This window comes from Mobula hypostoma, chromosome 4, assembly GCF_963921235.1.
Source record: "Mobula hypostoma chromosome 4, sMobHyp1.1, whole genome shotgun sequence".
Lineage (NCBI taxonomy): Eukaryota > Metazoa > Chordata > Chondrichthyes > Myliobatiformes > Myliobatidae > Mobula > Mobula hypostoma.
Window position 1 is genome coordinate 170,087,253 of NC_086100.1, and position 144,179 is coordinate 170,231,431.

Here is a 144,179-nt window from a genome sequence, read left to right on the forward strand (position 1 = left end):
TTGCTTCAACAGACTTGGTGGGAATGACGGTTGAACTAAGTGCTCTTTGTCTTTCGAGTTCTATAAATTGTAACGTGTCTTCATGTTAGACAGAGGTCAGTACGAGCCCCCGGGGGAGAGGAGTTCTGTCCCTCTGGTGCTTTGGCTCTGTGCCTCTCGCCGGCTGAGTTCGTACAAATAAACTGATGAAAAAGATAAAGTAAAGAACTGTTTGTGGTGTGGTTATTGGTCCGGCGAATTTAAGTTTACAGGGGAGAAGGTGCTTGGGAAGCTGAAAGGTCTGAAGGAAGATACGCCATCTGGACCAGATGGTCCACAGCCATGGGTTATGAAAGAGGTGGCTGAAGAGATTGTGGAGGCATTAGTAATGATTTCTCAAGAATCAATTGATTCTGGCTTGGTTCCAGAGGACTGGAAAATTGCAAATATCACTCCACTCTTCAAGAAGAGAGAGAGGCAGTAGAAGGGAAACTATAGGCCACAGTCTGACCACAGTGGTTGGGAAGATGTTGGAGTCAATTGTTAAGGATGTGGTTTTGGGGTATAGGAGGCACATGATAAAATAGGCCATAATCAGCATGGTTATCTTAAGGGAAAATCTTGCCTGACAATTCTGTCGGAATTCTTTGAAGAAATATCAAGCAGGATAGACAAAGGAGAACCCGTGGATTCCAGCATCTGCAAATCTTCTTTTGTTTGAGAATCTGTGGATGTTGTGTACTTGTATTTTCAGAAGGCCTTGACAAAGTGCCACACATGAGGCTGCTTAAGTTAAGAGCCCGTGGTATTACAGAAAAGATACTAGCATGGATAAAGCAGTGGCTGATTGGCAGGAGGCAGAGTGGGAATAAAGGGAGCCTTTTCTGGTTGACTGCCAGTGACTAGTAGTGTTCAACAGGGGTCTGTGTTGGGAATGGTAGTTTTTACATTATGTGTCAATGATTTGGCTGATGGAATTTATGGCTTTGCAGGCGATGCAAAGATAGGTGGAGGGGCAGGTTGTTTTGAGGAAGCAGAGAGGCTATAGAATGACGAAGACAGATTCAGAGAATGAACAAAGAAGTCGTGGATGGAATATAGTGTCTGGAGTGTATGGTCATGCACGTTGGTAGAAGAAATAAAAAGAATAGACTATTTTATAAATTGAGAGAAAATTCAAAAATCTGAGTTGCAAGGGGACTCCTCATGCAGGATTTCCCAAATGTTAATTTGCAGGTTGAGTCAGTGGTGAGGAGGGGAAATGCAATGTTAGCATTTGTTTCAAGAGTACTAGAGTATAAAAGCAAGGATGTAATGTTGAGACTTTATAAGGCACCAGTGAGTATTGTGAGCAGTTTTGGGCTCCTTGTTTATTATATTTCATAAACACAAATACAGAATTCATAAGGATACTTATTATAAATCAAAATAAGGTAGCACAAAATGCACTATATATAAATCACACTGATACAATCACGGTATCTCATATTCATGATCAATCAAATAAAATAAATTGAATTATGAAATACAATAGTATGGTTAATTATATTATTTAAAAAAGATCTACACCCACTAACAAGACAAAGATGGTTGGTAAAAAAGAAAGGAAAAAAAAAGAGTAGTTTACCATATAGTGTTTTATAATAATAGCCCAGATCTATATTTTAATAACAATAACAGTTCAAAGATTTTCATTATTGTTAAGAAAGGGTCCCCATAACGTTTGAAAATCTTGATTACTTGCTTGATCTTTTTGTCTCTATCTCTGGAGACAGCTTATCTACTGATGTCTACTATAAGCCTACGGACTCTCACAGCTATCTGGACTATTCCTCTTCTCACCTTGTCTCTTGCAAAATTGCCACCCCTTCTCGCAATTCCTCCGTCTCCGCTGCATCTGCTCTCAGGATGAGGCTTTTCATTCCAGGAAGAAGGGGATGTCCTCCTTTTTTAAAGAAAGGGGCTTCTGTTCCTCCACCATCAACTCTGCTCTCAAATGCATCTCTCCCATTTCACACACATCTGCTCTCACCCCATTCTCCTGCCACCCCACTAGGGATAGAGTTCCCTTGTCCTCACCTACCACCCTACCAGCCTCCGGGTCCAACATATAATTCTCCGTAACTTCCGCCACCTCCAACGGGATCCCACCACCAAGCACATCTTTCCCTCCCCCCCCCACTTTCCGCAGGGATCGCTCCCTACGCGATTCACTTGTCCATTCGTAGCCCCCATCCCTTCCCACCAATCTCCCTCCCGGCACTTATCCTTGTAAGCGGAACAAGTGCTACACATGCCCTTACACTTCATCCCTCACCACCATTCAGGGCCCCAGACAATCCTTCCAGGTGAGGTGACACTTCACCTGTGAGTCGGCTGGTGTGATATACTACATCTGATGTTCCCGGTGCGGTCTTCTATATATTGGCGAGACCTGAAGCAGATTGGAAGACCGTTTCGCTGAACACCTACGCTCTGTCCGCCAGAGAAACCAGGATCTCCCAGTGGCCACACATTTTAATTGCACATCCCATTCCCATTCTGATATGTCCATCCATGGCCTCCTCTACCTTCAGGAGGAAGCCACATTCAGGTTGGAGGAACAACACCTTATATTCTGTCTGGGTAGCCTCCAACCTGATGGCATGAACATTGACTTCTCTAACTTCCATTAATGCCCCTCCTCCCTTTCTTATCCCATCCCTTATTTATTTATTTATTTATTTATTTATTATTTCCCCCCCCCCCTTTCTTTCTTTCTCTTTTTTCTCCCTCTGTCCCTCTCACTATATCTTCCTCTGGTGCTCCCCTCCCCATTTCTTTCCCCTAGGCCTCCTGTCCCATGATCCTCTTCCTTCTCCAGCCTTGTATTCCTTTTGTCAATCAACTTTCCAGCTCTTTGCTCCATCCCTCCCCATCCTGTCTTCTCCTATCATTTCGGATCTCCCCTTCCCCCTCCCACTTTCAAATCTCCTACTCTCTCTTCTTTTAGTCAGTCCTGACGAAGGGTCTTGGCCCGAAACATCGACTGTACCTCTTCCCATAGATGCAACCTGGCCTGCTGTGTTCCACCAGCATTTTGTGTGTGTTGCTATTCATTGCAGTGTTATCTTTAACAAAATCAGAACTATACAGTTTAGAATAAAATTCTCTAAAAGTGTCATTTATTTCAAAATGGTCACTTGTCAAATCACCATTGTTTTTGCGAATTTCTTTAATTTGCCATTTAGCTATAAAGGTCTTCAATTGATTAGCCAATGGTTTACCAGTTTTTTTTTCTCTATGTATATAAAATTGGCTTCTATCTTTTAAAATTGGCTCTCAATTGGATATGTTGCAGTATAAGAAGATCATATTTAGTTTTAATTTCAGTACGTCTTTTGTATAGTTCAGGGTCTGGTGCCAAAGCGTATTTCTGGTCTAATTGTTTTAATTGATTAACTAAGTTTTTACTATGTTCTGTACCAGCAGTTATGGTGGAAATGACAATAAAAAGTGACTTGACTTGACTTGACTTGAAGTCAGTTCTCTCTTTATTAGCTTTTTTCTTAATACTCAGTATAGGAGATTATTTGTCCTCCAATATATGCCTTAAAAGCGTCCCAAATGATAAGACTAGAAGTCTCTTCCAAGGCATTTTCTTCGAAAAAAAAGAGTAATTTGATTCTCCAGAAATTTTAGAAAGTCCTTATCAGATAACAGAGTTAAATTAAAATGCCAGGATCTGTTCATATGAGTGAAACCAGGAAGATTTAAAGATAGAAATACAGGAGAATGGTCAGATAATGCTATTTCTTTATATTCAATTAATTGAACTAATGAAATCATTTGACTATCAATAAAAAATAATCAATCCTGGTATAGGAATGATGGACATGAGAGAAAAATGAATACTCCCTTTCTGCCGGGTGAAACAAACGCCAGACATCAACAATATCAACAATGAAAGGATTGAATAAATAAAGCTGATGTATTAGGTGTGGTTGATTTAGGAGAAGAACAATTTAATATTGGTTCTAGACAACAATTAAAATCTCCTCCCATCGCTAAAGAATGACTTAAATCTGGCAGGAATGAAAAGAAACGCTCAAAAAATCCTGCGTCATCCACATTGGGGGCGTACACATTAGTAAATACAATTAATTTATTATCTAGTTTCCCTGACACTATGACAAATCACCCATTAGGGTCAGAGACAACTTTATGTTGAACAAAAGAAATTGTATTGTCTATAAAATTCGAGACCCCTCGAGATTTTGCTCTGAATGAAGAATGAAATTGTAAATCCCTCCACCGTTTAAAAAGGCGTGCGTTGTCACAACTACGTACATGTGTTTCTTGTAGGAAAATAATGGGGGCCCCTAACTTTTTAATATAAGCAAAAATCTTATTCCATTTCACAGGATGATTTAACCCTTTCACATTAAAACTAAGTAAATTAATATTTCCATTTTAAATACTAATTAACAGAAGAGTTAAAAGATCTGACCATAAGTTATTAGAACCAGAGAACAAACCATAAAATAAGGTACTCAAACAGAAAATTTGAATGGTAGCCCAACCCAGCTTCCAGAGAAAAATGAAACCCCACCTCCCTCCCCCTCTCAAAGCCAAAAAAGCTGGCCACAGAACAGATGATGTGCTAAACCCTAAAGACAACACTCCCAAAGAAAACCTGCTAGCAAAACTCCAATCATTCAAGGATATTATGTTCCTACCAAGAGAAAACAAACAAAATAAACTTAGATCAGAAATCCAAAACATAAGAGGATTCATTTTAACAATTTATATATATATATATATGTTTGTATATAGAAAAACCTCAAAAAAAGAGTAAAGTAATAAAAAAAACAAAGAAAATATCAAAAAGCAAGATATATAAACAGTCAAAACGTAAGTTTATTAAAACCTTATTCTATACAACATTGAAAAGATAATTGCTCTTGTAAGAGATATAACGCAATTAATCTGCTTTCAAAAACTTCTGTGTGTGTTCAACCAATCCCAGCCATTTCTGCACACTGTTTTTCTGAACGGTTTAAGACGTGCGGGGAAGCAAAGGGAGGGCTTAAACCCTTTGTTATAAAGCAGCGACATAACCTCTTTATATTTGGCACATTCAGCCATAACCTCCGGTGTATAATCTTCCACAAATCTGATCATCTTCCCATTGTAATCAATCATTCCTACTCGACGGGTATGACAGATTAAAAGCTCCTTAGTATGAAATCCATAAAAACATAAAATAACCGCCCTAGGTCTTTCCCCGACTTAGGTTTCGGAGCCAGTGACCAGTGGGCGCGGTCCAACTTAGGCACAAACGGCAATAAATCAGGGAATAGCTGCTTCAGAAAGCTTGCATCTTCAATTGATTCTTCAAGACCCAGAATATCTAGATTGTTCCTTCTGCTTCTGCTTTCCAGGTTGGTAATCTACTTTGGTAATCCTTCATTAGATAATGATAATTTTTTGCAGAGCTTACTCATGTCTTCGAAGTCCGCTTCCTGTATTGACAATGTTTCTTTATTCTCCTTAATTCACTTATCGTGTTCGATTAGAGTTTGTTGAATAGTGTCCAGCTTAATGTTAAGCTGTTGAAATTCCTCAGAAAGTTCTGTTCTTTGCTTTTCAGGGAAATCTCCAATTGATTCCAAAGTGGTTGGCGGATCATCTTCTTTTTCTTTTGCAGAGGCTTTAGTTTTTCTCAAAGACATAATAGAGCAATATTGGAATTTATAATAAGGTTTCAAAAAACTGGTAGGAAACAAAAAGATAGATAAGGTAGGAGCAAGTTCAAAAAGATGTTACTCCATCAGCTGCCAGCAGGGCTCTCGGAGAGGGTTCAAAGGAGGTTCCCAAAAATGATTCTGGGATTGAAAAGCTTATATGAGGAGCATTTGATTGCTCTGAGCTTGTTCTCACTGCAATTCAGAAGAAAGGGGGAGAATCTTATTGAAACCTATTGAATGTTGAAAGGCCTCAATAGAGTAGATGTGGAGAGGATGTTTCCTGCTGTGGAGGAGTCTAAGACCAGAGGAGAGCCTCAGAATAGAGGGACATCCATTTTGATCGGAGTTGAGGAAGAATTTTTTTTTAGTTAGAGAGTTGTGAATCTGTGGAATTTGTTGCCACAAGGGGCCATGGAGGCCAAGTCATTGGATATATTTAAGGCAGAGGCTGATGAGTTCTTGATTATGTCAGGGCAAGAAGGGATATGGGTGGGAAGAAGGCAGGAGATTGGGGCTTAGAGGGAGATGGATCAGCCATGATGAAATGGTGGAGCAGACTTGATAGGCCTCATGGCCTAATTCTGCTCCTATATCTTATGGTCCTATGAAGTGACTTCCTTCAGCACTAGAGCAAGCAATAGCATTCTGTTAGCTCCTAAAAACTAGAGGCAGGTAGATATGCGGCCAATTTATAATAATAAATGGGCAGATAAATTAGGGACCTATTGATTTGCCTTGATCATATATAATCTGGTCAGCAAACTTAATCCAGTACAAAAGCCCACTGCATTTTGAACACAACCACATATAACTGGCACTATTTAAAAAGTGTTTGCTCTAAGCACGGTATAGAGTCTAATGGCTGCACAAGTTCACACGTTTGACACTAGTTTGAAACTGTCTTTGGCCATGATCTTCTGTCCCAGTTAAGTAGCATAGAGTCCCAAATAAACTAAGGGAATCTTGGCTGTTTTCTCATTTAGTTGTTCTTTAAGAGTTATCCCAAATAAGTGGCTGCTCGATGTACCAATTAATTGGAATCCGCAGTATTTTAATACAAAACAACGTAAATTTTTGTGGAATCCCTCCAAACAGCTTTCATTTCAATGACTAGTTGTCTATATTCTAGATGGAATGTAAAAGTCCTCTGTTCCATTTAGGGAATAGTAAGTTTTGCCCTGGGTGTAATTTCTCATTTTCCCCAAACAGAGGATGGGCCGACTGGATGGGAAAGTCATTGTACTCTCAGCTGCAGCACAAGGCATTGGACGAGCATGTGCAATCATAAGTCCTCAGTTTTAATTTGTACTATTTTGGAAGTTGTCCTGTTGAACTGGGACTTCAAACCACTGAGTCTGATTTCATTTTTTAAAAATCATCCATTAAATACCACCCAGGGAAGACGTGATGCAAATTAAAAGCTGTTGTTTTCAAAACTCCTTTGCATATACATTTAAATTATTTTTGCTTAGCAGTTAGAATGTAAAGTCAATTACAATTTATGTAAAGCATAGAATGTCTTTTCTATTAACGTTAATGTCTATTAATGTGTATTTTCTTTTACATTTTGAGGCATTCTGTAAGGAAGGTGCCAAGGTCATTGCTACAGATATAAATGAAGAGAAATTAATGGAATTGCAGCAATATTCAGGTGATCAAGCAACTTGTTCTTTGCTGTGTTGTTTTGTATAATCTACAGTTAATAGTCTTAATGGAATTAATTATTGATTTTTTACCCTCCTTAAGGAAACCATGCTGACTTTGGCTTACTCTTTCTGAACCCCAGGGTGTAGTCCATCTGGTCCAGGTCACTCATCTGCCTTTGTACCTTTTAGCTTCCCAAGTAACTTCTCCCTTGTATTAGCAACTACACTCACTTTTGTCTCCTGATATTTTGAATTTCTGCCATACTGCTGGTGTCTTCCACAGAGAAGATGGATGCAAAATACTTATTGTTTGTCTGCCATTTTTTTTGTCTCCTATTACTACCTCTCCAGTGTCATTTTCCAGTGGTCTGGTGTCCACTCTTGCCTTTCTTTTACTCTTTATAGATCTGGAAAAAATGAGGAAATTGAGAGATATTGGGATAGTGCAGAGAAAATATATTAAGATTTTTTAAGAACTTGATGAATGGTGAAACATGCTTGCAAGGCCAAACAGTGTGCTTATGTTCCCATCCTAATGTTTATGTGATATAATGTGAGATAATTAAGTAACCAAATATTGCTCCGTTCCTAAACAGTTTTCAAAAATGCAACTGAGATGTTTCTGTATGCTCATATTTTCAATCTGGGCAAAAGTTAATTCAATTATATTTCAGAGAGACCTCTCATGAAAGAAACACTGGAAGTTAATGTGCAGGCATAGCACTGAATTGGTAAGACAAGTGGTCTGATGGTCTTCATTGTACCAAGGATGGTGTAGGAAAGTAGAGACGTTTTGCTACATCTTTTAAGGTTACACTTAGAAGATGTATATCATCTCAGGTTCCTTTCTTGTTAGAGGCAGCCAAGAGATGGCTTACTAGATTAATTTAAAGTATGAACAGGCAGTCTTTTAAGGGTAGATTAAGCTGTTTTAGTTTATGTTCTTTGGGACTTCACAAGGACAAGAAATGATCTAATTGAACTTTGTAAGATCCTAGGAAGATAAAACTATAAGATATATGAACAAAATTAGGGTATTTGACCCCTTGAGTCTCCTCCACCATTCAATCATGGCTGATTATTTTTCAATCCCATTCTCCACCTTCTCCCCATAACCCTTAACTCTCTTTATTAGATTATGAAGACACGTAAGTCCTCTTTTATTGTCATTTAGTAATGCATGCATTAAGAAATGACACAATATTTCAAGAAGCTTTCAATGTCTACCTTAAATACACCCAATGACTTGGGATCTGCAGCCTTCTGTTGCAATGAATTCTGCAGATTAACCACCCACTAGTTGAAGAGGTCTCTCCTTGTCTTAGTTTTAAAGGTTCTTCCCTTTATTCTGAGGCTTTGCCCTTGGATCATAGACTAATGGAAACTTCCTCTCCATGTTCAGTCTATACTGAAATTAGCAGGAAACTCGTTCCAAGTGGATGCTCTGGTCTCAGGTTTCTAGGCTAGCCGTAGGCACATGTTCTGGGAGTGGCGTTAATGGAGAGATCTGAATACAAGCGTGACGAGTATGCCCATGGAGTTGTGTACATTTTCCCTGTTACATTGGGATTCCCTACAAGTTCTGCTTTCTGCTCTCATCCCAATGATAGGTTGGTAGCTTAATTGACCACTACAAGTCATTCCTCATATAGGAATTGAAATGGGAATTGGTTTATTATTGTCATGCCTACAGTGGTACAGTGAAGAGCTTGTTTTGCATAGTGTTCATACAGATCAATTCATTACACAGTTTATTGAGGTGGTACAAAGTAAAAAAAAAAAATTTTTAAATATTCATTTACGGCAAGTGGTCATTGCCAGCTAAGCCAGCATTTATTGCCCATCCCTAGCAGTCCTTGAGAAGGTGGTGATGAACTGCCTCCTTGAACCGCTGCAGTCCCTGAGGTGTAGGTACACCCACAGTGTTGTTAGGGAGGGAATTCTGTGATTTTGACCCAGCAACAATGAAGGAACGGTGATATGTTTCCAGATCAGGGTGGCGAGTGACTTGGAGGGGGATTTCTAAGTGGTGGTGTTCCCAGGTATCTGCTGTACTCGTCCTTCTAGATGGTACTGGTCGTGGGTCTGGAAGGGGCTGCCTTAGGAACTTTGGTGCATTGTTGCAGTGCATCTTGTAGATAGTACACACTGCTGCAACTGTTCATTGATGGTGGAGGGATTGGATTCTTGTGCAAGGGGTACAAGTCAAGTGGGCTGCCTTGTACTGGATGATCTCAAGCTTCTTGAGTGTTGATAGAGCTGCACTCATCCAGGCGAGTGGCAAGTATTCCCTTACCCTCCTGATCTGAACCTTGTAGATGGCAGACAGGCTTTGGGGAGTCAGAAGGTGAGTTACATGCTGCAGGATTCCTAGCCTTTGACGTGCTCTGGTAGCCACAGTGTTTATATGGCTAGTCCAGTTCAGTTTCCTATCAATGGTAAGCCCCCAGGATGTTGATAGTAGGGGATTCAGTGATAGTGATGCCACTGAATGTCAAGGGATGATGGTTAGAGCCTCTCTTGTTGGAGATGGTCATTGCCTGGCTCGAATGATACTTGCCTCTTGTCAGCCCTAGCCTGGATATTGTCCAGGTCCTGCTGCATTTAGAACTGCTTCACTATCTGAGGAGTGACAGATGGTGTAGAACACTGTGCGTCATCTGCTAACATCCCTACTTCTGACTTTATGATGGAAGAAAGGTCATTGATGAAGCAGCTGGAGATGTTTGGTCTTAGGACACCACCCTGAGGAACTCCTGCAGTGATGTCCCAAGGATGAGATGATTGACCTCCAACCACCACAATCATCATCCTTTGTGTCAGGTATGACTCCAACCAGCAGAGGTTTTTCACCCTAATTCCCATTAATTCCACTTTAGCTAGGGCACCTTGATGCCATACTTGGTCAAATGCTGCCTTGATGTTGAGGGCTATCACTCTCACCTCACCTCTGGTATTTAGCTCTTTGTTCCATGTTTGGACCAAGGAGGTGATGAGGTCAGGAGCTGAGTGGCCTTGGCAGAACCCAAAGTGGGCATCCGCAAGCAAGTTTTTGTCAAGTAGGTGCTGCATGCAGAATGCAGAATGAAGTTTTACAGTTACAGACAATAAGTGACAAGATCATAACAACATACATTGGGAGAGCAAGAGCTCATCTTATAGTACTAGGAACCATTCCATAGTCTTATGACAGAGGGGTAGCCTGGTGGTACATGCTTTCCGGCTTTGTACCTTCTGTTCAATAGAAGAGGGGAAAGATAAAGTGTCCAGGGTGGGTGGGTCTTTGATTATGCTGGCTGCATAATTATATGCTGGCAGCGAGAATTATAGACAGTCCATGGATTGTAGATTCTGTAATGTGCTAAGCTGTGTCCACATTTCTTTATACTTTCTTTTGGACGTATGCAGAGATTTGCCATTATCAAGCCAGTATGCATGTGGATAGGATGCTTTCTGTAGTTTATCGATAAAAATTAGTAAGGGTTGACTGGACTTGTCAGATTTCTTTAGTCTCTGAAGAAGTACAGTCATTGTTGTGCTTTCTTGGCTGTGACATCAGTGTTGTTGGATCAGGACAGGCTGTGATGTTCACTCCTAGGAACTTGAAGCTCTCAAGCCTCTTGACCACAACACCATTGATGAAGACTGGAACATGTGCACCGCTCCCTTTCTGAAGTCATTGACCATCTCTTTAGTTTTGTTGACATTGAGGGAAATCTTATTGTCATGACACCAGGTAACTAAGCTCCCTATCTCCTGTACTCCGACTCATCACTGTTTGGGTTACGGCCCATTTTTTATGGATGGATTTAGCCCAGAATCTGGCCACAAAATCATGAGTGTACAGGGAGTAGAGTACCAAAATAGAAGTTAAAAAACTTTGGAAGTCTAAATTAATGATGAAAAAGAATCAAAGGAATGTTGAGCATCAGAGAGAGGGTATGTGACAGGGAGGCAAGTGATGGAATGGGATTAATAACTCTACGACCCAACATGGACTTGATGGATGAATATGTTGTAAGAAAATATAAGAATGTATTTCTCAAATAAAGTCCTGCAAGATCCTGTTCTTGAAGTTTGCCTTGGGCCTTATTGTGACAATGCAGGAGGCCACAGGTAGAGAGGTCAGAGTGAGATGGAGAATTAAAGTGACTGACAACAGGAAGCTCAGAGTGCTCCTGTGAACTGAATGCAGATATTCTGCAAAACAGTACCATCTTTTGGTTTGGTTTCTCTGTTGTAGGGGAGACCAAATTGTGAACACCAAATGCAATACATTAGATTGGAAGAAGAGTGAGTGAACCATTGTTTCACCTGGAAAGTCAGTTTGGGTCCCTGAATGGTGGGAAGAAAAAACTTGAAAGGTTAAGAGTTGCATCAGCTGCAGTTGCAGGGGGAAGTGCTGCAAGAAGGGGGTGGTTTGTGGTTACGGAAAAGTGGACCAGAGAGAATGATCCTTGCAAAATGATGAAAGAAGATGTGTGTGATAGTGGAATCATTTTGATGGTGACAGAAATTGTGGAGAATGAACTATTGAATGCAGGGGTTAGTGGGATGGAAGGGAGCTTCATTCATATTTTGTCTCAGAGGAGAGGGAGTGAAGCCTAAAAATTAAATATATCACAGTGCAAAATCATTCCCCTTTCCTTCCATCAAATCTTCTAGTTGCAATCCTCAGTCTCTTTCCCCTTGTTCCCACTCTGAAGCAGTTTTACTGTATATCACTACGAACTCCAAGTTCTCCCCACTTGTCTACTTGTCTGCTGCTCCCAGCCAGCTCTTTATTGGATTAGGAAGCTCTGAAGTAACTGCTGGGTTCCACAACTTTCTTCAATCTTATGTCTTCCACCCATCTTCTCCCATTCTGACAACTGATCTCCATGACAATCTTGAGGCCAGTCCCTTTCTCATCTGGCAGGGCTCTAACTCCCTGCCTCCAATTCCCCTAGATATTTCTCTTTCATTGAGCCTCTATTTCTGACCTCCCATTCTTGCCAAAGTGTTCCCTAACTAGTCTGCCCTATTTCCAGTTATTGGAGTAATCTCCCATCTCCTGGACTACTTAAATATGAGCCAATCCAAATTCTGAAGCCAATGTCTCAGTGTGCTCTGTGCATCCTGCTCTTTTGTTCCTAATAAAGCAAAGCCGCAGTTTTTAAAAAAAGTGCTTATCCCTGTTTTCATTTTCCTGCATAATCTTTTTCTCTGTCTTTGCAGCCATCTCTAACTCTACAATCTTTGACCAGGTTTTTGATCACTTGATCTAACGTCTGTTTCCGCTGGTTAGGGCCAGATTTTTCTCTTTAAGGTATTTCATCATATTAGACATGCTATAAGTTATTGTTGTTGCCATCCAAAGCAAGCGCAGATCTCTGTAATGGTAAGGATAGGTGTTGCCACTGCAGTAGTTGGGAAGTCAGCAGTGGTTAGTCCCGGAGAGTATGGAAATGTTTGAACCCTGTCCCAGAAGGAGCAATCCCTGTGGAAAGCGGAGAGTGGAGGGGGAGGTAAAGATGTGTTTGCTGATAGGATCTGATTGAAGATGGTGGAAGTTGCGAAGAATAATGTGTTGGATGCGGAGGCTTATTGTGTCATAGGTGAGAACAAGAGGAACTATATCCCTGTTAAGACAGTGGGAAGATGGGGTGAGCATAAACCTGCAATTTCTGCCATCTTCCCTCTGTGATTCCCTTATCTATTTGTCCCTCCCCACTAATTTTCATCCTGGCATATATCCCTGCAAGCGACACTTGCCCATTTACCTCCTCCCTTACCTCCATTCAGGGCCTCAACAGGTGAGGCAATATTTCACCTGCAAATCTGTTGGGGTTGTCTATTGTATCTGCCTGCTCTATGTTGGCGTGACCTGAAAAAATTGGGGAACTGCTTTGTCGAGCATCTTCATTCCATCTGCCAAAAGTGGAATCTCATGGTGCACAACCATTTTAATACCTATCCCCATGCCCGTTTCAACATGACAGACCATGGCCTCCTTTTTTGCAACGATGAATTCTCTCTCAGGGTGGAGGAACAACACCTCGTATTCCATCTAGGTAGCCTCCATCCTGATAGCATGAACATCAATTTCTCCTTCTGTTAAAAAAACATTCCCTTCTCTGTTCTTTTCCCCACTCTTGCCTCTTACATCTTCTCATCACCTCCCTAAGTGCCCCTCCTTCCCTTTCTCCCATGGTCCGCTCTCCTCTCCTAACGGATTCCTTCTTCTCCAGCCCTTTCCTACCCACCTGGCTTCACCTGCCACCTTCTAGCTGATCCTCCTTCCTCTCCCTCCGCCTTTTTATTCTGGCATCTTCCTCCTTCCTTTCCAGTTCCGAAGAAGGGTCTTGGCCTGAAATGTCGACTGCTTGTTCATCTTTTAAGTCTCTGATGTTGATTTGCACATATTCAGAATGAAGTGCACTCATTTCACCATATACTTATTCAAAACAAGAGGGTTTTAAGGGAATACCTACGTTCTTGTAAATCTCTTCGGCACTCCTACCAGTTTAATAGCATCTTTCTTATAACAGCTTGATCAACACTGAGGTCTCATCTGTATCGTGTACAATTACACCTCCACCTCCAAACTTGTATACTTAATGTCCTGACTAATGAAGGCCGGGGTGCCAAAAGCCTTCTTCACCACTCTCTCTACCTGCAACAACACTCGCAGGAAACATGTACTTGTACTACTGGGTCCCTCTGTTTGCAACACTTCCTCAGATCCTACTGTACTCTGTGGAAGTGCTACCCTCATTTGTCTTCCCGAAATGAAACACTTCACACTTTTCCCAAATTAAACTTCACTTGCCATTCTTTGGTGCATTTTCCTATCGGATCAAGATCCTTCTGTAATTCTAAAACCATCTTACTGTCAATGATATCACCTATTATAGTGTGATTTGTAAATTGATGAACAATATCTAGTTAATTCTCATCGAAGTCATTGATATTGATGACAAATAGCAATGGGCCTAGCACCAAGCCTTGGGGAACACCATTAGTTACGGGACTCCACTGCAAAGGACAGGCTTCCACCATCATCTTTCCTACAGTCAAGCCGATTCTCAATCTAAATAACTAGCTTTCCCTGGATCGCAAGAGATCTAGCTTTCCATGGACCCCTACCATGTGGAACTTTATCAAAGTACATACAGAACATGTATACTGCCCTGCTCTTTGACTTTCTTGGTTACTTCTTCAAAGAACTCAATCAAATTTGCAAGACGCTTCATGTACAAAACTGTGCTGACTTTCTATTCAACCCCTTTCTTTCCAAATGTATGTATAATTTATCCCCCAGAAACTCCTCGAGTAACTTTCTACCTTAGTTGTTAACCTTATTGCTCTATAGTTCCCAGGGCAGCTCACACAGAATTCTGGAGGAACTCAGCAAGACAAGCAGGATCTATGGAAAGGAATAGTCAGTCGGTATTTTGGGCCGAGACCCTTCATCAGGACTCGGGAGGTTTTCTTTGCAACCCTTCCTAAATAAAGGCATGACATTAGCCACCCTCCATTCTTCCAGCTTCACCTGGAATAAAAATGATGCAGATACCTCAGCCAGGTCTCCCACAATTCCTTTCGTAGCTCCTCCCAGTATTCTTGGATATACCCGATCGGGCCCTAGAGATAGGCATGCCTACCTTCATTCCTTTTCAGACATCCACATCCACTACCTTTTCGCTGTAATGTGGACTTTCCCCAGGACCTCCCCATTAGCTATCTAAAGGTACAATGTCTTCATTTCCTTTTTCACACTTCGTAAGACAATGGTCAGACCTCATTTGGAGTATTTTGAGCTGTTTTGGGCCCCATATCTAAGAGTAGGTGCACGCAGTTGGAGAGGGTGCAGACAAGGTTTGCGAGAATGATCCTGGAAATGAAAAGGTGAGGAGTGTTTGCTGGCTCTGTGCCTGTATTCACTGAAGTTTAAAAGAATTGGGCGGGGGGGAGAGGGTGGAATCTCATTTAACCTACTAAATATTGGAAGGCAGAGATAGAATGTACGTGCAGAGTATGTTTCCTGTAGTACAAGAGATATTATCTTTTATTTCCTTAGTTATCCAAGGCTGGCTCTCCCTACACTTACTGTCCTTACTTTTGACTGGAATATGCTTTTGTTGAGCACTGTGAAAAATCTCTGAAAGTATTCCACTGTTCCTCAACTGTCCTACCAAATAGCCTGTGCTCCCAATCCACATTAGCCAGCTCCTCCCTCATCCTGTTGTAGTCTCCCTTGTTCAAGCATAATATACTAGTTTTAGATCTAACTATTTCATCCTGCATCTGTATGCGAAATTCAATCATACTATGATCACTCTTTCGAAGAGGATCCCTGACTACAAGATCGTTAATCTTACCTGTCTCATTGCACAGGACTAGATCTAAGATAGCATTTTCCCTTGTAGATTCACTAACATGCTGCTCAAGAAAGCCATCATGGATGCATTCCATGAAGTCCTCCTCAAGACTTCCTTAACCAACCTGATTCACCCAATCTATGAGGAAGGTTCTTGATTAGTAATGATGTTTAAGTTTGCAGGAAGAAATCAGGAGAATGAGGTTGAGAAGGAAAATAAATCAGCTATGATCAAATGGTAGACCAGACTCTATGGGCCAAATGGCCCAATTTTGTTCCTATGTCTTGTTTAATTTATATAGTATACCAGGTTTGCATGATTCTGTCTGAAGAGCTCATTTATAAGTGCCTTGAAATACAATTGAGATCTCAAAACTATGAACAGTGTTGATCTAAATCTGGGGTCTGCATTGCCCAATCTCCTTGTGCAGTGCCTTAATAAGGCTGAAGAGACCATGTAGTCCTGGCTTTATGATTGCTGTGGATTTATATGGCAATTTACATTACTACTTTATAAAAACAAGATGCTGGAAATCTTCAACCACACACACACATGTTGGAGGAACTAAGCAAGTCAGGCAGCATCTCTGGAGGGGAATAAACAGTCAACATTTCATCAAGACTATTTTAACAAGTTGCTCTGCTGCAGCAAATGATTAAATGCTTCTTCAGCTGTCAGTACCTATACTAACTCTACAGGGCGATGTAGTTTTAAGTAATGAAGGTGAAGAAGCTATAATTCAGTTCGGCTGTGGTAGTGGAACAGAGTGCTGAGCAAGAGGACTCAGAATCATCCTTTTTCATGTTGGCTTGTGCGCTGTCTCTCACACTCTCTCTCTCTCTCTCACACACACACACACACACACACACACACACACACGTATTTGTTCTCTTCTCACCTTCCTTTTTGTCTCTGTCCTAATTCTGTTCTCATTTCCCCCTGCTTTCTTCCTCTCTGCTGAGAAGTCTGTGTACTAGATCACCTTGGTAACATCAGCTTGGGTTCATTTTATGCAAGGTTTGTGGTGCCTAGCCGTGGTTGGGCTTCAGTAGCACTGAGTATGGCAGGAAAAGTTAACATGCCTTAGATGTTTTATTCATTGTGCACACTGGATGAATTCCTCTGTTGATAACTATTAGGAATAATTACACAGTTTTATTGTACTGTAGTACTATAAGGTACATTGGTGGTAGTCTAATTTGTTCTACATTTCAATACATAATTTGTTACTTTGTTTGAGTTTTTAAAATACCTTTTTAACCATTTCCATGGAACTTCGGTTAATCGGGGTGGCTGCTTAGTTGGGTCAAAATTTACTGGTTCCAATGTGACCCGATTAAATGGAATCCACTGTACTGGTAAATGCTGACATGTTGCTGTCTTTTGATGAGATTGGATATAGAGGTTACCAATATCAGTAGCTACATTCTCCCTAGTGGAAGTAACTGTTGATAAAAAATATTGTGAATTCCTCACCTTTTGTGGCATTAAGTTGGGGCAGGGTTCAACAGTTGGTTTATAGTTGGGAACAATATTCCTGAATCACCACTATTCTCTGTAATAATCTTGGGAAAATGGGCTGTTCGTGCAGAGTGTATAACAACATTAAAGGAGACTAGTTTTTCCTTGAAAATATTACAGTGAATCTCTAGCTCATTTTTCCTCCATTTTCTCTCAGCTACTGTGCATCATCTCTTGCACAGCTTTTCTCTTTGGAGCAAAAAAGGATGAGTGACGGCTTGATAGAGGTGTTCAATATGATAAGAGGCATGGCTAGCTAGGGTCTTGTCTCGGGGTAGAAATGGCTAATATGAGGGGGCATAATTTCAAGGTGATTGGAGGATTATATAAGAGGGATGTCGGAGGCAAGTGTTTTTTTATTTACACAGAGTAGTGGGTGTGTGGAACGTCCTGCCAAGGGTAGTGGTAGAGACAGCGGCAGATACATTAGGGGGGCATTTAAGGATAGGCAGAAGGATGATAGAACATGAGAGGGCTATGTAGTAGGGAAGGGTTACTATGATCTCAGAATGGACCAAAAGGTCGGCACAAGTGTGTGGGCTGTAGCGGCCTGTGCTGTGACCTATGTGTGCATTAATCTGCATTTCTGTCAAATGTTTCTGTGTTCCAATAGGTATTCAAACCAAAGTTCTGGATGTGACTCAGAAAGAACAAATTGAAAAGCTGGCCAGAGAGACTGACAGAATTGATGTTCTGTTCAACTGTGCAGGGTAATAAAGATAAAATCTTCAAATATTTTTGCAATGAACCTTCTTTTGACGAAATTGGATGTTTGAGTTCAGTTTATCCTTATTCTCTTGCATAGCATTGAAGTACTATTGAACCCATTTCAGTGAAAATGAGCTTGTACAGTAAATACTTAGTGTTGTTTGATACAAATGTTCAAACTTTGTTAATGGAATTTTTAAAATGAAAATCAGTGTTTGTATTAAAGATGAGTGATGGCATCTGTCAAGCATTGAAGGTGTACTTGTGTTTTCACTAAGTTTGTACCTGCCTTGAAGAATGAGTGCCTTAATTCATCTGAATAATGATTACAAATATTCAAGATACTTGAAATGTATCATCATACTGGAGGTACTAAGTTAAGGGTGAAAGGTGAAATATTTAAGGGGAATCTGAGGTCACCCTGCTGAGACGGTGGAACAAGCTGCCAGCCAAAGTGGTTTGATTGCAACCTTTGTAAGAGGTTTGGATAAATACTGTACATGGATGAGAGGGGTATGGAGGGCTGTTGTCCAGGTGCTAGGCAGAATTACAATTCAGCATGGACTAGATGGGCAAAAGGACCATTTTGTTTCATAGTGACTAGAATATAAAAGCAAGGGTGTAATGTTGAGGCTTTATAAGGCACTGGCGAGGTCTCACAGAGTATTGTGAGCCGCTTTAGGCTCCTCATCTAAGAAATTACGTGGTGACCTTGGAGAAGGTTCATGGGAGATTCTGGGATTAAAAGGCTTATCATACAAGGAGCGCTTGATGGCTCTGGGCCTGTGCTCACTGGAATTCAGAAGAATGGGGGTGGGGGGGGGAAGAAATCTCATTGAAACTGATCAAAGGGCCTCTAAAGTTGGATGTGGAGAGGATGTTTCCTATGATGGGGGAACCTGAGACCAGGGGACACATCCTTAAAATAGAGGGACATCCATTTAGAGAGGAGATAAAGAAAAAATTCTTTAGCCTGAGGGAATTGGGAATCTGTGGAATTCTTTGGCACAGGTAGCTTTGGAGGCCAACTTATTGGGTATATTTGAGGCAGAGATTGATAGATTCTTGATTAGTCAGGACATGAAGGGATATGGGGAGAAGGCAGGAGATTGGGGCTGAGAGGGAAATGGATCAGCCAAGATGAAATGGCAGAGCAGACTCGATGGGCCAAATAGCCCAAATTTGCTCCTATGTAGACAATAGGTGCAGGAGTAGGCCATTCAGCCCTTCGAGCCAGCACTGCCTTTCACTGTGATCATGGCTGATCATCCACGATCAGTACCCTTTTCCTGCCTTCTCCCCATATTCCTCGATTCCGCTATCTTTAAGAGCTCTATCTAACTCTTTCTTGAAAGAATCCAGAGAACTGGCCTCCACTGCCTTCTGAGGCAGAGCGTTCCACGGGGTTGAAGGAAACAAGGTGGCAGATATTCTTACCAAACAATCACTTAAAATTAAGGATACAAATGTAGTGGTGCCTTTGCATAAGGGGGGACTGAAAGCCATAATTAAAAAGTCTATTTAATCACTGTGGCAACAAAATTGGGATAAGGAAAGGAAAGGATGGCATTCATATAAAATTCAGAGGATGCAGGGAAATCAAATGGGAGATGGGTATAAAAGGAGAGAAGTTATACTTACACATTTACGTACATATATTATGGTCTAAAGGGCCTTTATCTGTGCTGTGGTATTCTATGACTCTATACCCTTGTCCTTGAGTAAGCTTAAAATTCAGATTAGCTTATTGTCATGTACACCAGGATGCAATGAAATTCCTTACTCTGTGAACCTCACAGAGTATATATGGTAATAAATAAACAAATACGTACAGTGATTAGTGCAAAACAGCAGAATGGTGCAAAGCCTGTTGTGCAGGGTAAAAGAAATGCTCAAGTAACAATAGTGGCATAACTGCGAGAGGTAGAATTAAGAGAATGAGAATGTGGTAGCAACACAGAGAAGAGGGTGTGAAAGAATTGATTCATTCAAAAGTGTGATTGTGTGAGAGAGATTTGGTTCTTGAGTCTGAGTATCCACCACTGATTTAAGATACGGTTTTCCGTATATTAACGCATTTTTCGGAAACATGGATGGAAGTTTTTTTTCCTCCAGTCCTGCTGAAGGGTCTCGGCCCGATATGTCACCTGTACTCTTCTTCCATAGATGCTGCCTGCTTGCTGAGTTCCTCTAGCATTTTGTGTGTGTGGCTTGGAAGAATAAAGTATCTGTGTTTGATGAGTAAATGATTTATTGTCTAGTTTTGTCCATCATGGATCAGTTCTGGATTGTGAAGACAAAGACTGGGATTTTACCATGAACCTTAATGTCCGCAGCATGTACCTGATGATCAAAGTCTTTTTACCCAAAGTAAGCCCGCAAAGTTCAGAAGCTCTCACTTCCTGCTCTGGCAATTTATGGAAATATGATTCAGCTGTTTGCATAAACAATTGTGTAAAGATTATACAAGCATGTATTATGTAGGGATTTGCATCTTCGTGACAATAAAGTGCTATTCAAATAGAGTACACAAACAGTGTGAATTCAGTTAATGAATGGTTGGACTCAGAATCATTTTGAGACATCTGTTTTTTAGCCTATGTGTTGAGAAGCATTCAGCGTTGAGCTGTTTCTCTGTGACCACATAAATTAATTTTCTTTAAGACCCTCACCACCTCTGAAAGTCCAACCCTAAGTCCAGCATCATGAAAGGTGGAAATGGATATGGCTGGCCAACAGGGCTCTAATGAAGCTGTATAGGCCAATTCCCTGTACAGTGAATGCAATGGATTATAGAAACATTGACAAACTCTACAATACCATCGACTTTGTGGGATGTTGGAGAAAGGAGGTCATTTTTAGGCTGTGCTCTACTAAGTGCTAAGGGCCCCAAAAGGAAAACGACCTCACCAAATCCCTGTTGACCAGTAAACCACTTTGAAAAAAATTAATGAGAAGCTCAACACCACTGACTGTGTGGTTTTAAATGGAATAAAGATAATATCGATAATGCAATCTATGCTGAAGCAACACCTTGGAGTTTCACAACCTATATGCTTGAAAAAAACAATCCAGCAGTTCTCCAGTTCTGTTTTTAGTTTGCATCTAGATAGACCATGGTGAGGGAGACCCCAGAGAGTGACACAAGCACTGATACTTGTGTGGACAAGTACAGCTTCAACAGCACCATATAGGACACAGCAGCCCACTTGCCAGGCCCACCATCCCAAACATTCACTCACCCCACCACTGATGCACAGTGCCATCTACAGAATGCACTGCAGCAACTCACTGAGACTCCTTAGACAAAATCCTCCAAATACACAAACTCTAACTTGTAAATATATGGCTGTCCTTCACTGTTGTAAGGACAAATTCCTGTAATTCTGTCCCTAACAGCATTGTAGGTACACTCACACCTCAAAGATTTTGCAGTGATTCAAGAAGGCAGCTCACCACCACTTTCTCAAGGGCAACTAGGTTACAGCAGTTAAACACTGGTTTAGCCTGTGAAGTCCACATCCCTTGGTAGCTTTGAAAGGCCAGAGAGAGAACTAAAATGGAACTTTCTTTACAGACAATTGAAATCTGCCAAACATGAGCTGCACCCATCAAAATTGCTGGTGAACGCAGCAGGCCAGGCAGCATCTCTAGGAAGAGGTACAGTCGACGTTTCGGGCCGAGGCCCTTCGTCAGGAGCTGTTTTGTTTCAGGAAATTTTGTTCTGACCTCTGCAATTTCATTGCCATCTTTGACTCCAGGGTGGCCTCATTTGTGCCATCAACTTATTGCACTTAACAATACCCGATTTGAATCTTGCCTCTGCCTATTTGGTCCTGAAACTCACCTCTTCCTGTATACCCTTGCAGATAATAACAAAGCCTTGTTTTCAAAATAATTAACAAATGAAGTAATACTTGATTTAAAACTCTCAATTTACTTGGAAAGCAAAAAAACTGCAGATGCTGCAGACCAGGTATAGATACTGGAAACATTTGACATGTCAGGAGAGTGAAACAGGGTCAATATCTTGGCTTGAACTAAAAATGTTAGACAACAAACATGTTTTAAGTTGCAGAGAATGATGGAGAGAAAGAAAAGGGAATGTCTGTGACTAGCGAACAAGAGAGACTGAATGAAATAAATAGTGGAGGCATTGGCTGAGAGAACAGTGAAGATTTGTTGATCACAGCTGCTGTGGCTGGAGGAGATGTAAATAGAATCAGATGAATAAAACAGAGGATAAAAAGGAAAGTGTGAGATAAAAGACACTATAATTGCTGGAAATACTCAGCAAGTCAGCCAGCATCTGCAGAGAGAGGAAAATGGAGATTGATGACCTTTCTTCAGAACTTTCTAGTTCTGATACAAATTGGAAAGGCTGGTTAACTGAAAGGTTCTCGTTGGAAGATGAGATACAAGAGACCAATGGAGAAGAGGACAGAATGGGACAGAGAATTCAAGAAACAGGCAACTAGAAGCTCAGGATGACATGTGCAGACTGTACACAGTTGTCCTGCAAAGTGCTGACCCACTCTTTCTTTGGTTTCTCCAAAGCAGAGGAGAGCACTGCATGCTGTACATTAAACTGGAAGTGAATTATTGCTTCTACTGGAGAGATTGTTTGGATGTCTGGGTAGTAGGAAGGGAAGAAGTGTAAAAGGCAAGAATTGCTTTTCCAGGAGTACATGGAAGTTTCGGTTTAAGATAGCGCTACTGAAGATGTGCAGCAGCTTCCAGTTAAATCATAACGCAGGAGATTTGACTAAAAGTGTTACTTATAACATCTTTTCCGGAGAAAATTGTGGTGAACTATCGCCTCGGACAGGAGGCAGGTGGAGGTGAGGCTGTTTCGGGGGATGAGCCGTGCTAGGGCGTTGTGGGGTGCAACATGTTTGAGCTGGAGTAGCAGACGGAGTTCATATTGCTGTCAGAGATGCAGTGAGCACTTTGGAGAGGAGTCAATGGACAAGAGCATTGATGCCCGTCCACCTAATCCAGGTTTGAGGTTGTATCGCGCAAAGTGCCGAGCCGATTTAGTGAGATGGAGAACGGCTTCTGGCTGGGCAGCCCAAGTGTATTGGGGCGCCAGAATCCAGGTCCTGGACTTGGACTTGAGGACCTGAGTAATAAGGAAAGTTTAAATAGGTTAGGACTTTAGTCCCTGGAGCAGAGGAGAATAAGGGGAGGCATGATAAAGGTGTACAACGTTATAAGGGTTATAGATAGGGAATGCATAAGGTCTCAGGTTTGGTGAGATGAGAACTATAGAGACCATAAGTTTAAGGTGAAAGGTGAGATATTTAAAGGGAATCTGAAAGGAAATTTCTTCACTCAGAGGGTAGTGCGAGCATGGAATGAGCTGCCAGCTGCCAGGAAGTTGTAGAGGCAGCTTCGTTTGTATCATTTAAGAGACGTTTGGATGGAGGAGTCTGCAGGAAGTCTGGATGCAGCCGGATGGGTCTAGGTAGAAGATCAGGATGGCATGGACTAGATGGCCAAGGGGCCTGTTTCTGTGCTGTAATACTTTATGAGAATTAAGTGCTGTGAGATAAGGAAGTGGTCAGTGGGTTAGAAGAGTGGGCCAGGGAATTACTGAGGGAACAGTAAATGGAGAAGGTCTGGTGTCTGATTGAAAAATCACATTGAAAGTGATAGGAAGGATAATCTGTTAAATGTGGAGGCTGATGGGGTGGAAGGTGAAGGGGATCTTGGGTTGACAGGAGAGCGAATCAGAACAAGGCACAGAAAACAGAACTGGTGCAGCACACACAAAATGCTGGAGGAATTCAGCAGGTCAGGCGGTATCTGTGGAGATGATCATAAGGGTCTCCCTAGAATTCATCGGGGACATTTATCAGGAGCACTGCATACGCAGGACTCTTAGTATTATTAAGGATCCCACCCATCCATCCAGCATCCTCTTTGACTTTCTACCATCAGGCAGGAGACTAAGATGCAAAAAAAAACAAGAACAGTCAGGATGAGAAACAGTTTCTTCCCCCCAAACCATCAGGCAGGAGACTAAGATGCAAAAAAAACAAGAACAGTCAGGATGAGAAACAGTTTCTTCCCCCCAGACCATCAGGCTTCTGAGCTTACAGCCACATCATATCTGAAGTGTCACTGGTTAATCTGTCCAGTACCTTATGATATTTAAACAGCAAACTAAAGTGCATTAATGTTATGTATGATTCACCTGTAGATTATATCCCTACCTTCATAAGCTATCGTGTGTTATTTGTTTTGTGTATTACTGTGTTTTACACCATGGTTCGAAGAAAGGTTGCCTTGTTTCTATATACATTATTTGGTTATATACATTATATATGTGTTTATAGTTAAATGGCAATAAACTTGACTTGACATGAAATGAGAAAACAGTTAATATTTCAGGCCAAGAACCTTCATCAGGACTGGAAAAGAAGGGGGGAAGATGTCAGAATAAGAAGATGGGAGGAGGGGAAGGAGATTAAGCTGAAGATGATAGGTGAAGTCAGGAGGGTGGGGGGGATGAAGAAAGAAGCTGTGAGGTCATAAATAGAAAAAGCAAAGGGCTAGAGAAGAAGGAAACTGTTAGGAGAGGAGAATGGATCATGGGAAAAAGGGAAGGAAGAGGGAAACTGGGGGAGGTGATAGGCAGGTGGGGAGAAAAGGTAAGAAACGAGAGTGAGGAAATGAAGAAGTGGTAAGGGGGAGGGGAAGATTGCCAGAAGCTGGAGAAATTGATGTTCATGTCATCAGTTGGAGGCTATCTAGATAAAATATGGAGCGTTGCTCCTTCAACCTGAGAATGATCTCACGGTGACAGAAGAGGAGGCCATAGACTGACATGTCAGAATGGGAATGGGGATAGGAACTGAAATGGTTGGCCACCAGGAAATTCATGACAAAACATTACGCAATCTATATTAGGTCTCACCAATGTAGGGTAGGCCATATCGGGATAAGTGGAGTAAGGGAAATGAGAGTGGTACGAGAGAGAGGAGTTGGCCAAAGTAAATTAGAAGGAGCTGCTGACAGGAATGTCAGCAGAGCAGCAATGCTGTGTGTTTCTGGGGGAAATGAGGAAGGTGCAGGACTAATTCTTCACTCTAAAAATGAAGAAGTACTCAAATGGTGAAATAGTACAACCGTGGCTGACAAGGGAAGTCAAACCTATTGTAAAAGCAGAAGAAAGGGCATACAACAAAGCAAAAATTAGTGGGAAGATAGAGAGTTGGGAAGTTTTAAAAAACCCACAGAGAGCAATTTTAAAAATCATTAGAAGGGAAAGGATGAAAAATGAAAGCAAGCTAGCAAATAATATCAAAGTGGATAGTAAAAGTTTTTTCAAGTATGTTAAAAATAAAAGAGAAATGAGAGTGGATATAGGACCACTAAAAAATGAGGCAGGAGAAATAATAACGGGAGAAGGAGATGGCTGATGAGCTAAGTGAGTATTTTGTGTCAGTCTTCACTGTGGAAGACACTAGCAGTATGCCTAATGTTGTAGTGTGTGAAGGAAGAGAAGTGGGTGCAATTACTGTTACAAGAGAGAAGGTGTTCAAAAAGCTGAAAGACCTAAAGGTACATAACTCACCCGAACCAGAGGAACTGCACCCTAGGGTTCTGAAAGAGGCAGCGTTAGAGATTGTGGTGGCATTAGAAATGATCTTTCAAAAATCATTGGACTCTGGCATGGTGCCAGAGGACTGGAAAATTGCAAATGTTATTCCACTCTTTAAGAAGGGAGGAAGGCAGCAGAAAGCAAATTATAGACCAGTTAGCCTGACCTTGGTGGTTGGGAAGAGGTTGGAGTCAATTGTTAGGGATGAGGTGATGGAGTACTTGGTAACATAGGACAAGATAATACAAAGTCAGCAAGGTTTCCTTAGGGGGAAATCCGGCCTGATGAACCTGTTGGAATTCTTTGAAGAGATTACAAGTATGATAGATAAAGGGGATGCAGTGGATGTTGTATATTTGGACTTTCAGAAGGCCTTTGACAAGGTGCCACACATGAGGCTGCTTACCAAGTTAAGAGCCCATGGTATTACAGGAAAGTTACTAACATGGTTAGAGCATTGGCTGATTGGTAAGAGGCAGCGAGTGGGAATAAAAGTATACTTTTCTGGTTGGCTGCCAGTGACTAGTGGTGTTTCACAGGGGTCGGTGTTGGGACCACTTCTTTTAATGCTGTATATCAGTGATTTAGATGATGGAATAGATGGCTTTCTTGCCAGGTTTGCAGATGATATGAAGATTGGTGGAGGGGCAGGTAGTGTTGAGGAAACAGGTAGGATGCAGAAGGACTTAGACAGATTAGGAGAATGGGCAAGAAAGTGGCAAATGAAATACAGTGTTGGAAAATGCATGGTCATGCGCTTTGGTAGTAGAAATAAATGTGCAGACTATTTTCTAAATTGGGAGAAAATCCAGGAATCTGAGATGCAGAGGGACTTGGAAGTCCTTGTGCAGAACACCCTGAAGGTTAACTTACAGGTTGAGTCAGTGAGGAAGGCAAATGCCATGTTAGCATTCATTTCAAGAGGTCTAGAATACAAGATCAGGGATGTGATGCTGAGGCTTTATAAGGCACTGGTGAGGCCTCACCTTGAGTATTGTGAACAGTTTTGGGCCCATCATCTTAGAAAAGATGCACTGGCATTGGAGAGGGTTCAGAGGAGGTTCACAAGGATGATTCTGGGAATGAAAGGGTTATCATACGAGGAACATTTGATGGCTCTGGGTCTGTACTCACTGGAGTTCGGAAGGTTGAGGGGGGATCTCATTGAAACCTTTCAAATATTGAAAGGCCTAGACAGAGTAGATGTGGAAAGGATGTTTCCCATGGTGGGAGAGTCCAGGACAAGAGGGCATAGCCCCAGGATAGTGGGGTGCCCCTTCAGAACAGAGATGCAGAGAAATTTCTTTAGCCAAAGAGTGGTGAATTCGTGAAATTTGTTGCTACATGCAGCTGTGGAGGCTAGGTCGCTGGATGTATTTAAGGCAGAGATTGATAGGTTCTTGATTGGACATCTCTGATGTCATGACAAGGAAAGCCTCATCCTGGGAACAGATGCAATAGAGACACAAGAACTGAGAAAAGGGAATGATATTTTTATAGGAGGCAGGCATGGGAATTAGTGAGTTTATAAAAGAAATACACACAAAGTGCTGGAGGAACTCAGCAGGCCAGGCAGCATCTATGGAAAAGAGTAAACAGTTGACCTTTCGGGCTGAGACCCTTCATTCAGGGCCCCAAAGGTACTTGCAGGTGAGGCGACCCTTCACTTGGGAGTCTGTTGGAGTCATCTACTGTATCCGGTGCTCCCAGTGTGGCTTCCTGTATATCAGTGAGACCCGACATAGATTGGGAGACTGCTTTGCCAAGCACCTATGCTCTGTCTGCCAGAAAAAGTGGGATCTCCCAGTGGCCACCCATTTCAATTCTACTTTCCCATTCCAACATTTCAGTCCATGGCCTCCTCTACTTCTCTGTGAGGTCACACTCAGGTTGGAGGAACAACACCTTATATTCCACAAACACGAGGAAATCTGCAGATGCTGGAAATTCAAGCAAGGCAGCAGGCCAGGCAGCATAGGAAGAAGTACAGTCGACGTGTCAGGACGAAGGGTCTCGGCCCGAAACGTCGACTGTACTTCTTCCTACAGATGCTGCCTGGCCTGCTGCGTTCCACCAGCATTTTGTGTGTGTTACCTTATATTCCAGCTGGTAGCCTCCAGCCTAATGGCATGACCATCGATTTCTTGAACTTCTGTTAATGCCCCCACCTGTTCTCCTTCATCATTACCTATTCCCATTTCATTCCCTCACCTTATCTCCTTACCTGTCCATCACCTTCCTCTGGTGCTCCTTCTTCCCTTTCTTCCATGGTCTTCTATCCTCTCCTGTCAGATTCCTCTTTCTCCAGCCCTTTATCTCTTTCACCAGTCGACTTTCCAGTTCTTTACTTCACCCCTCCCCCTCTCCCAGTTTGACCTATCCCCTACTACCTTGTACTTCTTCCACCCCTTCCTACTCTGACTTCGCATCTATTTTTTCTGTCCTGATGAAGGGTCTTGGCCTGAAACGTCAACTGTTTACTCTTTTATATAGATGCTGCCTGGCCTGCTGAATTCCTCCAGCATTTTGTGTGTGTTGCTTTGATTTCCAGCATCTGCAGATTTTCTCTTGTTTGTGATTATAAAAGATATCAGTAGTTAGTTTGTCTCCAGTGAGGGAGACAGGTTGAGAAAGGGAGAGAAGTACCAGAAATGGACTAAGTGAATTTAAAGGCAGGGTGGAAGTTGGAAGCAAATGAAAGTGATGAAGTTAATGTGCTCGGAAAGGGTTGGGAGCACTACCAGAGTGCTGTTTGAGCATACACCTCATATGCAGGGTATTTCCAGCAGATAGCACTTTTATTTCAATACAGTACTTGGTAATTTCTTGCTGAATCAGCAACACATATAATTATGATTGCATTTTATTTCGAAATGCCCATTGTTTTTAAGCAGGTGCCATCTTATCGGCTCTTTACTCAACCCTGGAACATCTGGACCACAAAGGTGCATACATCAGGATGATCTTTATCAACTACAGCTCAGCATTCAATACCAACATCCCCTCAAAACTAATCATTAAGCTTCCAGACATTGGCCTCAGTACCTCCCTGTGCAACTGGATTCTCGATTTTCTTACTTCAGTTTGGATTGGCAACAAGATCTCCTCCATGACCTCCATTAATCCAGGTGCACCACAAGGCTGTGTGCTTCAACCCCTGCTCTGCGCGCTTTACACTTATGACTCTGTGGTGAAGCACAACTACAATGCCATATTTAAGTTTGCTGATGACACCATTGTTGTGAACTGTATAAGAGGTGGTAATGTATCAGTCAACAGGAGGGAGATTGAAAATCTGGCTAAATAGTGCCATGACAACAACCTCTCACTCAATGTCAGCAAAACCAAGGAACTGATTAGTGACTTCATGAGAAGGAAACCAGAGGTCTATGAGCTAGTCCTCATCTGGAGATCAGAGGTGGAGAGGGTCAGCAACTGTAAATTCCTCAGTGTTATCATTTCAGAGGACCTGTCCTGGACCCTGCACGCAGTTTCAATTATGAGGAAAGCACGGCAGTGCCAATACCTAGGAGTTTGCGAAGATTTAGCGTGACATCTAAAACTTTGATGAACTTCTATAGATGCGTAATGAAGAGTACATTGACTGGCTGCATCACAGCCTGGTATGGCAACACCAATGCCCTTAAATGGAAAATCCTACAAAAAGGTAATGCATACAGCCCAGTCTATCAAGGGTAAAGCCCTCCACACCACTGAGCACATCTACATGAAATGTTGTCTCAGGAAAGCAGCATCCATCATCAGGGACCCCCCCCCCACCCCCACCACCACCACCCAGGACATGCTCTCTTCCTGCTGCTGCCATCGGGAAGGTGGTACAGGAACTATCAGGCTCCAGAACCAAAAAAGTTACATTCAATTCCACTTGCCCTGCCACAACTTATGAACTCACTCTCAGGGACTCTTCATCTCATGTTCTTGATATTTATTATTATTTATTTCCTTTTGTATTTTCGCAGTTTGTTGTCTTTTGCACGCTGGTTGAATGCCCAAGTTGGTGTGATCTTTCATTGATTCTAATCTGGTTACTATTGTATTATGGATTTATTGAGTATGCCCACAGGCAAATGAGTCTCAGTTGGAAGTGATGACATATATATATATATTTACATAATAAATTTACCTTGAACTTTAAAGCAGTCACTCTGCATGAATCATATGCTAATCCTATGGTAATATTCTTTTGATTGATTTTCCTTTGAAATGCAGATGCTTGCTAAGAAGTCCGGCCACATCATCAACATGTCCTCTGTGGCATCCAGCATCAAAGGTGAATGGTGTACCACTTTACCTAGGTTACTTTGCTTTCCTTCAGTGTCATGCTCACAAAACACTCAATGCAATCCGCTTGTCTGTTACTGCCTGAGACCACAGTGATGGAACTGCTGCCCATATTTATCATAAGCCAAGCTTGATGCATTTCATACCTTTTTAAAAATTTAGAAGTCTGTTTATCCCATCATGATTTACTGCACTAGAGCTTGTAATCTCCACCCTGTACCTGCCTAACCCACTTATATTCTTCATTCAGAACACTCCATTTCACTGTCATCAACCTCTTGTGCAATCTCCTTTGGAAGCTTTGCCTTTAATCTCCTTCCACCTCTTCATATCCTTCATCTTACTAAAGGCCCCTCTAAAATTTACCTTGTGTAACAAAGCTTGATCAGCTCTGCATGTACTTTCATGATTTTGCTCCATGAAGCATCTTGAATTATATAAAGATGCATTATATCGTTGAATGTCAATTATTCATAATTATTTAACCAATCTAAACTAAATGAGGGCAATTTAATCTTTTTCCTCTCCCCAGTCTTTTCCTTTGCCTTCATGAGTTAAGTTGGAGATAGAAAACGGTAAAGGAGTTTCACGAGATCAGTGCCACGTTTTATTTGTGGGAAGTGATGTCATTGCATGCCCAACACTCAACATGCTGAAGGAGCCTTCATCTGGGTTTCAATCCAGAAATCCACCGTTCATTTCCCTCTACACATGCCGCCTAACCTGCCAAGTTCCTCCAGCATTTTATGCATTGCTCCAGATTCTTGCATCTGTAATCTCCTGTGTCTCCATGCAGGCATGACCAACTGTTTGTTACTCAGTCTAAGAAAAGGTTATTGCTTAAAATCATGTTCTGACCCTGTGCGGGAGAGTACGGTTGAAAGAGCTGAACTTACACATTGTGTTTTTAGTTATGAATTAGTCTTCCATTCTTCAGTACAGTCTAGCAAAATACAGTATATCCTAGATTTAAAATCAAGGTGGAAAGGGTTAATCGCCAATTGCACAGTTTGGCAAATACGGGCTGGGGTAGGGCGGGGACGAGGTGTTGCATTCCTAGAAAATAGGCTGCATCGTGATTTTCAATAAAGTAAAGCCACTTCATCTGCATATGCAGCTAGGAAAGTGAATTGAAACAAAATTGTGTTTACTTTTATTCATCTTAGTGGTTTACGTTTTTTGATACGAGTCCCATGAAAGTCTATTTTATTCCATATCTCAAATTTTAGCTGGTGATTTGTGAACTTTGTAAGGGTTAATTTCTATAATGAAATGGCCATACTGCACGGGTCACCTGTATGTTATTGAAGATATGACACTACGCGACTCCCTGGTCCACGCATCCTTCTCTCTACCCAGCTATCCCTGGCCCCTGACACTTTCCCTGCAGTCTCAGAGGATATAACACTTGTTCTTCCATCTCCATCCAGAGACCTGAACTGCCCTTCCAGGTGAAGCCTCCTGAAACCTTTGCGATCAATATTCCCTATTTGGTCTCCACTACATTGGTGAGACTGCAGACATAGGATCCAATGCACAGAACACCTGTGTTTAGTCCTGAGTTCCCATTTCAATTCCCTTTCCCATTCCCACACTGATTTGTCCATTCTCAGTTTTCTCCACTGCCAGGGTGAGACCGAAAGCAAATTGGAGGAACAACACCTCATATTCTGCCTGAATAGTCTACAGCCCAAAGGCATGCGCATTGAGTTTTCCAGTTTTATGTAGTCTTCCCCTCCATTTAATTATTTCTCTCCTTCCTTTTTGGGCATCCTCTTCTTCTCCATTTTTGCCCCTTTTCCCATACTCCCCTTCTCCTGGTTCGATCCGCTCCACACAGTTCACCTACAGATTTATCTTGTGCATGTCCACCTTCCATTATATTCTGGTTCCAGCAGGCCATTCACCTCTCCCCCAGTGGTTTTCACAGTAGCTCTGTGTTCCTATTTATCACTCACCAGCAGCTGTCTCCAGTGTTCAGTCTCTGCTCCCTCCACCTCGTTCCACCTCCTTCTCATCTTTTTCCATTTATCATCCATACCATTTATTACCCCACCATCTCCTGTCTCTATCCCCCACTTCCAGGTGCAACCCAGCTTTCATTTTTCATTCCTCCTTACTCCACTAACCATGTGGTGTTCTCTTTTCACCATTCCCCTTCTCCATACTGGCCATACCTCTGTTGTAGCTGCCATCTCCTCTTTTGGATTTGAAAAGTCAACAATTCCCTTTCTCCCCCACAGATACTGCTCAACCTGCTGAGTTCCTCCAGCCGATTGTTCGTTGCACCTGTGTATACATAATTGAGGATTGTGTTTTAATGTTATTTTTTTCTTACCGTTCAGTTAACATTGATTCTGTGTCTGGGGATTACTTTATAAAAATCTTTGTGTGTGATTGAGAGAATTTATGTATTGATTGTGATTGCTTTTTCTTTCAGGTGTTGTAAACAGATGTGTGTACAGCACCTCGAAGGCAGCTGTTATTGGACTGACAAAGTCTGTTGCTGCTGACTTCATTGAACAAGGCATAAGATGCAACTGTGTCTGCCCAGGTAAACCAATTACGATTTTGCTTACTTTGTAAAGACATTGCTGTTCCTACAAGCTTTGATAAAAGACTTCAAGAGCACTTTCTTAGAGTTTGTTAATATTTCCATTCTTTACATTTGCTTTGACGTATGGATATAATTACACTATATTATTACATTTATCTGTTTATTGCAGTTTTTTTAAATGCATAAAGTTAAATTTATGTGCCAATTCTTGAATTAATCGCCATACGCAAGGAGCTACGAGGGGTGATTGATAAGTTCGTGGTTATTAACTTCAAACTTCCTGCATAATCACTCAAAGAGTTGAATTGCACGTGCATGTACTGAGAGCCGTATAACTCATCCCCGTCTACCCCAGGCCACGAACTTATCAATCACCCCTGCTGTGGACCAATTTCTGGAGGTCCAAGACGCCGACTTCTACAAAGAAGGGATCCGTAGACCACTGGACTAAGTGTGTAAATGTAGGAGGGGACTATGTTGAAAAATAAATGTACTAGGTTTTCTGAAATTGACTCCGTCTCCTTTAGGCCATGAATTTATCAATCACCCCTGGTATATATAAAAGCTTCAGAACTAAACTGGTTTAGTTTTGTGAACTGAATGGACAGCCCACAGCAATCGTATTGCTGCGTGCCGATTGCTGGGAAGAGCCTCAAATCCTGCAGCAGGGAAACAGGCCATTTGGCCCATCATGTCCTCCTCGACCAATGGACAACCAGCCATATTAGATTAGATTATGAGGACACGCAGTCCTCTTTTATTGTCATTTAATAATGCATGCATTAAGAAATGATACAATGTTCCTCCAGAATGATATCACAGAAACACGATAAACCGACTGAAAAACTGACAAAAACCACATAATTATAACATATAGTTACAACAGTGCAAAGCAATACAGTAATTTGATGAAGAACAGACCATGGGCACGGTAAAAAAAAGTCTCAAAGTCTCTTGAAAGTCCCATCACCTCACGCAGACGGTAGAAGGAAGAAAAAAAACTCTTCCTGCCACGAGATTCCAGCGCCACAAACTTGCCGATGCAGCACCCTGGAAGCACACGACAACAGCTGACTCTTGAGTCCGTCTGAAAACTTTGAGCCTCCGACCAGCCCTCGACACTGAGCACCATCTCTGCCGAGCGCTTCGACCCCGGCCTCGGCAACAGGCAATAGGCAAAGCCGAGGATTTGGGGCCTTCCCCTCTGGAGATTCTCGATCACACAGTAGCAGCGGCAGCGAAGCAGGCATTTCAGAAGTTTCTCCAGGTGTTCCTCCGTGCTCTCACGTCTGTCTCCATCAAATCAGGATTGTGCACGGCCCCTAGTTAACACATACGGTATCATTTCGGAGTGGCCGTGCATGCTGCATCGCGCCATCTTCTCCTCCCCCTTACAATCATCTTGTAACGTTTGTCCCTTAGCCATTTAAGTGTTTAAGATGTTTCTGTCAGCGACTCTGCTTCCTCCACAGTGTGTTCCAGATGTCTACCACACTCTGGGTAAAAAAGTGACTTCTCAGATCCCCTCTAAAACTATATCCTCCAGTTTCATTCAACTTTGATAAGGGAAAAAGTTTCCTGCAAATTCCACCCCATCATAATTTTATACTCGCAGAACGTTTGCAGAAAAGGCTGGCAAAGAGATGGGAATGGGCATAGTATATGGGCATCCGTAACACAATGATCTGGCCCAGTTGTGTCCCATGCCATGAGTGGATCCACAATGTGTGGATCTGAAGTGCTTTGTTTATAAAGACAGTGAATAGAGAGCGCTAGAGGCAGGGGTGCAAAGTCAAAGTCGAGTTATTGTCATATGCACAAGTACTGTACATGTATAAACAGACCATAAGATAATAGGAGTAGAATTAGGCCATTTGGTCCATTGAGTCTGCTCCATCATTTCATTACAGCTGATCCAGTCTCCTGCTTTCTCCCTGTATCCCTTCATGCTCTGACCAATCAAGAATCTATCAACCTCTGCCTTTATGTATATTTAAGTCTTATATTCATGTAAAAGACTTGGCCTCCGCAGCTACCTGCGGCAAAGAATTCCACAGATTCACCCCTCTCTGGTTAAAGAAAATCCTCCTCATCTCCTTTCTAAAATAACACTCCTCTATTCTGAGGTTTGTGTCCTCTGGTCTTAGACTCCCACCAGAGGAAACCTCCCCTCCAATCCACTTTATCAAGGCCTTTCACCATTCGATTGGTTTCAGTAAAGTCATCCTTTCTAAGATGGGGGGCCCAGAACTGCTCACAATACTCCAAGTTAGGCTTCACCAGTGCTTTATAAAGTCTCAACATTACATCCTTGCTTTTATATTCTAGTCCTCTTGAAATGAACGCTAACATTGCATTTTTCTTCCTCACCACAGACTCAACCTGTAAGTTAACCTTTAGGGAATCCTGCACAAGGACTCTCAAGTCCCTTTGTGCCTCAGTTTTTTGTATTTTCTCTCCATTTAGAAAATAATCAACCCTTTCATTTCTCCTGCCAAAGTGCATGACCATACACTTCCCGACACTGTATTCCATCTGCTATTTCTTTGCCCATTCTTCAGTTGCCTCCCTACTTCCTCAAAACTACTTACCCCTCCATCTATCTTCATATCGTCTACAAGCTTTGCAACAAAACCATCAGTTCCATCATCTAAATCATTGATATATAATGTAAAAAGAATTGGTCCCAACACAGACCCCTATGGAACACCACTAGTCAAGAGCAGCCAACCATAAAAAGCTCCCTCTATCCCCTCTCTTCGCTTCCTGCCAATCGGCTATGCTAGAATCTTTCCTGTAATACCATGGGCCCGTAGCTTGTTAAGCAGCCTCACGTGTGGTACCTTCTCAAAGGCCTTTTGAAAATCCAAGTACAGGTGTGATGAAAAACTTACTTGCAGGTGGGAGGAGAAGATGGCGGCGCGACGCAGTGCGCGTAGCCTCTCCGGTGAAATGATATCGGATTTGTAAGTGGGATGCTGTGCACAATTCTGATTTGATGAAGACAGACGTGAGAAGCAGAGGAACAACTGGAAAAATTTCTGAAATGCCCAGTTCGCTGCCACTGCTACTGTGCGATTTAGAATCTCCGGAGGGAAGGCCCCAAAATCCCCGGCTTTCCCTGCTGCTGGCGAGCGAGGCTGAGGTCAAAGCGTTCGGCAGAGGTGGTGCTCGGTACTTGGTGTCGGAGGGCTGATCAGAGCTTGAAGTTTTCGGACGACTCAGAATCACACTGTGGTCGGGCATGGCAGGGAGAGTTTTCTTCCTTCTCCCGTCTGCGTGAGATGTGGGACTTTCGAGAGACTTTGAACTTTTTTACTGTGCCATGTCCTATTCTTCATCAAGTTATGGTATTGTTGCACTGTTGTAACTATATGTTATAATTATGTGGTTTTTGTTAGTTTTTCAGTCTTGGTCTGTCCTGTGTTTCTGTGATATCACACCGGAGGAATATTGTATCATTTCTTAATGCATGCATTACTAAATGACAATAAAAGAGGACTGCGTGTCCTCATAATCTAATCTAATCTAATCACAGGCACATAGCACCAGATAAGCAGTATTCACAAGAAAAAGAAACATAAATTACACACACTTTTACAAGATATAACACAATTAGAATGAACAAAGTCAAGTTTAGTGCAAAGAGATCAAAGCGGTTATCGTGTTGCAAAACTCTGGTGATTTGGGTTTTGCCAGTTGGTTTAAGAACAGAATAGTTGAAGAGAAGTAGCTGTTCTGTAAACTTAAATTCGCTGGACCAATAACCACACCACAGCAGTTTCTCTACTTTATCCTTTTCACCAGTTTATTTGTTCGAGCTCAGCCAGCGAGAAGTTCGAAACCAAATACCAGCAGGACAGATTTCCTCTCCCTATTATTGGCTCATGTCAAACATCTAACTTAGTTAGTACAGCATTGGCTTTTATACCATACAAAGAGTTGTTAATCATTACAGAACATGTGCAAACAGAAGGATCTTCTTAGTGGTTTGACAGTTATGCAGAAGTCAGCTATCTTTGTCAAGCAGGCAGTCGTGCAGGGCAGGTATAAATCAATCAGGCAGTCGTGCGGGGCGGGTATAAATCATTCAGGCAGTCGGGGGGTGGGTATAAATCAGGCAGTCGCGGGAGGCGGGTGTAAATCAATCAGGCAGTCACGGGGGGGCGGGTATAAATCAATCAGGCAGCCGTGCGAGGCGGGTATAAATCAATCAGGCAGCCGCGCGGAGCGGGTATAAATCAATCAGGCAGCCGTGGGGGGGGTGGGTATAAATCAATCAGGCAGTCACGTGGGGCAGGTAATACACAATCAGGCAGTCACGCGGGGTGGGTATAAATGAATCAGTCACGCAGGGCAGGTATAAATCAGTCACGCGGGGCGGGTATAAATCAGGCAGTTGCGCGGGTATAAATAAATCAGGCAGTTGCGCGGGTATAAATCAATCAGGCAGTCATGCGGGTATAAATCAATCAGGCAGCCGCGCAGGGCGGGTATAAATCAATCAGGCAGCCGTGGGGGGGGCGGGTATAAATCAATCAGGCAGTCGCGGGGGTGGGTATAAATCAATCAGGCAGTCACGCGGGGCGGGTAATACACAATCAATCAGGCAGTCACGCAGGGCGGGTATAAATCAATCAGGCAGTCATGCAGGACGGGTATAAATCAATCAGGCAGTCGAGGGGGCGGGTATAAATCAATCAGGCAGTCATGCAGGGCGGGTATTACACAAGTCATGCTGGCAAACTGCAAAGTTCTAAAAATCATTCCCTACCTCCCCAACACCCTTAAACTTCATCATTCCCTCCTTCTTATCATTACATGATAACCTTGCACAACAGATTATCACTTCTACAACATGATACAAAATATGGCCAAAGATAGGCTACAGACAGTAATTAAAATTATTACCATCAGACTTCTGAAATGCAAGAACACCCCCCAGAAGTCCCCGAATATATTAAATGGCCAGGGCCATCCGGTTCTGTAGGACTGCTTGCCGGATTGCAATCATTTCAGTCACCTGCACTTGAGTATTGGTTAGTGCCTCAGCCGTATTGTTGGCTAACTCCTCTAGGGCTGCTGCTAAGTTAATTACCTCCCTGGAATTTCTAGCTGTCCCATAGGAGGGGAAGGTGATTATCCAAAATCTCTCAGATTCCGTTATGCCCCTTTGTTGCCTATTCCAATGGGGGTGTTCCTTAGGATGATCCATAACTCTCAAATGGGGCACCAGGTATAACAACACCCACTCCACCCCTCGTCCTCCTTCCGAGTTCCTGTCCTTCCTATCCCGCTAGGATCCGGCTGCTCCCCTGGTATCCATGGGTAGGCTCGATTTCCACATACCCAATAGGTTCCATTGACAGGTTGCAGGAGATTGCAGGTATCTGCGTACTGGATACAGGAGCTGTTTCCTAGCTGGTATGGGGCATTGCAGTTATCACTACAATAACATCGGGTATCGAGCGGTCCAGGAGGGGGAACTATACCAACCCCGGGCCACAATTTGGATGGATCTTGGGGAGCGGATCGGAGATACCACCCATAAAAGCAGCAGGGAGAACAGTTTGTCCATTGATGGGTTTCCGTACAATTCACTGCACTCCCATTCCTCCTTTCATAGAACCAGGTAAGGGATATTCGTTCGTCCGAGGTGGGCGGGACCACTGACATAGGGATCATGGTTTTACCGTGCTGTAGGTTTTCAGCACATACCCAACACGCCCCTCGTTCTACCTGCTTAACAGAGGTAGGGTAAGGGATATAAAGGTATTTACTTGGGGGCCTCCTGATACTGCAATAGCCCCCCCCCCCCCAGAGTCACAACAGTCAATATCAACCAGTACATCTTCCTCTGCTTAGTCCTTATCAGTTACTTTCTCCACACGTTTACAGTCCGTTCGATGTATCCAGCGGAGCTGCCCTTCCACCTTCACCACTGTGGGTGTTGTCAGGAGCACTTGGTGTGGTCCTTTCCACATCGGTTCCAACTTCTTGCGATCCCAGTTTTTAGATCAGGACAAAATCTCCAGGCTCATTTGTGGGGTAGGCACCTCTAGACTGGGTTTTGTCCTCTCGGTAGGCCTGTCATACCTGTGAATGCAAGCTTTGGAGAATTTTGGTTAGCTTACATAAGTATTTTCCCATTTCCTCCCCCAAGGTATGCATATCTAGGTTTGCAGGTAAGCTCTCAGGGAGGGGCGGCAAACGAAGTCGGGGTCGCCATGGGGTTCTCATAGGTTTCCCGTAGATAGTTTCTGCAAGTGATAACCCCGTCTTACTTGATGGAGTGATTCTCATATGGAATAGGGCTAAGGGTAAAACCTTAAACCAGGTCAATCCAGTTTCTTGTGTAAGTTTGGCCAACTTATCTTTCAAGGTACCATTGGCTCGTTCCACTATGCCGGCTGCTTTCGGATGATGGGTGCAGTGGAACTGTTGTTTTATAGCAAGTTCTTTACCTACTTACTCATTTATTTTGGCAACAAAATGTGGCCCATTGTCGAAGCTTATCATTTCTGGAAGTCCATAGCGAGGAATTACTTCTAGCAATATTTTCACAACAGTCATGGCAGTGTTATTAGTTGTAGGAACAGCTTCAATCCATCTGCTAAATATATCTACTATCACTAAGCAATACTGACAACAATGTACTCTAGGTAATTCTATAAAATCAAGTTGTAAACAAGAAAAAGGTCCACTAGGCGAGGGGGTAGTTCTAGAAACATAAGGCATCCGCTATCCAGCATTCCTTTTTTTACAAGTTAAACATGCTTCGGCTTGTTTTTCAGCTGCCTGCTGGAAGTCAGGGTACCACCAAGATTGTAATAATGTATTAACCATTTCCTCCTTGCCTAGGTGTGTACAATTACGTACATAATCTATTAAGATAGGTGAAAACACAGAAGGATCACAAACCTGTCCCGCAGGGGTCACCCATAAATTGGTCTGAGGTTCAAGGTGGCAACCCATTTGGGATCATAGTTTGCGCTCTCCTTCAGGGGCGTCCCCTGGAAGTTACGTATTTCCCCCATGTCTGGCATACCTGTCCTTAGGTTTTGTCTAATAAGAGCTTGCTGGGCTCCCAAGGGGACTAAAAGTGTGGGGTCCAAGGTTGTGTGTTTAGCTGCTGCATCAGCCTGAGCATTACCCTTTGAAACCTCATCAGATTCCCCAGTATGGGCTGCACATTTAATAATAGCCAAAATTCAAGGTAGCTGTGGAGCGGTGAGAAAGTTGTTTACAAAGGTAGCATTACTAATGGGGTGGCCAGAGGAAGTCAGGAATCTCGTAACTCCAAATGCATAACGGGAGTCTGTGTAAAAGTTCGCACTTTAGTCTGTTGCTAGGATACAGACACGAGTCAGAGCAAACAGCTCAGCCTTCTGGGTGGAGACAGCTGTTTCAAAAGAAGCTTGCTCAATTACTTCACTATCCATCGCTATCGCATAGCCAGAACATCATTTCCCCACTGGATCGACAAAAGAGCTTCCATTCTCATAAAACGTTGCCTCGGGCTTGAGGGGGTATTGCTGAAGGGATGGGAGAGTCTGTCCTTCTTTCACGGTGATCCAGACAGGGGTGCAGTTGGTGCAGCCGACTTCATGGCCTGAAATTGCCCAGAGATGGGGTACAACATCCTGGGTTTGGTCAATATTAAAAGAGTGTCTTACCAGATATCCTGTCTTCACCTCAGACTCCTTCCAATATCAGAGTTGGCCCGCAGCCAAGCCTTGCCAGTCTCCCTCGGTGCTGGAGGCTTGTTTCATCAGGGTGTAGGCAAGGAACCCAGGCTCTTTGGCCTGAATCCAGGGCAAACCCTAACGGTGGTATGGGGAACTGTCTGTCGCCAAAGGAACACTCACAACACGATGGAGGAACTCAGCAGGTAAGGCAGCATCCGTGGAAAAGAACAGACAACGTTTCGGGCCGGAACCCTTCGTCAGGACTGAAGGGGGAAGGGGCAGAGACCCTATAAAGAAGGTGGGGAGAGGGTGGGAAGGAGAAGGCTGGTAAGTTCCAGGTGAAAAACTAGTAAGGGGAAAGATCAAGGGGTGGGGGAGGGGAAGCAGGGAGGGGATAGGCAGGAAAGGTCAAGAAGGAATAGGGGAAAGCACAATAGGTAGTGGAAGGAGGCGGAACCAAGAGGGAGGTAGTAGGTAGCTGGGGGAGGGGCAGAGTGAAACTGGGATGGGGGAAGGGAGGGGGAGGGAATTACTGGAAGTTGGAGAACTCAATGTTTATACCAAGGGGCTGGAGACTACCCAGACGGTATATGAGGTGTTGCTCCTCCAACCTGAGTTTAGCCTCATCATGGCAGTAGAGGAGGCTATGTATGGACATATCCGAAGGGGAATGTGCAGATGCCTGCCTCTTTGTTGGTTATGTGGAACAGTCTATGCTCCAAACCTATACAGGTGTCCCCCACTTTTCGAACGTTCGCTTTACGAAACCTCGCTGTTACGAAAGACCTACATTAGTTACCTGTTTTCACTAACAGAAGGTGTTTTCACTGTTACGAAAAAACGCAGCGTGCGATAAAAGGCAGCACGCGCCCCGAGCAGCCAAGCCCCTTCCCCGGAACTGCATTCTAGCCGCCATTGCTTAAACACGTGCCTGTGAACAGCCGTTAGCAAGATGAGTTCTAAGGTATCGGAAAAGCCTAAAAGAGCTTGTGAGGGTGTTACACTTAACGTAAAACTAGACATAATTAAGCATTTCGATCGTGGTGAATGAAGTAAGGACAAAGTGAATTTGGCTTGTAGAAGTTGATGAAGATGATGTTGAAGAGGTTTTGGCATCCCATGACCAAGAACTGATAGATGAAGAGCTGATGCAGTTGGAAGAGGAAAGGATAACAGTCGAAACAGAATGCAGTAGCGAACGGACCGAAAGTGAAGTCGTCCAGGAACTGAACATGAAGCAACTGCATGAGATGATAGAAAAATGCGTGAGGCTAAGTAGTCAAGCAAACTGTCGTTTTTCAAGCCTTCCACATCAGCCATAGCAGATGACGAACCTTGACCTTCGACATCGAGGCAGGCGGACATAGAAGAAGATGACCTGCCTGCCCTAATGGAAACAGATGACGATGAGATGACGCTCCAATGTCCCACCACCCCAACCCACGGGCCGCGGACTGATACATTGCCGCGGAGAATGCAGCGGTAGCCGGGACGCACCCAGCACATCTTTAAGAAAAAAACGAAATAAACAAGCTAATTAATTAGGTGCCGCCCAGCACGTAAATGTCGGCCCAGATCAGAGGCGATTGCCGATTGCGTCGCCTCTGATCTGGGCCGACATTTACGTGCCAGGCAGTGTGCTTCGCGCTGTCTTCCTAATTCCGGTAAGTGATACTACACTGTACATACATTATTTCTACTTTATATAGGCTGTGTATTTTTACGCGTTATTTGGTATGATTTGGCAGCTTCATAGCTTAAAGGTTACTGGAGAGAATGTTTCTGCCAAGAGCGCTTCCGCGAGATTTTCGCTACCAAGAACAGTGTGGCAGTGATTGTAGAAAAGTATTTCTACTTTATATAAGCTGTGTATTTATCATATCATTCCTGCTTTTACTATTTGTTACTGTTATTTTAGGTTTTATGTGTTATTTGGTATGATTTGATAGGTTATTTTTTGGGTCTGCGAACACTCACAAATTTTTTCCATATAAATAAATGGTAATTGCTTCTTCACTTTACGACATTCCGGCTTATGAACCGTTTATAGGAACGCTCTACCTTCAGATAGTGGGGGAAACCTGTACTGGTACTGCTCCCCAACTTTTCCTTCGCTACATTGATGACTACGTGGGTGCTGCTTCCTGCACCCATGCTGAGCTCGTCAATTTCATTGACTTTACTTCAAACTTCCACCCAGCCCTCAAATTCACTTGGTCCATCTCGGACACTTCTCTCCCCTTTCTCGATCTCTCAGTCTCCATCTCTGGAGACAGACTGTCCATTGACACCTTTTATAAGCCCACTGACTCTCATAACTACCTCAACTATACTGCTTTCCACCCTGCAACATGAAAAAATGCCATTCCCTATTCCCAGTTCCTCCATCTCCGCCGCATCTGCTCCCAGGATGAAGCTTTCCGTTCCAGGATATCTCAAATGTCCTCTTTCTTTAAGGATCGTGGTTTCCCTTCTGCCGTCATCAATGATGCCCTCACCCGCATCTCCTCCATTTCCCACACTTCGGCCCTCACCCCATCCTCCCGCCACCACATCAGGGACAGAGTTCCCCCTTGTCCTCACCTACCACCCCACCAGCCTCCGGATCCAGCACATTATCCTCTGCAACTTCCGCCACCTTCAACAGGACCCCACCACTAAGCACATCCTTCCCGCAGGGATCGTTCCCTCCACGACTCCCTGGTCCACACGTCCCTCCCCACGGGTCTCCCACCCGGCACTTATCCCTGTAAGCGTAAGTGTTACATCTGTCCCTACACCTCCTCTCCTGCCACCATTCAGGGCCCCAAACAGTCTTTCCAGGTGAGGCAACACTTCACTTGTGAGTCTGTTGGGGTCATCTATTGTATCCGGTGCTCCCGGTGCGGCCTCCTCTACATCGGTGAAACCCGACACAGATTGGGGGACCACTTCATCGAGCACCTCCGCTCCGTCCGCCACAACAGACAGGATCTCCCGGTAGCCACCCACTTCAACTCTGCTTCACAGTCCTGACAAAGGGTTCCAGCCCGAAACGTTGTCTTTTCTTTTCCACGGATGCTGCCTGACCTCCAGCGTGTTGTGAGTGTTGCTTTGCATCCAGCATCTACAGATTATTTTGTGTCGCTAAAGGAATCCGGAACTTCGGCCAGTAATGCACTGCCCTCTTTTCCTTTAACCTCTCCAATCACCATGACAGGGAACTTCTGTCCCTCGAGGGGTGCATAATATTGGCTTTCCTCAGTGGCACACCCTGTAAGGTCATAGCACAGGGTCACATGGGGGTCGACCGCTGGCAGTGGGGGTTCAAACGAAGTGGAGTCCAGAATAAGTGCCCACCACTGGGGCGTCAGAAACTGGGGAAGCTGTCGGTTGTTCGCTAGTCCCAGGGTGATACCCTTGTCTGTGCATAGAATCTCAACTTCCAATGGACAGAGCAAGTCTCTCCCTGCTAGATTACACCCCAGGCTGGTGGTGGCTGTAAATGGGTCCCCCTGGAAATCCACCTGCAGTGGCTGGGTACGTGAATACGTGCGTTCCGTGCTTCGGTTCCCATTTCTGATCCCCAGATGTAGCCCACTCGCGTTCTTCTTCCTGCTGAACATCTTCTCCTTTAATATTTGTTCCCAGACTCCATTTTGCAGCGAATGGAGTGAGACACGTTTTCACTGCGGCTCTACTTTTTATACTTCACATTCCACTGATAGATCCGTTTTAAGTTTGAAGATTCACTACTTTTGTTGAAGGATTTATGACTTAACTACAATGGCAGGAAGTCGGTCCGGTATTGAATTGACAGGCGGCAAGACCCTTGCTGAAAGGGAACAAGCAAAGAAATCGGAGGAACTTTCTATTTTAGAAAGAATGCTCTCTTCAATACAAGATATGAAACTTGAATTTGGCTCGCTTAACACTAAGATTGATAAACTGACGGATGCTAACGGAAAGCTTGAAAAATCCATCTCTACTATTCAAGAATCTTTGAAGAATTTGAATTTTCAATTTCAGACGCTCAAACAGACTGCTCATCGAATTGAGAGGGAACAGGATTTATTCAGGCAAACTATTAACGAGCAAGAATTGAAGATGTCATCTATGGAGAAGAAAATTAATGAAGTTACTTTGGAATTATCAAGAATGAAGAAAAAAACGATTGATTTAGACACCAGAATGCGCAGGAGGAATTTACATATATTGGGCTTGCCTGAAACCGGTGACCTGTTAAAGTTCTTTTCGGATATGCTCTATTCACTTTTTAGCGATATTCTTGAAGCGAACCCTGTACTCGATACAGCTCATCGAATCCCACGATCTAAGCCCTCACCCAAATTACGTCCACGACCACTGATGCTATGCTAGCACTATTTTACAGCCAAAGAAGCTATACTCCGAGAGGCAAGAAAGAGGGGTAAGCTAATCTACAATGCAACAGAAATTCGTATAGTGGAGGACTTTACTCCTGAGATTTTTGCCGAAAGAAGGAAATACTGGAAACTGATGGTTGAATTATATAAAAGAAGATGTCGCCCGTCGCTCCGTTATCCGCGCGTTTGATAATTTTTCCGCCTGACTCTCAGCCACAAAAGATTAACTCTCCAGATGACGGTTGGGAATTTATTAAGGGGTTTAAGTCTATGCTGAATGCAACTTGAATAGGTAATTCCAAGCTGGGAGACGTTTATAGATGCCTTGAGGAAAGTCTGTTCTACGTTTTATGGATGTCCGTACAGGACCTGGCTGATTTAGTTTTTTTTTAATTTGTTAATAGTCTATATCTGTTGTTCTTCAGAGTGTGTTGCCAGTGCCGCATTGTCTACAAACAACATGTCCCTGATGAGTACTTCACGAACCTTAGTTTTTGCCCTCAGCCGGGACAGACTGAACAGCTTCCCGTCCGATCTGGTGTGGAGTTAGACCCTATCAGTTGATGTTCCAAAGGTGTGCTTCAGCATGACTGTGAAGAAGATGCTGAACAGGGTGGGGGCAAGCACACAGCCCTGCTTCACACCGCTGCAGATGTTAAAGGCCTCCGAAGAAGAGCCGTCAAACTGAACGACACCCTTCATGTCTGTGTGGAATGACTGAACTATGCTGAGGAGCCCTGGGGGACAACCAATCCTGGCGAGGATTTTGAACAGGCTGTCTTTGCTCACAAGGCCGAAGGCCTTGGTAAGGTCAATGAAAGCGACGTAGAGTGGTTGTCTTTGCTCTCTGCATTTCTCTTGTAGCTGTCGAAGGGAGAAGATCATGTCGATTGTGGAACGTTCGGACCTGAGACCGCACTGAGACTCGGGATATACCCTTTCGGCTATTTTCTGCAGTCTGTTCAGGACCACGCGGGCGAAGACCTTCCCAACGATGCTCAGCAAGGAGATTCCCCTGAAGTTGTTACAGTCGCTTCTGTCCCCTTTGTTCTTATATATGGTGACAACGTTGCAGTCTCTTATGTCTTGTGGCACTGCTCCCTGTGTCCAGCACTGGCACAGTAGTTCCTGCAGGTGGTTTAGCAGGACACCCTTTGTGCATTTGATGGCCTCTGGTGGAATGCCACCCAATCCTGGTGCCTTCCCAGTGGGCAGGCTGTCGATGGCTTTACTCAGCTCTTCAGCAGTCAGCAGTGCATCAAGTTCCTCTATGGCGGGCAGGCATTCCACGGCATCTAGCGTGCTGTCCGAGATGCTGTTTTCTCTGGAGAAGAGTTCAGAGTAATGCTCCACCCATCTCTCCATCTGCTTGCCTTTGTCATTGATGGTCTCGCCTGTTATGGTTTTCAATGGTGCTGTCTTGCTCTGGGTTGGCCCGATGGCTTTCTTGATCCCCTCATACACTCCACGGATGTTACCTGTGTCAAATGATGACTGAATGCTTTCGCGTAGTTGTAGCCAGTAGTCAATGCACAGCGTCTGGCTGTTTCCTGGACCTTGCTTCTTGCTGTCCTTAGCACTTGCAGTGTTGCCTGGGTGGGGTGGTGTTTGTGCTCTAGTAGAGCAACACGCTTCACCTCGATGACAGTGGTGAGCTTACTTGAGCTCACTTCAAACCAGTCCTGTGTCTTGCCCCGTTTCTTCCCGAAGGCCTTGAGTGCAGTGCTGAGGATAGTGTCCCTGAGAGAGTCCCATCTCTCCTGAGCATCTCCTGGTCTGCAAGGAGAGCATCCTCCAGTGACTTGATGAACTCTGCAGCTTTGTCTGGGTGTTGTGTCTTACTGGCATCGATGCGCTGCTCACCTGGAGGCTTGGCGCAGGCAATCTTCTTCAGCTGAAGTCTGATCTTGCAGCAAACCAGAGAGTGACCTGTGTCGCAGTCAGCACTCCGAAAGGAGTGAGTCATGAGCACGTTTCTCAGGTGACTGCGCCTTGTGATTATTAGGTCTAACTGGTGCCAGTGTTTGGAGTGGGGATGCTGCCAAGACTCTTTGTGCTGAGCTTTGGTCTGGAAGTAGGTGTTGGTGACACACAGTTCGTGAAGCTTGCAAAGCTCGAGCAGTCGTTGCCTGTTGTCATTCATGCTGCCAATCCCATACCGCCCCAGGCAGCTTGGCCAGGAGTCATGTTCGGCACCCACTCTGCCGTTGAAGTCACCAAGTAGCAGAAACTGTACCTGACTTGGGATCTCCTGTATCATCATTGAGAGCAGGTCGTAGAACTCGTCCGTTGCGCCTTGTGTAGAGTAGAGGGTTGGGGCATAGATGCTGACAAGGTTGACAGGCCCGTCAGATGTGTGGAATCGAAATGAGAAAATCCATTCTATCCCTTTCTTGCTAGGCTCTACCATCTTCAGCAGCGAGTGCTTCACGGCAAAGTTGACACCATGCTCCCTGGTCCTGTCTGAGCCCCTCCCCTGCCAGAAGAAGGTATAGTCTCTTTCACGTAGGGTTCCCGATTCTGTGAGATGTGTCTCTTGGAGCGTTGGGATGTCCACTTGGAGTCTCGACAGTTCATTGTTAATCACTGCTGTCTTGCGTGTGTCGCTGATCTCCTGAAGGTCATCTGATCTACCAGTTGTCATGGTCTGTATATTCTGGCATCCTAGTCTGAGTGATGGCTTCTTTCTTTGTCTTCTAGTTGTGCTTGGTGCAGCGTTTACAGTCCGCAGTTCAGGCTACTTGTATCCCTAAGCCCCACGCACCCAGTGGAGCGGGCGGACTGGGGTGGGACAGCACCTAATTGGCTGGGGGCTGCCCAGCTTGAGGTGGGCGGTAGCTGTCCAGTGAGACGCGACGGTCTCTCCCTCCGTTGAAAGCAACCCCTGGCGCCTTGCTCTACACCAGTCGAGCGCAGGCTTATAGCCAGTAGACTGCTGGTTTCCGTGTTGTGCCATTGCGGTGAGGCGATGCTGGAGTGTCTTCTCCAGGGCGCAGGCCTGGGCAAGGTTATATGGAAGACTGGCAGTTGCCCATGCTGCAAGTCTCCCCTCTCCACGACTCCAATGTTGTCCAAGGGAAGGGCAAGGGCCGATACAGCTTGACACAAGTGTCGTCACAGGAGTTACCAGAACGGGGTTGAAGGCAACGTCGGACTGCCTTAGGGACTCCAACTCTGGATTTGTCCTCAGGGTTTACTCCTGAAGCCTTCCCCATGAGTGGGTATGGCCGCAAGGCAGCGGAGGTTTGAAGTCAGAGTTTCCCTCTCTTAGATGGACTGCCTTCCCAGGCTGACGAGCTCCATCTACCCGAAGCACTGGTTTTAAGGCACCGAGGCCCACCTTCGCCTCTTCTGTAAGTAGAAACAGTTCTGCCGGGCTTAGAGGCTAAGCCACACGAAAAGGCCAGGAGTTGTCAGAGGCTATTTGAGATGCATGCCATGAGGAGCACTCTTAGGTAGTGTGAGCTTATCCCCACTACCACTCCTCGGCTTGACAACCTTGGAACCAGGACTTCAGCTTGACCATCAGCCTGAAGAAAACCAACGTGTTGGGCCAAGGCATTGAGCACCCCCCTGCCATTACCATCAACAACTACGAGCTGGAGGTAGTTCACGAGTTTACATATCTTGGCTCCACCATCACAGACAGCCTCTACCTAGACCCCGAGATCAACAGACGGATTGGACGAGCATCCCCAACATTCGCCAGGCTGACAAAGAGAGTCTGGGAGAACAGAAAGCTGACGACGCACACCAAAGTTGCAGTCTACAGGGCCTGCATCCTCAGCACACTGCTTTACGGCAGCAAGACCTGCAGCCTCTACTACAGACAAGAGCGGCGTCTCAACGCCTTCCACCTTCGCAGCCTGAGACGCATCCTGGGCATCACGTGGACTGACCGAGTCACCAACAATGAGGTCCTGGCCCGTGCCCAGATACCCAGCTTCTTCACCCTGCTCAAACGCCGTCTCCGCTGGCTGGGCCACGTACACCGCATGTCAGACGGGAGGATCCCGAAAGACCTGCTGTACAGGGAACTGGCCTCCAGCAAGAGAGCACAAGGGCGGCCCCATCTTCGTTTCAAAGACGTTTGCAAGAGAGACATGAAGTCACTGAAAATGAACGCCGAGAGGTGGAAGGACATCGCAAGCGATCACTCTCACTGGAGGCTGGAACTACACAGAGGTCTAAAAAGAGGAGAAGAGAAGCTGAGGCTTGCTGCTGAAGAAAAGCGCACTTGTCGGAAAAACAGCACCAAGACAACACTGGAGGACAGCGCCTTCAAGTGCAGTCGCTGCAGCCGAGACTCCCGTGTGGGCCTCTACAGCCACAACAGATGCTGCTCTAACACAGACTGAAGCAAGACTTTCCAGGCGCAGATCCATGGTCTCGCGAGACTAACGGATGCCACCATTATATCTATAGTTGCTTTGAAGAAAATCTGTTCCACATTTTATGGATGTCCGCACAGGACCTGGTTGATTTAATTTTTTTTCTTGCTTGCCTTAATATTAATATAGCTTTGGGTTTGATATATAATTTTTTTCATGATTTGTAAGTTTTTTTAAAAATTTCAGTCGTAATATATTATTTGCTTGGATTTATCCTTTTCTGAATACATGATTAATATACTTTAGATGAATTTAAGATGGCCGTCGCCAATTACGTTTTAACTATTATTAGACATAACATTATGTGGTAAACCATGTATATATGTTGTAACTTGGTTACCTGTCTGGACACGCCCCTCTGCTGATTGCCCCTGTGGCTCCTCCCACAGAGTCCTGTATAAAGGTGTTCGCCTTGCCCCTCCCCCTCAATCCGGGGGCAGACACTCACTGTGGAGGTCGTATTGTACAGCGAATAAAAGCCTTTCAGTATTTTACCAAACCTCAGTCTTTTGGAGTAATTGAAGGTGCTTCACATTACGATATTTGAAATTTGTTCATCTCTTTTATTATGTCTAAAATCAGTGGTGTAAACATATAACTTTGTTAATATAGCTGCAAAATGGAGATTGGGGTTAGGGTCATAGGTCAGCATGCCATCCTTTTATTCAATGGCTTTTCGGGCTTTGGGAGAGACGGGTGGAGCTATTAGAATAGTTTTTTTTCTCGTCTGGGCAGTTCTGAGAGGTTATATCTTGTATCAATCATGTCATCACTTCTGGTCAAGTCAGTGCTGTTTTTTTCCTTTGGATCTAGTTTGCGCTTGTGCAATAGCTTTCTTTATAAAAATTTTAAATTAAATCTTAAACATGGATGCTAATAAAATTAATATGATTTCTTGGAATTTGAATGGCATGAATTATCCTATTAAACGTAAAAAGATTTTAAAGAAATTATAAACACTTCATGCGGATATTATTTTCGTGCAAGAAACTCATGTACGGAGACAGGATGAAGATTTTTTTTTAAATTCTAGAAGGGACCTTTATATCATTCTTTATCAATAAATAAAATTAGAGGGGTATCTATTTTTGTTAACTCTAAAATCCCTTTTGTACATTTTAATACTGTTACTGATTTGATTGGAAGATATTTAATTGTCACTGGTTTGCTATGTGGTCAAAAGGTAGCTTTGGTGTGTGTTTATGCACCTAATTTAGACAGTCCTGAATTTTTTAAGCTATTTTCCGCGCTCCCGAATCTAAGTGAATATAAGTTGATTATGGGCAGTGACTTTTTTTTTGTAATTTATTTTTTATTGAATTTCATCATCAAACATTTCCATAACATGTATTTCAGATACTGTACATATATATCATATAATCATATTTGTCACAAATATCCACATAATATTTATCTGAGGTATACACCTATAGAAAGGAGAGGAAAGAAAAGAACAATCGAAAGAAGAAAACTATGTACATAGTAGGGAGTGATCTTTTTTTTACATCATATTCATTGATTGTGAGAATAAAACCAGGCCTATGAGGTGTTATGTAGTTAAACCATTTTTACTAGCATGAATAAAATTGTTCCAACTTATGATTAACATAATATATTTTGTAAACGTCCATTGTCATTTCCATTCATACATTTAGAGTTTGGCTCTCCTGTGATAACCATTTCCTGGTAAGAGTCTTTTTACCAGCCACCAGCAGTACATTCATTAAATATTTATATTTATCTCTTTTCAACCTTTATTGAGGTATGTACCCAAAATATATGGTCTTACTCTCTAAGTGTATTTATCTGTTAGTATACCATTGAAATTTGCAGAATATAACTTAATCGATCTACTCCCTGAAAAAATGAGAACCAAGTGAATAACAAAAAGAAAGGTAAGGAAGATGTGGTTCCAAGGCTGGGGTCTCTAGATGACCCTGGGTTGGGCTAGAAGAAAAGTCTAGCCGTGGGGGATAGTCTCTCCTACCTGTGGGTTGAGGGCCCCCGCTGCAGTACCTATAAAAGTATTAAAAAAAACTATGTCCATTACACAGAAATGATTTTCCTGTGTATTCCTCCCATGTATATATTCTCATTTAGGTAGGGAAAAAGGAATGAATAAATGAATTTTTTAAAAAGTTGAGTAGTATAAAAACCACATTATAACATGTATTTCTCAAGATAGGTATACCACCTTCTATTTTTGCTTCCGTTTAGTTTATCAGCACTTTTAAAGTTAGCCAAACCTTATGGCTCTTCTGGAGGAGGTGAGGGCTGTCTTCGGAGAACTCACAGTCTCTTTGTAATATCCTTCTCCTGTTCCTGTCCTCTGCTTTCTCGGTTCTCTTACTATTTCCCAAGCAGCTCGGGACAACTGTTCAGCCAGACTTTCCCTTGGTTTGACCACACTAATGGACAGTCCTCGGTTGTTCATGTCTGTAGTCGCCTCTTCCACCGTCTGGTACAGTCATATCCCTTCTTGGTAAGATACTCTCAGTTTAGCAAGGTATAGGGTTTGAAATTTAATCTTTTCTTCCTTTAATATTCGTTTCGCTTCAGAATACGCCTTCTGTTTCCGTAGGACCGCCGGGGGGTAATCATGATCAAAGTATATTAACTTCCCGTTCCAAAAAACCCTCTTCTTACCCCAGGCCCTTCGTAGAATCTCCGCCTTGCTCTTGAATCGGAGAAATTTAAGTACAATGGATCGCGGTTTACTTTGTCTGTCTCTGGCAGGCCGCTGGGTGAGAGAACAGTGCGCCCTTTCTATTTCCATCTCCATAGTTGGGGGGATCTCCAGCGCTTCCCACAGCAGCTTGTGTACAAAGTCTATCATCGACACTCCCTCTGCTCCTTCGGGAACATTATAAGTCCTGATATTTTTCCGTCGTGATCTTCCCTCCTGGTCAAGCAATTTACTTTCCTGTTGATTTGGTATTTTTATCGTCTCACTTAGTATCCGTTCCATGTTTTGCACGCGGTCTTCCACCTTCTCAATTCGAGTCTCTGCCACCGCTATTTTCTGATTGACATTGGCGAGCTCTGACTTTATATCATCGAGTTGTTGTTTTATATCTTTTTGGACTTCCCGTATTTCCTCCAAAATCCTTAACATATTTGCCGCTTCGCCTGCACGAGGCCCAGTGTCAGCCTCGCCACCACGCACACGTGTAGGGGAGCAGCTGCTGCACCTCTCTCTTCCATAGGCTCCGCAGTGGTGCTTTTTTTAAATCTCCATTCTTTCTCCCTATTCCTGCCCCCCTTATCAATTCAAATATGTTCGAAAGATCTTAGACTTGCTGCAATAACGGGACAAAATATCCGTTTTTCCGGAGGAGCTGTTGATTTAAGCAGCCATTCTGAACGATGACGTCACCAGAACCTGGGCGGTGACTTTAACTGTTGTCTTAACCCGTTGATTGACAGGTCATCAACCAATCCATTGCTTCCTAATAAAGTGGCGACTTGTATTAATTCTTTTCTATTAGAATATGGTTTGGTTGATATCTGGAGACATAAGCACCTTAATGATGAAGATTTTTCTTTCTTTTCCACACGTACATCATCATTGCCGATTGTGCATACGATGTCATTGCATTGTCGGATCACACACCTATGAAATTAACTTTGAGACTTTCTGATAATATTTTGAAAATGTCACAGTGGAGACTGAATCCTATATTGTTACAAGATCCAACTTTTAGTTTTATCGAGCAAATTTCTTTATTTTTTGAACTTAATACAACTGAAGGTATGTCAAATTTGGTTATATGGGATATGATGAAATCCTTTCTTTGGGGTCAGTTAATTTCATAGTCAGCAGGTTTAAGAAAGAAAACCAAAGCGGAACTTTTAGTGATTACTAATAAAATTAAAGAGATAAAGCGTATTCAGTAAGACCTAGTGAAGATCTGTATGAGGAAAGGGTTGAACTCCAAACACAGCATGATCTGCTTTTGGCCTTCCCCACTGAGCAGCAACTTTTTAAATCCAAAAGTCAATTTTATATACATGGTGATAAATCAGGTAAATTGCTGGCTGATCAGTTGAAGGCAAATATGGTCAGAAGACAGATTTTGAAAATACGTAGACCAGATAGAACTGAAACATTAGATCCCCATGAAATTAACAAGATATTTATGGATTTCTATTCTAGTCTTTATAAATCTGAATTTTCTGATAATACTATCTTTATGAATAGATTTTTGCAAAAATTAAATATACCTAAAATTTCTATTCAAGATATTATCACATTAGACGTGCCTATTAAACAAGAAGAAATAGCTAGGGCTATATCCTCTATACAACTAGGGAAAGCTCTGGGACCAGATGGATATACAGTGGAATTTTATAAGACTTTTACTGAAATGCTTACATCACATCTACGTCAAACTTTCATTGACTCTATATCCTCTGGGAATCTCTGGAAAACTTTTTATGAGGCATCAATTTCATTGATTCCGAAAAAAGGAAAAGATCTATCTGAATGTGCCTCCAGGAGGATGTGGAATCGCTATGGGTAGAGCTGCGTAACACAAGGGGGCAGAAAACGCTGGTGGGAGTTGTGTACAGGCCACCTAACAGTAGTAGTGAGGTTGGGGATGGCATTAAACAGGAAATTAGAAATGCGTGCAATAAAGGAACAGCAGTTATAATGGGTGACTTTAATCTACATATAGATTGGGTGAACCAAATTGGTAAGGGTGCTGAGGAAGAGGATTTCTTGGAATGTATGCGGGATAGTTTTCTGAACCAGCACGTCAAGGATCCAACTAGAGAGCAGGCCATTCTAGACGGGGTATTGAGCAATGAGTAAGGGTTAGTTAGCAATCTTGTCGTGCGAGGCCCCTTGGGTAAGAGTGACCATAATATGGTGGAATTCTTCATTAAGATGGAGAGTGATATAGTTAATTCAGTAACAAAGTTACTGAACTTAAAGAAGGGTAACTTTGAAGGTATGAGACGTGAATTAGCTAAGATAGACTGGCAAATGATACTTAAAGGGTTGACGGTGGATATGCAATGGCAAGCATTTAAAGCTCTCATGGATGAACTACAACAATTATTCATCCCAGTTTGGCAAAAGAATAAACCAGGGAAGGTAGTGCACCCGTGGCTGACAAGGGAAATTAGGGATAGTATCAATTCCAAAGAAGAAACATACAAATTAGCCAGAAAAAGCGGCACACCTGAGGACTGGGAGAAATTCAGAGTCCAGCAGAGGAGGACAAAGGGCTTAATTAGGAAAGGAAAAAAAGGTTATGAGAGAAAGCTGGCAGGGAATATAAAAACTGACTGTAAAAGCTTTTATAGATATGTGAAAAGAAAAAGATTGGTTTAGACAAATGTAGGTCCCTTACAGTCAGAAGCAGGTGAATTGATCATGGGCAGACCAATTGAATAACTACTTTGGTTCTGTCTTCACTGAGGACATAAATAATCTTCCGGAAATAGTAGGGGACGGAGGGTCTAGTGAGATGGAGGAACTGAGGGAAATACATGTTAGTCGGGAAGTGATGTTAGGTAAATTGAAGGGATTAAAGGCAGATAAATCCCCAGGGCCAGATGGTCTGCATCCCAGAGTGCTTAAGGAAGTAGCCCAAGAAATAGTGGATGCATTAGTGATAATTTTTCAAAACTCTTTAGATTCTGGATTAGTTCCTGAGGACTGGAGGGTAGCTAATGTAACCCCGCTTTTTAAAAAAGGAGTGAGAGAGAAACCAGGGAATTATAGATCGGTTAGCCTGACATCGGTGGTGGGGAAAATGCTAGAGTCAGTTATCAAAGATGTGATAACAGTGCATTTGGAAAGCAGTGAAATCATCGGACAAAGTCAGCATCGATTTGTGAAAGGAAAATCATGTCTGATGAATCTCATAGAAATTTTTGAGAATGTAACTAGTAGAGTGGATAGGGGAGAACCAGTGGATGTGGTATATTTGGATTTTCAAAAGGCTTTTGACAAGGTCCCATACAGGAGATTGGTGTGCTAACTTAAAGCACACGGTATTGGGGGTGTGGTATTGATGTGGATAGAGAATTAGTTGGCAGACAGGAAGCAAAGAGTGGGAATAAACGGGACCTTTTCAGAATGGCAGGCAGTGACTAGTGGGGTACCCGCAAGGCTCAGTGCTGGGACCCCAGTTGTTTACAATATATATTAATGACTTAGACGAGGGAATTAAATGCAACATCTCCAAGTTTGCGGATGACACGAAGCTGGGCGGCAGTGTTAGCTTTGAGGAGGATGCTAAGAGGATGCAGGGTGACTTGGATAGGTTAGGTGAGTGGGCAAATTCATGGCAGATGCAACTTAATGTGGATAAATGTGAGGTTATCCACTTTGGTGGCAAGAACAGGAAGACAGATTATTATCTGAATGGTGGCCGATTAGGAAAAGGGGAGGTGCAACGAGACCTGGTGTCATTGTACACCAGTCATTGAAAGTGGACATGCAGGTACAGCAGGTGGTGAAAAAGGCGAATGGTATGCTGGCATTCATAGCAAGAGGATTCAAGTACAGGAGCAGAGAGGTACTACTGCAGTTGTACAAGACCTTGGTGAGACCACACCCGGAGTATTGTGTGCAGTTTTGGTCCCCTAATCTGAGGAAAGACATCCTTGTCATAGAGGGAGTACAAAGAAGGTTCACCAGATTGATTCCTGGGATGGCAGGATTTTCATATGTAAGGGGGTTTCGACTTTTATGTTACTGCGGAGGCTATTAAAATGGCGTCTTTGTTATGTTAATGCGGGGAATGCGGCTTTGTTGTGTTAAACGCTGAGAAAGTTTGCGCTAGCAGCTTGTTTTGGTTTAAGAGGGTGATAAGAGGATGCTATTAACCAATTGGGATAGTTGTTATGGTTTTGGTGTATTTGAAGATACTGTATGCGCGGGGTTTTGGGGCAGAAGGTGGGAGAGCGAGACAGAGGATGGACGATGTGCTGTGATGTCCGCTAATGGGGTCGGACTCCGAGGAGGGCGTTCAGCGAGGAGACGGAGACGGACTCGTGTGGAGCATCTGGTCGACCACCGTTGTTGGTCCCAGGCGGCCGGTCGAGGTGGTCCGAGGGGTTGCAGGGTGAAGAAGAAGGTCCTTGAGCTCCAACTGTTTTGTGCACGAAGAGATTGAACTTTGATAAGTGTGGCGCCTTTTATTTTCCTTTTATATTTTATTCTCTTTTAATTATATAGTTCCAGTAATATCTATAAACTGTATATCATTTAATTGCATCTGGTGTATTGTCTGTTATTTGGGCAGGGTGGGGTACCTCACACAGCATCCAAACAAACTATTACCCAGTTTGGCGGGGCCGACACTGTTTCCCTAGACGACAGCGAGCCGAGCAACCCTGAGGGTGGCCGGGGGGGGCTACATTGTGGGGGCTCATCCGGGATTGAGTCTGCTGGTATGCTGTATGGATGCCCTGTTTAAATCTGTAATGTGTGGCTCTGTGGGTTATTTGCTGGTTATTGCTGTATGCGTGGTGGGTGAGGTCTTTGTTCGAGTTCAGACTAGCATTGACAAGTTGGAGGTGGCACTCGGGGCTGTCCATGCGGTTGGGAGAGAGAGGAAAGAGTGGTCTGATTTGGAGGTAGGGTCTGCAAATAAATGTTCTAGCTCTGGCAGGCTCCGCCTGGCACTTGGGATAGTGTCCACCCCAAGAGGGGCGGAGGCGTGTGAGACGAGGGCAGAGCGGATCTCTCAGTTGTTAGATGAGTGGTAGTGCTCGGTTGAGGGAGAGCGACAGGGATTGGTTGAAAGTTTGAGTAGGCGGGCTGGTGACGGTGTTAGAGCCGTCAGGTTCACTTACACCGTAGTGACAGCTGTCAGTTATTTGAAAGAGGGGGGAAAGTTTTCAGTGTGTCTTCTCTGGCTAGGAGGACGGCTAAATTGCTTGCAGTGCCAGGGGAATCATTTCAGGGGATCAGCCCCTCCTCCAGTTGTTCAGCTGATCAGAGAGGTGTTGGGAAACTTAGTGGAGGCCCAGTGAGGGGAACGGCTTGGGGTCTCTGGGGAAGCATGTTCCCAGCAAGGTACCAATGAACTTCCGAAAGGAAAAGACCCTATTCCTGAAGGCCTAGAGGGGCCACGCCCCAGGGTGTCGTTATGGATAGAGGGAAGTGATGCTAAAGCCATCCTCGACCCCGGGGCACAGATCAAGTTGTTGTACAGTTCGTTTTACAACCGGTGTCTGAAGCATTTATCCTTGACAACCACAAGGGCACCGGAGACTTTGGGTACTAGTGGCAGTAGTTATCCAGAAGACGATGGTTGGTTAATGACCCTGGAGTTCATGGGGGCATTGTCTGGGCACCCAGCGTGTCGAGTTGCTTCTGAGGACGTGTGTAGCAGCCTTGAGCCAGTACCGAATTTAAACGAGACCCAGCGGTGGTACAGCCTGGGGAAAGTAGCTGAGGGTGAGACCCTCTTAGTAGATGCTCCGAACTACCACGAGGGAGGGGAGTTGATCGCTGAAGACACCTCAGTGAGAGAGAGGTCGCGGCAACTGGACCCTGGCGGCGTGGAAGATGAAGGCAGCGTGTGAGTGGATTATGCGATGTGGTTTAATGTGCTGCATCTGAGGGGTGGATGTTGCCAGATCCTGAGGAGTGTGGCTGTTGAGCTGAAGACGGCCGTTACTAGATCCCTAGGATTCTTCCGATCCGAAAAGATGCCCAAGGGCATATCCGGAGCCCCTGCATCCTTCCCGCAGGGCATGAGGAAAACCATGGGGGAAGTGAAGGTGTTTGGAGTTTTGACATATGTGGATGACCGCCTAGAGCTTGGATTCGCCTGGGGGGACTATGCGGCGAGGCGAGTGGCTGAGCCCGGGCGACCGAAGCGAAGTGTCAAATGTGGAGAAGTTTTTGGCCAGAGGAGTTTGGTGCAATGTGAGGAAAATGACCCGACATACCAGTTGAACTTCCTGGTGTTGGGACAGACGGTGGTGGACCGGGGGATGGAAACCCAAGTCGTCAATCTGAATGAGACACAGGGAAGCAAGGGGATTTGCACCATACTGCGGTCATGTACTGATGAATTAATCCAGCGAGAAGAAACGATGACCCACCTTCGAAGGGATCAGCAGAAACTCAAGACGTCCATTCAGAACAGGTTGGAAGACTTACAAGTTGGGGAAGATCAAGGAAGTGTTCTGACTAAGGTCAACAGAAAACCGAGAGCCCAGGGAGGGGAGTTTGACTACACTCCCGAGGAGGTGAAGAAATGGAGGACAGATCTCGGAAAAGGGAGGCGGACGCTTGAAAGGAACCTGAAGGTGACTATGGTGAGTTTAAATGAAGTGGAAAAACTGAAAGTTGACCTGGAAGTCGTCCTCAGGAAGAAACAACCGGAGGCTGAACATTCTTTAACTGCTGCTTTTCAGGTCAGGGTGGAAGAAGCTGGTGGTGTAACTGCATCCCAGATTGTGATGGCCAGGAACCCTGAGTCAGAACTGCGGAGGCTGTGGCGAGAGTTGAAGGAGTCCCCGAAGAAGCTGACGTCTCGACTGCAGGAGGCTGAAGGGGTAGCCCCGGCTAAATGTTTCAGTTTGGAGAAACTCAAACAGCAGCTACCAATCGAAGGAATGAGGAAGGATATGAATTTGAAGGATGATGTGCTGCACATGTGGTACATGCTGCCTTTTGCTAACTTCCCTGTGATTGAGGAAGAGACCTTTGGCCCTTCTCCCACTGAGTCAGGTGTAGTGGGGAGGGCTAGCTGTGGGCAGTCTGAGTTGCGGCAGGATTGGGAAGGAGTAGAGGCGGGGCCCCGGACACGGGGCAGGAGGCTCCGAGCTGTAGTGGTGGCCTGAGTGAGAGAGGAGTTGGCAAGCGGGCCCGAGGTATCCCTAGTAGTGTCTGAGTCTTTTGGGTTTAGGTGAGGGGGTATGGAGGTCTCGGAGGATTAAGAAGCTTCCAGATAGGTTGGCCTATGTAGCGCCCGTGGGGCGGGAGTAAGGTCCACTGTTTGGAGAGCACTGTCACTGTGTGTATCTGTGTACGTGTGTGTTGTGAGTCTGCAGGACTGGTTGGCGAGTTATTTAGAAGTCATGAGGACATGACTTTATTTGGTGGGGGGAGAGTGTAAGGGGGTTTTGACTTTTATCTTACTGCGGAGGCTAATTAAAATGGCGTCTTTGTTATGTTAATGTGGGGAATGCGGCTTTGTTGTGTTAAACGTTGAGAAAGTTTGCGCTCGCAGCTTGTTTTGGTTTAAGAGGGTGATGAGAGGATGCTATTAACCAATTGGGATAGTTGTTATGGTTTTGGTGTATTTGAAGATACCGTATGCGCGGGGTTTTGGGGCAGAAGGCAGGAGAGCGAGACAGAGGATGGACGAGGTGCTGTGATGTCCGCTAACAGGGTCAGACCCCGAGGAGGGCGTTCAGCGAGGAGATGGAGATGGACTCGTGTGGAGCATCTGGTCGACCACCGTTGTTGGTCCCAGGCGGCCGGTCGAGGTGGTCCGAGGGGTTGCAGGGTGAAGAAAGTGGTCCTTGAGCTTCAACTGTTTTGTGCACGAAGAGATTGAACTTTGATAAGTGTGGCGCCTTTTATTTTCCTTTTATATTTTATTCTCTCTTATATATAGTTCCAGTAATATCTATAAACTGTATATCATTTAATTGCATCTGGTGTATTGTCTGTTATTTGGGCGGGGTGGGGTACCTCACACAGCATCCAAACAAACTATTACCCAGTTTGGCGGGGCCGACGCTGTTTCCCTAGACGACAGCGAGCCGAGCAACCCTGAGGGTGGCCGGGGGGGCTACACATATGATGACAGACTGGATGGACTAGGCTTATACTCTCTGGAATTTAGAAGATTGAGGGGGGGATCTGATTGAAACATTTAAAATTCTAAAGGGATTGGACAGGCTAGATGCAGGAAGATTGTTCCCAATGTTGGGGAAGTCCAGAATGAGGGGTCACAGTTTAAGGATAAAGGGGAAGCCTTTTAGGACCAAGATGAGGAAAAACTTCTTCACACAGAGAGTGGTGAATCTGTGGAATTCTCTGCCACAGGAAACAGTTGAGGCCAGTTCATTGGCTATATTTAAGAGGGAGTTAGATATGGCCCTTGTGGCTAAAGGGATCGGGGGTATGGAAAGAAGGCAGGTACAGGGTTCTGAGTTGGATGATCAGCCATGATCGTACTGAATGGCAGTGCAGGCTCGAAGGGTCGAATGGCTTACTCCTGCACCTATTTTCTACGTTTCTATAGACCAATTTCCTTATTGAATGTGGACTTTAAAATTCTCTCTAAGATTCTGGCTAATAGGCTTGAAAATATTTTGCCTACTGTTATTTCAAAAGATCAAACTGGATTTATTAAAATAGGTATTCACATTTTAATATTTGAAAATTGTTAAATATTATTTATTCTCCCTCAGTTAAAGAATCTGAATGTATTGTCTCTCTTGATGCAGAGAAAACCTTTGATAGGGTGGAATGGCCTTATTTATTTCAGGTTTTGGAGAGATTTAATTTTGGTCCGGGATTTATTTCTTGGATCAAACTGATCCATCAAGCCCCGATGGCTGCAGTTATAACTAACAATCAAAAATCTCCTTATTTTAGACTATAAAGAAGAACCTGTCAGGGTTGTCCTCTTAGTCCTTTATTATTTAATTTGGCTTCAGAACCACTTGCTATCGCTCTTAGGGATTCTAACTCTGTTCAGGGTATTAAAAGAGGGGTAAAGTACATAAGGTTTCGTTGTATGCAGATGATTTATTAGTTTACATTTCAGACCCTAGGAAATCTATTCCCTCTATGTTATCCATATTTACTGAATTTAGTACTTTCTCTGGATACAAGTTAAATTTATATAAAAGTGAATTATTTATTATTCGGATCAATATGATCAAATACCTTTTAATATTGCTAAAAATTATTTTACCTATCTGGTATTAAAATTACTAAAAATTTTAAAGCTTTATATAAATATAATTCTCTTCCTTTAATGGAATATACACAAACGCTTTCCAAATGGTCGCCTATGACTATGTCATTAATTGGTCAAATAAATGCTATAAAAATGACAATTCTACTGAAATTTTTATACACGTTTCAAGCTGTTCCATCCTATGTCCCGAAAATATTTTTTGATAGAATAGATTCTATGATCTTGTCATATATCTGGAATAATAAAAGCTCTAGAGTGAGTAAACCTTCACTGCAAAAATTAAAAAAGGATGGTGGCTTGGCTTTACCAAACTTTAGATTCTATTACTGGGCAATTAATATTCATTTTATTACTTTTTGGATTCACTGTATAGATAAGCAGGACTGTCCATCATGGTTGGACTTGGAGGAGAACTCGGTAAAGGGTTCTCTTTGGTTTCTTTGCTGGGAGCTCCTCTTCCCTTTTTGTTTTCTACGATTGGTAGACAAGATCTTAGTCCCATTATTGTGGTGCAGGCTTGAAGGGCCGAATGGCCTACTCCTGCACCTATTTTCTATGTTTAGACGTACATTAAAAGTTTGGTTTCAGTTTCGCAGATTTTTTGACTTAAATAACTTTGTTCTTTCTAGTGATAGCCATTTTAACTATTTTTTTTAAACCATCAATCTTAGATAAGGACATTTTAACATGGAAAACTATGGAAATAGAAACTTTTCTAGATTTGTTCTTAGAGGACTGTTTAATGTCTTTTTCGCAGCTAGTGGACAAATATGATTTATCTAATGCACAATTTTTTTAGATATTTACAGGTCAGGAATTTTTTTTTTAAATGCGATTTGTAACCGAATTACTCATTTGCTCATTTACCAAATATGATAGATGTTATCTTTCAGCTTAAACCATTTCAAAAAGGATTGATGGCCATTATATATAAACAGCTATTGAATTTACGAATGATGTCTAATGATGAGGTTAAGCATGCTTGGGAGTTGGAACTTCAAGAGTCACTTTCAGATAATCAATGGAATAAAATTTGTCATTTAGTTAATAATTCATCTATCTGTGCCTGTCACTCCTTGATTCAGTTCAAGGTAGTGCACAGGGTGCATATGTCAAAAGATAAACTAGCGCATATCAGAGTACAAAGTAAATGGCAGGATACTCGGTAGTGTGGAGGAGCAGAGGGATCTGGGGGTACATGTTCACAGATCCCTGAAAGTCGTCTCACAACTAGGTAGGGTAGTTAAGAAAGCTTATGGGGTAACCAGCAACTTTGATGTATGTTGCTTGAATTTCCAGCATCTGCAGAATTCCTGTTGTTTAAGCTTATGGGGTGTTAGCTTTCATAAGTCGAGGGATAGAGTTTAAGAGTCACGAGGTAATGATGCAGCTCTATAATACTGGTTAGGCCACACTTGAGGTACTGTGCCCAGTTCTGGTCGCCTCATTATAGGAAGGATGTGGAAGCATTGGAAAGGGTACAGAGGAGATCTAACAGGATGCTGCCTGGTTTAGAGTATGGATTATGATCAGAGATTAAGGGAGCTAGGGCTGTACTCTCTGGAGAGAAGGAGGATGAGAGGAGACATGATAGAGGTATACAAGATATTAAGAGGAATAGATAGAGTGGATAGCCAGTGCCTCTTCCCCAGGGCACCACTGCTCAATACAAGGGGACATGGCTTTAAGGTAAGGGGTGGGAAGTTCAAGGGGGATATTCGAAGAAGGTTTTTTTACTTTCCTGCTTCCACTCAACGCATGATAGCTTTCTCAACTTTATTGGCTAGGAGAGCTATTCTATTGTACTGGAAGGACCCAATCTACCTACTGTGTTTTTTTTTTGGCTCTCCTCCATTATGTCTTGTATAAGTTTAGAGAAAATAAGGAGTTGGACATTTGATACATCTTTTAAATTTGAGCAAACTTGGCGACCTTTTATTCGATATTTTCATATGATCTAATTCTTTTTACTTTTTCAGTTAATTTTTTTTCTTCTCGGCGAAGTTTTAGATTTGACCAGAAGGATTGCTCCTTTTTTTAAACTGTATCCTCAAAATGGACTGCCCAGTACCCCCCCATTTTTTTTTTGTTTGTTTTTGGTTAGTTTAGTGGGGTTTTTTTCCCTCAATAACAGAAATCTTGAGTCTTTTTTTTCTATGAACTGTTAAGAGAAGTGGTTCTTTTTCTTTATATTAGCTTAATACTATATATGATATTGACAGTGTATATTCCTTTGTTTGTACTATTATTGAAATATGTACTTGAGATGTATCTCCTCTGTATCTCCTCTGGTTTGTATTTATCCTTATTCTTTTAAAGCAATAAAAAAAGATTGAAAGTTAATATTAATTCCCTTCAGTGTTGATCGGGATTGGAAAGCCCTGTCCCAGTAATATGTCAAAGCTCGTCGCATTTGATTTCGATCATTGTCAGGCCAATCCATATTATTTGTTTTAATCATGTTGGTTAACTTAATTGGTAAGCATTGGAGCAGTAGGGTATTAAACTGGGGGAACAGATTCCCATTTTTAGAGGCTTTGTCTCCTGTGAAAGTGTTATAGCAAGCCACAAATCGCTCCCGAAAGTCTGGTCCCAATTTCCCAAGCTTAGGTTTGCATTCAAGTACTTTAATGATATTTATAGGTTGTTGGAGAGCCCTTTCCAAGGCTTGAATAATCTGGACTGTCTGTTCATTCTCATTATGGATTCCCGCCTGTAACTCCTGATAGGTTTGGTATCCTAATTCTGCCTTCCATTTCCACCCCTCATCAGCTGAGAGGATCATGCAGCAGAGACCGAATAAATCTTGCTGGGTCGCATTATATATTTGTATAGTACTGCGGACCTACTCAGCAACCTGTGCTGGTTTTTCTTTTCTATCTGGGGCCTGATTTATGATCATTATCATTTCTTAAGGCTTCCAGGGTGCATGGTTTTATTGGATTCTTCCCTCCCTGGCTCTCAGGGTATAGAGAGCCTCCCTTTCCCTGCCACTGCTGTTTTCCCCGGGTGGCCACCGTATCTGAGTACCGAGAGGATTGGAGTTCGGGAGCACTGGATGCACTCGGCTCCTGGTAAGGGAGGGGGGTGTATGGTGTGTGCCCACTCTTCATCGCGGTCACTGTCCTCAAACAGAGTCGGTATGCCAGACATGGGTTCGGGATCCCGTATTGGTCCTGGATCTTGCACACGGCACTGCCAATCTAAATCTTCCTATCTGTCCATTTCTGCCTTTGCCTTTTTTCTTTGTTTCTCTCGTTCCTTAATCAATAATTTCACTTTTTTTAAAACTGCAATTCTTTTTCCAATTTAAATTTACTGTTTGTTCACAAGAGGTTACAGGTGTCCCCGCTCTTCGAACATTCGCTTTACGACACCTCGCTGTTTTCGAAAGACCTACATTAGTTACCTATTTTTCCTAACAGAAGGTGTTTTCACTGTTTCAAAAAAAGGCAGCGCGCACCCCGAGCAGCCAAGCTCCTCCCCCAGAACTGTATTCTAGCCGGGATTGCTTAACCACGTGCCTGTAAGCGTCTGTGCTTTATGTCGATTTATTTTGAGCATCCGTTAGCAAGATGAGTTCTAAGGTATCGCAAAAGCCTAAAAGAGCTCGTAAGGGTGTTACACTTAGCGCAAAATTGGACATAATTAAGCGTTTTGATCGCGGTGAGCAAAGCAAGGACAAAGTGAGTTTGGCATGTGGAAGTTGACGAAGATGATGTTGAAGAGGTTTTGGCATCCCATAACCAAGAACTGATAGATGAAGAGCTGATGCAATTGGAAGAGGGAAGGATAACAATCGAAACCAAATGCAGTAGCGAACAGACCGAAAGTGAAATCGTCCAGGAACTGAACATGAAGCAACTGCGTGAGATTTTCGCTGCAATTGACAACAATGATTGCAGAAAAGTATGACTTTAATTTTGAAAGGGTACGTAGGTTTAGGGTATATTTGCAGGATGGTTTGAGTGCTTACAAAGAGCTGTATGATAGAAAAACGCACGAGGCTAAGCAGTCAAGCATACTGTCGTTTTTCAAGCCTTCCACATCAGCCATAGCAGACGACGAACCTCGACCTTCGACATCGAGGCAGGCAGACATAGAAGATGACCTGCCTGCCCTGATGGAAACAGACGACGATGAGATGACAGCCCAGTGTCCCACCACTTGAGTCATCTCCAACGACTCAGCCTAACACATCATCATCAGTGTGCTCGCTGTCTTCCTGATTCCGGTAAGTGATACTACACTGTGCATACATTATTTCTACTTTATATAGGCTGTGTATTTTTTATGTGTTATTTGGTATGATTTGGCAGCTTCATAGCTTAGAAGTTGCTGGAGAGAATGCTTCTGCCGAGAGTGCTTGCGTGAGATTTTCGCTACAGTGGACAGTGCAATGATTGCAGAAAAGAACGCTCACAAATTTTTCCCATATAAATAAATGGTAATTGCTTCTTCACTTTACGACATTCTGGCTTACGAACCGTTTCATAGGAACGTTCTACCTTCGGGTGGCAGGGGAAACCTGTATATCGTAAGTTCCCCTGGTGGCCACACACTGCTTCGCAGTTTCTTTGTTAGCGTTGCTCTTAACATCCGGATAGACTGCAGGGGAATCCCCCTCTGTTCGGCCAAACGTCTGTCCCATCCTGTGCTGGTCAATTTACCGGGTCAACCACCTGTCGCCCAGTTAGTTACTTCAATTTACCAGGCCACTGCCACTGGCCCGCTGGGTCAATTAGAATAGACCAGGTCAGTTACCCCCTTATCTAATTACCGGGTTGCTGCCCCCAACAAATAGACCGGACCTTTTCCATACTCGTTGCCCAATTAGTTAAGTCAAGTGAATCAACCAGGCCAAAGACCTGTTGCTCAAATACACAAATAGACTGGGTCCTTGCCCGTTGCCCAATTAGTTAAGTTGACTCAGTTATACAGCTTAATCAACCAGGCCAAAGATCTGTTGTCCAATTCTTCAGCTCCCACAGACTTTAGTACTCACAAAAACAACTGCTAGCCTTATTCTCCTGGTCCGGGTGGTTCGTTGGATTCCATCAAGGTACCAGTTCCTCTGGGCAAGGGGCGGGAGTTTCAGACAAGTAGAAGGGACACTCAGAGGTAAAACACCTCGGGGCACCCTACCACCCGTTAATACTCACCGGCAACTTCCCGTCACTTACTCAGCCACAGGGACTTTCCCTATGTTGGGATCCGAGTCACGGCACCAAATGTAAACTTAAGTTCGCCAGACCAGCGAGAAGTTCGAAGCCAAATACCAGTGGGACGGATTTCCTCTCCCTACTGTTGGCTCGTGTTGAACTTCTAACTTAGTTAGTACAGCATTGGCTTTTATACCATACAAAGAGTTGTTAATCATTACAGAACATGTGCAAACAGAAGGGTCCTCTTTGTGGTTTGACAGTTATGCAGAGGTCAGCAATCTTTGTCAAGCAGGCAGTCACGGGGGGGTGAGTAATACACAATTAATCAGGCAGTCGTGCGGGGCAGGTATAAATCAATCAGGCAGTCACACGGGGCGGGTAATACACAAGTCATGCTGACAAAGTGCAAAGTTCTAAATATCATTCCCTACCTCCCCAACACCCTTAAACTTCATCAGTTCTTGAACCTGATGATTTGGAACTTCGGGCTTTTGTATCTCCTGCCCAATGGTAGCTGTGAGAAGATGGCTTGGACTGGATTGTGGGGATCTTTGGTGATATACAGTGCCCGTAAGTATACAGTCCCCTTGGAAGTTGTCATGTTGTACTGTTTTACAACATTGAATCACAGTGGATTTAATTTGGCTTTTTTGACACTGATCAACAGAAAAGACACTTATGTCAAAGTGAAAACAAATGTTGACAAATTGGTCTAAATTTATTACAATTATTAAATACAAAATAATTGATTGCATAATTACTCACCCCCTTCATGTCAGTATTCAGTTGATGCACCTTTGGCAGCAGTTACAGCCTTGAGTGTGTGGATCGGTCTCTATCAGCTTTGCACATCAGGACACTGCTATTTTTCCCCATTCTTCCTTACAAAACTGCCCAAATTCTGTCAGATAGTTTGGGGATCATGAGTGAACAGCCATTTACAAGTCCAGCTACACATTCTCAATTGGACTCTGGACTCAGACTTGGCCTCTTCAGGAAATCAAAATCTGTTGTTTTTAAGCAATTCCTGTATAGCTTTGGTTTTATGCTTGGAGATGTTGCCTTGCTGGAAAGCAGGTCTTCTCTTAAGTTGCAGTTCTTTTGCAGACTGCATCAAGTTATCCTCCAGAATTTCCCTGTATTTTGCTGCATTCATTTTACCCTCTACCTTCACAAGTTTTTCATGGCCTGCCGCAGTGAAGCATCCCCACAGCGTGATGCACCACTACCATGCTTGACAGTAGGGATGGTGTGTTTTGATGATGCGTGGTGAACATGGTGTTTAGTCTGATGTCCAAAAAGCTCAATTTTGCTTTCATCAGACCATAGAACCTTCTTCCAGCTGTCTTCAAAGTATCTCACATGCCTTCTGGCAAGCTCTAGCTGAGACTTCATGTGAGTTTTTTTTTCCCAACAGTGGCTTTCTCTTTGCCACTCCCATAAAGCTGTGACCGGTGAAGCACTTGGGCAACAGTAGTTGTATGCACAGTCTCTCGCATCTCAGCCACTGAAGAAGAATTCTTCTCCTCCTTCTCCTTCTATTTCTGGCTGTTTAGATGTATCTAGGTGTATTACAGCCCTCCGCAGGATGTATAATTAATTATAGAACTTCAAGGGGCTCAAATTTTCAAATACAACATAGTCTCACGTATAAACTGAATAATACTCTTCAATCAGATGTTGATTCTCTTGATGGCCAAACAAAGATTTAATAGAAAACCAGAATAAATTTAAGCCAGATAGCCTCTTGAACAAATGCTTCTTTCAATTTTGTATCGATTACAGCTCAGCAAAACATGCTGGACTGTCTCTGGACTACCACAGTTACATAATCCAGTAGGATGTTTTCCTATTATCTTTAAATAATAGTTTAGCCCACAATGCCCCAACCTAAGTCTTGTAAATTTCACCATATCTCTACGACTTAAAAGATAACAGTCTGAGACCTTTTTAACAAGTGGGTGACTAGAAAAATAATGCCTGCCCCTTAATTCATTTTTCCAATCCTCCTGCCACTTCTTCTCTATACCTTTTTTTAATCCTACTTCTCAATTCTGCTCTGCCTAGGGGAACTCTAATTTCTACTTGCCTGCTCTGTAAGGAAGACTTTGCAATGCCATCCACAATTTCATTTCCCTCCACCCCAGCATGCCTAGGTATCCATGAAAATCTAACTGCACAACCCATCTTCCCTACTCTAAACAACACTAAGAGAATCTCAATAACTATGTCAGGACGAGCTTTTGATTTACTCCCTTTTATAGACGCTAAGGCAGCAGCAGAATCTGAACAGATGATAACCCTGCATGGTCGAGAGTCTTCTATCCACCATGAGGCCCAGAGGATTGCTAATAATTCTGTTGCAAAGACAGAAACACCATCTGAAACCCGGTGACCAATTTTAACTCCAAGTTGAGACACATACATCCCAAATCCTGCCCTACTGCTCTCTGGGTCCACTGAGCCATCAGTAAAAATCTTCAGATAAGATCCCCATTTATTATTTAAATATTCATTTGTGATCAACGCTGATGAAATTGCACTGCTTCCTTGAAGCTGAAAAAGGAGGAACAGGTCTACTTCTGGTTCTGGAAAGAGCCAAAAAGGGACAGGTGGCAGGCAAATTTGGTCAACTATGTCTTCCTCAGTCAGTTTCAATTTCACAGCCCAGTTATTAAACAAATCTAAAAATGGGTATCTTTTAATTTTAGTTTGGCTCTCTGACTTCCCCTGCAAAAGACATTTTGATGGACAGCTCTGATTGAATCCATTTAGTTTTACCCAATACTGCAGGCCCAACTGGATTTGTCTTAAATGTAGAGGAACTTCTCCCATCCCCACACATAATGCCGGGACTGATGTTGTTCTAAAAGCTCCACAACAGAGTCTAAGTGCTTTGGACTGCACAGTGTCTAGTTTTCCAAGCACTGCTGTAGCAGCGGAACCATAAGCAACACAACCATAATCTATAACTGATCTAATCATAGCTAGATATATTAAGTACATAGTTTCCTGCCCTGCTCCCCAGTCGCATCCAGCAATACTTCTCATGACATTTAAAACTTTCTCACACTTTCCAATTGTTGTCTTTCATCAAACCAGACACCTAAAAACTTGAATACCTTGACTCTTTCTAGTGGAGAATCATCTAGACACAATTCACAATCAGGAATCTTTCTTCTAAAGCCAAAAATCATATATTTGGACTTAGAAGCAGAAATCCTGAAACCCCATTTATTAGCCCAGTTTTCAACTGATCTTAAAGCCTTTTGTACCTGCCTTAATATCTGCTTGATGTTTCTTCCTCTTTTCCAGATTGCACCATCATCTGCAAACAATGATTTGCCAAATCCTGTCCCTACCTGATCAAAGTTATCATTTATCATGACATTAAAAAGAACTGGACTAATGACACTTCCTTGAGGGGGACCATTACTTATTTTAACTGACTTGGAGCTTGTTCTGCCTATTCTTACTTGAATTGACCTTTCCTTAAGGAAATCTTTGATCCAATTAAACATTCTACCTCTAATTCCCGCATCATAGAGTTTAATTAATAAGCCATCCTTCCACAGTGAGTCATATGCTCTTTCAATATCTAGGAATACACTTACCATTACTTCTCTATTTTGAAATGCTTTTTTAATATCATGATCTAAAAGGGCAACAGATTCCATTGTTGATCTTCCAGTTCTAAAACCATTTTGATAGGCAGCAAAACGTCCCTTATTCTCCAAAAAAATAAACAAGTCTGTTGGTGACCATGCGTTCCATAGTTTTACAAAGCACTGATGTTAAAGCTAAAGGCCGATGCGAACTAGGACTAGATGCATCCTTACCTGGCTTTAAAACTGGAACTACCACCGCATGCTTCTATTCTACTGGTAATTTTCCTTCTTTCCACACTGAATTAAACAATGCTAGAATTTCTATAATTACAGAGTCATCTAAATGCTTAAGCAATTCATAACACAGTCCATCCCTACCAGGAAAAGTGTTTGAACCTGATTGGACACCTTCCTGCAATTCCTGAAGGGAGAAAAACAAATTTATGGAGCTATTATCATCCAAACTCCTGTCCAATTTCCAACTTTACAACTTTCCTTTAACGTAATTTCCTTTCTCAGATCACCTAACTCTCCAGAACTGTGTAATGCTTGGAACACCTCTACAAATATATCAGTCTTTTCCTTATTGGTTACAGCTTCAATATCTCCTTCCAGCAAAGCTGGGATACATGGTTTCCTATATATCTCTCCAACTATCCCTCTTTGCATTTTTAATTACTCTCCTTGCTACTGCTCTTTCCTTTTTATACTCCATAACATTATCTAATACTGGGTACTTTCTTAATTTCCTGTAAGCTCTATTTCTGTTTCTTACTGCTATATCACAATTTTTATTCCACCACGGAACTAATGCTTGAGCCTTAAGTACATTCCATAGCGGAATAGTCAACTGAGCAACTTTATGAATTATAGAACAGAGGGATTCATTCCAATCATCTATGGAGCCCTCACTATTAATCTCTTCTATTATATCCACAGGTTTCTCCTGGTACTCATCCCAATGGGCCAAAGAAAAATTATACCTAGCAGACCTCTCCTCAACTTCTACTATCAAATTTCTACCAAATGTACATAATATGGGATAGTGATTACTTCCTAGTGTGTATCTGTCCATAACATCCCATTCCCCATCCTTAGCTAAATTTGAGGAAGTGATAGATAAGTCTAAGTGACTACAAGTATTCTTTACAATATTAAATCTTGTAGGCCTGCTGTCATTTAGCAGTACCACGTTGTATTTATCTAGAAACTCCTCTATTACCACTCCATTACTATCTTTACTTTCACCACCCCATATAGGATTATGGGCATTGAAATCTCCAACCCAGATTACTGGGGATCTTACCTTATTCATAATTTCATCCAAATCTGATAACATCATATTACCTGGATTATAAAAGTTAATCAAAGTTATTTGACCACGAGAGCTCCAAACCGCCACAGCCACAATTTCAAGGTTAGATTTAAAATCAAGTCTTCTAAACTGGAGTCCTGCTTTTATGAAAGTTGCACACCCTCCACCAGATTTACCTGTTCTTCAGCTCTCAAACTATCATATCCAGGGATCACAAAATCTAAATGAGGCTTTAACCATGTCTCCTGTATACAGATCAAATCAGGCTTGTCTTTAAAAGTTCCAACAAATCTTTTTAATTTTTGACCATTTGCAGATAAACTTCTTGCATTCCATTGTAATATTAAAAACATCCAAATACTAATTATTGGCCTCTTCATCCATATAAAGCTCCTCCGTACTCTCTGATCCTGACAACTGGGAAGTATTCAGTGATTGTTTGTCTGTCATATACTCATGTAATTTTTCCGGTGAAATCTGTTTTATATCAAGGAATCTCTCTGCAGCTCCAACAACTACTTTTATCATATCCGACCTCTTGGCTGTAGTTTTAGCCCCGACCAGTACATCAGCAACAAACGCCAAAAAAGACTCATTAGTCATCAATAACATGCCTGAAGGAACCATAGTTGGAGAACTCAGAATGAACTGACTCCCCATGGATACTAACATCCCGAATCTGCTTTGCCTTACTAAAATATTCACATCCTCTGAACGCCGCTATATGGTCCCCTCCACAGTTACTGCATTTAGGCACCACTGCCTTACATGCTTTAATATCATGTTCCTCTCCACATTTCATACATCTTCTTTTACCTCGACATGAACCAGCAACATGTCCAAATCTCTGGCAATTATAACAGTGTAAGGGAGGCCTAATGTATTCTCTAACTTGATAAGATGTGCACCCAAGATAGACTCTAGTTGGAAGAACATCACCTGCAAAAACCAGAAGAACAGGTAACCCAATTACCACCTTCTCTCGATTTTAATCATTTGGCTTCAATCACTTGACCACCTTTAATATTGTCCAAAATTTCCTTTTCAGTTATGCCAGACCAAATACCATACACTACCCCCTTAACTCCTTTGCTTTCTTTCAGAGTAATATACTCCATTTTCACAACCAATTTTCCCACCATTTTAGCATTGTTATATTGGTCAATATCTTTGCAACAAATTTTCAGCAATCCATTAGACAAAATCTTGGCCTGGAATCCTTTACCTATTTGGTTCTCTAATGCTGCTGCCACTTTCAAAGGATTAAGGGCCCTAAATCCTCCTTCTCCTTCCTTCTGACCTTTAATTTTATACAGAACTATAAATTCCTCCAATTCACCCATTTTCCTCAATTTGTTGTCCCCCATTACTTCAGGTCTTTCACTTGATGCACCCCTTTTTTGGCTACCTTTACTTCTGGAGTATTCCACAGTCTCCCACCCTCCCCCTTCAATCTCAACCACCCCCCCTCCCTTTTGCAGCCATAGGCTACAAATTAACCCTTTCAAAACTACTAGGTTTCTTGATGCCAAAGTTCCCACCCACTCAATCAACCAACTCCTCCTGGCCAAAATGCCTGGCCCCAGCCACCACTGAAGCTTGTAACTCCTCTAGAGTTGTTATAGGTCTCTTAGTGACCTCCCTCACTAGTCCCCTTCTCGCACTGTCACTCGGTTTGGAGGATAGCCTGATTTACATATGTGCCATATTCTTTCCATTTTTTGATGATTGACTTAACTATACTCCAAGGGATATTAAATAACTTGGAAATTTTCTTGTATCCATCTCCTGACTTGTGCTTTTCAATAACTTTTTTGTGGAGTTGCTTGGATTGTTCTTTTGCATTCATGGTGTAGTTTTTGCCAGGATACTGACTCACAAGCAGTTGGATCTTCCAGCTACAGGTGTATTTTACTACAATCAATTGAAACACCTTGACTGCACACAGGTGATCTCCATTTAACTAATTATGTGACTTCTAAGACCAACTGGCTGCACCAGTGATGATTTGGTGTGTCATATTAAAGGAGGTTTCACTTTGACACGAACGAGTCTTTTTCTGTTGATCAGTGTCAAAAAAGCCAAATTAAATCCACTGTGATTCAATGTTGTAAAACAATAAAACATGAAAACTTCCAGGGGTGGGGGGGGTGAATACTTTTTATAGGCACTGCATATTGCTTTCTTGAGGCAGTTTCCTGTAGATACTACAGATAGTGGGGCGGATGTGCTCAGAGTCCACCGCAGCTTGAAAAAAGCCCTTTGATTAATACTTGTCCATGCCGACCAGGATATATATTCAAGATAATCTCATTTCTCAACACTGCCCATTTCCTTCTAAACACCTGTCATCTACATCCTTCTTAAATACTGTAGAACCCAGTTAATTGGAACACATCAGGACCAGTACATTTTGGCCCAACTACGTGGCTGCCCCAGTTAGTCAGTTTCATGGAAATGGCTGAAAAGGTATAAAATCACAAACTGCCATTTAACAGAGTTACAATTTATGTATATAAATGAAAAACAAAACAAATTAGAGCACAGTCAATACTCCCACAGGGCTACAAAACTGTGCATTAATTATTGGTAGTTATCAACAGAGGAATTCATCCGGAGTACACTGCCATAACCTTTTGATTGCCTATAAATGAACACAATCAACACAGACACCTTGTTCAGATAATGGATTGCTTTCATACAATGCTTTTGATCAATGCATTCTCCAAGTATTCATTTTCACAGTCACATTCAAGATGATTGTCGATACCATAAGATACAGGAGTAGAATTGGGCCATTTGGCCCATCGAGTCTGCTCCACCATTTCATCATGGCTGATCCATTTTCCCTCTCAGCCACAATCTCCTGCCTTCTCCCCGTATCCACTCATGCCCTGACTAATCAAGAATCTATTAAGTTTTGTCTTAAATGTACCCAATGACTTGGCCTCCACAGCCACCTGTGGCAACAAACTCCTCAGATCACCACTCTGGCTAAAGAAATTCCTCCTCATCTCTGTTCTAAAACAACACCACTCTATTCTGAAACTGTGTCTTTTGGTCTTAGACTCTCCTGTAAGTTTTCACAAGTAAAACAACATGAGGCATTTTATGTTTAAGAAAAACTGTAACAACTCATTTATTGTACTCCAAACACTGACCACAAAAAACGAGGTAACAGAGCTTCATGTAATATGTAGTCACGTCAAATCAGCCTCTTAAAGTGAACCCCAACTCAGTGTCAGTGGTTGTGAATTATGTACATTTCCACCAATTACATTACTCGACACAGACCCCCCCCCCCCAGAATTCACTAAAACTGCCATAGTGAGCCTGTCCCGATCTCAGATAAGCTGCCCAGCTCGGGTTCTAGTTTCCACATCCTTCCTGCAGTGAGATGACCAGAACTGAGCACAGGACTCCAAATGAGGTCTGACCAGGATCCTATGTAGCTACAACATTACCTCTCGGCTCTTAAACTCAATCCCACGGTTGATGAAGGCCAACACACCGTATGCCTTCTTTACCATACAGTCAACCTGCGCAACAGCTTTGAATGTCCTATGGACTCAGACCCCAAGATCCCTCTGATCCTCCACACTGCCAAAAGTCTTACCATCAATACTATATTCTGCTGTCATATTTGACCTACCAGAATGAACCACCTCACACTTATCTGGGTTGAACTCCATCGGCCACTTCTCAGCCCAGTTATGCATCGAATCGATATCATGCTGTAACCTCTGATAGCCCTCCACACTATCCGCAACACCCTTAACCCCCTCAACCTTCGTGTCATCAGCAAGTTTACTAACCCATCCCTCCACTTCCTCATCCAGGTCATTTATAAAAATCACAAAGAGAAGGGGTCCCAGAATAGTTCTCTGAGGCACGCCACTAGTGACCGACCTCCATGCAAAATATGACCCGTCTGCAACCACTCTTTGCCTTCTGTTTGCAAGCCAGTTCTGGATCCACAAAGCAATGTCCCCTTGGATCCCATGCCTCCTTACTTTCTCAATAAGCCTTGCATGGAGTACCTTATCATATGCCTTGCTGAAAGCCATATACATTACATCTACTGCTCTACCTTCCTCTGTGTGTTTAGTCACATCCTCAAAAAATTCAATGGCTCATAAGGCACAGCCTGCCTTTGTCAAAGCCATGTTGTCTATTCCTACTCACATTATGTGTCTCCAAATGTTCATAAATTCTGCCTCTCAGGATCTTCTCCATCAACTTTCCAACTAATGAAGTAAGACTCACTGATCTATACTTTCCTGGGCTATCTCTACCCCCTTTTTTGAACAAGGGAATAACATCTGCAACCCTCCAAACCTCTGGAACCTCTCCCATCCTGATTGATGATGCAAAGATCATTGCCAGAGGCTCAGCAATCTCCTCCCTTGCCTCCCACAGTAGCCTGGGGTATATCATCCAGTCCTGGTGACTTATCCAACTTGATGCTTTCCAAAACTCCAGCACATCCTCTTTCTTAATGTCTATATGCTCAAGCTTTTCAATCCGCTGTAAGTCATCCCTACAATTGCCAAGGTACCTTTCTGTAGTGAATACTGAAGCAAAGTATTCGTTAAATACCTCCGCTATTTCCTCTGGGTCCATACACACTTTTCCATTGTCACACTTGATTGGTCCTATTCTCTCACGTCTTATCTTCTTGTTTTTCGCATACTTGTAGAATGCCTTGGGGTTTTCCTTAATCCTACTCCCCAAAACCTTCTCATGGCCCCTTCTGGCTCTCCTAATTTCATTCTTAAGCTCCTTCATGCTAGCCTTATAATTTTCTAGATCTCTATCATTAACTAGTTTTTTGAACCTTTCGTAAGCTTTTCTTTTCTTCTTGACTAGATTTTCAACTGCCTTTGTACACCATGGTTCCTCTGCCCTACTATCCTTTCCCTGTCTCATTGGATCGTACCTGTGCAGAACAGCATGCACATATCCCATGAACACTTGCCACTTTTCTGGGTACATTTCCCTGAGAAGATCTGTTCCCAATTTATGCTTCCAAGTTCCTGCCTGATAGCTTCGTATTTCCCCTTAATGCAATTAAACGATTTCCTAACTTGTCTGTTCCTGTCCCTCTCCAATGCTATGGTAAAGGAGACAGAATTGTAATCACTATCTCCAAAATGCTCTCCCACTGAGAAACCTGACCAGGTTAATTTCCCAATACCAGATCAAGTACAGCCTCTCCTCTTATGGCTTATCTGCATGTTGTGTCAGGAAAGCTTCCTGAACACACCTAACAAACGCCACCCCATCTAAACCCCTTGTTCTAGGGAGATGCCAGTCATTAATGGGGAAATTAAAATCCCCCATCAAGACAACCCTGTTATTACTTCACCATTCCAGAATCTGTGACCCTATCTGCTCCTCGATGTCTCTGTTACTATTGGGTGTTCTATAAAAAACACCCAGTAGAGTTATTGACCCCTTCCTGTTTCTAACTTCCATCCACAGAGACTCAGTAGATAATCTCTCCATGATTTCCACCTTTTCTGCAACCGTGACACTATCTGATCAGCAGTGCCACGCCCCCACCTCTTTTGCCTCCCTCCCTATCCTTTCTGAAACATCTAAAGCCCGGCACTCTAATTAACCATTCCTGTCCCTGAGCCATCCAGGTCTCTGTAATGGCCACAATATCCTAGCTCCAAGTACTGATCCATGCTCTAAGCTCATCCGCTTTGTTCATAATGCTTCTTGTATTAAAATAGACGCACCTCAAACCATCGGTTTGAGCGCATCCCTTCTCTATCACCTCCCTCTCACACTGCCTACAAGCTTCCTCTATTTGTGAGCTAACCACCCCTTCCTCCGTCTCTTCAGTTTGGTTCCTAGCCCCCAGCAATTCTAGTTTAAACTCTCCCCAATAACCTTAGCAAACCTACCCACCAGGATATTGCTCCCCTTCTGATTCAAGTGCAACACGTCCTTTTTGTACAGGTCACGCCTACACCAAAAGAGGTCCCAATGATCCAGAAATCTGAATCCTTGCCCCCTGCTCCTATCCCTCAGCGACGCATTTATCCTCCACCTCATTCTATTCCTATACTCACTGTCGTGTGGCACAGGCAGTAATCCGAGATTACTACCTTTGAGGTCGTGTTTCTCAGCTTTTTTCCTAACTTGCTGTAGTCTATTTTCAGGACCTCCTCCCTTTTCCTACCTATGTCGTTGGTACCAATATGTACCACGACCTCTGGATGTTCACCTTCCCACTTCAGGATATCATGGACATGATCAGAAACATCCCGGACCCTGGCACGTGGGAGGCAAACTACCATCCGTGTTTCTTTCTGCGTCCACAGAATCGCCTGTCTTGACCCCGTAACTATAGAGTCCCCTATCACTGCTGCCATCCTCTTCCTTTCCCTACTCTTCTGAGCCACAGGGCCAGACTCTGTGCTGGAGGCGCGGCCAGTGTTGCTTCCCCCAGGTAGGCTGTCCCCCCCCCCAACAGTACTCAGGCAGGGGTACTTATTGTTAAGGGGAACAGCCACTGGGGTGCTCTCTAGTACTTGACTCTTGCCCTTCCCTCTCCTGACTGTTACCCACTTACCTGTCTCCTGAGACCCCGGTGTGACTACTTGCCTATAGCTCCTCTCTGTCACCTCCTCACTCTCCCTGACCAGACGAAGGTCATCGAGTCGCATCTCCAGTTCCCTAACGCAGTCACTAAGGAGCTGCAGCTCAACGCACCTGGCGCAGATATGGCCTGGGAGGTTGGGAGTCTCCTGGACTTCCCACATCTGACACCCAGTACAGAGCACTGACCTCATAGTAATGCTTCCTATTTCTATTCTACACAAGTAACTTACGTCGCCTCGACCCGTTATTGCCATAGCCTTCCTACTCTGACTCCCTCTACTTTTAACACCTGCTCTATAAAGCTGTCTTCTTTTTAAATACTTCCCCCCGGTCTAACTCGCTGACGTCCATGCACTTGCACAGTCGTGCCTCGATCAAGACCATAAGACATAAGAGTAGAATTAGGCCATTCAGCCTGATGAAGTTTTAAGGATATTGGGGGATGTAAGAAATGATTCTTGGACTCTTGTAAATAATGGGTTAAAATTAAGTGCCAGCTTGTGTGTGTTCTGTTCTGTGAAAGTGTGCAGAGTCTGTCCTTGGCTAAGGAATTTGCCTTCAACTTGTTTAGATTGTTACGTAACCGGCAACAATGAATATTAATCGAGACAGGTTTTATGAAAACAACCAAACATTTATTAAACACATATAAGCGATAAGGGAAAAAAAAACACAAAGGAAAACTTTAACTAGAGGTTAAACAGGTATGCAGCCATTCATCAACTCCACTCGGCTCTGGTCCTTAAGGCGTTAAATGCGAAAACAGTTCTTAAAGCGATACAGTCAGATATAGCTCTTAAAGCGACAACTTCAAAAGTCCAACAGTTTTACGCATTCAATTGGGAGAGACTTCTCTGGAGAAAGATTTCTTCACAGAGGCACCTTTACTGCCGATTCTGTCCACAGGATTCCCGATGCCGAAAAATAAACAGTTTAAATCAACTGACCTTAAATTCCTTTTAGAGAGAGAGAGCCTTTGTGCATGAACTCATTGCGCTTTTACAAGAGTTATCTCGATGCAGGTTCTCTCCAACGAAGATTCAATAAGGTCGATTCTTTATTAAACTGCCAAACAATGCCGACTTCTCTCGATCCTTCACTTCGATGAATTCTTCACTCTCCCTTCAAAACTATCGGAATTGAGTAAATTGGCACTTCCAGCCACAAATTTCCAGTCCAAATGCAATATCTTGTAAGAGAACCCTCCTTCCGTTTTAAAAATGAAACTGTGTCACAAAAACAAACACGCAACAGAAACGGAGGCACAACACGTTCTACCTGGAAATCTACAAACTCAAAAATCTACTGCGTCACCTGAGTCGACCCTTATATAGTCACGGGGGCACATGTCATCACGTGACCTCACATCGGCGGGAAAATCACATCAGGTGACCTCCAAAAGACCATCACATCATTCTCACACAAAAAAAACAGAAATCCTTGAGCATGTAACAAGATTAACAACTTAGGCAGCTGTTCCTTTGGGAATGACATGGGGGCTGAATTCACACAGGTCTCATACATCATGCCTTATGATTTCACATCACTGATCTAAGTTCCCTCGTTTGTTTAGAGAGAACACACTGATAAGGCAAGTATCTGTCTGTAATTAAAACCTTGATTTAGTGGACTCTCTTACCTAAGTAATTAGGTTTTGGTCTAACTGACTTGGCGGGAATACCTGTTGAAACTGAGTGCTCTTTGTCTCTTCCGTTTTATAAATTGCCATGTTTGTGAGCGTAACACAGAGCTCATCATGAGCTGCCAGAGAGAGAGAGAAATTCTGTCTCTTTGACGTTCGGCTCCGAGTTTCTCGAAGGCTGAGCTCGAACAAATAAGCTGGTGAAAAGGATAAAGAAAAGAACTGTGTGGTGTGATTATTGGTCCGACGAGTTTAAGTTTATATTTGGTGCCATGACTTGGATCCCAGCGAAGGGAACGTTTCTCTGGGCTGAGTAAGCGACCGAGGGTTTGAATCGAACACAACTGAGTGGTAGAGTGCCCCGAGGTGTTTTACCTCTGGCCACTCCTTGTGTCCGGTCAGGCATTCTGCCCCTCGCCCATTGAAACATGTACCTTGATAGGATCCAACGAACCACCCGGACCAGGAGAATGAGGTAAGCAGTTGTTTTTGTGAGGTTGCTGCGGGTGACATTGGCTATTCTGTATTACGCTCGAAACAGGATTACGAGCTCCAGTCGGGAGAAGTGGTCGCCGCTGCCCAACGAGTTCGGTAAAGGGTTGTGCATGCCTCAAAATATGGCTGGTTTAAATTTGATGTTAAGGATACGAGACTGGCAGTCTGGTAAATTTCTCACCTTGGCAGCAAAAATATTGCCAGTTGAAATTTGATGATGATGATCAAAATGTGACAAGTTCAGGATAAAGGAGGGAAGGGGACCCCCTTCCAGGGTATGTGAGAGTTGTTTTTGTGAGTATTAACGGAAAATATGGCTAGCTGTTGTTTTTGTGAGTACTAAAGTCTGCGGGTGCTGAAGAATTGGACAACAGGTCTTTGGCCTGGTCGATTAAGCTGTATAATTGAGTCGATTTAACTAATTGGGCAACGGGCAAGGAGAAGGTCTATGTGTGGGGGCATCAACCCAGTAATTAGATAAGGGGGTAACCAACCTGGTCTATTCTAGTTGGCCCGGTGGGCCAGTGGCAGTGGCCTGGTAAATTGAAGTAATTAATTGGGTTATAGGCGGTTGACCTGGTAAATTGACCAGCACAGGATGGGACAGGCATTTGGCCGAACAGAGGGGAAAGGAACTCTTGCCTTGCCTTGCCTTGTACCTTTAACTCCTGGTGGAGTCGTTGGGGCACCATCATGACAAACTTTGCACCAGTCTGTTCCATCTGTCGCGGTTGTGTGCCAGAGCCTGGGTCACCGCAAATGTTTTCCTTGTCCATTCTTTAATGTTGTCTGTCCATCTTTTCCTCTGTCTGCCTCTCCTTCTTTTCCCCTCCACAGTTCCTTGTAGAACGGTCTTTGCAAGATCTTGTTACGTGGCCGTACCATCTCAGCTTTCTTTTCTTCACCATTGTGAGATCTTTATGGGGGCCAATGTGGTGCTGGATGGTCTTGCGGACCTGCTGGTTTGTGATGTGGTCCAAGTATGAGATGCCCAAGATGTTGCGAAAGCATCTCATTTCCAATGCCTGTATCTTCCTCTGTAGCTCTGCTGTGAGAGTCCATGTCTCGCATGCGTACAGGAAGATGGAGAATACTAATGCACGCAGGAGTCTGATCTTGTACTTCAAGGTGATGTTGCTGTCCCTCCATATTGTCTTTGGGTTTGGATAGTGCAGTCATTGTCTGTGCGATTCTTGCCAGGACTTCTGGTCTTGATCCTTCATCACTGATGATTACCCCTAGGTATTTGAACTGCTGCACTATCTCAAATCTCTGACCATGGACTTAGATGTCTGTTGTAATGGCACCGTTGGCATTTGCCATGAGCTTGGTTTTCTTGCCACTTATTTCCATTCCAAACGTTGTGGAGGCTCTGTCAAGATGGCTGAATAGGTTGACCAGTTTGTTCTCTGTTCCTGCAAGTCCATCAATGTCGTCAGCAAATCTTAGGTTTGTGATGTTCCTCTCTCCGATGCTGACTGTGCCCAAATGATCTTCAAGGGCAACACTCATGATCCGTTCTAGGAAGACGTTGAAGAGAGTGGGGGAGAGGAGGCAGCCCTGACGGACTCCTACAGAGGTATGGAACCTCTCCCTGATGGTGCCCTGAGTGAGTACTGCACTGGTTGCCTTGGCGTAAAGCTGATGGATTGTATGAATCAGCTTCTGCCCCATGTTGAATTTCTTCATGGTGGCCCATAAGGCATCATGCCAGACTCTGTCAAATGCCTTCTTGAAGTCTATGAAGACGTGGTAGAACTCTCTCTGGAATAGACTCCCCTGCAGTCTATCCGGATATTAAGTATAGTGCTAACAAAGAAACTGGGAAACAGTGTGTGGCCACCGGGGGAACTTGCGATATAACCTCTTGTGAACAAGCCGTAAATTTAATTTGGGAAAAGAATTGCGGTAAAATAAAAGTGGAAATTATTAATCAAAGAATGGAAAGGTAAAACTGATACCAAATGGAATAATACTTTACTGGCCAGTTGGAGGAACAATGCATGTGATAGAGGAATAGAGGTGTGTACAGGTGACGTGCACTCCCAAGAGTTGGGAAACATTAAAGGTGGAGTGCGAATAGGTAGATGGGAGAAGAGAACGAGAACGAGAGAAACAAAGAACGCAGACAAAGGCAGATATGGACAGACAGGAAGGTTTAAATCGGCTGTGCCGCGCGTGAGATCTAGGGCCAATACGGGATCCTGAACCCATGTCTGGCATACCAGCCCTGTTTACGGACAGTGACCGCGATGAGGATTGGGCACCCACCGTATCCCCCACCTTACCAGGGGCCGAGTGCATCCAGTGCTCCCGAAACCCAATCCTCCCAGTACTCAGATACGGTGGTCGCTCGGGTAAAACAGCGGCGGCAGGGAAGGGGAGGCTCCCTGTACCCTGAGAGCCAGGAAGGGAATACTGAGGATTATTCCGAGACAGGGGAAAGAATTCAATAAAACCATGCACCCTGGAAGCCTCAAGAAATGATAGTGATCATAAATCAGGCCCCCAATAGAAAAGAAAAACCAGCACAGTTTGCTCAGTATGTCCGCAGTACTGTACAAATGTATAATGCCACCCCGCAAGATTTATTTGGTCTCTGCTGCATGATTCTCTCAGCTGATGAGGGGCAGAAATGGAAGGCAGAATTAAGATACCAAACCTATCAGGCGTTACAGGTGGGAATCCATAATAAGAATGAACAGACAGACCAGATTATTCAAGCCTTGGAGAGAGCTGTCCAACAACCTGTAAGTATCACCAAAGTACTTGACTGCAAACCTAAGTCTGGGGAATAGGGACCAGACTATCGGGAGTGATTTGTGGCCTGCTACTGCACTTTCGCAGGAGACCAAGCCTCTAATAATGGGAATCCGTCCCCCCAGTTTAATGCCTTACTGCTCCAATGCTTACCAATTAAGTTAGCCAACATGATTAAAACTAATAACATGGATTGGCCTGACAATGATAAAAATTGAATGCAACGAACTTTAACATATTATTGGGACCCAGTGCGAGGTTTCATTTACAGCCATCACCAGTCTGGGATGTAATCTAGCAGAGTGAGACTTGCTCTGTCCGTTGAAAGTCGAGATTCCTTGCACGGACAAGGGTGTCACCCTGGGACTAGCAAACAACCATCAGCTTTCCCAGTTACCGACCCCCCCCCCCGCCCAAGTGGTGGGCACTTAATCTGGACTCGACTTCGTCTGAACTCCCTCTGCCGGAGGCAGACCCTTATGTCATTCTGTGCTATGATCCCTCGAGGTGCTCCACTGAGGAAAGTCAATATTATGCACCTTTTGAGGGCAGAAGTTCCCAGTCACGGTGATTGGAGAGTTTATAGAAAGTGAGGACAGTGCATTACTGACTGAAGTAACAGATTTCCTTTGGCGACAGACAGGACTGGCGGTTCCCCATACCACCGTTAGGTTTTGCCCTAGGTTCAAGCCAAAGAGCCTAGGGTTCCTTGCCTACACACAGAAGAAACAAGCCTCCAGCACTGAGGGAGAATGGCAAGACTTGGCCGCGGGCCAACTCCAATACTGGAAGGAGTCGGAGGTGAAGACGGGACATCTGGTAAGACCACATCTCTGGGCAATTTCAGATCATGAAGTCAGCCGCACCAACTGCCCCCCTGTCCAGATCACCGTGAAAGAAGGACAGACTCTCCTATCCCTTCTGCAATACCCCCTCAAGCCCGAGGCAACGTTTTATGAGGATGGAAGCTCTTTTGTGGATCCAGCAAGGAAACGATGTTCTGGCTATGTCATAATGACGGACATTGAAGTAATTGAGCAAGTCTCTTTTGAAACAGCTGTCTCCATCCAGAAGGCTGAGCTGCTGGCTCTGACTCGTGCCTGTATCCTAGCAACAGACTAAAGTGCGAACTTTTACACAGACTCCCGTTATGCACTGACTACAGAACTTTGGGGTTTCCTGACTGCCTCTGGCCACCCCATTAGTAATGCTACCTTTGTAAACAACTTACTCACCGCTCTACAGCTACCTTGAATTTTCGCTATTATTAAATGTGCAGCCCATACTGGGGAATCTGATGAGATATTTAAGGGTAATGCTCGGGTTGATGCAGCAACTAAACAGACAGCCTTGAATCCCATACTTATAGTCCCCTCGGGAACCCAGCAAGCTCCTATTAGACAAAATCTAAGGACAGGTATGCCAGATATGGGGGAAGTAAGTACATTCTAGGGGGACACCCCTGAAGGAGAGCGCAAACTATGGTCCCAATGTGTTGCCACCTTGAACCTCAGACCAATTTATGGGTGACCCCTGCGGGACAGGTCTGTGTTCTCTCTGTGTTCTTACCTATTTTGAAAGATCATGTACAGTTAGAGTTAAAAAATACACGTGGACTAAGATGTTAACTGTCCTGTGCTATCACCAGTGGGATCATCAGTTGATCTGCCACCTGTCTTCAGGAGTTTCGGCCCGCTTATGATCAAGACTCCCTCGAGGTGGTGGGCCAGCAGTGCTAAAGCACCATCTCCCACTGGTGAGCTTAAAAACTTGGCATCTGCCTCTATCAGAGTTGTTGGTCACTTCCATCAATCAGATAGTCTACTCTTCAGGTGTCTATGCAACTACTGAAGGGTTTGCAAGATATGTATACACTGTCTGACTACCTGCCCCTCTGGACATACTTGGTCCACACCCATGCTGATCCTTTCTCTGCTGCCTCAGCTGCAGCCCTGCTGGTTGACTTGATCTCTCTTCTAGTGAAGCCAAGGTCACACAGCCACTTCTGGAAAGTGAACGCAATAAACCCACGGCAGCCTACTTCAAATGGATAGCATGAGACCTTCCACCCTCTGTCTCTGCACTCTGATCTTAATTCTGCATATTTAGTTAACTTGCGCTCATGAGCTTCATCGACGTTGTCTTCCCAGGGGACTGTGAGTTCACCAATAACCACTCCTCTACTGGTGTCAGACCATACGATTATATCTGGATGCAATGTGGTGAAAGCAATTTGTACATAATTGTACACACTTGGGCAAGGAGGGAATGGTTAATACTTTATTACAATCTTGGTGGCACCCTGACCTCCAGCAGGCAGCTGAAAAATGAGCCAAAGCATGCTTAATTTGTGAAAAAAACAAATGCTGGAAAGGGAATGCCTTGTGTTTCCAGAACTACCCCCTTGCCTGGTGGGCCTTTTTCTTGTTTACAACTGGATTTTATAGAATTACCTAGAGTACATTGTTACAAGTATTGCTTAGTGATAGTAGATGTATTTAGCAGATGGATTGAAGCTGTTCCTACAACTAATAACACTGCCATGACTGTTGTGAAAATATTGCTAGAAGAAATAATTCCTCGCTATGGACTTACAGAAATGATAAGCTCAGACAATGGGCTGCATTTTGTTGCCAAAATAAATGAGGAAGTCTGTAAAGAACTTGCTATAAAACAGCAGTTCCACTGCACCCATCATCCAAAAGCAGCCGGCATAGTGTGACTACCCCACAATTGAGCCTGGAGATTTTGTCCTGATCAAGAACTGGGATCGAGGGAAACTCGGACTTCGGTGGAGAGGACCACACTCACCATGACTGATTCTAAATATTTCACAACAACCAAGAAAGGAGAAATCTTCGTACTCAAAGCAGAACTCAACAGTGACAAGAAGGAGAAAAGGAAAGGTGCAGAAAAGAAAGTGATTGCGTCAACGACCATTAGCAAAATGTCCATGCCCTCTTTCCTGATGTCGTAAACTGTATGCAGACAGACAACTTGGAGCTGAAGAAGCTGGTGAACCTCTATCTAATGAGCTATGCAAAGAGCCAACCAGGTATGACAATTATGGCTGTCAACACTTTTGTTAAGGACTGTGAAGATCCCAATCCACTTATCAGAGCGCTGGCCGTGAGAACAATAGGCTGCATCCGTGTGGATGAAATTACAAAGTATTTGTGTGAGCCCCTGTTAAAATGTCTGAAGGATGAAGACCCTTATGTACAAAAACTGCTGCTGTCTGTGCAGCCAAGCTACATGACATCAATGCACAGCTGGTCTTCTGATCAGGGATTTCTGAACACTCTAAAGCAGGGGTGTCAAACTACCAGCCCGAAGGGGTCCAATTGGGCCCACAGGATGATTTGGGGGGGGAAAAAAGTATAATCACGACCGTTTATTATGTATCTGTACGGCAGCCGCTCTCTCTCCCACCACAGTCTGTGCCACCTGCTGCACCGGCAGCTTGTTGTGTGTACTTAGAAAACAACAGACGGCTGTTAACCACCTACTGTGCATAAGCACCTACCGCCCTGCACTGAAGACCACTAGGGCCCCACTTACGTCGTCAGACACAGTATAAACACACAGAGTACTCAGGTAAGTAACACCTGTAGCAAGGCTGAGACTGTCTGCTGCTGTAGTTCAAAATGTTTTCCAAGAAAAGAAAAGTTGACTTCAAAGGTCGGATATTCAACGATAATTAGAAAGATCATTTTTTCTTCTGTGAGGTCAAGTCAAGTCAAGTCAAGTCACATTTTATTGTCATTTCGACCATAACTGCTGGTACAGTACACAGTAAAAACGAGACAACGTTTTTCAGAACCATGGTGCTACATGAACAATACAAAAACTACACTGAACTACATAAAACAACACAAAACTACACTAGACTACAGACCTACCCAGGACTGCATAAAGTGCACAAAACAGTGCAGGCATTACAATAAATAATAAACAAGACAATAGGCACAGTAGAGGGCAGTAGGTTGGTGTCAGTCCAGGCTCTGGGTATTGAAGAGTCTGATGGCTTGGGGGAAGAAGCTGTTACATAATCTGGTCGTGAGAGCCCGAATGCTTCGGTGCCTTTTGCCAGATGGCAGGAGGGAGAAGAGTTTGTATGAGGGGTGCATGGGGTCCTTCATAATGCTGTTTGCTTTACGGATGCAGCGTGTGGTGTAAATGTCTCTAATGGCGGGAAGAGAGACCGCGATGATCTTCTCAGCTAACCTCACTATCCGCTGCAGTGTCTTGCAATCCGAGATGGTGCAATTTCCGAACCAGGCAGTGATGCAGCTGCTCAGGATGCTCTCGATACAACCTCTGTAGAATGTGGTGAGGATGGGGGGTGGGAGATGGACTTTTCTCAGCCTTCGCAGAAAGTAGAGACGTTGCTGGGCTTTCTTTGCTATGGAGCTGGTGTTGAGGGACCAGGTGAGATTCTCCGTCAATGGCAGACTTGTGTATCTGATATGCTCGTAACAAGTGGCTGTGGCAAAGGAGTACAATATCAAATGACACTATGAGAAGTCACATGGAGATAAATATGACAAGTACACAGGACGACTCAGGACACAAAAGGTAAACGAGCTTGAAACAGCTCTGAGAAAACAGCAATCAGTGTTCACCAAAAGTCGAGAGACTCATGATGGAGCTGTCAAGGCCAGCTATATTAATTGCCAACAAAATAGTTGCTACGTCAAAGCCATACTCAGAGGGGGAATTCATCAGGGCATGCATGCTGACGGCCGCTGAGCTGGCGTGCCCTGAGAAGAGACGGTTTTGGTAATAGCAGCTTGTCGAGAAATACTGTGGCAGAGAGAATCGGGGACCTTGCAGGAGATTTGAACAGTCAACTAAAAGACAAAGTGAAGTCATTTATTGCCTTCTCTATTGCAATTGATGAGAGCACCGACGTGACTGATGTAGCTCAATTGGGAATATTTATTCGTGGTGTTGATGCATCTTTGACCGTCGCTGAGGAGTTTGTGGGGATGGTGCCCATGACAAACACAACGGCAAAGGACGTTTTCTCCAGCCTCGTCGAGGCCTTGGACAGACTGGGGTTGACTGGAGTCATGCTGTCAGCGTGGCAACAGATGGCGCACCGTCCATAGTCGGGACAAAGGCAGGTGTTGTTGTGAAACTCAGAGAGAACGTTCAGACAGAGAAGCCAGAGCAGGAATTCAGGAATTTTCATTGTATTATACACCAAGAGGTGCAGTTGTGTAGCCTACATTTACAATTTGTTTCGTTAGATCTACATTTGTCTCTGCTAATGATCAATTTCAAATGGTTTATTAGTGGAAGGGGTGTGGCTCCCAAAACAACCTTAGCCAAAATAGCAACGTTTTTTCTCTCTCTCATCACAACTTTCTTGTAGCCTACTACTGTAAGTTAATGTTTGCTAGGCCATGTTCTTCATAAAAAATGAAATTCATGAAGTGAAACACTTTGTAGTTATAGCAGAGACTGAGACACATGAGAGCAGGTTGAAAAAAGCGGAGGCAACGAAAGCTATGGGGGCACGCATGCGTGCGTTCACATGTGCACAACTGATCCAGCCCACATGAAGTTGCATTTTGCCCAATCCGGCCCGTGATCTAAAATGAGTTTGACACTCCTGCTCTGAAGGATCTGATACCTGACTCTAATGCAATGGCCGTTGCAAATGCTGTGGCTGCTCTGTTGGAGATTGCAGAATTTCATCCAAACAGCAACTTGTTAGACCTCAATTTTCAGATAATGAACAAGCTTTTAACACCCTTAAATGAATATACTGAATGGGGTCATATGTTTATCCTTGATTGTTTGGCCAATTATAGCCCAAAGGATAACTGAGAAGCTCAAAGCATCTGTGAGCGTGTGACGCCACGTTTATCTCACACCAGCTCAGCTGTTGTCCTGTTGGCTGTAAAGGTTCTGATAAAGTTCATGGAAATGTTTTCAAAGGACTTGGATTACTATGGCACTTTGTTGAAGAAACTGGCTCCCCCACTGGTAACGCTATTGTCTGCAGAACCAGAATTCCAATATGTTGCCCTCTGAAATATCAACTTCATTATACAGAAAAGGTCTGAGATTCTTAAGCATTAAATGAAGGTTTGCTTTATAAAATACAATGCTCCAATATAAGTGAAACTGGAAAAACTGGATATTATGATTTGATTGGCTCCTCAAGCCAATATTGCACAGGTTTTGGCAGAATTGAAGGAGTATGCCACTGAAGTAAATGTTGACTTTGTACATAAAACTGTGCATGCAATTGGACGATGTGCAATTAAAGTTGAGCAATCAGCAGAACGCTGCATGAGTACGCTACTTGGCCTCATTCAGACAAAAGTAAACTATGTCATCCAAGAAGCTATTGTAGTAATAAAGGACATTTTCCGTAAATACCCAAACAAATATGAGAGGTTTATTGCAACACTTTGTGAAAATCTGGACTCAATGGATGAACCAGAAGCAAAAGCAGCGATGATATGGATAGTTGGAGAGTATGCAGAAAGAATTGACAATGCTGATGAGCTGTTAGAGAGCTTCCTGGAAGGATTCATGATGAGAGCACATGGGTTCAAGTACAACTTTTGACTACTATTGTGAAACTGTTCTTAAAAAAGAAACGACTGAGACACACAAGTTCTAAGCCTGGCGACACAGGATTTGGACAACCCTGACTTGAAAGACCGTGGCTGTATATACTGGCGTCTACTTTCTACAGATCCAGTGGCAGCAAAGGAAGTCGTATTGGCAGAAAAACCTCTGATTTCAAAAGAAACTAATCTTATTGAGCCAATGCTCCTTGATGAATTAATCTGCCATATTGGAATACTGGCCCATTGGTACCATAAGCCACCCAGTGCATTTGTGGAGGGGCAATCAAATGGGCTGCAAACGTGTTATTGAAGGAACTGAGTAGGAGGACTCTCTTGGAATAAAGGAAAATGTATTGAATTGAATAATCTTTGTTGTCATTATACTTAGGTACAATGAAGCTCTGTTTGGCTTTTTAGTTATCTTCTGTTGCTCCTTAAAAGTCTCCCAATCCTCTAGCTTCCCGCTCATCCCTGCTATGTTATACTTGCTCTCTTTTATTTTTATGCTGTCCTTGACTTCCCTTGTCATCCACGGTCGCCCCTTACTCCCCTTAGAATCTTTCTTCCTCTTTGGAATGAACTGATCCTGCACCTTCTGTATTATTCCCAGAAATACCTGTCACCCCTGCTAGGGTATCTTTCCTGTCAACTTTGGCCAGCTCCTCCCTCATGGGTCCATAGTCCTCTTTGTTCAACTGTAATAGTGACACTTCCGATTTTCCCTTCTCCCTCTCAAATTGTAGACTAAAACTTATCTTATTATGGTCACTACCTCCTAATGGTTCCTTTACCTCAAGTTCCCTTATCAAATCTGGCTCATTACACAACACTAAATCCAGAATTGCCTTCTCCCTGGTAGGCTCTAATACAAGCTGCTCTAAGAATCCATCTCTGAGGCATTCCACAAACTCCCTTTCTTGGGGTCCAGTACCAGCCTGATTTTCCCAGTCTCCCCGCACGTTGAAATCCCCCATAACAACCGTAGTATTACCTTTGCGACATGCCAATTTTAACTCTTGATTTAACTTGCATTCTATATCCAGGCTACTGTTTGGGGGCCTGTAGATAACTCCCATCAGGGTCTTTTTGCCCTTACATTTTCTCAGTTCTATTCATACTGACTCTACATCTCCTGATTCCATGTCCCCCCTCACAAGTGACTGAATTTCATTCCTCACCAACAGAGCCACCTCACCCCCTCTGCCAACCTGTTTGTCCTTTCAATAGGATGTATATCCCTGAATATTCATGTAGCCCCCCCCCCCCGCCCCCGGCCACCCTCAGGGTTGCTCAGCTCGCTGTCGTCTAGGGAAACAGCCTTGGCCCTGCCAAACTGGGTAATTAGTTTGTGTGGATGCTGTGTGAGGTACCCCACCCCGCCCAAATAACAGACAATACACCAAATGCAATTAAATGATATACAGTTTATAGATATTACTGGAACTATATAATTAAAAGAGAATAAAATATAAAAAGAAAATAAAAAGTGCCACACTTATCAAAGTTCAATCTCTTCGTGCACAAAAAAACCGTTGGAGTTCAAGGACCTTCTTCTTCACCCTGCGACCCCCTTGGACCACCTCAACCGGCCGCCTGGGACCAACAACAGTAGTCGACCAGACGCTCCCCACGAATCCGTCTCCGTCTCCTTGCCGAACGTCCCGCTCGGGGTCCGACCCCGTTAGCGGACTCACAGCACCTCGTCCATCCTCTGTCTCACTCTCCCACCTTCTGCCCCTAAAACCCCCTCACAAACAGTATCTTCAAATACACCAAAACCATAACTACTATCCCAATTGGTTAATAATGTATTTCTTATCACCCTCTAAACCACAACAAGCTGCTAGCGCAAACTTTCTCAGCGTTTAAGACAACAAAGCTGCATTCCCCAGATTAACATAACAAAGATGCCATTTTAATTAGCCTCCGCAGTAACATAAAGATCGAAACCCCCCTTACATTCATTTCCCAGCCTGGTCCTCTTGCAGCCATGTCTGCTATTCCCACAACATCATACTTGCCAATTTCCAACTGGGCCTTAAGCTCATCCACTTTATTTCTTATACTCCGTGCATTCATATATAATACTTTTAATCCATTTAAAGTAATACATTTACTCCCCTCATCTTTCACACTTAGCTACGCTCTCCGATCTCTTCCTGAGCTTTCTGCCCCGTTAATTCTGTTGTCTTTCTTAACTTTTCTTATTCTCTCTTTCCCTTTAACTCCATCCTTATATTTCCAGTTCATTCACCCCCCCCACTACTTAGTTTAAACACACCCGAGTAGCAGTGGCAAACCTGCCTGCCAGAACACTGGTCCCCCGCCTGTTAAGGTGCAACCCGTCCCTTCTGTACAATTCATCCTTACCCCAAAACAGATCCCAGTGGTCCAAGAATCTAAATCCCTGCCTCCCGCACCAGCTCCTCAGCCACACATTCAGATCCCCTATCCCCCTGTTCCTGTTCTCTCCAGCACAAGGGACTGGAAGCAAACCAGAGATAACCACCCTGGAGGTCCTGCTTTTCAGCCTTCTTCCGAGTTCTCTGAAGTCACGCTGCAGAATTTCTTTCCTCATCCTCCCGACGTCATTTGTGCCGACATGCACCACCACTTCCGGCTGTTCACCTTCACCCTTGAGGATGCCCTGTAATCGGTCTGTGACGTCCTGGTTCTGGTCTTGAGAGTAATTCTGTATTCTGTCTTCCCTTCCACCAGGTACAGTAGACACTCCATCTTTAAGAGGCAGAATTCAAGCCCAGCCAAACCCTGAACAGGTATGTACATCCCAGCTCTCCAGGCTTGATTCCTACCTCCCCCTCCAAGCATACTACCACCAAAAGCCACTACTCATTGAGATGTTTCATGGTGGATGTGACTTAGGATTTATGGCACAGGTGCACACACAACCTTTGCTGATGTTGCCAGCACTGTATGTTGTCTTGTTTGCTTCGCCCATACAATATGTACATTCTCCACTCTGCCTGTCTGTGGAGTTGGCAGGAACAAAGCAAGATCCAACCTCTGGCAGGTCAGACACGTATCTACTCAAATTGGGGATGGAGGTGTTCCCCGTGTTATCCCTCGATCGAGGAACAGATCATGAAATTAGTACATGTGGGAGAGAGTAGACTGCAGGGAGGTGTGGACGAATGGAACTGAGGTGGTGGTCAGAGCCAGCATGGACTCAATTCGGGTCTCTTGTACAATAAGGAGGTATGAAAATATCAGAAGAGGATCTCAAACTGAGGTTACATTCCAGTACAGCTTACTTTGCTTCTCCAGAACAGTCGGTGAGAATGGCTCATGTTGTTTGCCAGTGCTGCACGGCAGGGGAGGGGCAGTGCCAGTGGTGTTCAGAGGGTATAACAGTGTCAGTGATCTACTGATCATTGCCAACATCTGGACATAGTGCACAAGGTATTTTATTGGCATGACTGGAGACGAGAACGGCCACTGCCTCTCCTAACATCTGTATGTTCACAGCAGGTGATTGGAGGACACCCTCCATCACGTTGTGTAACTCTACGATCAAACCAAATGAGACAAACTCAGACAGACCCGGCAGTTCAAAATCTGGCACCCATGAGGCACTGTGAACCATTGGTGGCAGAAATGTTCACCCTCAGTCTGTCACCTCGTGGCTTGGCATGTCCTCACTCTGCCATGCTGTCAAGCCAGGAGACCCGTGAGTGCAGATGAGTGAGCTAGGAGCAGCACTAGAGATGCTCAGGGATGTTGCTCTGTAGCTGAGTGAAGCAACACAGAACCGTGTACGGCTCAAATGGAACCAAGTGACCCCACCACCAATAGGTGATCAAATTAAGGTTCTGATGTCCCACCTCATCTGGTTGTGAATGATGCTGGACGAGGCCCCAAGGACATCCCCATCCTATGAAAGCTGGAGACGAGACTGAAGCACTCACAACCGTGTTCAGTCAGTCAGAAGTGCCGAGTGGAATGATCCATCCTGGTTCCTCCTAAGATCCCACCAGAACGTAAGTCAGTCTCCTGCTGAGAGACTGGATACGATGGAGGCTGAGTAAACAGATAACATCCTAGTTGTGGTACTAAAGATCTGCACTGTGGAACCAGCAAGTAACTCTTACTCAGTTATTTCAGTATGGTTATAGCACATTGGCATCTACCTTGTGTCTTGATCACAAATGACAGAACAAATTCCAGTCCAGCTACTTGTTGATCAGTCAACAAAATGATGAAAGGTCTCAATGACAGTGCTTTTAAGGGACAGATAAACCAAAGAGCTGAATTTACTGGACATGGGAGTGACTGTCTACAGATTCACTTTCAAAGACTCTTTACAACCCCTGTTCCCAGTATTGTTTTTAATTTGCACAGTTCATCTTTTAAACATTGGTTGTTTGTCAATTTTTATCTATTTATGTATACATTTTCATATAATTCTGTTGTATTTATTTTCATCCTTCACATTGAGCTCGTGCCAGGACTTTGAAAGAGCCCTCTGATTAGTCCCACTCCCCAGATCCTTCACTGAGTCCAGCAGTTTCTCCTGGTATGTCTCTACATTAATTCTGAAAATTGTTCAATCTGCTTCCAGTCAGTCCTTGTAGATCCCCTTTGTGGCTACGTGTTGAATGTAGATAAAATAATCCCACTGTCCTGCTTTATGCCTAAATCCTGCAGGTGAATGTATTCCCATTCTAAGTAGGTTCATCTGGCTGCTTTAGCAACACCATTGTAACAGTAGACCCTGTGACTAATTTTAATGGAATGCATACTGTATTGAATTAATCGGGAAATCATTCTTTCTGCCCTTCCAGGCGTTGCAAAATTTCCTGCAGCGACAGAGAATTGGTAGGATAGCCACTGCTGAGGAGGTGGCCCACCTCTCTGTGTACTTGGCATTGGATGAAGTGGCTGGCCAATGACATAACACTGAAAGAGCCAGGCAACGACAATGCTGATAAAATCACACCTGGTATACTGTCACCAGGGTACAGTGTACAGAGGTTTCCCCTCAGACTAAAGCCTGAAAAGTACCCTCACAACTCAATTCAGAGGGACTCCTGCACACTGCTGTAATGTATTTATGTTAACATAGAATCAGGAGGGCATTTAGAACATACATGAACAGATGAAGGAACTCATCAGGGCAAGTAGCATCTATATAACATGATAAGAGGCATAGATAGAGTGGACAAATTTGGTCCTCCAAATTCTGCAGACTAATGTATGGTCTATAATATAATCTCATTAATGTGGCCATGCCTTTCATATTTTCAGTTCCATTCATGCAGCCTCAGTAGACGAGCTGTGCAATCTGTCCTGTCTGTGCACTACTGGGACATTTTCCCCGACTAGTAATGCCACCCCAGCCCTTTAATCCCTCTCCTCTCCTGCTCTGTCATGTCTAAAACAAAGGAACCCTGGAACATTGATCTGCCACTTCTACTCCCCCTGCAACCCAGTCTTACTAATGGCTACAGTGTCACAATTTCACATGCTGATTCATGCTCTAAGCTCATCCATCATACTTTCAATACTCTGCATTGAAATATAGTAGGTTCTGGTTAATTTGACCATCGGTTAATTGGGGCACTGCTTATTTGGGACAACTCTTAAAGAACAAAAAATAATTGAGAAAATTGCCGTGGTTCCCTTTGCTTAATTGGGACAGGAGGCTGTGGCCGAGCAGACCACAGACCATGAGACCATAAGATATAGGAGCAGAATTAGGCCATTTGGCCCATCGAATCTGCTCTGCCATTTCATCATGGCTGATCCATTTCCCTCTCAGTCCCAATCTCCTGTCTTCTCCCCATAACCCTTCAAGAAAGGGAGTGGAGATAACTCAGAAAATTATTGACCAGTGAGTCTGACTTCAGTGTTGGGCAAGTTGTCGGAGAAGATCCTGGGAGGCAGGATTTATGAGCATTTGGAGAGACACAATCTGATTAGGGATAGTCAACACAGCTTTGTCAAGGGCAGGTCGAGCCTTACGAGCCTGATTGAATTCTTTGTGGATATAACAAAATACATTGATGAAGGTAGAGCAGTGGATGTAGTGTACATGGATTTCAGTAAGGCATTTGATAAGGTTCCCCAGGCAAGGCTCCTTCAGAAAGTAAGGAAGCATGGGATCCAAGGAGACCTTGCTTTGTGGATCCAGAATTGGCTTACCCACAGAAGGCAAATAGTGATCGTAGATGGTTCGTATTCTGCATGGAGGTCGGTGACCAGTGGTGTTCCACAGAGATCTGCTCTGGGACCCCTCCTCTTTGTGATTTTTATAAATGACCTGGACAAAGAAGTAGAAGGTTGGGTTAGTAAGTTAGCTGATGACACAAAGGTTGGGGGTGCTGTGGATAGTCTGGAGAGTTGTCAGAGGTTACAGCGGCACATGGATAGGATGCAGAACTGGGTTGAGAAGTGGCAGATGGAGTTCAACCCAGATAAATGTGAAGTGGTTTATTTCGGTAGGTCAAATTTGAAGACAGAATATAATATTAATGGTAAGACCTTTGGCAATGTGAAGGATCTGAGCGATCTTGGGGTCCGTGTCCATAGGACACTCAAAGCTGCTGCGCAGGTTGACAGTGTTGTTAAGAAAGGTATATGGTGTGTTGGCATTCATCAACCACAGGATTGAGTTCAAGAGCTGTGAGGTAATGTTAGAGCTATACAAGACCTTGATCAGACCCTACTTGCAGTACTTTGTTCAGTTCTGGTCACCTCACTACAGGAAGGATGTGAATACTATAGAGAGAGTGCAGAGGAGACTTACAAGGTTGTTGCCTGGATTGGGGAGCATGGCGTACGAGAATAGATTGAGTGTACTTGGCCTTTACTCCTTGGAGTGATGGAGGAGGAGAGGTGACCTGATAGAGGTGTATAAGATGATGAAGAGGCATTGATCACATGGATAGGCAGAGGCTTTTCTTTCTTTTCTTTTTCAATCTTTTTATTAATTTCATAGAATGAAAACATAACAAAACAAAAATACAAGTAGTAGGAGATACATAGTTACATTTAAAATGAGTAATTGTAAAAATTAACAAAGCTCCCAATCGTGCAGAATAATAGTGAATAATACAAAGCAAAAAAAAAACTGAAGAAAAATCATGAAAAAGAAAAAAAAAAGAAAAAAAAACAAACCCCATCTCCAAAAAACCTAAACTAAACAGAATTAGTCAACTAAACTAAAAGACTTGGGCAATACTAACAACTTGAAAATGGGAAAGAAGAAAACCTTATTGTCGACGACTCCATTCCTCTCAACCAACAGTACAGAGAAATAAAACAAGTTTGGAAATGGTCAAATTACATCAAATGAAAATGCTGAATGAATGGCCTCCCAAGTTTTTTCAAATCTAATGGAAGGGTCATAAACCGTACTTCTAATTTTTTTCCAAATTCAAATATACCATAGTTTGTGAAAACCAATGAAATACCGTAGGAGGGTTAATCTCTTTCCAATTCAGCAAAATTGATCTTCTAGCCATTAGAGTAAGAAATGCAATCATCCTACGTGCTGAAGAGGTTAGATAATTTGAATCTATCGTTGGTAATCCAAAGATAGCAGTAATTGGATGAGGTTGTAAGTCTATATTCAAAACCGTTGAAATAATGTCAAAAATGTCATTCCAATATGTTTCCAACAAAGGACATGACCAAAACATGTGAGTTAAAGAAGCTATCTCAGAATGACATCTGTCACATATTGGATTAATATAAGAATAATAACAAGATAGTTTATCTTTGGACATATGAGCCCGGTGCACTACTTTAAACTGTATCAACACATGTTTAGCACATATAGAGGATAAATTAACCAATTGAAGAATTTTTCCCATTTTTCAATCGGTATAATAATGCTAAGTTCACTTTCCCAGTCAGCTTTAATTTTATTGGAAACATCAGGACATAAATTCATAATTATATATAATTGCTACAACACTTTTCTGAGAGAGATTTAAATCTAAAATTTTTTCCAAAGTGTCCATTGGATTGTAAAATCCGAGTGATATGGAGAGGTATAAAATTCTTGAAAGGTTTTGTTTATCCCAACATGATCAACTGTGAAAGTATCATCGTGTTTACGAATCTTAGTAATTTGACGTTTAACGGAATCAAATTTCAATTGATTAGCCAATAATTTACCTGATTTATCACTATGATTATAAAAATCACTTCTAGTTCTCATTAATTGATTTTCAATCGAGGATGTTAATAATAAGCTATGTTCCAATTGAAGTTCAACTCTGTGCTTGTATAGTTCCTTACTGGGAGAAATAGCATATTTTTTATCAATTTCTTTAATTTTATCAACCAACAAGAGTATTTCATTGTTAACACGTTTTTTCAAACCAGCCGAATAGGAAATAATCTGACCACGGATATAAGCTTTAAAAGCGTCCCAAACAGTTCCATTGGAAACTTCTTCCGTAGTATTAGTTGAAAAGAAGAAATCAATCTGATCCTTTATAAACTTGACAAAGTCCGAGTCTTGAAGTAAAATAGGGTTAAATCGCCATTGTCTATTAGTAGAAGAAGTATCCATTAACTTGATAGAAAGTTTCATTGGAGCATGATCTGAAATGGCGATAATGTCGTAATTACAATCAACTACAGATGGGATTAATCGAGTCAATAAAAAAATAGTCAATTCTGGAATAAGAACGATGAACATGTGAAAAAAAAGAGAATTCTTTGTCGTTTGGATGTAGAAATCTCCAAATTTCTGAAATCCCAGAATCAAACATAAAAGAGTTAATAAGAGTAGCCGACTTATTCGGTAACGCCGGACTACCTATGGATCTGTCCAACATGGGATTTAAACATAAGTTAAAATCACCGCCCATTATCAGCACATACTCATTTAAGTTAGGAAAGGAAGTGAATAGGTGTTTAAAAAATTCAAGATAATCCACATTCGGAGCGTAAACATTAACCGTAGCAACCTTTTTATTAAAAAGTACCCCACTGATTAACAAAAATCTGCCATTAGGATCTGAGATAATGTCTTGATGAATAAATGTAATTGAGGGATCTATAAAAATTGAAACGCCTTTAATTTTGGCTTGAGCGTTTGAATGGTATTGTTAATCTTTCCAAAACTTAAAGAAGCGTTGATTATCCTCTTTCCTTACATGAGTTTCTTGTGCAAAAATAATATGAGCATTCAGTCTTTGGAATACTTTGAAAATCTTTTTCGGTTTAATTGGATGGTCTAAACCATTTGTATTCCAAGAGACAAAATTAATAATGTGAACCATAATGTGAGATTAACCCTTTGGTAAGTAAAGGGTTAACCATAATGTAAACTCATGAAATCGGAAGAGAAATACATGATCAGAGAGGAACCGGAAATCTCGACAATGCGGACATCTTTGTAGTTCTAAATCAGCCGAATAGAAAAAATTAAAAAAGAAAGAGACTACCCCACCCACCAACCCCAAGACCCCCGAACTAAGCCAGAGAAGGCTGAAGAAAGCACTAACTAACACTAACTCTAACCCCATTTCTGCAGGAGGCAACTCCAAAGATATATGTTATATAGATGATCCCCCGGAAACTGATATATATAAAAAATAAACACTATAGTAAAATAATCTACATAGTATAATTACTAAAATATATAAATAAAAAAAAGTTAGTATCAATACGTATGATTAGTTAATTATAAATGAGTAAGTAAAATATCGCTTCCAGAAAAGAAAAGGGAGGAGATTATGCAAAATGAAAGACAGATCGCCATTTTAATTATACGGAAACCAAAAATAAACAACATATAACTAAAAATGATCGTCAGATCAAATCATTAGTAATAATAATGAAAAACAAAAAGTTAAAGAAAAAATTAACTAAAGGAAAATGATGTTATTCACAAGAAATAAGTATTCTATATAGGTTATAGAATAATAACTATAGTAGTAAGCACAAAACACAAGTCTTGAGCTTATAAAAAGCCTTCATCGTACGGTGGTAGAAGGTTTGTTTCAAGAAAAACACCAGAAAAAAAAAGCTGGTGCAGAAAGCACCGGGCATTAATTAAAGAAGGGTATCTGTGTCAGATGGGTAGTTGTCATCCAAAAAGCTTTGAGCGTCGGTTATGGAATGGAAGACACGACGAGATCCATCAGAAAGAGAAATTCTGAGACGTGCAGAATACAAAAGTGCTGGTTTAAGATTATTTTGATAACATTCCGACATTAGATGTTTAAAAGTCAGTCTTCATCACTTCGGGACTATAATCTTGAACTATCCTGAAGGAATGCTGGCGATACTTGATCATCCCTTGTCGACGAGCGGTCTGGAGAAGCTGTTCTTTAACATTGACTTAATGGAAATGAAGAATAACTGGTCTAGGTTTGGATACAGCCGATGCTGACTTTATCCACGGTATACAATGGGCACGATCAAGTAATGGAGGGTCGTTGGGAAAAACTGAACTGAACGTATCCTTTAAAAGTTGAGCAAAGAATATTGCAGGGTCTCCAGTCTCAACATCCTCGGACAAGCCAATTAAGCGTAAGTTTTGTCTTCTCAATCAATTTTCAAGATCGATAACTTTGGATTTAAGGTGTTGCAGTTGCTTAGTAGTCGAAGCTAAATTCTTCTCTAAGTTCTCAACTTTTGAATCCGTCTTCTGAGACTTAGTATCCAGTTCAGAAATTTTACCTCCATGTTTTTGAACTTCGCAATCCAGAGATTTCAAAGATTCCGTGAATGTGAATGTCTTAATGTCTTCATTAAGACTTTGGCGATGTTGTTCAAGTTGAGCAGATAAACTTTCGGATAATTTTTGCTGATGTTCCTCGAGTTTTTCCTCCAGACACTTCATTATAACCTCGTAAGTTGATTCGGTTTGTTTGAAATTACCTTTCTTTTTTCCTCCTTTCCCGTCGGAGTCTTTCCCATCTTTGGCTTTGGATCTTGTACTCATTTCTTTAAACTCCAGAGTTGCAATTTACGAAGAATTCAGTAAAATCAATGAATCAGTAACATAGAATAAATCTTCTGGTGTAGATAGAATTAATTAGATCAAGGAGATCATAGGTTAAAAAGGATAACGGGAATGGAGTGAAGCCAGAGACGACCTCACTCCATGACCGCTCCCTGCAGAATCCCAGGCAGAGGCTTTTTCCCAGGGCTGAAATGGCTAACACAAGGGGACAGTTTTAAAGTGCTTGGAAATAGGTACTGTACTGAGGGGATGTCGGGGTAAGTTTTTCACATAGAGAGTGGTGGGTGTGTGGAATGCACTGCCGGCGGCGGTGGTGGAAGCGGATACAATAGGTCTTTTAAAAGCCTCTTAGATAGGGAACGGAGCTTAGAAAAATAGAGGGCTATGCACTAGGGAAATTTTTGGCGGTTTCTAGAGTAGGTTACATGGTCGGTACAACACTGTGGGCCGAAGGGCCTGTAATGTGCTGTAGGTTACTATGTTCTATGTTTAGCCACTCCTGTTTGTAATGACCTTAGCTGCAGAGTTACTCTACACACTCATCTTTCTAAATGATACCTAATCATGTTGTTTCACCTCAAGTGTAAAATCGGAAACGAACAGGCAGTGCCACAGGCAGCAGCCTGATTATCAGTCCTGCCATCCACCCTTACCATCTCCCACAACGTCTTTCAATTACAGCAGGTTTATGCCACACTGCTGTACCCCATCATTGCTTACTCTGGATAAATATTAGGAATTAATACACAGTTGTATAGTACTGTAGTACTGTTGGTAGTGTTCTAATTTGTTCTGTATTACATTTAAATACCTAACTTGTTAGTCAGTTTATCTTGTTTTATATCTTTTTAACTATTTCCCTGAAACTTCAGCAAATTGTGGCAGCCGCTAAATTGGACCAAAATGTATGTGTCCCAATTAATCAGAATCCACTTTAGGTGCAACTCAGAACGTTATTCCCACCACATTGAACATTTTGGTTCCAGTCTTTGTACTTAGGCTTAGCAATATCTGTCTCCATATCCATTCCACTGTTTGCACTGGCACTTTGGTTCCCAACCTCCTGCAACCTTAGTTTAAAACCCCCAGAGCAGCACCAGCAACCCTTCTCGCAAGGATGTTAGTCCCCTTTCAGTCCCCATTTGGCTTCATTTAACAGTTGTACAATAATATTGATCATTATGGATACCACTCATCACATTAGACAGGCTATTAATTTGCTTTCAATTGCTTAGCTGACCATCTGTCTCCCCTGCTTCCCAAGGGCTGTGTGTATGGACTATCTGCTCATATGCCCTAATCAGAATTGAAAGAGCTGTGAGATAACACAAACATCAGCAGCGCGGAACAGGAAAATGGAGTCAGTTCATATCATAAGGTTCATTTATTATCAATGCATGTATCCATATACAATTCTGAAATTGGTCGTCTCCAGATAGCCACGAGACAAAGAAAGAACGTGAAAGTCGTTCAGAGAGAAACACCAACCCATCCCCACCTTGCACAAAACAGAACAGCATCCCCGATCATCAACCCCCAAAGCCCCCCTCCCTCTGCAGAAAACAGAACAGCAACATCGAACCCCAAACAGCCCCTCCTGTTGTGCAAGGGGAGAGTGTCTGGGGGTTGATGTTCTGTTGTGTTCCGTTAGTTGGTGGGGTGGGGCCAGATAGAAAGAGGGTGAAAGTACAAAGAAGTTAGGAGATGATGGAGCCGGAAGCTGGGAATAGGAGTGAACACACTGGAGGATGAGGGTGGAGAATGGATACGGAGGGGCAGATGCTCAGAGTCTGCAGTTCTGGTGTCGACATAATGCTTACGCTGTTTATTTGTATTCGCAGTCTGCCTATGTGACGGGAAAAGAATTTATCATCGATGGAGGCTGGAGCTTGTGATTAGTGAATGCAAAAATGGTGCACATAACAGATTATCGGATTCATCATTAATTGACCACATGATTTGAGAACTGATTATGTATGTGTTGCAGCCTCTCTCCAACATTGTAAATCAGTATATTGTGTCCCTCCTGACACTGAATCACCTTCCCTCCTGGTCCTGATCATGTCTCCAGTTTAACATGCGTGTCCTTCTAAGGATGTATCCACCTTAACTTTGACCCACAGCACTCTCCTTGGTACCAGACCTGCCCAGTCATAGCCAGTCTACTTTTACAGGTCCGTTCCATCCTAGAATAGATCCCAGGGCCTCAGGAATCTGAAGCCTTCTCCTGCACCAAGTCTCTATCCTTATCAGGCACTCCAACCCTACTTCTGTAATGAACTGCTGCTCAGAGCCGTACAGAACAGAAACATGCCCATCATGTCCAAACGTCAAGTATTCATATGTACCGATTCCATTTTCCAGCACCTGATCTGGGCCTTGATGATTCATATGCTTGGCTGGACACTCTTTAAGTGTTGTAAGAACCTCTGCCTCCATCACCCATGCTGCCACATGTCTCAGGTCAGTGCTCTCGCCTGCATTTGGGGTGAGTGATGTGGTCACTGACTCAATACTCAGGGACAGGATGCTTCAGCTATTTTTCCTTCAGCAGTAGGAGCTGGCAAGATGAGCAGGAGCACCCCCCCCCCCCACCGCCCCATGGCATGGGCACAGAGACTTACCTAAAGGCTGTACTTCATCACAGTCTCAACCGTGGGTCTGTTTGACATCACATCGTGTTTTCTCACAGCCCGTCCCATCACCCATTCGTTCAGGAGCAGCACGAGCAACTGGTTGGAAATATCACAAGTGACATGTTGGATTGTGAGAAGAAGTGGACAGTGATGGTTGTCAGTGTTGTGCTCCGCAAGAAACCTAACATCTCTCTGTGGCCCTTGCAGTTGAACTCTTTGCTCTTAATGCAGCTTTCAGAGCACCATTAGTGTGACCCGAAATACTGTTCCGTTCCAAAAGCACATTGTGAATCTCTTCTGCTCCTTTATGTCACTGGCTCCACCACTTCTGTCAACTTCCTTTCTCGCCTGTGAAGCTTTAATTTATCTACCATTTAAACACAATGCAATTTACAGCCCCACCAAGAGAATGCCACAGAATGTAGAGTAAAGAAAAGTTATTACTGAAATAAAGCTGTTTCCTGTCCTTGATACTGCATGAGTCATCAGAAAATGTGCAGACTTGTTTGTTCTTCTTGGAGAGAAGGCTACATGGAGATTGTAAGTGGGAATATTGTTAAGGAAATAAGTAAACCAGTCACTGACAGTTCAAAGACATGTAAGAGAAGCGTCAAAGAGCTGTCCTGTGATTTACGATATTGAGAATGATGGAATAAATGCTTGGTTGAGCTTGGCATTCATTTATTATTCTCACATGTATCAAGCTACAATAAAAACTTTATCTTGCATACAGATGAGACAGGTCAAATTATTGCTTAATGCATTGAGCAGGCCTCAGTTACCTTAAGGGTGTGCTAATAAAATAAACCAGTAAGTATTATTTTTCTAGGTGTTCATGAGAATTTACCTGAGAGTTCATGTGAACAGCATCTCTCTCTCCAATGAATGACAAAGTGGACGTTTCAAGATTCAAGATTGCTTAATGTTATTTCCAGCACACAAGTGTAAAGGAGAACAAAATAATTGTTACTCTGGATCCAAAGTAGCACCAAAAAAAACACAGTAAGATAAATAACACGAACTCCAACTGCCTCTTACAAAAATTTGAGAAGAAATTAATACCTGCTTATTTTGACTATCACAGGCTTGGTTATCATTTTACTCCGAACCTGCTGCACCAGTCCAACCAGCCTAGTTTTCCCATGCTGGTGTTTAAAGTTCCCATTTACGTACGTGACACTTCTGCTGTTGATGTCCTCACTAATTTTCAATCCTTTGCCCCTGGCTGCCTCATTTTTACAAAGGATGTCCGGTTCCTATACACTTTTATCCCCCGTCAAGAAGGCCTTAAAGCTCTCTGCTGCTTTCTCAATAAAAGGACCAATCAGCTGCCCTCCACCACCACCCTCCTGTGTCTGGCAGAACTTGTCCTCACCCCTCAACAATGTTTCCTTTGGCTCCTCTCACTTCTGCCAGACTCAAGGGGTAACCAAGGGCTTCAGCTATGACTGCCTTCTCGGCATAAGAACAGAATGAGGCCATTCCACCCATCAAATCTGCTCCGACATTTGATCATGCTGATTCACTCTCCCTTTCAACCTCATTCTTCTTCCTTCTCCATGTACCTTTGACACCCTGACTAATCAAGAACCTATCAACCTCTGCTTTGAATATACCTCCACAGTTGCTTGTGGCAATGAATTCCACAAATTCACATCTCTTTTTTTAAAGGAAACAAAAGAGCCTTTCTGTTCTAAAGGCTCTGTGGCTGACGTACCTTCCTTGTGATTGTATCTATGTGTTGGGCCCAGAGCAAGTTATCTGAGAGGTCATCACCCAGGAATTCAAAGCTAGCTTGTTGGTTTTGTTGATGTTAAGTATGAAGTTGTTATTGTGGCACCACTCACCAGATGATCTGTCTCACTCCTGTACAGTGACTCATCAACACCTGTGATTCAACTAAAAACCTGGGGCTAGGGAGAGGCAATATTATGCAGACAGTAGAACACTTCGCTATTCATGTTCTAAACTTCTGAAGTTCAAACATGCAGAATAAATACTGCCGTAACAAATGGGCTCAAAGCTATATAAATGCAATAGCAATCTTAAGACTGTTTGACGATTCACCTTAACTGACCTTCCAGAATGTTGCTACAGCATCGCGAGTGTCGTGGAGGCCTCCAGTCCGCCAACAAAATGGCACTGGAGAGAACTTCTGGCAAGACTGATGTGTTGGGGTTGAGACCTCCCCTCTCTACTCTCCTTTTGACCAATGTATAATCGCTTGAGAAGAAGTTAGATAAAGGGGATGCAGTGGATGTTGTGTATTTGGACTATCTGAAGGCCTTTGACAAAGTGCCACGTATGAGGTTGCTTACCAAGTTGAGAGCTTTATGGTATTATTGGAAAGATACTAAGATGGTTAGAGCATTGGCTGACTGGTAGGAGGCAGTGAGTGGGAATAAAAGGATCCTTTTCTGGTTGGCTGCCAGTGACTAGTGGTGCTCCGCAGGGGTTGGTGTTGGGACCACTTCTTTTTATGCTGTATACAAATGATTTAGATAATGGAATAGATGGCTTTTGTTGCCAAGTTTGCAGATGATACAAAAATTAGTGGAGGGGTAGGTAGGATGCAGAAGGACTTAGATTAGGAGAATGGGCAAGAAAGTGGCAAATGAAATACAATGTTGGAAAATGCATGGTCATGTACTTTGGTAGTAGAAGTAAATGTGTGGACTATTTTCTAAACGGGGAGAAAATCCAGGAATCTGAGATGCAGAGGAACTTGGGAGTCCTTGTGCAGAACACTCTGAAGGTTAACTTGTAGGTTGAGTCAGTGAGGAAGGCAAATACCGTGTTAGCTTTCATTTCAAGGGGTCTAGAATACAAGAGCAGGGATGTGATGCTGAGGCTTTATAAGGCACTAGTGAGGCTTCACCTTGAGTATTGTGAACAGTTTTGTGCCCCTCATCTTAGAAAAGTTGTGTTGGCATTGGAGAGGGTCCAGAGGATGTTCACGAGGATGATTCCAAAAATGAAAGGGTTATCATACCAGGAACGTTTGATGGCTCTGGGTCTGTTCTCACTGGAATTCAGAAGGATGAGGGGGGATCTCATTGAAACCTTTCAAATTTTGAAAGGCCTAGACAGAGTAGATGTGGAAAGGATATTTCCCATGGTGGGAGAGTCTAGGACAAGAGTGCACAACCTCAGGATAGAGGGGTGCCCTTTCTAAACAGGGGTGTGGAGAAATTTCTTTAGCCAAAGGGTGGTGAACTTCTGGAATTTGTTGCCACATGCAGCTGTGGAGGCCAGGTCGTTGGGTGTATTTAAGGCAGAGATTGATAGGTTCTTGATTGGATATGGCATCAAAGCTTATGTGGTGAAGGCCAGGAACTGGGGTCGAGGAGGAGATAGAAAAAAGGATCAGCCATGATTGAATGGCGGTGCAGACTCGATGAGCCAGATGGCCTATTTCTGCTCCTATGTCTTATGGCCTTAAGTAAAAGACTAAAGAGCAACAGTGCTGTATCGGAGGGACATAAGGGACAGCTGTGTAGTCTGTTTCAGGGAGACATGCCTTACCCCAACTCAGTGTTCCAGCCATTAGACCATAAAACCATAAGAGATAGCAGGATTAGGCCAATCAACCTATTGAGTCTGCTCCTTCATTCCATCAGAGCTGATTTATAATCCCTCTCAACCCCATTTTCCTGCTTTCTCCCCCATAATCCTTATGTCACCAGGTTCAGACATGGCCCAAGTGCGGAGTGAGAGACAGTGAAACGGGTCGACACTTCACAGACTCTAATGCGAACAGTGTTAAAGTGGAAGGAAAAAAATAAACGCTAGGCCAAATAGGGCTGCTAACTAATATTCTCAAATCTACACTGTAGCTGAAAAGAACAACTAAAATATTAAATGAATACCGCTAGTCTTCAGAGTCAGTCAGTTCAAAAGTCCAATTTCTCAGGGAAGGCCGAAAGCAAACAGGCAGCGAAGCATTGATGTGTTCTGTCCAAGTCTCGACAAGCACTACGATGACAAGTATAGAGTTAAATACTATCACAATGAAATAATAATTAGCTGACGTGCATATTCACAAGCGCAATTGCCATGAATCAAGAAGCTATCCACCTCTGCTTTAAATATACTCAATGACTTGCACTTCACAACTTATTGTGGCAATGTGTTCCACAGATCTACCATCCTCTGGTTAAAGGAATTCCTTCTCATCTCTGTTCTAAAGGGATGTCCTTCTATTCTGGGGCTGTGCCCTCTGGTCCTAGACTCCCCTGCTATAGGGAGCATGCTCTCCATATCCAGTCTATCAAGGCCTTTCCATATTCGATAGTTTTCAATGAGACTCCCCCTCATTTTTCTAAACTCCAGTGAATACAGTCCCAGAGACATCAAATGTTCCTCATATATTAACTCTTTTATTCCCGGAATAATTCTCATGAACGTCCTCTGGACTTCTCAATGCCATTGTATGAACAATGTCAAAGAGTCAAATGGTCAATAAAATGGTGGTGCTCAGACATGGCACTCTTGTCCCATTTCTGCTCTCCCAATGTGGGATGTCAATGGTCAAGTGACAACTGTTGTACCTACTATGAGAGTTCTACACTGTCATTCTGACTGCAGTCTACATATCACCTCAAGCAGATGTAAGGATAAAACAATGTACCATGAGTCTTTTCTCATCATCACTGGAGACTTTATGCAGTCCAGCTTGAAGAAATCTCCCATCAATATGTCACCTTCAACATCAGAGGACTAAACACACTGGATCATTGCTTTAGCACCATCAGAAACACCCATCACTTCATCCCTTACCTGTGATTTTGTAAGTCCAGTTGAGCTTCTACCTACCTACACGTAGAGACCAAGGACCGCAGCACCAGAGGTGAGGACCATGAAGAGTTGGTCACAAGGGGCAGAGTAATGAATGCAGGACTGCTTTGATTCAGTGCATATTCAAGGTTCATAGAGTCATCAGAAGACTACCGCACAAAGTCATCAAAGACTACCCTTTGGCCCACCTAGTCCATGCTGAACTATTGTTTTGCCTGGTTCCATAGACCTGTTGCCAGACCTTAACCCTCCATATCACTCCCATCCATGTTCTGTACCTATACTAATTTCTCTTAAATGCTGAAATTGTACCTGCGCCTATTCTTTCTGCTGACAACTTGTTCTACACATTCAATGCCCACTGAGTGAAGAGGTTCCCCCTCATGTTCCCATTAAACACTTCACTTGTCACCCTTAACCCATGACCTCTAGTTGTTGTCTCACCCAGCCTCAGTGGAAAAATGCAAACAACAGGAATTCTGCAGATGCTGGAAATTCAAGCAACACACATCAAAGTTGCTGGTGAACGCAGCAGGCCATGCAGCATCTCTAGGAAGAGGTACAGTCGACGTTTCAGGCCGAGACCCTTCGTCAGGACTAACTGAAGGAAGAGTTAGTAAGAGATTTGAAAGTGGGAGGGGGAGGGGGAGATCCAAAATGATAGGAGAAGACAGGAGGAGGAGGGATGGAGCCAAGAGCTGGACAGGTGATTGGCAAAGGGGATATGAGAGGATCATGGGACAGGAGGCCCAGGGAGAAAGACAAGGGTGGGGGGGAACCCAGAGGATGGGCAAGGGGTATAGTCAGAGGGACAGAGGGAGAAAAAGGAATCAGTTCCCCTCTACCACCACTCTGCTCCGTCTAGCGGAATTAGTCCTTACTCTTAATAATTTCTCCTTTGGCTCCTCCCACTTCCTCCAAACTAAAGGTGTAGCCATGGGCAACCATATGGGTCCTAGCTATGCCTGCCTTTTTGTTGGCTTTGTGGAACAATCTATGTTCCGTACCTATTCTGGTATCTGTCCCCCACTTTTCCTTTGCTACATCGACGACTGCATTGGCGCTGCTTCCTGCACGCATGCTGAGCTCGTTGACTTTATTAACTTTGCCTCCAACTTTCACCCTGCCCTCAAGTTTACCTGGTCCATTTCCGACACCTCCCTCCCCTTTCTAGATCTTTCTGTCTCTATCTCTGGAGACAGCTTATCCACTGATGTCTACTATAAGCCTACTGACTCTCACAGCTACCTGGACTATTCCTCTTCTCACCCTGTCTCTTGCAAAAATGCCATCCCCTTCTCGCAATTCCTCCGTCTCTGCCGCATCTGCTCTCAGGATGAGGCTTTTCATTCCAGGATGAGGGAGATGTCCTCCTTTTTTAAAGAAAGGGGCTTCCCTTCCTCCACCATCAACTCTGCTCTCAAACGCATCTCCCCCATTTCACGCACATCTGCTCTCACTCCATTCCCCCGCTACCCCACTAGGAATAGGGTTCCCCTGGTCCTCACCTACCACCCCACCAGCCTCCGGGTCCAACGTATTATTCTCCGTAACTTCCGCCACCTCCAACGGGATCCCACCACTAAGCACATCTTTCCCTCCCCCCTCTCTCTGCTTTTCGCAGGGATCGTTCCCTACGCGACTCCCTTGTCCATTCGTCCCCCCCATCCCTCCCCACTGAACTCCCTCCTGGCACTTATCCTTGTAAGCGGAACAAGTGCTACACATGCCCTTACACTTCCTCCCTTACCACCATTCAGGGCCCCAGACAGTCCTTCCAGGTGAGGCGACACTTCACCTGTGAGTCGGCTGGGGTGATATACTGCGTCCGGTGCTCCCGATGTGGCCTTTCATATATTGGTGAGACCCGACGCAGACTGGGAGACCGCTTTGCTGAACACCTACGCTCTGTCCGCCAGAGAAAGCAGGATCTCCCAGTGGCCACACATTTTAATTCCACATCCCATTCCCATTCTGACATGTCTATCCACGGCCTCCTCTACAGTAAAGATGAAGCCACACTCAGGTTGGAGGAACAACACCTTATATTCCGTCTGGGTAGCCTCCAACCTGATGGCAAGAACATTGACTTGTCTAATTTCTGCTAATGCCCCACCTCCCCCTCGTACCCCATCCGTTATTTATTTTTATACACACATTCTTTCTCTCACTCTCTTTTTTCTCCCTCTGTCCCTCTGACTATACCCCTTGCCCATCCTCTGGGTTCCCTCCCACCCTTTTCTTTCTCCCTGGGCCTCCTGTCCCATGATCCTCTCATGTCCCCTTTGCCTATCACCTGTCCAGCTCTTGGCTCCATCCCTCCCCCTCCTGTCTTCTCCTATCATTTTGGATCCCCCCCTCCCCCTCCCACTTTCAAACCTCTTACTAACTCTTCCTTCAGTTAGTCCTGATGAAGGGTCTCGGCCTGAAACGTTGACTGTACCTCTTCCTAGAGATGCTGCCTGGCCTGCTGTGTTCACCAGCAACTTTGATGTGTGCTGCTCAGTGGAAAAAGTCTGTTTGCACTTACCCCATCTATACCCTCATAATTTTGTATATTTCTATCAAATCTCCACTCATTCTCCTACAGCTCCTGGGAATAAAGTTCTAATCCATTCAACCTTTCCCTATAATTCAGCCCCTCAAGTCCTAGCAACATCCTTATAAATTTTCTCTGCACTCTTTCAATCTTATTGATATCTTTCCTGCAAGGAGACAGCCAGGACTGTACACAACACTCCAAATTAGCCTTCACCACTGTCTTATACAACTTCAACATAACATCACAACTCCTCTTCTCAATACTTTGATTTATGAAAGCCATCATGCCAAAAACTCTTCTTACAACCCTATCTACCTGTGACACCACTTGCAAGGAATTATAGATCTGTATTCCCATATCCCTCTGTCCTACCACACTCCTCAGTGCCCTACAACTCACCTTGCAATTCCTACTCTAGTTAGTCTTTCCAAAGCGTAACACCTCGTACTTGTCTGCATTAAATTCATTCTGCCATTTTTCCAGCTGGTCCAGTTCCCACTGCAAGCTTTGACAACTCACTGTCCACTACACTCTCAATCTTGGTGTATTCCGCAAATTTGCTGATCCAATTTACCAGATTGTTGATATAGATGACAAACAACAACAGACCCAGCACCAGTCCCTGTGGTACACCACTAGTCACAGGCCCCCAGTCAGAGAGGCCACCATTACCTTCTACCCGCTGGCCTCTCCCATGAAGCCAATGCCTAATCCAATTTACTACTTCATCATGAATGCCAGGCGTTGTCCTTCACCAACCTCCATGTGGAACCTTGTCAAGGTCTATGTAGGCTACATCCATTGCCTTTCCTTCATTGATTTTCCTGGTAACTTCCTCGAAAAAATCTATAGGATTGGTTGGTATGACCTACTACGCACAAAGCCATGGTGACCATCCCTAATCAGTCCTTGATACTTATATAACCATTCCCTTAGAATACCTTCTAATACCCTTCCCACTCCTGACATCAAGCTCACCATTATATAATTTCCCAACATTCTTAGTGCCTTGTTTAAACAACGGAACATTAGCTATCCTCCAATCCTCCAGCACTTTACAGGTGGCTAAGGACATTTTTAATATCTCTGCTAGAGCTCCTGCAATTTCTGCATTAGTTTCACACAAGGTCCGAGGAAATACCTTGTCAGGCCCTGGGGTTTGGCCTCAAGCAAGGGTTCCTCATCTATAATCTGAATACGGTCCTAACTGTTGTTTTCCCTCACTTCTATAGACTCTGTGTCTGTCTCCTGAATAAATACAGATGCAAAAACTCCATTTAAGATCTTCCCCATCTTTTTGAGCTCCGTGCATAGATGACCACTCTGATCTTCAAAAAAGATTAATTTTGAACTTTTGCTCCTACTATATCTCAAAGGTAGCCATCTCCCAACGGCTGCAAAGGCGAATGAGGATGCCCAACAATGGGTAGGGAGGCTTGCGAGCACGCCGCAAGAACTGCCGTAGACCCACAACACTCAGGGCTTGTCTACCCAGCGTGTGAAGCCTGGATTCGGCGGACTGCGCGGAAGAAACCATCACTGGTTCAACGGGCGGAAAGGCGATTCTCAGCAATGCGTCGTGGAGCGCTAGGAGGGCACAGTGAGACACACAGAACACTGCTGGCCAGCCACTGCATCCTGACCTATCTCCAGCCGTCTCGACTATGTCTTGCCACTGGGTCCAAATAGGCCGGGACGAGAGAGTGAGGCTGACGACCTGCACAACTCTCCCTCACTTTAATCCAAGTCCAGCTCAAGTCATGACTTCAAACCCAACGCGCAACCTAAAGTCCTGTGGCGATGGGGGAGTGGCGAAGCAGCAGGTACGGATACACTGGAAGCTGTAGTCACAAACCTGCACACAGGCGGCCCAGGGCATAGGGTCGCTCTCTACTGGACTGAAGCAGCAGTTGAGTTCGGCAGCCCCCTGGGTGTCTGAGCAGCCCTCTTTAGGATCGCTCTGCTCACCTCCATGGAGGAAGGGGCTGGAAAAGGTGCCTCAAACATAGTCTGCTTCACTTCACCCTGGCCAGCTTACCGCGGCTGGTGGGGATCCCTCATAGCGGTCGACCTACAACAGTGAAGAAGAAAGTGACGGTGCTCAACCTTGGCACATGGAACGTGAGAACTCTGCGAGATAACATCAAGGCAGACAGACCAGAGAGAAGAACTGCACTGGTTGCAAAAGAGCTAGCTGGCTACAACGTGGTCATAGCCGCTCTCAGCGAAACATGCCTAGCAGACAAGGGCCAGCTGACAGAACGTAGTGGCGGATACACGTTCTTCTGGAGCGGTCGCAGCAGCGCTGAACGACGAGAAGCAGGCGTGGGATTTGCCATCAATTCTAACCTCGCCTGTAAACTCACCAAGCACCCAGAGAGCATCAACGACCGCCTGATGACACTTCAGCTCCCACTTGCAAACAAGAAGAGTGCTACGCTGATTAGTGCCTACACTCCCACCATGACCAACCCAGATGACATTAAAGACAAGTCCTATGAAGAACTCGACACCCTCATCTCAGCAATCCCATAGTCAGAGAAGCTCATCGTTCTCGAGGACTTCAATGCCAGAGTAGGGACAGACTACCAAACCTGGGAAGGGATCATTGGAAGACACGGCACTGGCAAGTGTAACAACAACGGCCTTCTGCTCCTCAAGACATGTGCCACACACGACCTTGTCATCACCAACACCCTGTTCCACTTACCCACCCGTAAGAAGACGTCATGGATGCACCCACGCTCGAAGCACTGACATCTGATTGACTACATCATCACCAGGAAGAGGGACAGGATGGATGTCAGAGTGACGAGAGCCATGTGTGGTGCCGACTGCTGGACCGACCACCGCCTCATTGTGTCCAAGTTCAGGCTTCGCATTCTGCCCATGAGAAGACCCCAAGGGCAGAAGACTGCAAAGAGGCTGAATGTCTCCAAGCTGAAAAGCAACAGGGTTGCAGAAGAATTCGTCGATGCCCTTGAAGGCAGACTGCCAGACACACCACAGGATGACGGGACCAGCGTTGAGGAACAGTGGACGGCCTTCAGAGACGCTGTCTACACTACCGCCCTCGAACATCTCGGACCAGCAACCCGAAGAAACGAAAACTGGTTCAATGAGAATGATGAAGAAATACAGGCACTACTAACGGAGAAACATCAACATTACAGAGCGCATCAGAACGACCCCACGTCGCTAGCCAAGAAAGGTGCAGAAAAAACTTCGCGAGGTGCCGGACAGCTGGTTCAGCAAGAAGGCCGATGAAATCCAGGGCTATGCAGACAGCCACGACATAAAGCGCTTCTACGATGCGCTTAAGGCTGTATACGGACCCCAGTCCTCCGGCTCCTCAGCCCTCCTCAACGCAGATGAGACGCAGCTGCTGACAGAGAAGAAGCAGATTCTGGATCGGTGGGCTGAGCACTTTAACAACGTCCATAACCGCCCTGCCGACATGAACGACGAGGCCATTACCCGCCTGCCCCAGGTAGAGATCAACAAGAACCTCGACACCCTCCCCACAGTAGATGAAGTCAGGAAGGCAGTGAAGCAACTCTCCTGTGGCAAAGTGCCAGGACCCGATGCAATCCCTGCTGAGGTATACAAAGCAGGAGGCCCTGTCATGATGCAAAAGCTGACTGTTCTCTTCCAGTCCATGTGGAAAAAGGTCCACATCTACAAGAGGAAAGGCAACCGCCAGTCTTGCGACAACCACCGAGGCATCTCCCTCTTGTCCATTGCGGGGAAGATTCTGGCCCGCGTCCTGCTCAACCGCCTTCTCCAACATCTTGAGCAAGGTCTGCTCCCAGAAAGCCAGTGCGGCTTCCGTGCTGAACGTGGGACCGCGGACATGATTTTTGCTGCGCGCCAACTCCAGGAAAAGTGCCAGGAGCAACACAGCGACCTCTTCGTGACCTTTGTCGATCTAACCAAGGCTTTCGATACGGTCAGCAGAGAAGGCTTGTGAAAGATCATGGAGAAGTTTGTCTGCTCCAGCAAATTCATCACAATCGTCCGGCAGTTCCACGACGGTATGATGGTGAAAGTTCTGGATGACGGCGACGAGTCGGAGGCCTTCCAGTGACAAATGGCGTCAAACAAGGCTGCGTTCTTGCCCCGACTCTGTTCAGTATGGTATTCTCTGCCATGCTGACAGATGCCTTCATTAACTACGAAGAAGGAATCCACGTCAGGTACAGGACTGACGGCAGGTTGTTCAACCTTAGGCGCCTGCAGGCAGTTACAAAGGTGCGAGAGACTGTCATCAGAGACTTGTTGTTTGCTGATGACTGCGCACTCAACGCCAGCACAGAGCAGGAGATGCAGCGTGAAATAGACTGCTTCTCACAAGCCTGCGACAACTTCGGTCTCACTATCAGCACCAAAAAGACCGAAGTTATGTACCAGCCTGCCCCAGGAAAGCCATACCAGGAGCCGCGCATCACGGTGAAGGGCCAGAACCTCCAGGCAGCCGACAACTTCACCTACCTGGGCAGCATACTCTCTTGCGCAGTGAACATAGACGCTGAGGTCAACAACAGGATTGCCAAAGCCAGCGCCGCCTTTGAGAGACTCCGTGAGAACGTCTGGGAGCGGAGAGGACTCAGCCTTACCACCAAGCTGAAGGTCTACTGTGCAGTGGCCCTTACCACCCTCCTTTACGCCAGCGAGACCTGGACTGTCTACAGCAGACACGCCAAACAGCTCAACCATTTTCACCTGAGCTGTCTCCGCAGACTCCTCCACATCAGGTGGCAGGACAAAGTCCCCGACACGGAAATCCTGGAACGAGCTGGGCTCTGCAGCGTCTACACCCTCCTGCTGAAAGCCCAAGCCAGGTGGGCTGGACATGTGGTCAGAATGCCAGACAGCCGCTTGCCTAAGCAGCTGCTGTACGGAGAACTGTGTCAGGGCAAGCGCTCAGTCGGGGGGCAGAAGAAACATTACAAAGACTGCCTCAAAGTGTCCCTCAAAGGCCTGGGTGTCGACATCAACACGTGGGAGAGGCTTGCCCTCGACCGTCCAGCTTGGCGCAGCAGGATCACCACAGGAGCCCGTGCAGCTGAAGTCAGGCGCATCATCGAGGCGCAACGAAAGCGTGCTGTGCGCAAGGCCCGAGCAGCATCCACTGCCACCACAGCACCCACCCACTTGTGTCCCACATGTGGGCGAGCCTTCAGGGCCTGGATTGGCCTCATCAGTCACCTCCGGACCCACAGCCACCAATCTCCCATTTGACTGAAGCCATGGTCATCTTCGACTACGAAGGACGAACAACAACAACAATCTCAAAGGTTCAAAGGCTCATTTTATTATTAAAGTATTAATGCAGAATCCAACTCTGAAATTTGTCTCTTCTCCATATCGCCAGAGAATACTGAAGACGATACAAGCAGTTGAAAGAAAGGCATCAATCCCCACCCCCACCCCCACCCCCACCCCCACCACCCTCCCGTGCACGAAAAAAAAGGAAACAAAAACTGGCAAACCCCAAACACCCCATCCCCTCTCTCGCACAAATATTAACAGATCACCCAAACCCCCAGCCCGTCAATCGGCAACAAGAAAGAATGGGTGAGAACAAGAAAAGATAGAAACGAGAAAATCTGCAGATGCTCGAAATCCGAGCAACACACAGCAGGTCAGGCAGCATCTCGGAAAAGAGTACAGGCAACGAACTGGAAGAGGCTGTTAGGAAAATGAATTTGCTAAGGAATTTCAATTAAAGTTGGTCATTAATAAATTTGACATGGATTTCGAAGTGACTAGAAAATACCTTGATTTATGAATAAGGAAAGAATGACTCACTAAAGGTGCTGTCGTCAAGTCTTCCAAAGAACAATATCCCAGCCTTTTTTATACATGCATGCAGAAAGTCAGTTCAGTCCTGTGCACCTTATCAGTTCCCACAAGAATGTCAGAGGGAGTCTCTTTTCTGTCCACAACACACAGAGATAGGTTGTCAGAACAACCTTGAAACTAAGACAGCTTATTGCAAACGTGCTGAGAACCCTAGCAGGTGAGTCTTTATTAATGATCTGAGGAAGGTTCATTAAACCCTTAGATCCAGTCAGTCATTAAAGTACAAAAGTATAATTTGTTGTATATGTTAGTACCAGACAGGCGAAGGAAAAACATACACAGTATTTAATTGGCTGAGACTTGTGTCCTCCCTACAATCTATGATAGCTTGTTTCTGCTGCTGTTATGCACTAAGATCAGCACTAGGCATATTGTTAATTAAAGACTGGTGCAGGGTGTTAACAACTCAGATATTTTAATCCTTTATTCAAAATTTTCTTCCACAATTAAGTCATGTAGCTTCATGGCATACAGCAGTAGGGTAAAGGGCAGGACCACAATTCTCTACTGATCCAGGCATTAAGTAATATAGACACACAATTCTATTATCCCCTAACCATGGAATTCCCTATCACCACAGCTTCCCTTTTCTCTCCCCTTCCCTTCTGAGCCACAGAGACAAACTCCATGACAGTGACCTGACTTTGGCCTTTCTTTGCTAAGTCCCCCACCCCACCCCTCCCGAAGAGGTATACCTGTTGCTGAGGGGAATGGCTACCGGAGTACCTTGCACTGACTGCCTATTCCCTTTCTCCCTTTCTCACGGTGACCCAGTTACCTGAGTACTACACCTTGGGTGTAACTACCTCCCTGCATTGCCTGTCAATCAACACCTCAGCTTTCCAAATGATCCGCAGCTCGTCCAGCTCCAGCTCCGATTCCTTAACTCAGACTGTAAGAAGCTGGATGCACTTCTTGCAAGTGTAGTCGTCAGGGACACAGGAGGTCTTCCTGCCTTCCCACATCCTACGAGAAGAGCATTCCACTATCCTACCTGGAATTCCCACTGTCTTAACTGTGTAATACAAAAAGGAATGAAAAAAGAATCTCCCTAGAGCCTATGCCCCTCCATTCTGAAGCCTGGCCTCACCTCAGCAGACCTGAACGAATATGCCATGGTCATCACCGATTTCGTAAAGAACTGTGTGGAAGAATGAGTACCCACAAAGTCATTTTGAGTATTCCTCGGCCAAAACCCCTCAATGAATCAGCAGATCAGTGCTATTTTGGGGCTGGTGATCCACGGTGATTAATGAAGGCCATCGTGTATGTGAGGAGACAGCTCCGAACAAAGCTGGGGCCATGGGCAGAAGTCTGACAGCTATGGCAGAGTTTGCATGTCATCACTTCCTACAAGGAGAAAACAGGTATCATAAAGTGGCAACAGCACATCACTTCTAGACGAACTCACACTTTTGTACATGTGACATAGTTCACATAGTTTAAAGTCCCCCCACCCAACCCCTATGATCTCAGATCCCCCAAGGCTGATGTTAGAGCACCCTTCAGAAGGGTGAACCCCCTTAAAGCGTCTGGCCCTGACGGCATTTCTAGTTTAGTACCAAAGACCTGTGCATTCCAACCAGCCTTGCTTGTACCATCTGACATTCCTACCTCGTGTACTGGTGCTCGAGTGTGGTTACTTGCCTCACTGGCTACCATCCAGTGACACTGACGTCCAGCGTCGAAAGCGCGCACGCACACACAAAATGCTGGAGGAACTCAGCAGGCCAGGCAGCATCTATGCAAAAAAAAATACAGTCGACATTTCGGGCTGAAGCCCTTCAGCAGGACTGGGGTTAGAAAAGCTGAGGAGTAGATTTAAAAGGCGGGGTGGAGAGAAACACAAGGTGATAGGTGAAACCTGAAGGGGGAGGGGTGAAGTAAGGAGCTGGGAAGTTGATTGGTGAAAGAGATACAGGGCTGGAGAAGGGGAAGTCTGATAGAAATGGACAGAAGACCAAGGAAGAAAGAAAAGGGGGAGGAGCACCAGAGGGAGGCGATGGGCAGGCAAAGGGATAAGGTGAGAGAGGGAAATGGGAATGGGAAATGGTGAAGGGAGGAGGAGTTTACCAGAAGTTTGAGGATTCGATGTTCGTGCCATCAGGTTGGAGGCTACCCAAACAGAATATAAGGTGATGTTCACCCTAAGTGTGGACTCATCGCGGCAGTGGATAAGGCCACAGACATACATATTGGAATGGGAATGGGAAGTGAAATTAAAATAGATGGCCACTGTGAGACCCTGCTTGTGCTGGTGATGGAGCATAGGTGTTCGGCGAGGCGGTCTCCCAATCCCAATCTACTTCAGGCCTCGCCAATATACAGTAGGCCGTACTGGGACCAGCAGCCACTGAATAAGACACCGACAGATTCACAGATAAAGTGTTGCCTCACCTGGAAGGACTGTTTAGGGCCCTGAATGGTAGTGAGGGGTAAGGGCAGGTGTAGCACTTGTTCTGCTTGCAAGGATGTGCCAGGAGGGAGATCAGCAGGGAGGGATGAATGGACAAGGGAGTCGTGTAGGGAGTGATCCCTGCGGAAAGCAAAATATGTGAGGGGGGTGCGGGGGGTAGATGTGCCTGGTGGTGGGATCCCAATGGAGATAGCAGAAGTTGCAGAGAATTATGTGCTGGACATGGAGGCTGGTGGGGTGGTAGGTGAGGACAAGATGAACCCTATCCCTGGTAGGGTGGCAGGAGGATGGGGTGAGAGCAGATGGGAGTGAAATGGAATTGAATTGAATTGACTTTATTACTTAAATCCTTCACATACATGAGGAGTAAAATTCTTTACATTATGTCTCCATTTAAATGTGCAATGTGCAATTATAGTAATTTATAATAAGTATTATGTACAACAGGATAGTCAATATAACATAGAAATACAGTTGCATCAGCATGAGTTAATCAGTCTGATTGCCTGGTGGAAGAAGCTGTTCCGGAGCCTGTTGGTCCTGGCTTTTATGCTGCAGTACCGTTTCCTGGATGGCAGCAGCTGGAACAGTTTGTGGTTGGGGTGACTCGGGTCCCCAGTGATCCTTTTTACACACCTGTCTTTGTAAATGCCCTGAATAGTGGGAAGTTCACATCTACAGATGTGCTGGGCTGTCCGCACCACTCTCTGCAGAGTCCTGCGATTGAGGGAGGTACAGTTCCCATACCAGGCAGTGATACAGTCAGTCAGGATGCTTTCAATCATGCCCCTATACAAAGTTCTTAGAATTTTGGGGGCCCACACCAAACTTCTTCAACCATCTGAGGTGAAAGATGTGCTGTTGTGCCTTTTTCACTACACAGCCGATATGTAGAGACCACGTGAGATCCTCGGTGATGTTTATGCCGAGGAGCTTAAGGCTGTTCACCCTCTCAACCCCAGATCCATTGATGTCTATAGGGGTTAGCCTGTCTCATTCCTCCTGTAGTCCACAACCAGCTCCTTTGTTTTTGCGACATTGAGGGAGAGGTTGTTTTGACACCACTGTGTCAGGGTGATGACTTCCTCTCTGTAGGCTGTTTCATTATTATTTGAGATTTGGCCAATTAGTGTAGTATCATCAGCAAATTTAATTAGCAGATTGAAGCTGTGGGTGGTGACACAGTCATGGGTATACAGAGAGTAATGGAGGGGTCTTAAGACACAGCCCTGAGGGGCACCTGTGTTGAGGGTTAGAGGGGCAGAGGTGAGGGAGCCCACTCTTACCACCTGCAGGCGATCTGACAGGAAGTCCAGGATCCAGAGGCACAAGGCAGGGTGAAGGCCGAGGTCTTTGAGCTTCTTGTCGAGCCTGGAGGGAATTATGGTGTTGAATGCTGAACTGTAGTCCAAGAACAGTATTCTCACATAGCATCCCTCTTCTCCAGATGTGTAAGGACAGCATGCAGAGCACTGGCTATTGCGTCATCTGTCAATCGGTTGTGGCAGTAGGTGAATTGTAGGCGGTCCAGCTGCAGATGTAGTCCTTGACCAGCCTCTCAAAGCATTCGCTTATTATTGAGGTGAGTGTGACAGGATGCATTTCGCTTTGAAGTCTGATGGTGTGCAGACCTTGCCATAAGCTGTGTGTTGTTGTTGGAGAGTTGTGTCTGGACGTTGTCTCTGTGTTGTTGTTTCACTGCCTTGATGACTTTGCACAGATCGTAGCTGCATTTCTTGAAGCTCTTGCTGATTACCGGCAGTGCAAGCTTTGTCTCGTGCGGTAAGTACATCGCACGGAACTGTTGATCCAGGCTTTCTGGTTTGGAAAGACCCTGATCGATTTCTGGGGGACAACATCCCTGATGCACTTCCAGATGAAACGTGTGACACTCATCTTGGAAGATATTCCAGTCGATGCCATCAAAGCAGTCCTGCTGCATGGAGACCGACTGGTCAGACCAACAGTGGATGGTTTGAACTATGGCCGCCTCTTGTTACAGCTTCTGCCTGCTACAAAATGGAGGAGTGACCTGATTTTCCAAATGGTGGGGGGGGGGGGGCCAAAGGAGAGCTTTGTAAGCGTTGCGGAAGGGAGAGTAGCAGTGGTTGAGTACGTTATCTCCTTGTGTGCTCAGCTGGATGTGATGGGAAAATTTACAAGAGACTTCAGACAGCGACACTCTATTAAAGTCACCGGCGATGATGAAGGCAGTCTCCAGGTGTGCAGTCTCAGGGTGCTGATAGTCTCGCACAGTTCCTTGAGAGCCAGGTCAGTATCAGCCTGCAGCCGGAAGATACACAGCCGTTTATAACAGCCGTAAGCTCCCCAGGCAGCCAGAAAGGTTTACACAGCGGCACCATGTACTCCAAATCCGGGGAACAAAAGGATTTGAGGGCATGCATATTCCGGGGGTCGCATCAAGCATTATTGACCGTGAAGCATACCCCACCTCCTTTACTCTTCCAGAGAGGTTCTTACACCTGTCCGCCCAGTACAGGGAGAACTCAGAGGGCTCGATGGCATGACCCGGTATCTCCCCCGTCAGCAAGGTCTCCACACAGCACAAAACATTACATTCCTTTGTTTCCCGCTGGTAGGAGATTCTGGCTCTCAGTTTGTACAGCTTATTGTCCAAGGACTGAACGTTAGCCAAGAATATGCTAGGGAGCGACGGCCAACCAGCACGCCGTCTCAACCTCACCAGGCCGCTGGCCCTTCTCCCTCGCCTCTGACTCCACTTCTGAGGTCGCAGCAATGCACTAGGTGACTCTCACATTGATCGCGCAAGCAGGGGTTCCAGTGTAGAAAAGGTGGCATGTAGTGGGTAGATGCCGTCTTCCCAATGTTCAGCAGAGTCAGTCTATCGTATCTGATGTGACTATCAGCTACTTGAAAAGAAATGCAAAGGAAATCGCGGAAATCAAAAGAATGCTGTGAAGTTGGAACGGAGCTCGCAAAACGGCCGCCAAATGTGGCGCCATCTTGGAATAAAGAGATGTGGTTGAGGGCAGCGTAGATGGTGGAGGAAGGGAAGCCCCTTTCTTTGAAGAAGGAGGACACCTCCTTCGTTCTGAAATGAAAAGCCTCATCCTGAGAGCAGATGCAGTGGAGACGAAGGAATTGAGAGAAGGGGCTATATGACTTGGTATTTGTGTCACCAACTTCACACAGACAAAAGAAATTTAAGCTTAACTGCTTCATTACCACAACGTATCAAAGACATTCACATTGTTTCATCAATCACCCTCCCTAACATTCCCCAATATACTCAACTATAGTTTTATTTTTATTTCAGGTTGGACAGACTGTGGCATGTCGATGGGTTTCTCTGTGTTCTTTCACTACTGATGAACACCTTCCGCTAAATCTTTGTCTCTTTTACCAAGATCGTTGTAGATCAGGCAACCTGATTTGAGGTTGAGGTGCATTCTATGGTTCTTCCCAGGGTGCAATGCCAACCCCACCTCTTCTCAAATCTTCACCAACACCCCCCTGACACACTCTCCCCTACATTACCCCCTCACTCTCTCAATTGCTCCACCCCTCATCCCTACCCAGTGCTTCAGATCCAACCTCACACCCATCCCTAATGTCTGTGTGGAGCTTGCATGTTCTCCCTCTGATCACACGCATTTCATAGTCATAGTCATACTTTATTGATCCCGGGGGAAATTGGTTTTCGCTACAGTTTCACGTGGGAGTTCCAGTTTCCTCCTATATCCCAAACATTGCTGGGTTAATCGGCTGTAGAAAACTGCCCCAGTGACTGGGTGAAGGGTGGGGTCTGGGTGGAATTGAGGAAATGCGGGGAGATGAAAATGAGATCAGGGTAAACATGTACTTGATGGTCAGCAGGGACAGTTCAGAAACAGATGGGGGTTGTCGGAGGGTGGATTCTGTCCCTGGATTGCTATTCCAGCTGGAGAGCTCAGTACGGTGTCAACAAGGGAGAAGAGTTCACTTAACTGTTGTAGGTTGTAGCAGTGTTGCTTGATGTTTGTGCTTCACCACATGTTGGAAAGAAAAAAAAATTAGAGTGTTACAAAACTGGACAATGCCCTGAATCACCAATCAGCAGCAGACTGCACCAGGAGTCTGCAATAAATAAAACCAGCGATTATGTCAAACAACTTCAGTGGAAATTAAAACTCAGAGAAATAGAGCCAGGTTGTCAATGGTCTTTCAATGGACTCTGTGTTGTTGAGTTAAATCCCGTCCAATCTCTCCACCGTTACATTTGCAACATTAACTGCAAACCCCCAATAGTCCAAATCAGTTTAGTAAGTAGTCACTCCAGATCTTGCACACGTCTACTACCCAATATCTGTCTATGGCTATGTCAGAATATACCGTACAGAATCCTTTCCCGTACCACCTGAGACAAATGAGATTGCAGTCAGTTTGATGAGAGATTGTAGATGATATTCTAGCTCTACGGTCCCATGCCCTCCCCGTTCCTCAAGTAGAATTAAACACCAATGATGGAAGAGGTCTAACAATTACTTACACGTTTCAACACAACTGGAGGCCAAGAGGCTTACCAATGGCTCTACTTCCGCAGGAGACTAAAGAAATTCATCATGTCCCCATTGACTCTTACCGATTTTTACTGATGCACCGTAGAATGTCTGGATGTATAACGGCTTGGTGCAGGAACTGCTTTGCACATGACCTCAAGCAACTGCAGAGAGTTGTAGACGCCGCTCAGTGAATCAAGGGAACCAGCCTCCAGTCTATGGACTCTGTCTGTACCTCTCACTACCTCAGTAATGCAGACAGCAAAAATCAAACCCACCCTGCTCATTCTCTCTTCTCCCTTCACCCAAGCAAAGTCGGAAAGCACGTACCACCAGGCTCACGGACAACTTCTATCCCAGCGTTACCTGAACTGACCTTATGGCCTCTCGGCCTCACAATCTACCTCGTTAACATTTTGCACTTTGTTCTTTCCCTGCAACGCACTGTTTCAGTAGCTTTTATACTTTATTTCGCATTGTTATTGTTTTGCTTGTTCTCGCTCAGTGCACTGTGTAAGAATTTGATCTGTGAGAGCAGTATGCAAGACAAGCTTTGCACTATATTTTGGTACAAGTGACAGTAATAAGCCGATACCATTTGGCCCATTGGGTCAATGCTGATTCCTGGAGAGCAATCCCATTCCCCCTCTCCTCATTTATCCGTACATCTGCAGCTAATTCACTCCCATACTTCCCCTTTGATTTCTTACCCATTCAAACGTGGAGCAAGCTACACTGGCCAATTAACCTAGTGACCCACAAGTCCATGAGATGTGAAAGGAAACCGGAAAATCCCACACAGTCACAGGGAGAACGTGCAAACTCCACAGAGACAGCACTGGAGGTCAGCATTGACACAAGGTCTCTGGAACCATGAAGTGGTGGTGTAAACCCTTGTATTTTCAGGCATGTTGTTGATAACATTCAGAAGGGTGATTTTATCATTTTGTGGGATTTTTAAGAGTTTGTGATTCTGGTTGTAATTAGTCTTGCGTTTTATAACACACAGAATATACAAACACCTTTTCACAGCAAAACTGTTAACACTATAAACCCACAGGAATTATCTCTGAAATTTAGCTAGTTTTTACAGATTACCATCTCATTTAAATTGAATTCTCCTTGAACACCACCAAGGTAGGCTGAACCATCTCCACGCATAACTTCTCACTTCAGAGCCTGGACTCACAGACTCGAGAGTCCACAATCTACCTTATCATGACTCTTGCACCTTATTACCAAAAGACCATAAGACATAGGAGCAGGATTAGGCTATATGGCCCATCGAATCTGCTCTGCCATTCAGTCACGGCTGATCCTCAACCCCAGTTCCTGGCCTTCTCCCTGTAACCTTTGATGCCATGTTCAATCAAGAACCTATCAACCTCTGCCTTAAATACACCCGACGACCTGGCCTTCACAGCTTCCACAAATTCACCACTCTTTAGCCAAAGAAATTTCTCCTCATCTCTGTTTTGAAGGGGCACCCCTCTATCCTGAGGCTGTGCCCTCTTGTCCTAGACTCTCCCACCATGGGAAACATCCTTTCCACATCTACTCTGTCTAGGCCTCTCAACATTCGAAAGGCTTCAGTGAGATCCCCCTTATCCTTCTGAATTCCAGCGAGTACAGACCCAGAGCCATCAAAGGTTCCTCGAATGATAACCCTTTCATTCCTGGAATCATCCTTGTAAACCTCCTCTGGACCCTCTCCGATGCCAGCACATCTTTTCTAAGATGAGGGGCCCAAAACTGTTTGCAGTACTCAAGGTGAGGCCTCACCAGTGTCTTATAAAGCCTCAGCATCATATCCTTGCTCTAGTATGCTAACATGGCATTTGCCTTCCTCACCACTGACTCAACCTGCAAGTTAACCTTCAGGGTGTTCTGCACAAGGACTCCCAAGTCCCTCTGCATCTCCGATTCCTGGAGTTTCTCCCTGTGTAGAAAATAGTCTGCACATTTATTCCTACTACCAAAGTACATGACCATGCATTTTCCAACATTGTATTTCATTTACCACTTTCTTGCCCATTCTCCTAATCTGTTTAAGGCCTTCTGTATCCTACCTATTTCCTCAACACTACCTGCCCCACCACCAATCTTTGTATCATCTGCAAACTTGACAAGAAAGCCATCTATTCCATCATCTAAATCATTTATATACAGCATAAAAAGAAGTGTTCCCAACACTGACCCCTGTGGAACACCAGTAGTCACTGGCAGCCAACCAGAAAAGGATCCTTTATTCCCACACACTGCCTACCAATCAGCCAATGCTCTACCCATGTTAGTAACTTTCCTGTAATACCATGGGCTCTTAACTTGGTAAGCAGCCTCCTGTGTGGCACCTTGTCAAAGGCCTTCTGAAAGTCCAGATATACAACAGCGACTACATCCCCTTTATCTATCCTACTTGTAATCTCCTCAAAGAATTCCAACAGGTTCGTCAGGCAGGATTTTCCCTGAAGGAAACCATGCTGACTTTGTCCTATCTTGTCCTGTGTCACCAAGTACTTCATCACCTCATCCTTAACAATTGACTCTAACATCTTCCCAACCACTGAGGTCAGGCTAACTGGTCTATAATTTCCTTTCTGCTGCCTTCCTCTTTTCTTAAAGAGTGGAGTAACATTTGCAATTTCCAGTCCTCCGGAACCATCCCAGAGTCCAATGATTCTTGAAAGATCATTACTAATGCCACCACAATCTCTAACGCTACCTCTGTCAGAACCCTAGGGTGCAGCTCCTCTGGTCCGGGTGAGTTGTGTACCGTTTAGGTCTTTACCTAACCTGCCCTTCTCTGTAACTGTAGCACTGTATCTGGCATTCTGTTACTACCTTGACGTACTTATGTTGTGAACTGATCTGCGTGGATAGCATGCAAAACAAAGTTTTCCCAATCCTCATGGAGGGTCGTGGCTGGAAATGGCATCTCTTTATTCCTTTCCACAGTGCTGCCCGACCTCCAGTATCTTGTTTGTGTTTCCCAGTACTTTGTTTGCTATGTGACAATATTAAACCAATCAGTTAACCAAATAAGTCTGGCCAAAATCTTTCCACCTGCCTCTCCCAGTTCTTCATTTTTGTTTAATAATTTCCCAGACTTTTCAATAAAGTAATTAAGAGACTGTTGAAGGGAGTGTCATAATCCAGGCATGATCTCTAAAGTAGATGGCAGGGTTTGTCATTGAAACGTTGGTTATAATCAATACCTGTACCCAGCTGGAAGTCTGAGAAGAGTTTATTTGTCATATAAGCCAGGAAAGCACTAGATCCTTTTTTAAAAATCCACACAGGTTTATTGATGCAATTAAGCAGATAATGTTCTGTGTTTTAGGGCCCCTTAGACATAAAAACAGTTTAAAGTAAACAATCCAGGAGCTGGTAAACAGGTTGCAAACGGACAGTGAATATCTCAGTGGATTGAGACCATTTGTGTCCTCTAACTGGGAGGATGGTCACACATTAAGAAGCAGCTGAACTTGTGTAAATCAGGAGCAGACTGCGGCCACTCCCCCCAGCAAGACTGCCCCCTATTTAAGAAGATCAGGACTGATCAGATCGTAATCACTGCTCCATGGTCCTGTCTCGGTCCATATGGACAGAAGGGCTGAAGTTATAATGAGAGATTTAAGGGGGATCTGAGGGGTAGATTTTTCACACAAAGGGTAGTTGGTATCTGGAATAAGCTGCCAAGGGAGGTGGTGAGGCATTAACAGTAAGAACATTTAAGAGACATCTGAACAGTCCTTGAACGAGCATGGCATAGAGGATACAGAATTCAATAGGTGCATTTAATGTCAGAGAAATGTATACAATATACATCCTGAATTAATGCAGCCAAGTAGATTTGGTACAGACAGGTAGACACGGTGGGTCAAGGGACCTGTAACCACCATCAGGAGGAGGTACAGGAGTCCGAAAACCCACATTCAACAATTCAGGAATAGCTACTTCCCCTCCACCGTCAGAGTTTTAAATGGTCCATGAACCCATATCACTCTCATTGTTCCTTTCTACTTACTCTGTATTTATTTTTGTAATTTTACAACTTTGCACTGTACTGCTGCAAAACAACAAATGTAGAAAGGCCTAGACGGAGTAGATGTGGAAAAGATGTTTCCCATGGTGGGAGATCCAGGACAAGAGGGCACAGCCTCAGCATAGAGGGGCGCCCTTTCAAAAAAAGAGATACGGAGAAATTTCTTTAGCCAAAGGGTGGTGAATTTGTGAAATTTGTTGCCACATGCAGCTGTGGAGGCCAGGTTGTTGGGCATACTTAAGGCAGAGATTGATAGGTTCTTGATTGGACACGGCATCAAAGGTTACGGCAACCGGGATTGAGGGGGAAATAGAGAAAAAATGGATCAGCCATGACTGAAGGCGGAGCAGACTCAATGGGTCAGATGGCCTAATTCTGCTCCTCTGTCTTATGGTCTTATAATACTAAACCTGGGTCTGATTAATAGAAGGCTTGAAAGATAAGATAAGACTTCATTGTTGCAGGGTTGTTCAGTCAGAAATAAGGAAGTTTCTCCGGTTAGCGGGTGATTTCCCTCCACGTAGTGGGGAACCGTGTATGAGGCAAGTTACAGCAGTGGTTTCCCATTGCCTTCTGCTGGGAAAGCACGCAGGGGAGCCGGCTGGATTCGAACTCAGGACCTTTCGTATGAAAGTCCAGCACTGATGCCACTACACCACCAGCCTGGTCTCAGTCAGAAATATATACTTTAAAATACAGAATCTAAGGATGTGAGGAAGGTAGAGCAGTAGATGGATTTCAGCAAGGCATTTGATAAGGTACCCCATGCAAGGCTTATTGAGAAAGTAAGGAGGCATGGGATCCAAGGGGACATTGCTTCGTGGATCCAGAATTGGCTTGCCCACAGAAGGCAAAGAGTGCCATATTCTGCATGGAGTTCAGTGACCAGCGTTGTGCCTCAGGGATCTGTTCTGGGACCCCTTCTCTTCATGATTTTTATAAATAACCTGGATGAGGAAGTGCAGGGATGGGTTCGTAAATTTGCTGATGACACAAAGGTTGGGGGTGTTGTGGATAGTGTGGAGGGCTGTCAGAGGTTACAGAGGGACATTGATAGGATGCAAAACTGGGCTGAGAATTGGCAGATAGACTTCAACCCAGATAAGTGTGAGGTGGTTCATTTTGGTAGGTCAAAGATGATGGCAGAAAATAGTATTAATGGTAAGACTTTTGGCAGTGTCGAGGATCAGAGGGATCTTGGAGTCCAAGTCCATAAGACACTCAAAGCCTCTACGCAGGTTGACTCTGTGGTTAAGAAGGCATACAGTGCATTGACCTTCATCAATCATGGGATTTAGTTCACGAGCCGAGAGGTAATGTTACAGCTATATAGGACCCTGGTCAGACCCCACTTGGAGTACTGTGCTCAATTCTGGTTGCCTCACTACAGAAAGGATGTGGAAACCATAGAAAGGGTGCAGAGGAGATTTACAAGGATGTTGCCTGGATTGGAGAGCATGCCTTATGAGAACAGGTTGAGTGACAGGATCATCATCTTATACAACTTATACATAAGATGATCATGTGGATAGTCAGAGACTTTTTCCCAGGGCTGAAATGGCTAACACGAGAGGGCACAGTTTGAAAGTGCTTGGAAGTAGGTACAGAGGAGATGTCAGGGGCAAGTTTTTTTACGCGGAGAGTGGTGAGTGCGTGGAATAGACTGCCGGCGGTGGTGGTGGAGACAGATATGATAGGGTCTTCTAAGAGACTCCTGGATAGGTACATGGAGCTTAGAAAAGTAGAGGGCTATGGGTAACCCTAGGTAATTTCTGAAGTATGTACATGTTCGGCACAGCATAGTGGGCCAAAGGGCCTGTATTTTGCTGTAGGTTTTTTTATGTAAGCATTGAGGTATGAAAAAATACAAAATGTGTATTAAAGAGTGATAGTGAAAATACAGATGTGCAATGAAACCATAAAGGGAGGAGGAGTCTTATAGCAACAGGAAGAAAGGATCTTCTCTGGCATTTAGTGGTGCACCTCATCAGAATCAGTCTGTTACAAAAGGTCTGTTTGTCCAGTGTGTCATGGAGGAGGTGAGAGGAATTGTCCATAAAAGAGAATGATTATTAGGGCTCTGAGGAATGGTGACCATTGGCATGGTTCTACAGGAACCAGCATAGTTTTGGTGGGATAAGTAGTCTTCTTCTGTGCTCTAACAATTCGTGATGTCATGAGCTAGCAATTTTCAGGGACAAGACATAAAAGACTGATGCAAAGTCAACATTTAGTGTTTGTGGTAGAAATGGTTAAAACTAGTGTATGATGGGATACTTGACCATTCTGGAGCAGCTGTGTCAAGAATAAACTTGGATGATAAGCACAGTACCAGGAACTCCAATTAGACCCCGGAAACCAGGAGGAAGGATGCATCTGGTGGTAAATTACGAGTCCTGATAACGGGAAGCAGGAAGAACTGTTACACTCGCACTGTGAGATAATTGGCATGTCTTTTAAGCGATTGATCATACAAGGGGTGATTGATAAGTTCGTGGCCTAAGGTAGAAGGAGTCAATTTTAGAAAACCTAGCATATTTATTTTTCAACATAGTCCCCTCCTACATTTACACACTTAGTCCAGCGGTTGTGGAGCACATGGATCCCTTCTTGGTAAAAATCGGCGTCTTGGACCTCCAGAAAGTGGTCCACAGCAGGGGTGATTGATAAGTTTGTGGCCTAAGGTAGAAGGAGATGAGTTATACGGCTCTCCTTACATGCATGTGCAGTTCAACTCTGAGTGATTATGCAGAAAGTTTGAAGTTAATAGCTCATCTAGAGGGCACAGACTCATAGTTGAGGGATGACCTTTTAGAACAGAGATAAGGAGGAATTTTTTTAGCCAGAGTATAGTGAACCTGTGGAATGCTCTGCCACAGACTACGGTGGAGGCCAAGTCCGTGGGTGTATTTAAGGCAGAAGTTGATCGTTTACTGATAGATCAGGTCATCAGAAGATATGGTGAGAAGGCAGGTGTATGGGGTTGAGTGGGATCCGGGATCAGCCATGATGGAATGATGAAGCAGACTCAATGGGCTGGATGGCCTAATTCTGTCCTATGTCTTATGGTCCTTTGGTTTAAAAAGTGAGTGCTGGAAATATTTTGTGACACCGGTTCTCATGAAGGGTCATTGACCTTATCTACTAACAAACTATCTCTCTCACAGATGCCTGCCAAGACCCTCTGCATTAAGACCATAAGACCATAAGACAAAGGAGCAGAAGTCGACCGTTTGGCCCATCGAGTCTGCTCTGCCATTTTATCATGAGCTGATCCATTCTCCCATTTAGTCCCACTTCCCCGCCTTCTCACCATAACCTTTGATGCCCTGGCTACTCAGATACCTATCAATCTCTGCCTTAAATACACCCAATGACTTGGCCTCCACTGCTGTCCGTGACAACAAATTCCATAGATTCACCACCCTCTGACTAAAAAAATTTCTTCGCATTTCTGTTCTGAATGGGCACCCTTCAATCCTTAAGTCATGCCCTCTCGTACTGGACTCCCCCATCATGGGAAACAACTTTGCCACATCCACTCTGTCCATGCCTTTCAACATTCAAAATGTTTCTATAAGGTCTCCCTTCATTCTTCAAAACTCCAAGGAATACAGTCCAAGAGCGGACAAACATTCCTCATATGTTAACCCTCTCATTCCCAGAATCATTCTAGTGAATCTTCTCTGTACCCTCTCCAATGTCAGCACATCCTTTCTTAAATAAGGAGACCAAGACTGCCCACAGTACTCCAAGTGAGGTCTCACCAGCGCCTTATAGAGCCTCAACATCACACTCCTGCTCCTATACTCTATTCCTCTAGAAATGAATGCCAACATTGCATTCGCCTTCTTCACCACTGACTCAACCTGGAGGTTAACCTTAAGGGTATCCTGTTCGAGGACTCCCAAGTCCTATTGCATCTCAGAACTTTGAATTCTTTCCCCATTTAAATAATAGTCTGCCCGTTTATTACTTCTGCCAAAGTGCATAACCATACACTTTCCAACATTGTACTTCATTTGCCACTTCTTTGCCCATTCTTCCAATCTATCCAAGTCTCTCTGCAGACTCTCCGTTTCCTCAGCACTATCGGCCCCTCCACCTATCTTCATATCGTCAGCAAACTTAGCCACAAAGCCATCTATTCCATAATCCAAATCGTTGATGTACAATGTAAAAAGAAGCGGCCCCAACACAGACCCCTGTGGAACACCACTGGTAACCGGCAGCCGGCCAGAATAGGATCCCTTTATTCCCACTCTCTGTTTCCTGCCAATCAGCCAATGCTCTATCCACGTATGTAACTTTCCCGTAATTCCATGGACTCTTATCTTGTTAAGTAGCCTCATGTGTGGCACCTTGTCAAAGGCCTTCTGAAAATCCAAATATACAACATCCATGGCATCTCCCTTGTCTAGCCTACTGGTAATTTCCTCAAAAATTGTAATAGGTTTGTCAGGCGGGATTTTCCTTTAAGGAATCCATGCTGAGTTCTGCCTATCTTGTCATATGCCTCCAGGTACTCTATAACCTCATCCCTGACAATCGACTCCAACAACTTCCCAACCACCGATGTCAAACTAACAGGTCTATAATTTCCTTTTTGCTCCCTTGCCCCCTTCTTAAATAGTGGAGTGACATTTGCAATCTTCCAGTCCTCTGGAACCATGCCAGAATCTATCGACTTTTGAAAGATCATCGCTAATGCCTCCGCAATCTCCACAGCTACTTCCTTCAGAACACGTGGGTACATTCCATCTGGTCCAGGAGATTTATCTACCTTTAGACTATTCAGCTTTCTGAGTACTTTCTCTGTCGTAATTGTGACTGCGCACACTTCTCTTCCCTGCCACCCTTGAGTGTCCGGTATACTGCTGATGTCTTCCTCAGTGAAGATTGATGCAAAATACCCGTTCAGTTCCTCTGCCATCTCCTTATCTCCCATTACAATTTCTCCAGCATCATTTTCTATCGGTCCTATATCTACTCTCACCTGTCTTTTACTCTTTATATACTTGAAAAAGCTTTTAGTATCCTCTTTGATATTATTTGCCCAGCTTCCTTTCATAGTTAATCTTTTCCCTCTTAATGACCTTCTTAGTTTCCTTTTGTAAGGTTTTAAAAACTTCCCAATCCTCTGTCTTCCCACTAATTTTTGCTTCCTTGTATGCCCTCTCCTTTGTTTTAACTTTGGCTTTGACTTCTCTTGTCAACCACGGTTGCATCCTTTTTCTGTTCGAAAATTTCTTCTTTTCTGGAATATATCTGTCTTGCACCTTCCTCACTTCTCGCATAAACTCCAGCCACTGCTGCTGTGCTGTCTTTCCCACCAGTGTCCCTTTCCAGTCAACTTTGGCCAGTTCCTCTCTCATGCCACTGTAATTTCCTTTACTCCACTGAAATACCGACACATCAGATTTCGGCTTTTCTTTTTCTAATTTCACAGTGAACTCAATCATGTTATGATCCCTGCCTCCTAAGGGTTCCTTCACCTCAATCTCTCCAATCACCTCCGGTTCATTACACAATACCCATTCCAGTACAGCCGATCCCCTAGTGGGCTCAACAACAAGCTGTTCTAAAAAGCCATCTCGCAGACATTCTACAAATTCTCTCTCGAGATCCAGTGCCAATCTGATTTTCCCAATCCACTCGCATGTTAAAATCCCCCACAATGATCATAACACTGCCCTTCTGACAAGCCTTTTCTATTTCCAGTTGTAATTTGTAGTCCACATCACTGCAGCTGTTTGGAGGCCTATAAATAACTGCCATCAGGGTCCTTTTACCCCTGTGATTTCTGAGCTCGACCCATAAAGATTCTGCACCCTCTGATCCTATATCACCTCTTTCTAATGATTTAATATCATTTCTTACCAATAAAGCCACGCCTCCCCCTCTGCCTACCTTCCTATCCTTCCGATACACCGTGTATCCTTGGACGTTCAGCTCCCAGAGACATGCATCCTTTAGCCACGTCTCAGTGATGGCCACAATATCATACCTGCCAATCCGTAGCTGTACGACAAGATCATCCACTTTATTCCTTATGCTGCATGCATTTAAGTATAACACCTTAAGACCAGTATTTGGTACTTTTCGCTTTGATTTCACTGCAACTTTATTACACTGCAACTCATCCCAATGGCTACAAATTTGCCCCATCACCTGCCTGTCCTTCCTGACATCTTTACTGCTCACTATCTTAGATTTATTTCTGTTTTCCCCTTCCTCCACTCTGTCATTCCGGTTCCCATCCCCCTGCCAAACTAGTTTAAACCCTCCCTAACAGCTCTAAGCATTGTCTGTGGTTATATTTCCAGAGTCAATAGTATTTTGCTTATGAATATCTCCAGAAAGGATTTGAAAGAATAGAAAAGAGAAATATTGGAAGGCAACATACATTGAGATGGTCTGTCAACCAATGATCTCACGTTAAGGAGTCTTTACCTTGGTTTTTCATGTTCTCATTATTTATTGCTATTTATTTATATTTGCATTTACACAGTTTGTCTTCTGCACGCTGGTTGATCCTTCATTGACCCTGTTACAGTTACTATTCTATAGATCTGCTGAGTATGCCCACAGGAAATTGAATCTCAGGGTCGTATATTGTAACATATATGTACTTTGATAATAAAATTTACTTTGCAGTTTGTGCACCTAGCCAATGACATCGGCGAATGGTTGTTTGTAGAAAGCTTCATCCAGAATCCTTGGGGATGAAGATGTCAGTTGTGTGGTCCATGGATCAGCAGTAGAGGGAAGAAAGTAAAACAGGAATAAGAACCCAGACAAAGCAACAGGACAAAGCACATCACTGAGTTCTCAGAGAGAGCCTGAGGATGTGGAGGCTGGAGAGAAGAGCGAGGAATGTCGGGTGGGTACCTGTTCCACTGACCTTCCACGTCATCTGGGCTCTGCTCTCTGACTGTAGAGAAGGAGCAGAGGGAATGAAGTGGGAAGGAAGTGGCCACCCAACCATTTCCTCTAGTGATGCAAGCCAGGGCCCTATTATTATAGGGCTCTTACTAGCTCTTCTTTCAGTTAGTCCTGACAAAAGGTCTTGGCCCAAAACGTTGACTGTACTTCTTCCTATAGATGCCACCTGGCCTGCTGCGTTCCACCAGCATTTTGTGTGTGTTGCTTGAATTTGTGTGGGCACGTAGCCAAGTGGTTAAGGCATTGGACTAGCGACCTAAAGGTCGTGAGTTTGAGCCCCAGCTGAGGCAACGTGTTGTGTCCTTGAGCAAGGCAATTAATCACACATTGCTCTGCGATGACACTGGTGCCAAGCTGTATGGGTCCTAATGCCCTTCCCTTGGACAACATTGGTGTTGTGGAAAGGGGAGACTTGCAGTATGGGCAACTGCTGGTCTTCCATACAACCTTGCCCAGGCCTGCGCCCTGGAGAGTGAAGACTTTCCAGGTGCAGATCCATGGTCTCGCAAAACTAATGGATGCCTTTGTGCTTGAATTTCCAGCATCTGCAGATTTCCTCGTGTTTGCCCTATTATTAACTGTGAAATTCCTAACATGTTTAACTAAATTGAAAGCCACTTTCTACACCCTGTGATTTTTGATATTCTTTACTGACTATAATACAACCTATTTTTGTGTAATTTTCTAACCTGCTAACCGTTGTTACGTACCCCGTAACTGGGTTGCCAAACCAGCAGAAATGGATCACTCAGTTGGAGTCTGGAGTACTAGAACTAAGAAAGTTTTATTAAAGAAACAAGCAACACAGTAATCGAAAGGATAATAAATGCAACAGTTCAGCGATGATAAACACACATGTGCACAGAATTAAGATAACAGTATCAATCAAGCTCTATCGTTGTCCAGGCGTAAATGACCAAATTTCAAAGTGACTCAAAGTTCAGTCCAGTTAGTAGTTCAGTTCGCAGTAATCGTTGCCATGGCGATGGACAACGTGGGGGGAGAGAGAGAGAGAACAGGAACAACTGATCATTCAGAACGGCTTCACTCACAGACCGGCGAGATGGCTCACAAGCAACTTTTGGGCGGGTCCTTGGTGATGTCACCTGAGGTCACCGACTGTGACCCCTCCTCCAGATGCGGTCGATCCTCTGCAGTGAACCCGGCACCCAGGAAAGGGCGGACACACACCGGGTTCCCGCTGATCGTACCTTTCCACCCTGGCCGTTGTCTGGTACTTCTCACCCACTCGTGAGAGGCGCACTGCTTCCAGGGTCTCGTTACCTCGGGTGGCGTGTGTGTGTCCTACCTTAGCGAACCGGTCCCTTTTTATCCCCCTGCTGGGGTATCGCCTGTCCATCACTTCAAACAGTTCAAGGTTCAAAGGGGGGGAGCCGCTCCAGACGGCTCTCTCTCTCCCCCGTCCCCTCATTACACATCTCCAGACGCTGCTCCATTGTTCCTTATCTCTCCTTCCCCTGAGGGCAGGTGGCAGACCACTTGCTGATGTCACTGATGCTAACCCAGGCCAGCAAACATCTTAATTTTATGTGTATTCTCGTCACACCATGCTTTGTACATTCTCGTAATAGACAACAATGGGTTCAGCACTGATCCCTGAGGCACACCATTAGTCACAGACCTCTATTGGAAAATCAACCTTCCACTGTCTCTCACTGTTTCCTACTATCGAGCCAATTATGAATGTAGTTATCTCACACTTATATCATGTAACACATCATGTTACATGATATGATCCCATATCATGTAACTCTCCATATTAGCCTTTCTAATACAAACATGCTGCCCCTGATCTCTTCGAGTCAGAGTACTACACCATAGAAACAGGCCCTTTGACCCATCTAGTCTGTGCTGAACTACTAATCTGCCTAATAGTTCAGCACAGAAGCACAAGTGGCAGAGTCTGCTGCTTAGCTCAGGGACTGAAGCCAAATATGAACTTTAACCCACCTTACCTGCATTCCAACAGCAAACGATCTCTATCCTAATCTTAACTGATCCCATCCAACCATAATCAATCTCAATCCCAATCGATTCCATTTCCATTCCAGATTCAAACCCCAACAGATCCCAACCACACCATGATCCCAACTGCAGCAGAACCCAGCCCCAGTCCCAATCAGGTCCACTAGCCCAGGATAGCCCAGCTCCAACAGCAGATACCCAATATTATTGGAAAAAGATTCTAAGGGACAGGATTGATCTACCCTGAGATCAGAGAGTCAGTGTGACTTAGGCAGAGATCCTGCCATCCATTTTAAGAGATTGGAGTAAAAAAATATGGACAAAAGCAGTGCCTATCTGGACTGCAAATCCACAGGGCATAAAAGCATGCAGACATGGTCAAGAGGTTCAGTTGTTGGTCAGATCAAACATCAAAATGAGGAGGAAATGTGATCTAAGTGACTTTGACTGTGGAATTATTGTTGGTGCCAATTGGAGTGGATTGAGTATCTCAGAAACTGCTGATCTCCTGGGATTTTCACACACAACAGTCACTAGAGTTTACAAAGAATGGTGCAAAAAACAAACAAAAAAGATCCAGTGAGCGGCAGTTCTGAGGGTGAAACACCTTGTTAATGAGAGAGGGCAGAGTAGAATGGCCAGACCGGTTCAAGTTGACAGGAAGGTGACAGTAGCTTAAAACTGTTACAACTGTTGTGCGCAGAAGAGCTTCTCTGAATGCATGTTGTACCTTGCAGTGGATGAGCTCCATCAGCAGGAGACCACAAACATACACCCAGTGGCTAGAGGTACCTAATAAAGTGGCCACTGGGTATATATACCCACAAATGATCGGGATATGAATGTAGGTGAGCTGAGGACATTGATTTTCACAATATGGTTGGAGTAATTTACATGGTCTTCAGGGAAGCCTTTGACAACGTCCTACATGTGAGATTAGTCCAAATATTCAGAGTCTATTAGTATCTAAGGCAAGCTAACAAATCAGACCATAAATATGCTTGGCAATTGGAGGCAGAGGGTATCAGTGGAGGGTTAACTTTGTGACTGGGAAACACTGTGTTCTATATACAGTTTATTCATATGAATATGAATAGAGTCAAAGAACACTACAGCACAGAAACAGGCTCTTTGGCCCATCAAGTCCATGCTGAACTATTATTCTGCTTAGTCCCCATCAACCTGCACCTGGACCATAGCCTTCCATCACCCTCCCATCCATGTACATATCCAAATTTCTCTTAAATGTTGAAATCAAACCTGCATGTACTACTTCCTCTGGCAGTTCGTTCCAGACTCTCATCACCCTCTTAAACATTTCACCTTTCACCCGTTGGCCATGGTGGATTTAAAATATGGGAGAAAACATTGAACTCAAGTGGGTCAAGGACAATGGAAGCAAATAGATCAATTGTCTTTGTTCTTGCCATGTGCTTGGAGATGGAGGCTACCATTTTGTGGAACTGTTTTACACCCTCCATTTTGTGAGATGGAGTTGCTTTGTGTTTTAAAGTAAACACAATGATGTTTCAGGTAATCTGATGGACTGGAGATCATTTCCAAATAAGAAGTTATTTGTGAGCTGTTCTTTGATATAAGATAACATGCAGGTTTGTGAATGTTGGTATTGGTGCCTGCCTGGAGTGATTCAAACTGGTTTACTGAAGAGAACAAAGAGCCATAAACTACTTGCTGGGAGGAGGGCAAATAAATGGATGCTGGTCTGGAGCCATTAAAAAGATGTTAAAGGATCAATCAGTTAACCTGCAGCCAATGACACTGGAATGCAATACAGGTTTCGATTAGATTAGATTATGAGGACACTCAGTCCTCGTTTATTGTCATTTAGAAATGCATGTATTAAAAAAATGATACAATGTTCCTCCGGTATGATTTCACAGAAACACAAGACAGACCAAGACTAAAACTGACAAAACCACATAATTATAACATATAGTTACAACAGTGCAAAGCAATACTATAATTTGGTAAAGAGCAGACCATGGGCACGGTAAAAAATGTCTCAAAGTCCCGATAGACTCATCATCTCACGCAGGCAGCAGAAGGAAGAAACTCTCCCTGCCATGAGCCTCCAAGCGCCGCAAACTTGCCGATGCAGCACCCTTGCAAGCACCTAAATGCAATGGACTCTGAGTCCGTCCAAAACCTTTAAGCCTCCGACCAGCCCCTCTGACACAGCCTCCCGAGCACCATCCTCTGCCAAGCACCTCGAGTCTGCCCTGGCTGCCAAGCCACAAGCAAAGCCGAGGACTCGGGGCCTTCTCCTCCGGAGATTCTGGACCACACATTAGTAGCAGCAGCAGTGAAGCAGGCATTTCAGAAGTTTCACCAGATGTTCCTCCGTGCTCTCACGTCCATCTTCATCAAATCAGGATTGTGCACGGCACCCTACTTGACAAATAACAGACATCACCATCAGAGTGGCCGCTGCGAGCTGCGTCGCACTGCCATCTTCTCCTCTCCTCTGCATAGGTTTCTTCCGCTATCCAAAGGTAGAGCGTTCCTATGAAATAATTCGTAAGCCGGAATGGCGTAAAGTGAATAAGCAATTACCATTTATTAATATGGGGAAAATTTTGAGCATTCCCAGACCCAAAAAATAACCTACAAAATCATGCCAAGTAACACATAAAACCTAAAGTAACAGTAACATATAGTAAAAGCAGGAATGATATGATAAATACACAGCCTATATAAAGTAGAAATACTTCTCTGCAGCACTGTCCAGCGCAGCGAAAATCTCGCGGCAGCACTCTCGGCAGAAACACTCTCTCTGGTAACCTTTAAACTATGAAGCTGCCAAATCATACCAAATAACACATAAAAATACACAGCCTATATAAAGTAGAAATAATGTATGTACAGTGTAGCTTCACTTACCGGAATCGGGAAGACTCCAATAAATTGCAGTTTCGTCACAGTTAAACACTTGCTTATATGAATAATCATCTTCTGTAATTATTTTCTTCAGTTCTGCTGGGAACTTTTCAGCAGCTTCAGTATCAGCCGAAGCACTCTCTCCAGTAAATGTTAAACTATGAAGCTGCCCTTGCCTCAGAAACCAATCAAACCACTCATGACTACCTTCAAATTCTACTTTCGCAACACTTTCATCACCATCGTCCAGTACTTTGTTTCAGCTTTTTAAAACGACTGACCGATTTCTCCTTAAGTATAGGAAAACTTAACAGAACACCACGCTTTGTACACCCATCAATCCACTCAAGCAATAGACTTTCCATTTTATCCATTATTGGATGCCGACTAAGAGAGACCACTCTGCTACGAGCAGAACCAAGAGTAACATCGGGAGCTTTCAAAATTCTCTCTCTACATATAAATAGTGCTAATGGTGGACGCAGGTAAGTTCAACACGCAGACAATATCCTTACTTCATTCACCACGATTGAAGCACTTAATTATGTCTAGTTTTACGCTAAGTGTAACACCCTTACGAGCTCTTTTAGGCTTTTCAAGTACCTTAGAACTCAACTTGCTAACGGATGCACAAAATAAATCAAGATAAAGCACGTGTTTAAGCAATACCGGCTAGAATACAGTTCCAGGGGAGGAGCTTGGCTGTTCAGACACGCGCTGCCTTTTTTTGTAACAGTGAAAACACCTTCTGTTAGCGAAAACAGGTAACTAATGTAGATCTTTCATAACAGCGAGGTGTTGTAAAGCGAATGTTCGGAAAACGGGGGCCACCTTTTGAATTGGTAAGGAACAAGTATAAAAGTGGACGCATTGAGTGTGCTATCAGCGATAACTCTCTCAAGAGACCCACCATCACAAGGAAGAACCCCCATGCCAAGGGGGTGGGCAAAGAAAGGATCGATCAACTGCCCAACAGATATCCCCTATTTTGGTGTTATAAATTGGACAAGTGAGTATTGGTACAGAGAGAACAGTAGAATTTATGTTCTAGTCTGTTGGCCCGGGGCCAACCTAGTTATGTTGTTGTCTGTACGGAGACAATAAAGTGCGAGATTCGATAAATTACGAGTTGCATAGTGAATTTCCTAACCTAGTTCCATTGACAAATGGTCAACACAGCCATGACCTCTAGTTCTAGTCTCACTCAACCTCAATGAAAACAAGTCTGCTTGTATTTATGCTATCTATACTCCTTATAATTTTATATACCTCTATCATTCTCCTTCGCTTTAGGACAGGGGCTGCCAACCACTTTTATGCCATTGGACCCCTACCGTTAAACAAGGAGTCCATGGACCCCAGGTTGGGAACACTTGCTCTGGAGAATAAAGTCCTAACCCATTCAACCTCTCACTATAACTCGAGTCCTCAAGTCCCAGCAACATCCTTGTAACCTTTCTCTGCACTCTTTCAATCTTATTGATGTCCTTCCTGTAGGTAGATGATCAGAGCTGCACACAGTCCTCCATATTAGGCCTCACGATTGTAGGAAGTAGGCTTAGTAAACTAGCAGATCACACGAAAAGCACTGGTACTGTTGATAGTGAGGATAGTCCTCAGCCACGGGATGATATTGCTTACTTGGTCAGACAGGCTGAGCAATGGCTTGAGGAACCCAAAACCAGTATCTGCAAATTGACAGTTCAGGGATATTTATTAAGGGTAGGACAGAAACCATGAATGGTCAGTCTTCCAGGTAATTTCAGGAACAGAATGAACATGTTGTATGCCCATAGATCCCTGAAGATGACATCGGAAATAGATAAGACAGTGAAGAGGGCATACATTAGCTGGCCAAAGAATATAAGAGCTATCATACAAACATACCCTCAGTTCTTGTCATACCAGGGGCACTGGGAGCGGACCCAAATGCAAGACACAGACACTGAAGTACTAGGAACAGGACTTGACTAGGGAGCTGGGATAAGAACACAGACTTGGGCTAGCACATTGGCTAGGCAGGTGGGACCAGGACAAGGAACTGGGAACTGGGAGCCTGGGCTTGGACTCCGAGCCAGAGACTGGACAAGGACCCAGAACCTGGGTCTTGACTCGGGCTCAGACCCTGGAACTAGGCGAGGACATGACGAGGCTTGGGTTCCTCGAGGCGAGGACATGACGAGGCTTGGGTTCCTCGAGGCGAGGACATGACGAGGCAGAGACTGGACAAGGACCCAGAACCCAAGTCTTGACTCAGGCTCAGACTCCAGAACTAGGCGAGGACATGACGTGGTCTTGGGAGACAGGACTAGGCGAGGCTACAGGACAGAACGAGAGACTCCTGGGCAAGACGAGGGAACTCCAGCACAGGATGAAGCACATGGATAGGACGAGAATACGAAGCCTTGACTTGGTACTCAGGAACAGCCGAACCTTGGACTTGGGACGACAGGAACCTTGGAACCTTGGAATTGTGATGACAGGAATGCAGAACACAGAGCCTTGGTCTTGGGGAGGACAGGAACACAGAACACAGAGCCAGGACCCCTGCCTGGGAACAGGACATAGGGCTGGGACTCATACACAGAATGCTGAACACGACAAGATGGTTCCCAACACAAGGTAGCAGCAAATGGCCGGATCTACCTAGCGAAGGCATGGACACAGAGACAGCTCCCAACTCAAGGTAGCAGCAAATGGCCGAACCTACCTAGTGAAGGCATGGACACAGAGACAGTTCCCAACTCAACGATAGACAGTTCCTTATCTTGACACAGCAAGGCTCCGGTCTCGCTCCGGTGGTAGAACTTGACAAGGTTGTGGGCAAAGGCTCCTGACACAGGCTGCAGGGCAAAGGTTCCCGAAGGAAGGGGAAGGGAAGGGAACAGTCCAGCCTCAGGGTAACAGCAAAGACAGCCTGCCTTACCCAACGGAGGTGAGGACAAGATACTGACAAGACTAACTAGCAACTACACTTCTTCTTTTTCTTCTTCTTCTTCTTCTTCTTCTATTTCCAGCAGTTAGATGCATCTAGGCATATTACTGCCCTCTGCAGATGTATAATTAATTATAGCACTTCAAGGAACTCAAATTCTCAAATATAACCTAGTCTCACAAATAAACTGAATAATAAACTTTTCAATCAGATGTTGGTTCTCTTGATGGCCAAACAAGGATTTAATAGAAAACCAAAATACATTTAAGCCAGACAGCCTCTTGAACAATATGCTTCTTTCACTTTTATATTGGTTACAGCTCAGCAAAACATGCTGGACTGTCTCTGGACTACCACGGTCATATAATCCAGTAGGATGTTTTCCTCTTATCTTTAAATAATAGTTTAGCCCACAGTGCCCCAACCTAAATCTTGTTAATTTCACCATATCTCTACAATTTAAAAGGTAACAGACCTTTTTAATCAGAGAGTGACTAGAAAAATAATGTCTGCCCCTTAATTCATTTTTCCAATCCTCCTGCCACCTCTTCTCTATACCTTTTTTAATCCTACTTCTCAATTCTGCTCTGCGTAGGGGAACTCTAATTTCTACTTGCTTGCTCTGTAAGGAAGACTTTGCAATGCCATCCACAATTTCATTTCCCTCCACCCCAGCATGCCCAGGTATCCATGAAAATCTGGCTGTACAACCCATCTTCCCTACTCTAAACAACACTAAGAAAATCAGCAACCACACACGAACCCAGGGCCACTTATATTCCCAGCCCCAAGATGAGCATCAGGTGTCTATGACCTCTGGACTTCTGTGCTTCTCTCTCCAACTGAATCCTTGACTTCCTCACCGGGAAACCATAGCTCATGAGGATTGGAAATAATATTTCCTCCTCCTGACAACCAGCACTGCTGTACCTCAAGGATTCATGCTGGTCCACTGCTCTACTCTCTCTCTCTCTCTCTCTCTCTCTCTCTCTCTCTCTCTCTCCCCACCCACAATTACGTGACTCTGCACAGTTCAAATGCCATCTATAAATTTGCTGGTGACACAACTATTCTTGGCAGAATTTCAGATGGTGATGAAGAGGCAAACAGGTCAGGATAGATCAGCTGGTGATGTGGCAACAACCTTGCAATCAACATCACTAAGATCAAGGAATTGATGTGGATTTCAGGAAGGGGAACTCGAGGGAACACACACCAACCCTCATCGAGGCATCGGCAGTGGAAAGGGTGGGCAGTTTCAAGTTCCTGGCTGTCAACATGTTTGACTTATCCTCGGCCCAACATTGATGTAATTGCAAAGAAGGCAGAACAGTAGCTATACTTCATTAGTAGTTGGAGAATTTGTATGTCACCAAAGACGTGCAAATTTCCGCAGATGTCCCGTGGAGAGCTTTCTAACTAACTATGTCACTGGTACGGAGGACCCGCTGCACAGGATTGGAAAAAGCTGCAGAAAGTTGTAAGCTCAGGCAGCTCCACCATGGGCTCCAGCCTCCCCAACATCAAGGACATCTTCAAAAGCTGATGCCTCAAAGAGGTGGCTTCCATCATTAAGGACCCCCATCACCCAGGACACACCCTCTTCTCATTGCTACCATCAAGGAGATACGTACTGTACAGAAGCCTGAAGAGACACGCTCAGTGTTTCAGGGACAGGTTCTTCCCTCCCGCAACCAGATTTCCGAATGGAGAATGAATACATGAACACTACCTCAGTATTTTTCCTTCTCTTTTTGGAAACACAAAATTCTGTTGATGAGCACAACAAACACAAATTTGGTTGATGAAGTGAGGGCAGGGAAGATGTTTCCCTAATTATGGAACCTATAATATGTGGTAAATATTTAACAATAAAAGAAAACTGATTAGGGCTCTGGCAAGGAGAAACTTCTTCACTTGTGGCTGGTGAATCTTTGGAATTCTCTTTCTGGGAGGCCTATGATAGCTGTCATGAATTGCAATCAAAGCATAAGCCAATAGAGTGATCAAAAGGTATAGGGACAACACAGAAAAATGGAGGTAGAACATCATCTAGAGTCTTGATGAGTGGCAGAATTGACCAGTAGGCTTGAATACCAGTCCACGTAGGTTCTCTCTCTATTTGTATGCTTTTTCCACCAACCCCTTAATACCCAGACTTCTTTCCCTTCCACGCCTTGTTCCATTTGTTCATCATCCATCCACTTGGGTTTCTTCTCCCTTGGCCTTATCTTCCTAGTTCCCCCTCCATCTGCCCAATCATCTCCCACCCCATCTGGTTCCACCTATCAGCCCCAGCCTCACTTATTTACTGACCCCCATCCCCACTCTCTCCATTCTAGCTCCTGATAGATACCCAGCCCTCACCCCCACAGACATTGCTCACCTGTTGAGTTCCACCACCATGCACAGTCTCTTGTGTTTCCACAGAGTGGTTCGTGCTCTCCCCGGGTGTGGGGTCATTTTGTGACTGCCTAACTTCCCTCCTTCTTCACTAAAATTCCCCCCGCGCCGCTGTCAATCCCTGCCGGGGATCGCAGCCCATCCCTTACAAAACTCGATCCCCATACCCGGGCGGAGATTGGCCCCTAGTGGGGCGGGACCACAAGAGATGGCTCCGTTGCTAGGCTGAAAGTGGGCGGGAATAGATAGGGAGCGAGGGAATAAGACGCTCTCGGACC

The 144,179-nt window shown here is 44.1% G+C and overlaps 2 protein-coding genes, 1 long non-coding RNA gene and 1 pseudogene across 3 annotated transcripts in view; 3 read left to right on the forward strand and 1 right to left on the reverse strand.

The window, feature by feature from the left end:
- The first annotated feature begins 6,920 nt into the window (after positions 1–6,920).
- On the forward strand, positions 6,921–101,808 carry bdh2 (3-hydroxybutyrate dehydrogenase, type 2). Its single transcript, XM_063046973.1, is given in 9 exon segments — positions 6,921–7,013; positions 7,281–7,359; positions 17,852–17,948; positions 20,208–20,316; positions 29,786–29,846; positions 32,298–32,411; positions 91,684–91,742; positions 93,768–93,860; positions 101,755–101,808. Coding segments are annotated over 9 exon segments (759 nt in total).
- On the forward strand, positions 85,185–89,275 carry LOC134345049 (AP-1 complex subunit beta-1-like; annotated as a pseudogene).
- On the reverse strand, positions 97,529–103,642 carry LOC134345780 (uncharacterized). Its single transcript, XR_010017765.1, has 3 exons — positions 103,612–103,642; positions 102,538–102,645; positions 97,529–97,539 (listed from the first exon to the last, which is right to left on the reverse strand). It is a non-coding gene; the product is annotated as an uncharacterized LOC134345780 (long non-coding RNA).
- Positions 103,643–144,174: 40,532 nt separating this feature from the next.
- LOC134344970 (sialic acid synthase-like) overlaps positions 144,175–144,179 on the forward strand; it is a 6,446-nt gene continuing 6,441 nt past the window's right edge. Inside the window, exon 1 of the mRNA XM_063045102.1 lies at positions 144,175–144,179. This exon is cut by the window's right edge and continues 176 nt beyond it. The gene's annotated coding sequence lies outside the window, so the exon portion shown is untranslated.